This window comes from Magnolia sinica, chromosome 6, assembly GCF_029962835.1.
Source record: "Magnolia sinica isolate HGM2019 chromosome 6, MsV1, whole genome shotgun sequence".
Taxonomy (NCBI): Eukaryota; Viridiplantae; Streptophyta; class Magnoliopsida; order Magnoliales; family Magnoliaceae; genus Magnolia; species Magnolia sinica.
This window is the reverse complement of record NC_080578.1, coordinates 17,608,228-17,730,123: the sequence shown is the minus strand read 5'-3', so window position 1 is coordinate 17,730,123 and position 121,896 is coordinate 17,608,228. Positions and strand designations below refer to the sequence as shown.

At 39.7% G+C, this 121,896-nt stretch overlaps 5 protein-coding genes across 7 annotated transcripts; 2 read left to right on the top strand and 3 right to left on the bottom strand.

Moving 5' to 3' along the window:
- Positions 1-2,669: 2,669 nt before the first annotated feature.
- On the top strand, positions 2,670-35,320 carry LOC131248435 (uncharacterized). 2 transcript variants are annotated; one of them, XM_058248713.1, is made up of 14 exons: positions 2,672-2,875; positions 2,964-3,294; positions 6,462-6,553; positions 6,694-6,713; positions 7,289-7,523; positions 7,603-7,698; positions 7,793-7,908; positions 8,006-8,086; positions 19,773-19,896; positions 20,431-20,480; positions 23,018-23,108; positions 24,688-24,723; positions 24,808-24,905; positions 34,779-35,320. In XM_058248713.1, the coding sequence occupies exons 2-14, from the start codon at positions 2,966-2,968 to the stop codon at positions 34,893-34,895; spliced, it is 1,485 nt and encodes a 494-aa protein (XP_058104696.1). In that variant the 5' UTR covers positions 2,672-2,875; positions 2,964-2,965; the 3' UTR covers positions 34,896-35,320. The 2 variants fall into 2 exon arrangements, with proteins under 2 accessions (XP_058104697.1, XP_058104696.1); XM_058248714.1 differs by lacking the exon at positions 19,773-19,896 and having other exon boundaries at positions 2,670-2,875; positions 8,006-8,102.
- Positions 35,321-36,859: 1,539 nt separating this feature from the next.
- Positions 36,860-48,218, bottom strand: LOC131248434 (mitochondrial metalloendopeptidase OMA1). Of its 2 annotated transcripts, XR_009172228.1 has the most exons (4): positions 47,051-48,218; positions 46,542-46,693; positions 39,239-39,340; positions 37,163-37,295 (listed from the first exon to the last, which is right to left on the bottom strand). XR_009172228.1 is itself a non-coding variant. In XM_058248712.1 (3 exons), exons 1-3 carry the CDS (start codon positions 47,984-47,986, stop codon positions 37,046-37,048), a joined length of 1,338 nt encoding a protein of 445 aa, XP_058104695.1. In that variant the 5' UTR covers positions 47,987-48,216; the 3' UTR covers positions 36,860-37,045. The 2 variants fall into 2 exon arrangements, 1 of the variants encoding a protein (XP_058104695.1); XM_058248712.1 differs by lacking the exon at positions 39,239-39,340 and having other exon boundaries at positions 36,860-37,295; positions 47,051-48,216.
- A 10,284-nt stretch (positions 48,219-58,502) lies between these two features.
- LOC131248432 (serine/threonine-protein kinase Aurora-3) lies at positions 58,503-61,292 on the top strand. Its single transcript, XM_058248711.1, has 7 exons — positions 58,503-58,635; positions 58,729-58,827; positions 58,901-59,143; positions 59,334-59,429; positions 60,451-60,665; positions 60,742-60,814; positions 60,900-61,292. The coding sequence occupies exons 1-7, from the start codon at positions 58,609-58,611 to the stop codon at positions 61,017-61,019; spliced, it is 873 nt and encodes a 290-aa protein (XP_058104694.1). The 5' UTR covers positions 58,503-58,608; the 3' UTR covers positions 61,020-61,292.
- Positions 61,293-64,058: 2,766 nt separating this feature from the next.
- LOC131248431 (uncharacterized) lies at positions 64,059-73,006 on the bottom strand. The gene is made up of 5 exons (XM_058248710.1): positions 71,324-73,006; positions 70,755-70,896; positions 70,465-70,609; positions 70,130-70,375; positions 64,059-64,580 (listed from the first exon to the last, which is right to left on the bottom strand). The coding sequence occupies exons 1-5, from the start codon at positions 72,954-72,956 to the stop codon at positions 64,284-64,286; spliced, it is 2,463 nt and encodes an 820-aa protein (XP_058104693.1). The 5' UTR covers positions 72,957-73,006; the 3' UTR covers positions 64,059-64,283.
- A 13,415-nt stretch (positions 73,007-86,421) lies between these two features.
- LOC131248430 (xyloglucan galactosyltransferase XLT2) lies at positions 86,422-88,309 on the bottom strand. Its single transcript, XM_058248709.1, has one exon. It carries the CDS (start codon positions 88,168-88,170, stop codon positions 86,734-86,736), a length of 1,437 nt encoding a protein of 478 aa, XP_058104692.1. The 5' UTR covers positions 88,171-88,309; the 3' UTR covers positions 86,422-86,733.
- Between the last annotated feature and the right edge of the window lie 33,587 nt (positions 88,310-121,896).

Genomic DNA, 121,896 nt, shown 5'->3' with positions numbered 1-121,896 from the left:
TAATCCAAAACTTCTTTAACCACAAAAAGGGTTTCAATGATATAGACGATTTGGATATAACACATTTCTTATGATCATACCTACAAAACTTGCTCACGTCAATACACCAATTATATTTATATAGCTAGTGTGGGGTACAACAGCCAATCTGCTTCCAAAAATTGGCGTGGATTGGCTACTGATAGGTTGAGTAGCGAGATTGCTAGTGAAGTGACGTCACCAAGTTATGTAAGCCCACAATGATATATGTTTTATATCCACACTATCCATACATATACGGAGATCATTTCAAGGTAATATCCAAAAAATGAGTCACATCCAATGCTCAAGTAGGCTCCACCATAGAAAACAGTGGAGAGAGCGACACCACCATTAAAGACTTCTAAAGGTCACAAAAGTTTTGATCATGCTGATATTTGTTTTTAAACTGTTGAACTGGTTGGATTTCGAAAAAACAGCATGGTAGGCCTTAGGAAGGTTTCAATGGTGGGCATCAATCTTCCGGCTGTATTCTGTGGTGGGGTCCACTAAATCTTTGATATGCCTGGTTCTCTTGGTCATGCCTTAAAATAATATCTCCAAAATGAATGGACGTTGTAGATACAGGTCCACAGAACTTTGTTACGTCACTTCAGGCTCATGTCTAATCCGTGTCCTCCTAAAATAATCCCTCAAAATACGCTACGGTGGCCCACGTCACTTCAGCAGCAGTGTCCCTACTCAACCTGCCAGTAAGTAATCCGATTGGCTAGCTATCGCACGCTGAGAAAACCTCAAAATTGCTGTTTAACTTTCCGAGGGCCACAGATAAATTTTGGATAAGCTATATATTTGGTTTCCCTTCATCTTGTCTCCTTCACCTTATGAAATGTGGCCCGTTTTCAACGGTGAACATGATTATCACCTTGCTTGTTGTGGTGTGGCCTACTTAAGCTCTGGATATTCTTAGATGTTGAGTTCATGCTTTAAGATGAACTGTAAAATAGATGGACCGCGTGTATAAGACACGTGCATTACCTGTGGTCCCACAGAGGACGGGTTTGGCTACAGCAGCGGCTTGCTAATGGACGGTGCTTTGTGGGCTTCACCATAATGTACCGATTTTATCCACGCCACCTATCCATTTTTAATTATGATTTTAGGGCATGATACTCAAAATGAGTAAGATTAAAACATTAGATACACCACACCACACCATACCACACATCACAGGAAATCAGCGGTGATTGAATGCCCACCGTTAAAAACTCCGTGGGAGCTACAAAAGTTTTGAATCATGCTAATATTTGTGTTTTCACTTGGTTCAGGTCTTTGTGACCTAATCAACAGGTTGGATGGCAAATAAACATTACAGTGGGCCTTAGAAGGTTTTCAATGGTGAGTGTTCAACAATTTTTGTTTCCCTTTGGCGTGGTTCGCCTGGAACCTGGATCTATTTTATTTTTGAAATTACGAACTAAAATAATAATAATCTGAAATTTATAGACAGCTTAGATAAAACATATACATCATTGAGAGGCCCATAGAGCACTGTCCACTAGCAACCTTACTAGTCATGGTAGATGGAGAGGCCTATCATCAAAACGTGAAATGCAAAGGATGCATATTGGAAACTACCTCCACTATACCTAGCTAGAGACAGACAGTCCCGGTAAGGGATACGTGGGGCCTATCATAATGTATATGTTTTATCCACTCCGTCCATCTATTCTTGCGGATCATTTTAGAACATGAACCCAAAATGGAGGGATATAAAATGCTCAAGTGGACTACACCATAGGAAGCAGTGGGGATTAAACGGTTACCATTGAAAACTTCTCGGGGACTACAAAAGTTTTGGATAAGGCTAATATTTATGTTTTCACTTCATCCAGGTCTATGTAACCTTATGAACGAAATGAATGGAAAATAAATGTCATGATCGGACCTAAGAAGGTTTCAATGATAGGTGTCGTCATCACCACTGCTCCACTTGAATCTTTGATCTACTTCTAGAGGTGTACATGAGTCGAGTTGGGCATAGCTCAACCCGGCTTGGCCACTTGCTAACCTCAACTCGAACTTAACTCGACTCAGTCCTCGAGCCTGACTGGCCAGCTCGTCTTAGTTTGGTCAGCAGCTCAGGTCAATTCGAGCCTAGTTTAAATTAAAATCGAGCCGAGTTCACCTGTGCAGCATTTTCACAAAAATATAGACTACACTTTCAAAATCTCACCATATGTAAAACAACGGCAATGATTTTTCAAATATTTCATCAAATACCATCTAAGCAACATAAAAATCAAGAAAATAAAAGTATTTGTTTCATATATATATCTTTCTTGCTACCAGCCACACTTTATTGAGTCATTTCATTAAACACTTGCTTAGCAACATCAATGTCAAAGTAACCGAGTCATTAAACTGGTTCGATTAAAGTTGGGTTCAATCCGAATCGAGTCGAGCTCAGCCAAGTTTAAAATTTTTTTTAGTTCAAAATATCAGCTCGACTCGGCTGGAACTCAATTTCAAACCTAAGTCCATCCGAGTGGAGCGAGCTAACCACGCTAACTTGGTTCGTGTACAGCCCTACTTGCTACTCACGGTGTTATACGCTGACACCTCTCTTGGATCTCCTTCACGCGTGCCACCTGCAACGCCAAAAGCCAAATAGGGGCAATTCCGTCATTTCCTAAAATTGGTAAAGCAGTTTGCCGAGATTTTAACAAACGGAAAACCCGACAGCCTCGAATCCCTAATTTTCCAGTCGATCGTTAAAAATCGCGGGACTTCTTCTCGCGACCCTTCTCTCTAGGCAGAAAAGGTCCGAAATATGAGAATGAAATTCTCGACAACAACAAGAAGAACAAATTCTCCTGATTTCCTCTCGAGACTGGTGAGATAAGAAATTCCCTCAATTTCTCGCCTCTTCTCGTCTACCTTTTTCCTTCCTACCTCATGCCATTTGAAATTATTTCTCGTAGGAATGAGCTACTTCAAGGGCCTCGTTGATTCTCTCAGCGATTTTTTCTCTGGTATAGACCCTAGCAACGAACCTACCCCGTCGGCTACTTCCACCGCCCACGTCCGATCTCACGATCACACGATGGACAGCGTCATCGGACCGTCCATCTCCAACGAAAGGATCGCACATAAGCTCAAGGGATACTTCGATCTAGCGAAGGAACAGATCGATAAAGCCGTCCGGGCTGAAGAATGGGGTCTGATCGATGATGCGGTGGCCCACTACAAGAACGCTGAGCGTGTGTTGCTTGAAGCCAGTTCAACCAGAGTCCCTTCCCTCGTTTCCTCCAGGTAACATGAAAGGAAAATTTTCATGCCTTTTCTGTAAAGATGCTTTGAACACGTTTTTCAATTCTGACAAGTGAGCTGCCGATGATTCTGTAATCCAGACCACTTGTCTGTTGTGTCTCATGGTGGATGGACCACGCCCAAAAAATCTCCTTAATAGTATAATGATAACCTTTGGATTTGAAGCCTACAAGTATACGATTACAAGAGAAATACAGCAATAGTCGACATTCAACTGAAGAAACGTCAAATATTGAGATTTTATACTCACGGTCTATCCATGGCAGGATGCCACAGGACAATGGTCTGGATTACTGAACCACGGGCCGCTTGTCGGAACTGAAAACTTGCGTGTAATGTGTAAATCCTAGTTTCCCATATTCTACAATTCCTCTTCGATACAATGCTGAACCCTGTAATTTTAGAACTGTGTAAATGGTTCATCATAAGCTATTGCATGTGGATACACTCCCATCACTCTTTTTGGCCATCTTGAGACCTTGCTTTTGAATGGAGAGCAGAGATGCCTCGGCAGTTGATGCAACCAAATGGCCACATAAGCCAATTGATCAAGATTTGAAGAAAATGCCCACATCTCTCGCTTGCACGCTCCGCACATGTGTACAAGAAAAGGACCATTTTCCTTTTTAGCCCATTACTACTTTCGTTTTCTTTCAAATCTCTAGATTATGAAATTTCCTCTTTCTTTCATATATTTATTTTAGGCAGTGAATAATTTTAGACATTTTCTTTTCTAATTTTTTTTCTTATTTTAGTCATTTTCTTAATTAGAATGCTTTTCTTATCTAAGTATCTTATTTTAGGCATTTTCTTAATTGGAATGCTTTGTTATTTAGGTGCTTTCCTATTTTTGTATATTTTTAGATTCCATAGCTTTTATTACAGATTGTAAGGTTGATTATAAGTAGGTCTATGGCCTACGGAATAAGACAAGCTGATTAATAATCTCTTTATGAAATTCTCTTAGTTTCTCTATGTTAACTGGGGGGGAGTGATCTCTAGTTCAAGACTAGAGGATTGTTAAGCTTGCTCATAGTCTTGCATTCGTGATCTCTAGCATTTGGCTAGAGGATTGTTGGGCCTTGTCCTGCAATTTCTTTCTTTTCTTATTGATTTATTTGCTTTTCCTTTCGGGTTTGCATTGGCATTCCTTGCATGGGTATTGACTACCGAGGTGGTAGACATCATGTTTTGCTTCTAATTAGCACTGTCAACCGACCAGGCCCAGGTCCTGTCCAACCAGTTGAAATCTTGGCTCAAACTAATCCAGGTTTGGCCTGTTGATAGCCAAATGCTTAACTAATAGATGCAATCCATGTGTGTCCCACTTGTCTCAAGGGCAAAGATTGAGAGGAATTTGTAATTTTGGTGTGATTTCAAGTTCTTTGTAATTTTGAGCTTTCGTGGGTTTATTTTGGTCATTTCTTTTTAATTGTTAGTTTTTAATTTGGAAGTTAGAAAGGTTGTTAGAGTTAGTTTTGATTAGAGTCACCAAGATTAGTTATAGATAGGTCAGGATTGTTCTATAAATACTGTATTTGAGATATTGTAAAGAGTTTCTTCCTTCTCTCTCTCTCTCTCTCTAATTTGAAATAAAAATTGATTTTCTCTTCTAAGTAAAGAGAAAGAGTATGGTATTCAATGGTGGTAATTGTAGCCATAACGGCCACCGCCATTACCATTATGATACAGGCTGTTATGGCCTTTTTTATATTGAAAAAAAACCTGTGTTGACCCATAATGGCCGTAATGGATCATTACAAATCCTTTAAAAAAAAAAAAAAACTTTTTCCATAACTCGTTATGGTTCCCACCCTCACCCTTTCTGTTACGTAATGGCCATTACCGTTTTTTTAATACCTTCAGAAAGATAGGGTCTGATTGATGCTTGTGCTGCTTGCGGATTGCCTAATCTTGGAGGATTTCCAGCCACTCACCAGATTCAAACTCCTTGCCGTGGGAGGCCACACCGTAGATTCTACTCACCCTTCCTGCATCACTAATTCAACTACTTCTTGAAATTGTATTGGGGATTTTCAAATTCAATCATATATTTCAAGAAGCAAATGGGCGGCTGACTTTTTGGCTAGGGAAGGTATCACTAGACTATCCTTAAGTATTGGGACTCCCATAGCATCAAGTAATGCTGTTTGTTTTGTCATTTCTTTTATCCTGTGGTCCTTTTGCTTTCAATCATTTTTACCTAAATCATGAAACCCCCAAGGTTTTTTGTCCCAATCTCCAGTTCGGGTTATGGATCATTTGAGATCCTGATAGCTATTTTTAGCAACCTAGAATTATGGTTCTATACCGCTGATTAAATTGTAATACAAATTTATAGTTACAATGTAGAGATTTATAATTTGAGTTACTTAGTAGCACGCATATAATATAATATTGTGCATGCAGGGTCTATGGAAATGACATTTTCATTTCATATATAAATTTCAATATGACCACACATAAAACTGCATTGCATACACTTTGTGCATGTATTGGAGCAACTCACACGATCCTACCCCTAGCACACCATGTATTGGACGAAGTAGTTTATTGTTTACCCTTTCCGGTACCATGTACCCAAGCAATTCATGATCGTGGTGGCCTTGCCTTTAATAAAACTCACCATCATTTATAAGAAGAAAAAGAAAGGAAAAAGTTGTTCTTGAATTTGTGCTACCACCATATTACTACCTTGTGTTCTAACATAATTGCAGCAACTAATTCAGTCTCGATGGCACTTGAGATAGCTCAAAGTTTGTCTTTGTTTCTTTGTTGCATCATATCCTACTGTATCTTCTTCCCTAGTCCTAAGAGCATGCATGAACATAATATCCTCGCCATGCCAAAAGCCTTTTCTTTCCCCCCCCCCCCCCCCCCCCTCCTTGTTTTTTTCTTTGGGAAGGCTGGCATTATGGATGAGCATGTCCTGTCCTCGTCTTCTTCTTCTTCTTCTTCTTTTGGTGCTAGAACTCTAATTGAACAATCCAATGCTTAACCTAGAACTTTACATTTAACAAGCCAAATATCTAAAAACAATTCCAACTACTGAGAGGAATTCGATAATTATTTTCCAAATGCCATCTTATTTTTGCTGAGGCCAACACATTGGCGTTATATTAAATCCTTTTTCCTGGTTTTTGTTACAGCGAACAGGAGAAGGTCAAGTCTTATCATCATAAGATTTTGAAATGGCAAGGGCAAGTTTCAGAGAGACTACAAGTATTAAGTAAACGGGCGGGTCTGAAGGAGTTCTTTTTATCTGATTGTAAATTTCTTATATCATGTAATAATCAGCTATATTATTCCTTATTCTTTGCCCAGATTAGCTGATTATATTTGTTTTCTTTTTTCTCATTGAATTCCTTTGAATCTCTCCAGCTGGCACATCATCAAGCAAGGTACGTATTGTTATGGGTTTTGGTGCATATTCATTCCCTTTTCCTTTGATGTAACCACTGATTTCCTGATAAGGTATTATAACTTGTATCCTACAGTGGAAAAAAATTGAAATCTTTGCTGCATACATAAAGTTATCATCTGTTGACTTTACACTTAAAGTTACCACTGATTACAATGAATTAGAACTCTAGAAGGATTGAACTTTATGTAAATAGCTTGATAAAATGCAGCTGTATCTCAGTAAGCATTTGTCAGAACACCCAAAAACAGTGAAGCAGATCGCCAAGTGCGAAGTCGTGCCCTCCAGACGATCAAGGTGTTAACTGTGGCACCATTTTCCTGCAGCTAGAAGGAACTAGCTTCTATGAGTTCATATATCTCTATTTTATTTTAACTTTGGTGGTATTTACTGTCCTCAAAAAATGGTGGCATTGGCAGCTGCTGCTTACTGGTGCCATCCTTACTCTTGGTTCTTTAAGACATCAGCTTTTGTGTATATTATTGCACTGATTTCCTGATTAATTTTGGTTCTTGTGTTCCTCAAAAACTGAGTTTTATTAGATGTTCTCTACAGACCACCTTAAACCATTCACAAACTGGAAGAGTCGCGCCTGCAGTGCCTAGAACTCAAAAGGGTATATTACAAAGACCGCCTAGTTCCAAAGGAAACAATTCCATGGCAAGGAACACTCCAAATAATATTGGAAACCCAAAATCAACTCAAGAAGCTGGTTATGATGCTAAGTTGGTTGAAATGATAAATACCGTGATTGTGGACAGAAGTCCCTCTGTTAAATGGGAAGATGTTGGTAAGAAACTTCGATTTCATTTTTCTTTTTCTTGTTAAGTGTGTGCATAATCTAGACATACAAATGGTTTCATGTGCAGCTGGTCTTGATAAGGCAAAGCAAAGTCTGTTGGAAATGGTTATCCTACCAACTAAAAGAAGAGACCTATTTACTGGCCTTCGGAGGCCAGCTAGAGGCAATTCTCTGGAGACCTCTTCTTTTTAATCTTCTTCTATTGTAGTGAGCAAAATGTCCCTAATTTTGTTCAATGATTTCTTTTGTGTCATCAGGATTGCTTCTCTTTGGTCCACCTGGTAATGGGAAGACGATGCTTGCCAAAGCTGTTGCTTCAGAGTCAGAAGCAACATTTTTTAACGTGACTGCCTCTTCTTTAACATCAAAATGGGTGTGTTCTTGTCATAATCTGCTCGAAATGGGTGGAATGTATTGTTTCCCTTGTTTTAGTTAAAACCAATTTGATCAATTTTATGAGCGTGAAACAGGTGGGTGAGGCTGAAAAGCTGGTGCGAACTCTTTTCATGGTTGCTGTTTCCAGGCAGCCGTCAGTAATTTTCATTGACGAAGTCTGCTACTCCCTCTGTAAACTTCCTTTTTAACTTTTGCATGTTTCTCACTCTGTAACCCTCCTTTTCAACTTTTGCATGTTTATTCTTAATATTGTCTCTAATCTGTTTCTCTCTCTCTTGATGTGTAATAAAATCATAGACATCATGTTACTCTGTGTATGTGTGTTTTTTGTAACATGCCAGGTTGTGCTTTCAGTTATGTGTTCTCACTCACATGCTGAACTGGAGTATTTGTGCTTAAAATGAGTACAACACTCCTGACAGTTCTGTCTGGAATGCTCTCATTCACATGCTAAATTGGAGTATTTGAACTTAAACAAGTTCAACACTCCAGAAAATTCTGTGCGCACTAGGGGCCTGTTTGTTTCACCGTTTACAACAGTAACGGCAAGTAAATGAGTAATGATTATTTACCAGGGAAAATATACATATGAAATGGTTTTGATGGTGACAGTTTCACAAAAATCGAGGTGGCGAAGAAGAAAAAACGTAAAATCAATGGGGCCCACCATCATGTATGTGTCTGATCCAAACCGTCTATCCGTTTTATCAGCTCATTATAGGGCACGAGCTAAAAAATGAGACAAATTTGAAGCACATGTGGATTGCACTATACACTATAAGGGAGTCGAACACCTACCGTTGAAAACTTCTTGGGGACCACAAAAGTTTTGAATCAAGCTGATATTTGTGTTTATGGTTCATTTATATCTCTCTGACCTTATAAACGGCGTGGATGACAAATAAACATCATCGTGGACCCTACACAAAATTCCACTTTCCTGCCTTGTGGTCCACTTGACCTAACAATCCACCTCATTTTGGGACTCATGCCCCAAAATGAGCTGGAAAAACGGATGGAAGGCATAGATCAAACATATACATCATGGTGGGACCCACAAATTTTAGGGTGCGATGCAATTCCGTTTCTCGAGGAACATTTACCTTGTGAATTTCAACTTTCTCCAAACACAGATTAAAAGTAATCATTACCAATTTACATGCAATTACCTTTGTAAGCGGTGAAATAAACAGGCCCTGGAATTCAATATTTCTGACCTTTTCAGGTGTTGTTTAACCTTTTAAATTGTAAGCATGAAAAATCAGATCGTCCCTTTAAGCGTGCAACCAAGTTTTGCGACAACTCACACTTGAGCCTTGTGAAAGTTGAAGTTGAGTTTTGAGTTTTAAAATCTTGTTTGAAGCAGATAATTATTACTAAATGATCTCCTATGGAACTGAAAAATGGACTTTCCAGGATTTTCTTCCTTTTAAGGCAGATAGATCCACTCAATCACCATCCCCGACCATGATGGCAATGAGGTGCTATTGATTCACAACCCCTGAATAAGCTACTGGTGTTCAATCAGTCTCATCTCTAGAAAATCTCTTTGATAAGAAAATCTCCTTGCAGATGGTATCAAGATCTCCCTTTGCCATAGCATTATTAGTTTAGTCACCACTTTTTCATAAGCAAGACTTTATTGTTCCTTGTCGCTAGTAACTCCTAATCCTAAAAGCTCCTGTAAGCTTCCAGTCCATAGTTGCTATTTATGTGGTTTTCTTTTTGTACTCAATCATATCATTGTCATTGATGTCATCTTTAGTCACATCTTTTTCACAAGCAAGACTATTGTTCCTTGTCTCTGGTAACTCCTAATCCTAAAAGCCCCTGTAAGCTTCCAGTCCATAGTTGCTATTTATGTGGTTTTGTTTCCTAGTCAATCATATCATTGTCACTGATGTCGTCATCAAAGCCTTGCCCCAACCAGTGTTCGAAATACCGGTATTGTGTTACGTATCGCATCCTTAGGATACAAATACGTATTGGTTATTGCACGGGATATATCGTTTGTATTGGGCAATTTATCGCGCTTTTTGGAAACATGGGGAAACATTAGGAAAATGGTTGAATTTTTCAATGAAACTTCAGGATTGTTAAAAGAAACCTTAATACACACCTTTAAATTATAACATCTCAAAAAAGAAGTGCATGTAATAAGTTTCCTTTGCATAGGGTCTTAAGCTTTGCGCTGTCTGACTGAACTAATGCAACTATATTGAATGCATAACATTTTGAGTGTATGTGATGATCATTGCATCAAACACTCCTAAATACCTCAAAATTAGTCTCAATTGACAGCTGGTTGAATGGAGATTCTGAAAAAAAATAAAAATAAATTTTATTATCCAAAAATTGACAAGGACTTAACAAATTGGTAGATTAGCTCTCATACATGCTTGATTTCATGTTTGGATTGTAAAATTGCAGGAAATTTGGGAGAAATTGAGGAAATTTTGAAAATTTCCTAAATCGGACCACCTACACTCAAATTTCGAAATTAGAGTGTATGTGATGATCATTTCATCAAATACTCCTAAATACTTCGAAATTAGTCTCAATTGACAGTTGGTTGAAGGAAAATTTCAAAAAATAAAATAAAATGAAGAACATGAATGAACCAATGGGTACGAAATCAAAGCTCTAACTCCATGATTTTTCATGCAAAACATGAAGAACCAATGGATTTGTAACCATTTGACACTAATTTAACATATTTTCAACCAAAAAAAGGGGAGATTGGAAATTGAAAATGCTCACCAAATCTAACACGTGGGATGTATCGGCACTACCTGCGCATTTCGTATCGCATAGGTGGGATACAAGATATATCTGCCGATATCGTCGATATTTAAAACATTGGTCCCGACTATTTGGGGTCAGCTATATGAATCCTATATTCCTATTCCACCAATCAAAATCATATCTCAGATGTTAATATCTCTTCTCACCACCTTGGTCCTAATCTTTCTAGATCTTCCTATCATCTCTTTTCAGGCCCTTCAACCCTAATAATGTTCCCCTCCTTACAAGAGTTGTTTTTGGTATTTTCTTTCTTATTATTATATTTTGGTCCTTGTTGCACATGGCCAAACCATCTCAATCAACTCCGTCATTTTGTCTCCTATCCGAACTAATCAAAGGCGGCTTTGGATGACTTCATTCTTAGCATCCTTCCTAGTCTTCCCAGAGATCCATCTCAACAATCTCAATTTTGCAATTCTTAGTCTTTGCTCATGTTGTCATCTAACACCCAACAATTTGCATGTTATAGCATAACTAGTCGATTTGTTGTCTGATAAAATCTTCCATTGGTTCGATACGTGTGCTTAAATCATACAACACTCTAGACCCACATATCTGCTTCCATCTTGATTCCTGCTCTATCTTATGATCTAGAAATTTGTTTTCTTCGCACATAGACAATGGATAGGTCAAGTTGTAAAATTATGCATCTAGGTTCGGTTATTATTTAGTCCTCATCCCTCAATTATTTGTTCGGATCCATGCATTCATGCTATACTATTGTGATTCATTGGGCATCTGCTGATTTTAATAATATAATGCAATTGCCGTTTATGCATGACAAGAAACCTTTTTTTAGCAACATGACAAGCAATTGAATTATCATGGAATTTCAATAAATATTAGAAGATATTGTTGACACCCACTATGATGCAGGGACATATGATGACCTAATCCTAGATGCATGTATAATCATGTTAAAGAATATTCAAATAAATATACGAATCAACTAACCTTTTCCAATCAAAGGGATTAGGTAAATTTCAATACAAAGATAAGGGTCATTCCGTCAAGATCATGCCCCTTAGCATAAAATCGTGTAAACAGTAAAAAGGGAGGACATAGGGATATGAGGATATCCTAGATTTAACATAAGTCAGTCCATAGTCAAGTTTGGATATGATTCTATTGACTAATCATCATTCTTTTCCATTCAAACTAAAAGAGGATATCCAGAGAGGAACGAAAGGGGTGAAGAATGAAGGGTTCGAGATGAAGAAAGTACAGGTCCTTTTGTCCTCAAAAGAAAAGAATGAGGATGATTCTTACATTTTCCTACACCTCGAAGATCTATAAAGAAGGAAACTTGAAATCGGGGTGGAATCCTCAACACCTAAGGGTCAATCCTGAAATCCTAATATCTTGAATAAAGAGGAAGAAAATATAGGAATTTCTATTCATTCAACAATAATAAAAATAGGATTTCTCACAATGTATATATAAGCTATGGAGAAAGTCAAAGTGCACTAAAGCCCCTGAAAACAAAAAAAATAACAAAAAGACGAAAAAATAAAGAAAGTGCAATAAAGCCCTTAAAACAAGAAAAAAGAATAAAAACGCATAAAACTAAAACACCCGTGTGGTAGGGTGTGAAATTCAACCCATGGATCTATGGTTAGGGTGCGGTCATGCTACTCCAACACTCGTAGCGCGTCAGAAAATGGGTCCGATGGACCCAACGTTCATCCACATCAATCTCCGGTACTCTGTCGGCGATGCCTCCTCCTCTGGTACACTCTAAAGAGTGCACCACTGATGTCTGCATCACACTGCAACTACGTCATACACCCATCCTTTCATCATCTAAGCCTTATCCCCACTAATTAGATCGGTTACATGAATCCTTTTCACCATTCCACTCTATTAAGGGCCATAACTTTAGTTAGATCATAGGTCATCAAGTCCTTTCTTACTACCTCCACCCACATCATTAAGGTCTTCCCCCTAACCTTTTAGGGCTTTAAACTTGTACGGACTCACTCCTAACCGGCAGTTCTTGGTCTCCATTGCACCTGGCCAAACCATCTTAGTCTAGTTTCTCTAATCCTATTACCTTTTTGGTGCCACTCCCAAATTCCCTCAAATGCATTCATTTCCAATTTTATCCTTATCTTGTCACTCATCTATCTCAACATCCTCATTTCAGCAACACTCATCCTATGGACATGTTGTTTCTGAATTGCCCAACATTTTATCCCATAAAGCATGGTTGGTCTTATAGCTATCCTATAAAACTCTAGAGGCACATCTCCACAAGGTGTCCCGTATCGGTATCGGTTGGCGTAACGGTGTCCTCCAAAACCGATACGGATACGGGGGCGTAACGGTGATACGGGGGCGTAACGGCCCGTAACGGCGCAAATTTTTTTTTTTTTGCCAAAAAAATATGAAAAAATATGGATTAAATCCAGAATATTTTAAGCATTCAAAATATGCATTCATTTATAAATTGGAATATGTTTATGGTGGTGTAACGGTCCACTCTTTGGTGAGAAGTTGTACCGGACTGTCTGATGAATTTATGAACCAGATAACCTGAATTTGACTACAAAATTCATATATTTAATTTTCTAACTATCTACTATCAATGATAGATATATTAGAATGAATGTAAAATGAAAATATCTTACATTAGGTGTTTGCAATTATTTTTGAGGAATTTCTCGAACATACCCGTGCACGTGACTGTGATAGTGTGATTCCTGTCTATGAACTGTCATCCTCAAGTCAAGAATATTAAAAAAAAAAATTAGTAGTGTCTGATATACTCCCCTGCAACTTGATTAAGGATTACTTGATTGGTTGTCAGGGGAGCTATTTTAAATACAAGTTCGGCAGTGTCAAGTGTGTGCATGGCTTCTTGCAATAATACTGTTGTGAGCTGTCTGCTGCAAATACTTACCTTAACACAAATATATACTCACAATCATAAGTCACCACCAAAATGAAAATCTGCTTTTTTGTGGTTGCTTGACCTCCACATTATCGTCATCGTCACCATCAGGCTGAGGCTGTCCAATAGGTGTAGGTGCTACATATCCATAATATCCAGTGCCAGAAGGAAATACTAGATCAACGAAACTAGAGGATGACTGATCCTGACTAGGTAACGACTCTGACCTGGAATAAGGATATCCACCAGTGCCCGTCGAATAGCCATACTGGTGCCCATACTTAGGCTGTTGAGAATCTTGAGATTGAGAGTGCGTCTGCTGTGATGAGTAACTTGGATTTGGATCTGGATATCTATAATCATATGGATATTGATCAGGAGGGCTACTCCAACATGAATGTGATGGAACAGGCTCAGTATAACCATCATAATTCAATTCACCATAAGAATATCCATCATAATAACCAAGACCATGAGCTTGCTGATGTTCCGAACCTCTCGGACCCGGTGCACCACTAGATGTACCCACCTCCTGCTGGCTGTATCGTGACTCGGTACACTCATAAGTCCGACCTCGTGTACCACCTCGTCGCTGTTCATCGACATCGTGATCTGTAGACGGCTGTATAGGGCACTGAGTAACACTAGAAGTGCCAGCACCAGGGGCAGGGGGGTCATCGTCTTCATCCGACACGGTCACGCTACCACTGCTCGTACTCTTTTGTTGATCTTGAGCCGTATCTGTACGTGGCATAAACGCTGCCCCTCTTACTGGGTCCAACACATCTGCACGACTCTCTTGTTGCGCTCTGCATATTTCTGGGTCATCAATTTCCAATTCTTCACTATCCTCTTCAATTTGTTTTTCCCTTGTTTCCAACCAAGGTAGAAGTGGGTCATCCTCATCATAAATATTGTCCAAGTTTATTAGACAGTAGTCTCCGTCATTAGCAGCTGTAATGCTCCTATGATGTCGTCGTATTCTTTGTTTTATATTGTAGTGCATGAAGACAAGTCTATCTAATGTTCTAGTCTGCAATCTATTCCTATTCTTTGAATGAATGAGCGCAAAACAACTTCAATTCCTTTCGCAGCTAGAGGAGGATGTTGTCTGGCTCAAAACTTTTACTGCAATTTTTTGGAGAGCCTTCGTACTCTCTCCGAAATTAATCCACCATTCGGCCGGTTGCAATCTAGATACTGCATGCTGTGCAAGAGCATCTCCAAAGCTACCAAGGCGATTTCCAAATGTATCTAATTCATTTAATGCCTTTATTTGCAGATCTAAGTCAAGCTCTAATCTCTTTATCACATTTTTTAGCCCGACACGAACTTCATCATCCGCAACAAATGATTGGGCATATCTATACCTAGGATTTAGGTAGTAACCTGCTGCATGAAGATCGTGATGGAGTTGTTTTGTCCATCTCTTGTCGATCATCTTCCAATAAGTCTCCCAACTTCTACAATCACGTTGAATTGCAAACTTTGCCTTATCCATGGCATCATATAGGAAGCCCATGGTAGGTGCTTCATCGGATTCAACAAGACGGAGTACCCTCATTAGTGGCTCCATCACCTTTAGGATCGCCTTGACCTTCTTCCAATATTTGTTGTCCCGTATGGTGTTCGCAACTTCGACCGGTGTTCGTGATGTCTTCTTCCCATGTTTTGTGTTGAGCCATTCTCGGGAAGCGAACATCTCACTCAACTCTTCCCTATGCTGGAATAAACTCTCTAATGCTATAAAGTTTGTTGCGAATCTAGTCGCCGCAGGCCTCAACAACTCTCGTCCTTTCGTGAACTTTCTCATTATTGCAACTACTTGATTATGGTTGTAAATAAACGTCGTCACTTCCCTTGCCCTTTCGACCATTTCCTTAACATTCTTCTTCTTCCCAATATCTTCCAATATAAGATCAATACAATGGGCAGCACATGGTGACCAAAACAGATGTTTTCTCTTATCCATCAACATGTCCTGCAAGCTTATATGTTGCTTCATTATCTGTCACAATCTGCACTATATTCTCCTCTCCAATCTTGTCCACAACTTTATCCATTAGTCCATTAATATAAGTAGAATTTTTTGTTGCCTCTGAGGCATCAATTGACTTGTGGTATATAGTTCCTAAGTGGCAGTATACCATGAAGTTGATCATGCTGCGTCTGGTTGGGCCAGTCCAACCATCACATATGATTGTGCATCCTCTGGCTTGCCATACAGGTTTAAAGGTAGCCACGTATGCTTTCACATCCGCATACTCTGCATCTGTCCATTTCCCTCTAATCTCCTTAGCCGTGGGAGCTTTTATTCCTTCACCTGCTTCTGCTGCTGCATCAATTACCACCTGCCAATATGGAGAATTGGCTGCGTTAGGAGGTATGTTGGCATGTATAAATAACTTTGCTGCTGCTCTACCTAATTTCTCAACAGAAGTTCTACTCCACATTTGTTTTATCTTCTTTTGTTTAGTTGATTCTTTCCTAAATAGGATTGGATCAATAGAGGGTCTCCTAGGCTCATTTACTTCTTCATCCAAACGTATAGGGGCATCATGTGAAGATGTCTGTCGTCGGCTCCCAAACATACGTCGTAACCCACCAAACCTACCCCCCCTCCTGCAGAAGCAGTTGCACTCCCACTCCCACTCCCATTGCCCCCCCTGTATCACGCACTGACCCATGCGTGCCAAACATGCGGCGACGTTCTTCCTCTTCACGAGCTAGACGCAACCTCTCTCTCCTAGCTATAGTAAGTTCTCGATTTGAATCTTCGTCAGAATCAATAATATCTTCATCACGAATGCCCATATATTCAGGACCAAACACTTCCTGTCGAGCTGCATCCAAAATATCATCTTTCTTCTTTTGTACAGCAGCACGTTTACCCTTCGACTCATCTAGACTAGCTTGCATTAAAAGCATTATCTCTTTCGGTACTCTACTACATGGCGCAACTTGACCCTTTCGATGTGCCAAATGTTGTTTGAGACGGGTAATTCCACCAGTCACTAGTCTATCACAATACTTGCACTTCATTTCGTGCCTAGTACTACCAACCCTCTCATAATGTTGCCATCCAATATCATCACTTGTTGTTGGCCAGACCTAGACATTTCTTTAGGCTTAGGTAGGCACTAGATAATTAGATTTGAGTATGAGTGTATGACCTATGTTAATAAAGATGATTTTATATTCTAACTAAACCCTAAGAAGCTCCAAGGCAAAACTTGTCCAATATAAGCAAATAAAAACATAAAGTCACTAATTCGAAAATAGAAAAAAATTATAAAATGACACCCCAAATCTGTAAAATACATATTAACATGTTCTACTATGATTAACACATCACATGGCATGATTAAAACATAAAAACAATCATTAAAAAATTATTTTTTAAAATTTAAAAAAAAAATTCTTAAATAGAAAAAAATATTAAAAAATTATAAAATGGCACCCCAAATCTGTAAAATGCACATTAACATATTCTACTATGATTAACACATCATATGGCATGATTAAAACAGCAATACAACCATTAAAAATTGATTTTTCGAATTTTAAAAAAAGGGGCAAAATTCATGCGTAAATAGAAAAAAATATTTAAAAAATATAAAATGGCACCCCAAATCTGTAAAATGCACATTAACATGTTCTACTATGATTAACACATCATATGGAATGATTAAAACAGCAAAACAATCATTAAAAATTGATTTTTTGAATTAAAAAAAAAGGGGCAAAATTCATGCGTAAATAGAAAAAAATATTTAAAAAATATAAAATGGTACCCCAAATCTGTAAAATACACATTAACATGTTCTACTATGATTAACACATCATATGGCATGATTAAAACAGCAAAACAATCATTAAAAATTGATTTTTTTAATTTTAAAAAAAGGGTCAAAATTCATGCATAAATAGAAAAAAATATTTAAAAAATATAAAATGGCACCCCAAATCTGTAAAATGCACATTAACATGTTCTACTATGATTAACACATCATATGGCATGATTAAAACAACAAAACAATCATTAAAAATTGATTTTTTGAATTTAAAAAAAAAGGGGCAAAATTCATGCGTAAATAGAAAAAAATATTTAAAAAATATAAAATGGCACCCCAAATCTGTAAAATGCATATTAACATGTTCTACTATGATTAACACATCATATGGCATGATTAAAACAGCAAAACAATCATTAAAAATTGATTTTTTGAATTTTAAAAAAAAGGGGCAAAATTCATGCGTAAATAGAAAAAAATATTTAAAAAATATAAAATGGCACCCCAAATCTGTAAAATGCACATTAACATGTTCTACTATGATTAATACATCATATGGAATGATTAAAATAGCAAAACAATCATTAAAAATTGATTTTTTGAATTTTAAAAAGAAGGGGCAAAATTCATGCGTAAATAGAAAAAAATATTTAAAAAATATAAAATGGCACCCCAAATCTGTAAAATGCATATTAACATGTTCTACTATGATTAACACATCATATGAGATGATTAAAACAGCAAAACATACTAAAAAAAAGTATAAATATCTATTTTTGACAAATTTATGAAAAATGGCCCACTAAGCTTTGATTCAACAAAATCCGTAATATAATGTGTTTTTTCCTCAAATACCCAACCAAGGTTGGTCGAAATTAGTAGTAGAAGGAGTGAGAAACAGTTTAGAAGCAAGAAGTTTCAAAAAAACAGCAAAAACAGAGCTTAAAATGCAAAAAAAGTTACCGTTTCGGGCCCGTTACGGCCCGTTACGCCCGTATCGGCCGATACGGGTACAAAAAATCGAATCGGCCGTTTCGGCCCTGAAACGGGTAACGGTTCGCACCGTTACCGTTACGTATCGGCCGATACGGCCGATACGTAACCGATTTGGCATACCATGCATCTCCATTTCTTCCTCCCCACTTGAAATCTATCATAAACATCCTTTTCAATCTCTCCACTTTCATGAATTATCGACCCAAGATATTAGAAGTGGTCATTTTTTGGAACTTCTTGGTAAAAAAAATCTTTACTAATTCCTCATTCCCACATACTCTATTGTTACTAAAATTGCACTCCATATACTCCCTTTATATATATATATATATATATATATATATATATATATATATATTTTAAAGGTATTCCAACTAATATTATATCCTTTAGATTCTAAAGCACTTCATAAATCTCGCTTTTTTCTTTATGCCCTCCCTCATCTTATCAATCAAAACAATTTCATCTACAAACAACATACACCATGGGATCTCTTCCTGTAAATGCCTTGTTAACTCATCCATAACCAATGTTAAAAGGTACATGCTCAATGCTGACCCTTGTTGCAAGTGTACAATAATTGGGAACTCACTTCTCTCCACTAGTGGTACATTTGTTACTGCCCCCTCATACATATCCTTAACCATATCAATGCAGCCTCTTGAAACTTGAAAGTAATTTCTCTCCCAACTCCCACCAAATTAACTCTCAAGGGACCCTATCCTAAACTATTTCTAAGTCGATAAAGACCATGTGGAGATCATTCCTCCTCTTCTTATATTTCTCCACCAATTGTCTAAGTTTTAAATAGTTTCAGTGGTAGACCTCCCTGGCATGAAACCAAACTGATTTTCTGATACGTTCGTCTCATGCCTTAATCTTTGTTCAATCACTCATCTTTTCTACTTTTTATTACACAATTGTACAAACTCCGTCCTCCGGTATAACCAAAAGCTTAAGGATGGGCGTATTTAGCAGTCAGAGTGGGTGTAGATAACATTTCCCTAAATGCGTTTTATGGTTTTTATTTTAATGCACTTTCAACTATTTTTGGCATGCTTGCCATTAAAAAAAAAAGAGAGTTTTTTTTTGGCATGCTTGACATGTCTTTCATTCTCTTCCTTGTTCCCTGTTTTAGTTTTATATAAAAAAAGGACAGATTTTTTTTAAAAAATTTATTTTATTCTGCAGCAATGCCTTCTTCTATCCCACCAATGACAATGTTGCTAAGAAATCATAGTAATACATGACTTAGATTGGATTCTTCATTTTGCAATAGGAAGCAGGCCCCTTTAATGATTGTTGTGCCTCCTCAATTGCCTATCAAAACTGTTGCATGGTGTCATTCTACAGATTGACAGTATAATGTCTACAAGGTTGGCTAACGAGAGTGATGCAAGCAGAAGATTGAAATCAGAGTTCTTAATCCAGTTTGATGGGGTGACCTCTAATCCAAATGATCTTGTAATTGTCCTTGGTAAGCTACATCAGCTTATTTCCATTTGATCATTGGCTGTTTTGGGATACGTGGAATCCACCAGGAAAAGAAATTGGATTCTTTTGACAAGATAACTGGGGCTGTTTGGATAGACAGAGAACTGTGGATTCCACCAAATAGTTATTACACTTATCCACAATGGCAGTTTCCTAGAACAAGATACGAAGTGACTGTTGTCGAATGCCACTGGGATTTCCACTTGTATCCTAACCAGACCCCTAATTTTGGAATCCCACTTTCTGCAGTAAAGATAGAAATAATCATTCCAATTTCCATTTCCACACCCTAGATTCCTTGTATCAAACATTTGAACTCAATATATGGGGAAGACATTGTTTATCATATGTAACACATTGAAAAAAGAAACCCTCCCTGTTTGCAAGGAGTTTGCCCATGACATGAATATTTGAATGTGCTCAATACTGTTGGAAAAGTGGCTATTGTTTAATGCTTGATGATCAAATTTAACAAAATGAAAAAAATGTCTAAGGTTTTATTAATACTCTAATGCAGGTGCCACTAATAAGCCACAAGAGCTGGATGATGCAGTTCTTCGGAGATTGGTTATTGTCCTTTCACTGTTTCACATAATTATGCAAAAGCTCCATGTTTGGATTGTGTTGAGATGATAACTGAGTAATAACACATGATGTAACCTTTTTCCATTAAAAAAAAAAGGTCCAATGTTATGCGTAGGCAATTATGGTAAGAACCAAGAATCGTTTAATGTGGTAAACTGGTGTTGTAGTAGTTGATCTTCATTGTAATGTCAAATTGAGCAAGTGGAGGTGATCTTGGACATGCCATTAACGCTTTTCAGAGGCATCTTAAATGGAATTTTTTGTGCCATGAAGCTGTGTTTTGCCCAACCGTATTCTTTTCACCACATATATTTCACTAAGGGCCTGTTTGGATTCATAGAAAAAAAAAATCGAGGAAAATGGTGTTTTTTAGGAAATGCTATTTCTAGAAAACAGTGAGAATTGAAAAACTACTTTAAAAAAAAAAAAAAAGAAGAAGATTTTCTTGAAGAAAAAAAATTCATTTCCAAATCTGTTGTTTCGAAAAAAAAGGAAACTTCCATGAAAATTTTACTCATAAACAGAAGGTAACACGTTCACTGAAGATGGATGGTGGCACGTGTCACATTTGTCACATGTGACACCTTGGCACTTGTGGGATGCTTGTAGATGGATGGTATGGTGGCATATGTTGAACATGTGACATGTTGACACGTGTGGCAAACGTAGAGTGCTTAAAGATAGATGGTCGCACATGTGGTACATTTGCACATGTCAGGTGCTTGAAGATGAGGGTGTCACATGTTGCACGCCCAGCACATAAGGGCATTGGGCACGTTAAACTTGAGATGGGTGGCTGTACAAGACACACGTGTGGCACATTGGCCCTTGTATGGGGCTTTAAGATGCATTGTGTGGGGCATTTGAAAGTGGTTGGTGGCACATGTTGCATATGTTGCACATATGCACATGTTATGCATGTGAAGTGCTTAAATATGGGCGGTGTCCATGTGGCACATGTGACTTGATAGCACGTGGCACTTGTAGGGCATTTGAAGATAATAGTGGCACATGTTGCACATGGCATATTAGGGTGGCATGTTGCACATGTGGCATGTGGTACTTTAAGATGGATGGTGGTATGTGTTGCCAATGTTCATGGTATTGGTATCGTTATATGTATCGCTAGTTGGGGATATGGAAATATATATTGATATCGCCAATATCAGAAATGTGTTGTTGGCTGAGGGAAACATGGGGAAAGTGGTGGAATTTCTCAATGAAACTTGAGGAGGTGCTAAAATACACATATTGCATATTTAGGAATTAAAAAGTTGCAAAAAAGACACATACATAATAAGTTTCCCTTTAATGGAGGCCTAAGGCATGTAATGCTGACTCAAGGAAACATTCAAACAACATGGGGAAAATGGTGGAATTTTATAATGATACTTTAGGAGATGTTAAAATACACGTATTTGCATTTTTAAGAATCAAATAATAGCAAAAAGGATGCATATTTACACATTTAGGAATCAAATAATAAGTTTTCCTTTAATGAGGGCCTTATAGCATTTATCGTTGCTCGGGGAAATATTGGGGAAAATGGTGGATCCATCCATACATGCACGTACATACACACAAACACACAAGCATGATCCATCCATCCAACTATTCATGCATGAATACATACATACAATGACACACACACACACACACACATGATCCATCCATCCATGCATGCATACACACATACATACATATATACATCCATCCATGCATGCATATATACATACATACAAACATGCATTTCATCGTACAACTATACACCCATAAAAACATTTGAAATGGAATTATTTTAACAAAAAAAATTTTCACGATATTGATATATTGGCAATATTATCAAAATATCGCCGATGGACATAACGGCCACAACCGTTATGGGTTTTTTATTGAAAAAAAAAAAAACTGGTATCGGCCCCGCAACAGACCGTTACAGCCTTTATGGGGGCCGTTTTGGGGCCTGTAACGGCCTTTACAGGTCATTTTTTCCATAACAGTTGTTATGGCCTTTATGATGTCGTAACATGTGACGGTTGCCACCGTTATCTTTATGTAATGGCCTTTTACGACACACCTTGCCCTTAAGAGCCAACATTGCAAGTGACGCCTCTAAATCAACGTTTTTCACTTTGGTTCTCAAAAATCTCTTCACTCCATTTCTTGGGACTTTTTAATATACTTTTTCGTTCCCTAAGCTTTGAAGATAGGAAAGGAAAGCAAATGGAGATTTTTTTATTTTTTTTTCTATTCTTTTTTTGAGCCCATTAAAGTTGTGTGGATCCTTACTCTTGCTTGGGTGGTAGACTCTCAGGAGTTTCAACACCCCCTCAAGGGTTCGAGTATCCATAGGTGGTGCAATTCCATTGGCGTGAGTGTGTGGGTGTGTGTGTGCGTGTAAAATTTAAAATTAAAAAAAAGAAGTTGTGTGGGTGTCTTTTCCTTTTCATCTCATTATAGTGGTTAGGCAAGCATGAATTTTAATTGTGCTTTTAATATTAAATGAAACCTTGAATCAGGTGAAGAGAATATATGTACCTCTACCAGATGAAAACATTAGGAGGCTTCTTTTCAAACATCAGCTCAAAGGGCAAGCATTTTCACTACCTGGTAAGAGGGTTTGCTTCATGCTTTTTTCTTTTTTTTTTTTGATTTTTTTATTTTAATTGGGGCTTCTTCCATACTTGGTTACTAGTTTAGGGCAATCCGGAGTTGATTCCCTTGCAATGGCAACTAGGAATTTATTGTTATTGCGGTTGTGATTTTCATCGGATTTTTTTTGAACAAAGGTTGCATCACTAGGTCATAGTGCTATAGTATGCATCAGCATTTTGAAATCCAGACTGGACCAGATGGTTGGACTGATTTGGGCCGGAACTGGCCACAGAAATGAGTTGGTGGCCTAGAAACCCATTTAGGCAAGTAACCATTCCAAGTGTCTGCTCCAACTGGTACAAAAATCCGTGTTGGTCATTTCACTCAATTGGGCTAGTTGGTTCAACTGTTTTTGGGTAAAATTTAAAATGAATTGTGTGGGGTTCTAATACATAGCCTACTTTGCATGAACTAATTCTACCAGCTTTCCTATAAGCAATAGTTGCGTAAATCTTATCATATTAATTATTTATGTCATGGCTTAACCACAAACAGGTCAGACTACCTGGACCTGTTTGGACCAAATGTGCTGACAGAAACAGGTCCAGCTCCAGTCTGGGTTTTTAAAACATTCCTATCAGTTGCTTGCTATTTTCTTCACTGTGATCGGACTGTTTTTTTTTTGGAATGGTAAGATATTTCCTACTATCGTATTATCTAATAGCTTAAAGAGATAATGTGAGCATTGCCTGCACTTGATGCTTGCCTCTTGTGCCTGGTGATCCAGACCGTTCATCTAGTAGGTCGTATCTGGGATGGGCGCATGGAAAAAGAATCCCGCTGACCAAACGACTGTTAGAAGTCATGTTCCAGGTAGTAATACCTTTATATGGGGAGTGAGGACATCTGGTCAATGCGTTTTTTCAATGTGGCGTATCGATGGTGTGGCCTACTAGATGAGTAGTATAGGTAACCATTGTTGAAGCATAGGGGACAAGCAATGATGTGATAGCAACGAATGGCAGGCAATGCTGGCAAAAATGAAGCTGATCTAGCAGATGCTCTTTTGCAGCAGAAGTGAGAGCATAAAACTCATGCAAGATCTGGGCTGTTCATCAGGTGGGTGAGACCATGTGTCCTGGCTCAAAATCAGGTTGGTCTGCTCATCATATGGGCCAAACTTGTACCAAACAAATGGATGCTTAAGTGGAGCAGTTGCCTTCAGCATAGACATCTGGTCTACCTGATGAGCAGACTTGCCTGATTTTTGGGCCAGGAATGTGCAGTATCATTGAACTGATGAATGACCTGAACCTTGCACACTTGTAGTGCACTCACACGTGTTCTGCAAAAAGGATTCTCAATCCTCTTTGCACTGTAGCCCTTGCATTTCTCATGTACTTGTACCAATAAAATGGATGACAGTATTTGAAAATAACATTGTTCTGCTCGCTGATGAATTATGGACCTTACCGATGCTTCCCTATATGGGCACCTCCTCAAGTATGATATTTCCTTGGCCTCTCTCATTAAGCATTGCATGTTACAAATACAGTAGGCTGATATAAACCAACAACTCTTGTTGTTGCAACAGGTAGTGATCTGGAAAGACTTGTGAAAGAGACAGAAGGTGAGGTGCTTTCAGGGTAACATATTGTTTGGACTGTGTGGTCATTTCTTTGAGGCCTTTCTACTATGATGTTCAAATGCACAGGTTATTCTGGAAGCGATCTACAAGCCTTGTGTGAAGAAGCTGCCATGATGCCAATCAGAGAACTTGGTTCAAACATTCTCACCATCAAGGCTAATCAGGTAGGAGACTGGAATTACAATGCTTAGAATATATATTATTTGTAGCTGATTATGGTGAAGTTGCGAATAGCAGTTCTAAAAATGTTTGAATGTCTATAATACTTTTTGTTTTCCTCCATTTTTAAATGTGGTAACTCATTCACCATGCATGTGGAATAGATCTATGTAAATCCAGACCACTCTAAATTCTGATCCCACTTTGGATGGATCATAACCTAAAATTCACATTGGTCAGACTATCTTAACTGTCTAATATAGATTGTTGAATTTGGAGTGCTAACTAGTCTTGTTTTGTCTGTCCATTTGGACACCAATTGGATGATTAGGACCAAGGTGTTCCATATTCGTTACAATACAACCGTAAAGGCCGATACATATTGGAAACGGCCATGACCATTACGCGATACCGGGGTGAAATAGGACAGTTGTTTTTTTGGGACTGTATTGACCGTTGCAGGGGCTATAACAGCCATATTACAGGACATAATGACTGTTACCCCGTAACGGTAAAAAAACGACCACTTTTTTCTTTGTAAATCCATTTTGCTCCTCATTTTTATACTTTTCTCATTCCAAAAACTCTTTTAGATCATTCTACAGTAGATTTCGACCACTCTACTATAGTTTTCAGGATTAAAACCGTAGATTAAAGCAATTTGAGCGAATAGAAGCTAAGATGGGCATTTAAAAAAAAAAAATAAAATGAAAATTGTGGTTTTTTTTTTTTTTCCCGATTTCAGTTCTAATGCTTGATTGTGATGTGTAAACATTAGAGATATATGACTATGTTCATAAATTCACCAGACAGCCTGATATAACACTTTCACCAAAGAGTGGACTGCTACGCTACCATAAATATGTTAAAAAAATGAATACATATTTCGAATATTTATATTATTCTGGATTTTTTAAGATATTTTTCTAGATTTTTTTGAGCATATTTTTTTTTAACCATTACGGGGGTTGTAATGGTCATTATGCCACCGTATCGGTAGTGGTGGTGGCCATTATGGTACCATTACTAATACGGAATACCTTGATTAGAACTATTCACTCTGTGTGATTCCTAGGTATGCTACATCCACAATGGAGCCCATACTTTGGATAGTTTGGAATTGTATCTATTCTAAGGTCCATTTGGCAATCAGCAAGTTCTGTCCTAGACATGCTTGTTTGAACTCAATTTCTCTTGGATAAGCGTGTCTAGGGACATTTGTCTTGGATATGCTATTTTGTTGTTTTGGTTATTGTTTGTCAAACACCCTAGAATCAGGATGGACACAAGCAAATGTGCACATTGGCACATAGCACATGTTGCACATGTGGATCGCTTAAAAAGTGATGGCAGCACATGTGGATGCTTGAAGAATGATGGTGGCACATGTAGCACTTGTCAGATGCTCGACGGATGGAGAAGCACGTTTCGCGCATGGGCACATTTGCACATTTGGAGCAATTGAAGATTGATGGTGACATATGCTGCACATGTAGTGTCGAAGATGGAGGACAACACTTGGCACGTTAACATCAGTGATTGTGGTCCTATAATGCACCCAGATGTCAAACACCATGGACAATCTTTTCTACAAAAAGTAGAGACCATTGTTGTAACAACCCGAACTTTTCAATACTCAAGTATTGAAAGTTCTCGAGTATTGGGAACAGAAGATGGGTCGTTATGGAATTCGTACGGGAGCTCAGAGGGTGGATGGTGGACCAAAGACTCTTTGGTTTACAAAGCTTCGGCTATTTGGAGAGGCATCTTGTCCTCGAAAAGGGAGGTTCTCAAAGGGATTAGCATTGCAATAGGTAAGGGAGACAAAACTCACTTTTGGGAAGACATCTGGGTGGGGGATTCTTCCCTGAAAGATGATTTTCCAAGCATATACCGTCTTGCGCCAATTCGATCCATACTTGTGGCTGATTGCTATTTAAGACTAGGGAATAATGGCGTTTAGAACATCAATTGTAGAAGAAATTTACAAGATTGGGAGTTCGAAGAATTTGTGGCTCTTCACAGTTGTATCTCCAGTTGTCATCCTGAAAATACGTGTGAAGACAAGCTTGTTCGGAGGTGTGACAGTTCTAAATTTTTTTCGGTCAAATCTCTTTGTTCTTCCATAGCTTCCAACTCTTCAGGGGAGGACAATTATATGATGGGAAAAGTCTGGAAATTCAAAGTTCCTCCAAAGATATCGGTTTCCGGATGGTTAGTAGGGAAGAAGAAGGTTTTAACTGTTGACAACTTAAGGAAGAGAGGCATGATAATAACCAACATTTGTCTCTGTTGTATGGCTGATGAGGAATCGGTGGATCACCTTTTCATTCACTGTCCATTCATTGTTAAAGTGTGGTCGGCTATTCTCAGCTCTTTCAATATTTCGTGGTCTTCCTTCCTCTTTTGATGGACTGATAAAAGCTTGGCTTGGGCCAAAATTAGGAAAACATAGAACGATGATGTGGAGAATGTGTCTGTTGGCAGTCTGGTGGTCGGTTTGGGAAGAAAGAAACGGGAGATGTTTTACGGGGATCTCTAAATCTTCAAGTTCAACAATTTAGAGAGTCCAACATGTCTTAGCTGAATGGGGACTCATTTTTCCCAATTCATAGGCTGTGTTTTGTTTTTGCTTTGGAGGTTGCTTCTCTCGCTATCTCAGTGGGAGTTCCCTCTCTCTCTTGTATTTTGATCTTATTAATATAACTTCCGTCACCTTTTCAAAAAAAAAAAAGTTCTCGAGTGTTACTATGAAATTTAACTTATTATGTACATGTGTACGATACCAATCTAGCTATCCTAACCTTACATCTATTTTCCAACACGAATCTGACCGTTGGGAATAATTTCCACCCATAGATCAAGCCATTTGACTGTTGATTTGGAGATAGAATCATTATATACCCCAGTATTCTCACTTATCCATCATAACGAACCGTTCAATTAACTATTCACCGCTAGGTAAAGATATCTGACCATCCACTCTGAGTTTGGACTACTTGATCATTGTAATCTATCTATCTAACCTCCACATCTGTCCGTACACATATCAGATTAAGATTATGATCCATTCACCTTGTTCAACACCTATGAATATGCTTAACCTACCATTAGTGTTACAATCTGAGAAACTTACACATGTGAATAAGTCACTTGAATCTAACGGTACACATGTTCTAACTCTTTATCACTTCAAAAACCCACTTTATGTCCATCCGTTTATGAAACTTACCGTACAGTCACCTATATACATGGTCAGAGTGCTAACCATGAAGTTTCCTTATTTTTATCAAGTCATCTGACCATTCATCATGTTTGGATCCGCCAAACGGGCCACGCGAAAATCATAGTAAACCGATCATCATGAAGATCTTAGAATATAGGCTAAAACTACCTGGTAACTTGTCAATTAGATATGCACAAACGTTATTTTGAATTACAGAGTAAATTAGCCATTGAAAGAGCATCTGGGTCATCTTGGAGAGATCGGGGCCCAAACTGGATCAATAGAAAGAGTACGAAAAATAAAAGATACCTGCCAAAATTTAGGAAATTTGGTCGGTGCATTCCGATGAAATGAATGTCGGAAGTTATTTGAGAGTTGGATGATAAATTTGTAAATCATGGTTAATACCATGCATGACAACCAACATAATAGGCTTTAACGGTGTGGGCAAGTCACACACTTCTTGAAAGTGTGGCCCACCCACAGCTCAGATCTGCTTCATATTTGGGCCGGTGGGACAACAACTAATGGACGGGGTGGATTGCTCACCAAACATCGTGTTGGACCCCACCTGATACCATTGTCAATACGTATCTATGTTACGTTGTTTCAACAGGTACGTTTGACCGTTGGTATGATCCGCTTATCAAATGTGTTGTGGCCCACTAAAGACTTAGATTTGCTCCATCTTTTAGACCATGAGCCAACATGACATGCCAAAACCAATGAAGGGATTGGATTTTTTCTGAAAAACTTATATCACTGAACCCCACCTACCAGCAAACAAGTTGAAAATGGTTCCTCCGCAAAGCTGTAATAGCGTCGTGAAAACCAAGCACACTAAAAGGAGTGAACGCCAAGGCTTCCGAGTCTTTAGATCCACCTCTAATCCAGCCTGTCCAAACTCCAAAGGAGGAATTTCCAATCTTTCACTTGTAATATCTATATGGTTGGAAATGGTCAATGCCCTACTCATAGTGATGGTTATCCTTTTAAGATTAACAATAATTCAAGAGATTCATAAGAATAATGTGAGGGTTCTGATATGTCTCGTACTTCACTACTATGAGTGGTATCAGTATGCGCAACCAATCTATATGAATGCATGCCTAGCATAGTACGTGTGGTCCATCATACGTAGTGATCATCACAATGTGGAATATAATTAATAGAAAACCTGGCTAGCCCCTCATTATCATACTACGAAGATTCGCCGACATGTCCAACGCTACCGTGGATTTATGTGAACACCTTGAGGCGGCACAACACGAGTCGGATGAATTACGTGACACGATTTGTTCATGGAGCGACTATTTGCGACATCCAATTTCAGAAGTGATGTAACACGCATTGCGAATTATTTGCATCAATTTGTGCACCACTATCCAAACCTAAGGAATTACGCGTCGACCAAGAGGGTCTTTACCTATAGCGCATTACGTCCATGATAAGATTTGAATCAGTAGTTGTGAAACCTCTAACACATCACTTGAACCAAAGGGGAAATAAATTGCATCATGCGAGTTTTGGAATTTTAAGACACGTGCCCAAGCCATAAAGGGGAGGTAACACAAGGCTCTAATCTAATAAAAGAGAAAGTAGCATTAAGCTATCTCAATAAAAGAAAAGAGTAGCAAATAGGCTAACTCAACAAAAATAAGGGGAGGAGCAAAATGCCAACTCAATATAGAATGGAAGCACACGTCGCTCTCAAATTTGGTAAAGGGCAAGGCTTGTATCCATCGCCCCACATAAATTCATAAAAATTACACATAATTAAAGTCATACTCTAACCATAATTGATAATGGTAAACCGAACAATTGCATGGAGGATTCATAGCAACATGGAGGCATGTAAAGGCAAGATAAATCATATCAATTCAAATTAATGTAAGCTTAAAGGAATCCCTCACCTTTGAATTCAAATCGTTTCCTGAAGTTATTTACTCCGTCAATCCCAACCTTATCCTAGATCACGTAATTTGTAAGGTTAAAATCTGGTTTAGGGTTGTATCTATAATATGGGTTTAGGATTTAATTAGTTGTTAGTTGGAGAATCTTGAATTCAACGTTTTATTCTCAATCCGCTAATCCTGTAATTTAGCGAATACTAACGCGGATCCAGCTTAGCTTAATTCGGTTTTATCGCTATACTACAATTTTGAATATATAAAACCCAGTTGTAAGGAAGCTTTGGTCACCTACTTACCCTTAGAACTGTTGGACTCCGTCCGATCCTGAACTCGAGTCGACGACTTTGTAAGTCACAATTGTAGCACCAAAAATCGGTTAGAAGTAGGCGCTGCTTCCTCTGTCTCTTCCTATCTCCTTCTTTCCTTCTCTTTTCTTCTCTCTCTCTCTCTCTCTCTCTCTCTCTCTCTCTCTCGTTTCTTTCTTTCTTTCTTTCCCGTTTCTCTCTCCTTGTTTTTGCTGAGTGCGTCTTCCAGCGAATGGAGTGGGTTTTGTTTTATAGGATTTCAAACTTCTAGAGGCTTCTTGCATAGATCAAGCAACGCTAGCGCTGTTGGCAACTCCTCCGATCCTGTTTTGGTAGGATTCTTCCTCTCCCTTTTCAAGAGGTTGAATCGGTTTTGGAAAGGCCAGCAGATGAAGGGTTACGATCATGTTCTTGAATACAAGAACATCCAGTGATTGGTCAAAGGAGATGACCTTGCTTCAATGGCGGCTCTGTCACCAGGCCATCTTCCCTCGAAACAGTCCTTCTGGACGGTCTGGGATTGTTGTCGTCCGATGCTCTCTGGCCCACCAAATCTATGGCCCGGATGTTCTTGCGGAGTGGTTTACGCGAACATTACACCCGCATTCATCTCTATGGAAAACGGCTGACAGAATTCCCCACTTCTTTCCTTTTCGGCTGGCATGGGAAGGATCAGAACTTACTCCTTTGGAGTTTGAACGGCCCGGATTAGAGGTGGATCTAAAGACTTGGAAGCCTTGGGGTTCACTCCTCTTATTGCGCTCGGTTTTCACGGCGTCGTTGCAGCTTTACGGAGGAACCGTTTTCAACTCGTTTGCTGGTAGGTGAGGTCCACTGATATAAGTTTTTCAGAAAAAATCCAATTTCTTCATTGGTTTTGACATGTTATGTTGGCCCATGGTCCAAAAGATGGAGCAAATCCAAGTCTTTAGTGGGCCACAATACATTTGACAAGCAGATCATACCAACGCTCAAACGTCCCTATTGAAACGACGTAACATAGATATGTATTGACCATGGTATCGATGGGATCCAACGTGATGTTTGGTGAGCAATCCACCCGTCCATTAGCTTAAGCCGTTCTTGTTGTGCCACAGGCCCAAATATGAAGCAAATCCGAGCCGTGGGTGGGCCACACTTTCAAGAAGTGTGTGACTTGCCCACACCGTTAAAGCCTCTTACGTTGGTTGCCATACATGGTATTAACTATGATTTACAAATTTGTCATCGAACTCTCAAATAACTTCCGACATTCATTTCGTCGGAATGCACCGACCAAATTTCCTAAAATTTGGCGAGTATCTTTTATTTTTCGTGCTTTTTCTATCGGTCCAGTTTGGGCCCTAATTTCTCAAAGATGACCCAGATGCTCTTTCAATGGCTAATTTACTTTGTAATTCAAAATAACGTTTGTACATATTTAATTGACAAGTTACCAGGTAGTTTGGGCATATACCCTAAGGTTTTCATGATGATCGGTTTACCATGATATTCGCGTGGCCCGTTTGGCAGATCCAAACATGACGAATGATCAGATGACTTGCTAAAAATAAGGGAACTTGATTGTTAACACTCTGACCATGTATGTAGGTGGTTGTACGGTCAGTTTCGTAAATGGATGAACATAAAGTGGGTTTTTGAAGTGATCAAGAGGTAGAACATGTGTACCGTTAGATTTAAGTGACTTGTTCACATGTGTAAGTTTCTCAGCTTGTAGTTCTAATGGTGGGTTAAGCATATTCATAGGTGGTGAACAAGGTGAACGGATCATAATCTTAATCTGATACGTGTACGGACGGATGTGGAGGTCAGATAGATAGTTTACTATGATCAGGTGGTCCAAACTCAGAGTGGATGGCCAGATATCTTTACCTAGCGGTGAATAGTTGACTGAACAGTTGGTTATGATGGACAAGTGAGAATACTTGGGTATACAATGATTCTATCTCGAAATCAACAGTCAGATGGCTTGATCGATGGATGAAGATTATTCCCAACGGTCAGATTTGTGTTGGAGAATAGATGTAAGGTTAGGATAGCTAGATTGGTATTGTACACATGTATATAATAAGTTAAATTTCATGGTAACACTCGAGAACTTTCAATACTCGGCTATTAAAAAGTTCGGAGTGTTACAATCTACCCCTCTTAAACAAAATTCCGTCCCCAAAATTTAATTACTTGTACCATTTACACTGATTCATTTGATTTAATTTTTCACTATATTCCTCGTGAGGCGGATATATATGTCTAGGTGTGCGTATAATTGGCTATATGAAATTGGGACACTACAACTGTCCTCTCTAACAGCTAATTTATAGACAGCAGCTTGTATTTGCTTTTGTTCTTGTTCCACGATAGGTGTTGACAAACCTTATACAATAGTGAAAGGGTCATATTTTTGGGACAAGGCTGTTGAGCATGCAACTTGGCCTGTAACTAATTGGCAGTGTTTTAAATAATGAGGCGCAAGCTACATATACTTCTAGATTTTTAATTAAGGTTGTGTTTAGTTGCACCAAATATTATAATCTTATGATATTTTGCACTAAATTAGACTGGTCAATACTTAAATTTAATGAAATCTCATAATAATTGGTTCAACCAAACACAACCTAAAACAATAGAAAAAAATAGGGTAAATATTAAGTATAAAGACAAAGAAAGGGCAGTGAAATTGATTTAATGCTGTTACATATATTTACTAAAATCATTGAAAGTAGAAAAATATAATAAATCATTAAAACTTTAATTGATTTTAATGTTTTAGTGAAAAATAAATTTTACTGTAATTCTACGTCGCATGTAGCATGTGGCGAATGCAAATTAGTGTGGCGCATAGGCTACACATGATTTTAAGTTATTTTCATGAGCTATGTAGTGTTAAAAGGAAGTTATGTACATAGCATAACCCACACGCTACATAGCATAAGCTATTTGAAACACTGCTAATGGCCCCTTGGGTACCTACATACTTACATCTTACTCGTGTAACTGTATCACATGATACAACACCAATGGCGGGAGTGGGTACTCATAGGATACTTGGTAGGATTTATTTTAATTGAATACATTGTATTAGGTTTTAATTGAATACATCCTACTGTAAAGCCTCCGAATTGAATACATTGTATTAGATTTGAATTGAATTCATCCTACTGTAAAGCCTCCGACATTAGTTACAGTCTTTGTTGGTTTTGGCATTCTAGAAAACTGGGAAAACAATTATGCATTTACTAAAGCCATAATAGCATAAGTAAAATGTTTCCAATTTCACAAAACTAAATACACAGCATGTGAGAAATGGGATACCAATTTACACGTCTTAGATTCTTCAAAATGGGGCATTAATCCCTGTTCTCTGCATCGTGTCCTTATTGTTGCGTTTTTTGAAAGATGGAAGCATGAAAACTTTGAGAAACTTAATTAAACAATTATTGATTCCCCATCTAGATATAATCAAATTTCAAAACCCTAATACGAATGATTTAGATCATACCTTACGATAGCATATCCCTCCCTCAGGTGGGGGGCTATTTAGCTTTAGGTCCTATTTGGGTACACATGGGAGGGGCTCTAGGATTTCATCTAAGCACCTATTTTGGTGCTCTGCATCCCACTGTCATCTACTATTGTAGCATCAGAAAGTGTATCAAAGCTAACGTATAAAGATCCTTGAAGTCCCTCTACAATCCATGTTGGCCTACAAGTCTAATTTAGTGCATAATCAAGTCGATTCTATCCAAGCATGATAGGTACTCTTGCTTAGGAGACGGGATGTGATCCATCCACTATAGATATCCAGTCGAGCCTAGAATTAGATCCAATCAGCAGAAGAACATCCATACTCCCGTTCACATAGGATGACCATAAATAAATCCAGAACTTTGTTAGGTGGTCATGGAAACTTTTGGTACTAAAGAATAATGGACCATCAACTCTCCAATAACCTATCTGGGCTGTTATGACCACATCATTCTTTCCCAAGGGCCTTAAGAGATTCTGCATCATTCTTTCCCAAGGGCCTTAAGAGATTCTGCATCATTCTTTCCCAAGGGCCTTAAGAGATTTCACAGTGGAATCCCTGCAACTCATTAATACTGCAACTCATTAATGCATCCAAGTTTATTGGGTAACTTGTGACCCTAATCGATTCATCACTAAGGTTGCTAATAACTAAGTTCCAATTAACAAATCAATCAATTTGACTTTCTAGGGCACATATAAAACCATCAGATATCAGTGCCAATGTATGGGTATGAATCATAACATGCACATCATGTGTACGGTTGATGAGGCACCCCACGATTGGGAAAAAAAAAAAAGTAAAAAAGAAAAAGAAAATAGTACCGAGCTTTTGTTCGGCTGGAAAGTGAATGTTAATGAAACAAACTTTGACTAGTCAAACTGTGTTTTGCGTTCCTTGTTCACCAGGTGCGGCCGCTGAGATATGGAGATTTCCAAAAAGCAATGACTGTGATTAGACCAAGCATCGTGAAAAGCAAGTGGGAAGAGCTTGAACAATGGAACAAGGAATTTGGCTCCAATTAGGGGCATGATGTGGTTGATGATGAGACTTGTATGATATGAATGGCAATGACAACCTCACCCTGTCAAGTGGTAACGGATGGGTTTCAGCATCAAGCTTAACTCCCAGTGTTGTTTCCCCGGTGGGATGGCCTGCCACCACATCCAATGAAAATTTTCAAGCTGCCTCTTTCCATTGTTCATTGTTATTGTACCAAAATGGATGAACTTGCATCGACTCCTTGATGTAAAAAAATCGACGGTGCCAAACAAGGAAGATCTTTATGTAAATTGCTCTTGTTACCTTAATATTTATTGAATATACTTGTATTTGGAAGGCATACATGAAAAGGAACAGTGATTTTGTCCCATTATGTAGAAGAGAGGAAGATGGCCTGGACTCGTAAAAAGTGCAAGGTGGAAGATTAGGAGGTCATATTACTGTTTTAGACTTAATGTTAGTTTCACAAGAATGGGAATCGGAATTGGTTGTAGCACGATTTGCAGACACTATTTAATTTCAATAATTTCATATTCTTTTTAGCAAGCCTCAAATGCATCACCCTCTTGTGGGGTGGCTAACTTTCTTTTTGAAGCTTGTTAAAAAAAAGAAAAAAAAGAATGCATCACACTGCAGGGTAAAAGAGTATCAGAGACATTGAGAAGAAATGATTGTATCCAAGTACTTGCATGATACTAGTTTTTGGCCTTTATGATGATTACCATTTCCCAAATCCATTGAGGAATCTTTTACGAATATGAAGGCGGAAATGCCTGGTTTGAACCACGCTGCCACTTGTATGCAATCATCCCCCCAAGCCTTTATGGTGATCAATTTCTGATATGGATTGAAGTCTCAATGCCTACTAACATTATTGGAGTCGTACAATTGAGGGATGGTTTCTTGGCGGCACAAATGTTGGAAATAGTTACACGGGAGAAAAATAACAGCCGTGTCCGAATTCCAAAGCATGTTCTTCCATGTAAGACTTCATTTTCTTTCTGTCTCTCTCCTCCTCTTTTTTTTTCCATCCTTTTTAAGGAGAAAATTGACAATTTGGTTCCTGTAACTAACAGGAGTTGGCCTGTGGGCAGCCCCACAAATTTTTTTTTTAAATGTGAGGTCCAAAAATCATTTGTTCGGTACATTATGAAGGCACGCAAGTTTTTATAAGCCAAAGTTGCCTGATTTTTGCACCATGGCCCATTCAGTGCAGTCCAATTGATGAATACTTCCAATCACCAAGAGAATGTCACGTGTTTGGGCACCGGAGATCGCCAAACTGGTTGTGTTACTGGCAATGAATGGGCGCCCAGATTTTGAATTGTGTTGGGGCAGGCCTATTTAAAATATTGATTTTGCCCAGTCCCAGTTGCAGCCCATATCCAAACCTAACCACATGCATCTAGGGGCAGCAATGGGTCGGGTTCAAGTTGGATTTCAGGGTCAGCGATATGACCCATTTATTAAATGGGCAAAAAGAACTCTGGCCTGACCCGACCCACAAACCATACTGTTGTGGGCTGACCAGACCCACTAAAAGGCCAAACCTGACCCACCTCGACCCATTTATTGTTAATTCAAGTTAGGCTCAAACCAACCCAACCTGGCGCAACCGACTTCATGTTTAAGAAGGGAATATGAAGCAATGGCACAACCAACTAGTAGATACGAATGACATACATGCATCATAAGTATGAATCTGCACTTTGTTTCTGGTTTTGGACTTGGTCTTGTCGGGTCAGGTCATCAATAGCCTAGACAATCAACAAACCAAATGAGTGGGTCGGGTTGGGTTCAACCATAGCCCAAGCCATTAACTTAAATGGACCACATTTTCCAGCCCAAGGCCAACACGCTATCCATTTAGCTTGTGGCCTGAACCTACCTAAAAAGCAGATCACGCCATTTGGCCAGGTCAACCTGACCCATTACTTACCACCCCTACATGCATCATATGCAGTTAATTAGAATGATATAAATAACAGACAAACAAGAAGAGGATTCTTAATTTGTCTGAATGTGCGGCCCACCTGGCTTTTGATTCCAACGCAAATTGCATTTCTACACACAACATCACCTCATCAGGTTGTATAGCAAAAATTCAGTAGTGCACCTAAAACAGAAATTGGGGGCGCTGCAACCGAATGGAAAGAAATGCTGATGTGCTTTATTACAGGAATCCTTCGATCCCACGACCTGCTACGGTTTCCCTATATATCGCAAGTGCTTCTTCCATGACTTGGGCTTGAGCCAGCAGCTTCGCCCTCGTCTTTCCAGATGGATGGGTGGAGAGATAGTCTCTCAATGTGGAATCACCACTCACCTGTCCCAGCTTCTCATATACTTTCGGTGCCGCACGTGGGTCATATCCAGCTGAAGCTAGCAATAACAGCCCAATGTAATCTGCTTCCATTTCCATCCTGGTAACAAGACAATCTATTGTAAGTACATAAGCAAGAAGGTACAAGAGAGGTGAGAACTCAACTCCTGCAATTTCACATTGATTCCCTGCTATTAGATATTCGTAATCTACTAATAGTCTTATAGAAGGATTTTATACGTGTAGACTAGCTTGAATAGCAATATGATATGCATAAGATGAAAAATGCAAAGGCTATGCTTTTGAGATTCACAAATCCTACTGTCAGCAAAGGTTTGATTTGCTTTGCTAATTAGTCAGGTTCTATTCATTTTGCCTATCTGGCCTTGAGAATGAGCATATAGAATCCTATTATAGGGAATCTCTTTAACTCCATGACTAAATCTACTCTCAGATTTCATTTCCATAGTTCCCCCAAACTCAACCAAACCAGTACTGGGAAGCAGAAATTATGGGTTCCTGTTCATCAGCCAATGCACAAGAGCCCTGCATTTGGGGCCCAGGTTTTGGTGATCAAAATGGTTGATCTGTTGGTGCTCACCGAGGGTTTCCCCAAGAAAGCAGTGTGACAAATATTGGTGAGATTTTGAAAAAAATCACGATAACATAATAAGAAACACCAAACAATAGTATCGTGAATCACAAGATTTCAAAAATCACAGCAGATTTTAAAATATCACGAGAAAAAAATAGTAATATAATACCAAATTATTTAAATTTAAATTTTATATAATAAAATTTATAATAAATATTCTTATTTTTGGCAAGATTTTCCCAATAATATCCTGAGAAAAAATTAAAAATTGAAAATCTCCCAAGAAATTTCCAGGTTGAGAAATTACCAAGAACAAGATTTATCACTAAGCCAGAAAGTTCCCATATTTGATGATCCCAGCCATTGTAGCGATGACCCATATATGACAGTTAAGATCCAGTGTGGTCCGTCAGATCAATGGTTTGGATCACCAAGCCATTGGCCCCATGTAAGGACTCCTGTGAGCCAGTAAGCTATGAATTTGCTGATAAGCAGGAACCTATGATTCATCTACTAAGAAAATGCCCTGATTTCTCTATGAAGGTCTTCCATCCTCAAAATGTAGTCTCGTAGCCTCCTTTCGCGCCAGGCAACCTAACAGCCTTTCAATATAAATACAGAAGTAGATTCCAAGATCGACTGTCACTTCAGGCAAAAGACGGATACCAATTGTATTTGCTTCAAAAGCCAACAATCTCTTCTAGGGCTGTTTGGACACAACTTTGCAAGTATATAACCGCTCAAGAGCTCATCCGTGATTCGTCAAATCCTTCTATGGCGCAAATCCAAAGGAGTTTCAGACAAGCTTGTCCAAGTTGGGGAGAGAATGGCCTCTGAAAGTGTAAGAAGTTGTGTTCCAGCACATTCCTTTTCGAGTACACACTAGACTATGCCATGAGGTACACATGCACCACACATGGTAAGGTGCCACATGGGCCGATGTGCTGGGTTGTGCCACTATCCAATTTCATGTACCACATGTACCACCATGATCTTAAATACTCCAAATGTGCCAATGTCCACATGCGCCAGATGTCACCATCCATCTTCAAGTGCCGCATATGTGCCAATGTCCAGTGTCAACCTTCAAGCACCCACCGTGTCACATGGGCCACTATCAACATGCACATGCGCCACCATGTCCCTGTCCATCAATCCCTATTCCATGTGTTTACAAAATACAAACAGCATAAGGATGGCTGTGCGGGCCTGTCCAAGACAGATGTGTATAGAAAAGCCTGTTCAAGAGAGGTGCAGAGACAAGCCTTTCTAGGACACAACTTTGATGATTACCAAAAGGGCACTCTATTGAGTAAGCTATCACTAAGAAAGCTCAATACCAACAGAGGAAATGTCTAGATTCATGAAGGTTGATTTCTCAAATTAGGCATGGTTTTAGATGAAGGTAGGCTGGAGTCTAGAATTTCTCCTTAGATAAAAAGCTATACCTTCCAGGCCTTCCTTGCTAAAGCTGAATCATACTGGGTTTTGCATTTGGCAAAGAAACTCTAGTCTCTTAGTCAGCATTACTCTTGGAAAACCCTTAGAACCTGTTCAGTAAACACCTAAAAAATGAGTTCTTCTCATTTTAATTAACAGTAATTATTTATTAGAGATGACCGAACACCTAAAAAATGAGTTCCTCTCATTTTAGTTAACAGAAATTATACATAGAGATCATCATCTCTAATAAATGATTACTGTTAATGTTAACTCATTATGTATTAAAGCTCAAGCTCTCTAAGTCCAAATTATTGTAAAACTAAAATGAGTTTAGCTCATTTTTTGGCATCTATCAAACAGGGCCTGAGAAATCCCCACTTAAATGGGAAAGAATAACCATTCCATATATGGCAATAACCGGCATAACAAACCACATAAATCCATCTCGGTAATATCTAAAGATCTTTCTTGGTCCTTTGTTGTGCCTCCTATTAGGAGTTAAGAGGTAATCCTCAAAAGCCAAATGCTCTAATTCCCCAAGGGCGAGAAAAGGAGAACTTTGGAATCCTTCTCCTCTATTTGACAAGACATGGACAGATTGGGAATGAAGAAATGAAATGTCTAGTTTTGCAGCTACGAGCTAAAGGTAGGAAAAGGCAAGGTACGGCAGAGCTTAATTTTTTAACACGCCTCACAAAATTACCACATTCACGTTTCATGCCAGTCTTCATACTACTTTTGAGGATCATGGATTCAATAATTGGCTTTTGCCAAGAGACCACGAGCTTCATAATTGGCCTTTTACCAAAACATAATTGGCTTTTACCAAGAGATCATCATCATCTCCACCACCAGTAGCCTTGTCCTATCTATTTGGTGCCACCTTTATGTACCATGTTTTACCAATCATCAAAACAAGAAATCTAATGATAGCTGGGTAAACATTCAATGATCGATGACTTCCTAACAACCTGCCTCCTTTACCCAAGCTGAGACCAGCACATGCATCACGCATGCACGGGCACACACACACATATTCTTTTGATTGGGCAAACTAGGATCAAACCCAAGACCTCAATGTGGCTACAACCTTGAACCCACCCAAGAGTCACACCTACCTATTAGATACATTGGATCTGTCAGCATTGCCTATGAAAGGATGGTCCTTGTACCAGATATATGTTATGAACGTGGTTCAAAGAACCTGGATTTCATTCAAAATATATGTTTCAGTGGAATTTTGAACCATTGTTAAGAAAACTCTCAAGCTTTGATAAGCCCGCACATGTACAAGTCAGATAATGCACAAGCCATAACATATGCTAGGGTGGCAGACAGATTAAATATTTAAGCCATCCATCAGGTGAACATCACCAAGTAGATGTTATTGAAATTTCACGTGGCGTAGAATTCACGGCTATGCGTGCGGAAGCTTGGCGGAGCTAATGAATGAAGGCTATGTCCTAGAGGGGGGATGATTGTGACCAGATAAAATTCTCCTTTTAAACACACAATTGCTTACTTAAACTAATATGCAATTAAACTAAGGCAATATAACACTAAGGCTTCCAAGCCAATAATAGGTCCAATCACATAGACTATAAATGATGTCATTCAAACAACTAGTCTATAAATGATAATGTACATGTTTGTGGGATGTGTTACCTATCAACTCATAGCATCCATCTAATCATGTATATATATAATTAAACATTCATCACAAAAGTATAATTAAAGTGCTCAAAGACAATCCCAAACACAAGCATGTATAGTGGTTTGGTTTCCCTACTCCACTCCCAGTGGACGCACTCAAACCATGAGTATACCAGATTTCACTATCGGATATTTTAAATCAGCTTCACCTCTAACATTTACAGCCCTACACAAGGACACTAATGTACACTCCCGTGGAAGGCTCCTGCAAAAGACTTAAGTTGGTTTTCTATTAGTCAACCAACAACCTCGGTCTTAATCCAAGGACCTACGTTTACTCCTGTCGTAGGCTCCCTCAGAGACTAACACACATACACCTATGTCTGGTGGCCTAAACAAGGACTTTGATTTAGGTCATACACAAGAACCTAGTCGAGTTTGTCAATTCAAATTCTACACTCAATCCGACACAAGGAAGGAGTGTACATGGACTCTTATAAATGACAACTTACTTGTCAGATTGAGCCCATTTTGTAGCGTCTTTTCAGGTTATTTGATCGATGCTCTCCCATGCTTCAATCAGCTCCTCTTACTCCCTTGATCGTGATGCTGATGTGTTGCCGATGCTTCATCTCCAAGATCAACTACCTTGCATGTGTTGCTCCTTTCGAGGTGACCAAGGTTATGGGAGGTCGGTGAATCTCCTACAATTAATGGAAATGTTGTAATTCTAGGAGATTCACCTAAATGGGTCTTTTAGAGGATTTAAACAAGGGTATACCTATAAAGGTTGAGTCTAACCTCTAGAAAATGGTGGAGTTCAAGGACATCTTCAAGGTGGATGTTGGAATCCTCATTAGAGTGTTAATATCAAGGAAGATGTCCTAGAACTCATTGATTTAGAGGCTTGGGATGAGAGATATGATCATGGAATCACCTAAGCTTCTACTATACCAAAAACTCATTCGAATGCCCAAGAAACAGATGCCTTTTATAAGAAGTTCGAGCTCCAACGGTAAAAAAAAGGGCAGAAAATGGCTTTGTCAATTGCATCGAACAAGGCTTCGATGGCATCGAGAAAATCAAATTTCCAACTGAATTGTTGCTAGACAATTTACATTCTACTACCCAATGCCATCGAGTGGTCTTCAATGGCATTGAGGGAATCCTTCGATGGGTCCTTGAAGACATCGAGAAACTCAGATAAAAAGATAAATATCCCCTGGACAGATCTGAGTTACATACTCGATTCCATCAAGGGGATCTTCGATCCCATCGAAGACCCCTTGAGGTCTGCTCGATGAGATTGAGCACCACTCGAAAGTTTGTTGCTTTGGGCATACGATTTCACAGCGGCTTCGCATCTTTTAAAGCCTTACTTATCATGTTCTAATTAGGCTTTTAAGGCTAAGGGATGATCAATAAGGTTTACCTACTAAGCCAAAATCATCAAGAAGTTCAAGGGTTGTTTTGAGTCAAGGGTTAGGGTCACCAAGGCATATTATTTACCTGTTCTTTGCTCATTGATGCTCATGTCCTCTTGTGTCTTCAATCTTCAGTTTCCAAGGGCTCAACCGACTACATGACACATGGACTCACGTGATTGACAAACAACATACACAAATTAGTGCACTAACAGTTACTACACAAAGATAAAGGAGGTCCATTTAGTGGGAATGCCATGATATTTGAAATAAGCTGACGGGTTAGAAAACTTCACCTGATTTTTTCACAACCGTACATTTGTTGAGTTAATTGTGGTCCATTTGACTGGTGGACTAACCTGATTCTTAGGATATGGTGTCTACATAGTAGTGCCCTTGTGATGGATGGCTTGAATATTTCAATTATCTGCCATGCTAAAATATGTGATGACATGGGCATTGGCTAAGTGTTACACGCAAGTGGGATTAGCAAAGCCATGACTGACGTAGAGTGGGCTGCAGATGCATTCTTAGCACAACTGGACCAAAAGAAGCCCGAACGAAAGCGGAAGTAATTTGTCCGATCTAGGCCCATTCCTACATAGGACGTAATGTAATTGGGCCCTACGCGTGTCCGGATTGAAGAAATTCACTTCGGGTAGAGAAAAATTGTCGTTCGAAGTTTGGACCATAAATAAGGCGTGACTTTTTATCCAGGTATTGTAACAGAATGCACAACCCATCGATCTTTATGTAGTGGGCCAACCGAGGTAAACTGACCCTTGTAGCAGGTCGCGTCGGTCCGTTTTGTGAGAAAATCTTCCCTCTTGTTCAAAATTGTGGTTTTAGAAAAAACTTACTATTTTTGGTAATTTCTAAATTTAACTATCTCCTTCCTTTTAGAGTTTAGATTTCCGTCATTTTAGAGATTGATTGTAATCATGCCAAGAATGCTTCGATAAGGTTAATTTAGGACTTTCTATTTTTGGCAAAACTTACTATTTCGGGTAAGTTCTATTCTAGTCTAATTAGGACTTCAATTAAGGTTTGTTTTTTCATTATAAGTGATGTAGTCAGGAAGTCTCAAGATCATTGAATAATAAAATTTCAATTTTCCCTTTTTATCTTGTGGATTCAAGAATAACCTTATGGATTCAAGGTTTTGCCTACTTGAGAAAGACAGTGATCTTTCTCTTCACTCTTTTCCTTGCATCAGTTGGTATCAAGCGAGGTTTTTCCTCGATTCGATGACATCCAATGATGGTGTGGGCAACAATCCCATGGACGATGCTCCAAGGAACAATCCAATGACAACAACGACATTTGTGGCTTTCCAGCAGGAGAATCTACATGACATGCAAGGACTGCAGGCGGCAATTGACTGTAAGTTTTCACGGTTTTCACGAGTTTGTGACTTTCTATCATTGGTTCATAAGGAACTTTAGTACCATCGTGGCCCCTATTACTAATTACATGAAGAAAGGTCAATTTTTATGGACTGAGGAGGTAAACCATAGCTTTGCTGAGATTAAGGAGCAATTGTCTACCACTCCAGTCCTAGTGCTCCCTAGCATTGAGAAGTTATTCAAGGTAGAGTGCAATACTTCTTATGTGATTATTGGAAGTGTGCTATCTCAAGAGAGCAAACCTTTAGCATTCTACAGTGAGAAGCTATGTGAGGCTCATAAGAAATGGTCAACATACGAGCTGAGGTTATATGCAGTCGTCGAAGCCCTGTGCCACTGGAGACACTATCTAATCTAGATGGAGTTTATCCTCTATATAGACCATCAGGCACTCAAATATATTAACAGTCAAGCTAATGTCAATCATATACATGCTGGATGGATTTCTCTCTTTTAAGAATTTACGTTTGTGTTGAAGTATAAAGCAGGGCAGCAGAATAAGGTTGCTTATGCACTTAGTAGACGAGCGGCCTTACTGGTTATCACGAGCAATAAGGTCGTGAGGTTCGAGTGCCTCAAAAAATTATATGCAGATGACGACGACTTCAAGGACATGTGGACCAGATGTCAGGCAGGTCAGCCGAGTAATCTACATATTTAAGATGGTTTTCTCTTCAAAGGAAACTAGTTATGCACACCACGGACTTCACTAGGAGAGCACGTCATTTATGAGTTACATGACGATGGTATCGGCGGTCACTTAAGAGTGAGACAAGACAATAACCCTTTTAGAGGAGCAGTATTTCTGGCCACGGTTGAAGAGAGATGTCAGGAAAGCAGTACAGAGGTGCCATAAATATCAAACATCTAAGATGCAGTCATAGAACACAGGCCTTTATACCCCTTTACCTATACCTTACGGCCCTTGGGAGGACTTGTCCATGGACTTCATGCTAGGTATTCCGCGGACCCAACGAGGTATGGATTCGGTATTTGTGGTGGTTGGCAGTTTCCCCAAGATAGCCCATTTCATTTCGTGTAAGAAGACTCTAGACGTGACCCATGTTGCTAATTTGTTCTTTAAAGATGTCGTGCAACCACACGACATCCCCAAGACTATTACTTCATATCGTGATACCAAGTTTCTCAGTCACTTTTGGAGGACTTTATGACAGCGATTTAACACCACCTTACGGTTTAGCATCGCTTACCACCCCCAGACAGATGGGCAGACAGAAGTGGTGAATCTCATGCTCAGGAACCTCATACATTGTGTTTTTTACAATAAGCACAAGCAGTAAGATGTTCCTCTAGCTCATGCAGAGTTCGCCTTCAATAATATGCAGAATCGGTCCATCGGCAAGTCCCCATTCGAGGTTGTGCATGGTCATGTTACAAAGCATACACTCGACTTGGTCCCGTTGCCTAAGTTACCGGGTATGAGTGTTGCTGCGGAAAATATGGCAAATCGGATCGTGACAATGCATACTAATGTTAAAAAAAATTACAGGAGTCTAACACTGAGTACAAGCAAGAGGCTGATAAACATCGCCGCCAGAAGGTGATTGAAGTGGGCAATAACGTGCTAGTTCACCTATGCAAGGAGAGGTTTTTGACTACAGTGTATAACAAGTTGTTGAATAAGAAGATAGGCCCCGTTCCGATACTCACAAAAATAAATGATAATGAGTATGTCGTTGATCTTCCTGAGGACATGGAGATCTCACAAACGTTCAATGTGGCAAATCTGTATTAGTATTGTGAGCCGATTCCATTGAATAACTCGGCTATGAGTTCTTTTCAAGTAGAGGGGACTGATGTAGAGGGGGCCGCAAATGCATTATTGGTGCAATTGGACCAAAAGAAGCCCGAACGGAAGCAAAAGTATTCCGTCCAACGCGCCCAGTCCTACGTAAGGCGTGACGTAACTAGGCGCCAGGCGTGTCCAGATCAAAGATATTCACTTCGAGTAGGGAGAAATTGTCGTTTGAAGTGTAAACCGTAAATCAAGCATAACTTTTTATCCAGGTATCATCATGGAATGCACAACCTATCAATCTTTATGTAGCAAGCCATCTGGGGTCGACCAAACCCCATAGTAGATCGTGTCGGTCCATTTCACTAGAAAACACTTCATTCCGGTTCAAATTTATGGTTCTAGGAAAAAAAAACTTACTATTTTGGTAATTTCAAATTTTGATGTATCCCCTTCATTTTAGAGTTTTAGATTTCCGTCTTTTAGAAATTGATTGTAATCATGCCAAAACGCTCCGGTATGATTGATTTGGGGCTTTCTATTTTTGGCAAAACTTACCAACTTACTAATTCGGGTAAGTTCTATTCTAGACGAATAAGGACTTCTATTAGGGTTTGCCATTTCTTTATAAGTGATGTAGTCAGGAATTCTAAGGATTATTGAATAATAAAATTTTGAATTTTCCATTTTATCTTGTGGATTCAACGTTTTGCCTACTTGAGGAAGAAGGTGATCTTTCTCTTCATGCTCTTCTGTGCGTCAATGACCAACCCTGGTTCAAGACACAAAAATTGCTCTCCCTTGTCTCCTTCAAAGAATGCCATTTGCAAGCTGAAGCAAGCTCCTCAAGCACGGTTCACCAATCTAATCCTAGAAGCAATTCAATTCAATTGTGCACCCCAACTAATCCTAGAAGTATTTTTCTGACCTGAACACAATGATATCAACCCAAGGGACAACAGCCTCTGAGTTATTTCGCCCAACAACAAACACAAGAACAAAATAAAGAAATCTCAAAGGCTTCTTCTTAGAATGCAGCCCAAAAAAAAAAAAAAAAACAGAAACATACCTCCGAGAGAAAGGAAGCCTTAGGAGAAGATGTGACATCGCGCTGACAAGATCAGGCATGGAAATGAACTGGAGAAGAATCAATTGTAGGACTGCAAACCACATGTTCTTTGTCAACCCTTCTGCAGGATGCCGTGCGATGGCATGTGACACCTGATCGAAAAACATAAATTTAGATCTATAAATCACAAGAAAACTAAATTTCTCAATCTTGGCACCCTATTTCACAGTTCCCAACACATACTAAGGCTGCGTTTGGGCACAAAATTAATTAAATTATGAACATTCGGTTTAGTAAGGAACAGATATTACAAGGAAGTAGCGTCAATCAAACTGCAGCTACAGTCCACCTGAGTCCAACTTGCAAGCAACATAATTGCAATTTGGAGCACAGTCGATATGAATGCTAAAGAACGAAAATACAATTTGGTTATTTCCACCTTATTGGACCAGCAATTACAATTCAATTCAATACCGCATCCAAACGCACCACCAGACCAACATGGATACCTCATGGCTAATAATGGTAGCTAACTCTGCATCAGTCCTGAAATGATCGAGCAACCCCGTGAACACAACTATCTTACCGCCCGGAATGCAGAAAGCATTCACAACAGGTTCGTTTACAACTAGCACTTCCCAATTCAGTCCTTCCAAGTGCTGGGTTGAGGGCTGCAATCCACGCTTCTTGCCCGCCTTCCTACTCTGCAGTATCCATTTATCATCGAGAATCTCATCCTCCCGATGCCATTGTCCCTCCAACCTCCCTTCCTCGCCTCTCAATGCTGCTATAGTTTCCTTAGAGCCTTCAAGAGAGACGTCACCAAATTCAGGCCTTTCGGAAGCATACGAAGGATCAATCCATACCTGCTCATGCCTAACTCCTCGTTGCAATGCGTCGACTATGTCTTTTGCTATCAACCTCACTCTAATACTCACCGGATGCAAGGCCGGGAGGATCTTCCCTTTACAACTAGCCTTCAGCTTCTCGAACTCCGCTTCTCCAATCTGCCGTTCCAAGCTCCTCGACAGGAGGATGAAATGGGTGCGGTTGGTGTAAGGGACAGTCTCAAGATTCCCGTAATATACGGTGATCAGGACGCCAGAACTGACCAAAACGACGAGAATGACCGTACGCGGGTTCTGGAACCAGCGCTGGGGCCCCCTACGCTTGAAATGCTGAACTTGGTATCGATCAATGTAGTAGAATCGCCTCGCGGAGATGCCGTACTTTTGTTTTGATCGGGTGAAACTGGGTTTTAAGGGAGAAATGGACGAAGGAGAGAAAAACCCAGATGGGATTTTCTTACCGGAGATCGATTCTGCCGCCCGGACGGCCTTTGTTGCAGCAGGGACGGCTCGGCGGTCGGCTGTCGCTGTCAAGATCTTGGAAGCGACGCCATGGAAGGCATCGATTGCTAGCTTCGCTTTCCTGTAAAGACTCATAGCCTTGATTGCAGTGAGAGAAATTTAGGAGATTAAATTCGTGTGATTTGATCTTCTCATCTCTCTCCTTCTCCTGAAATAGAAATGAATTCGATCAGAATCTTCTTGATGGCTTGTAGGACTTGTCAGAATGTGGATTTGAGAGAGAGGCCGAGCGTTAGAAGGTGCTGGTGCAGACAGAACAGGCTCTGGAACGTACGTTGGATTTCCGAACCGGAACTGAGGGACCAACGGTGAGGGACAGATGGCTCGAGTCGCGAAGGACGCGGAGGGCCCACGTTAAGTCAACTTTGTGGGCCCACTGTAATATATGTATCTTATCCACGCCGTCCATCCATCTTAACAGTTCATTTTAGGGCATGGGATCAAAATATCCAAAGCTCAACCGGACTACACAGGAAACATTGGGCATAATCACGTCCACCGTTGATACCTTTCTAGGGCCCACACTGATGTTTATTTGCCATCGAACCGGTTGATAGGTCACATAGACATGGACGACGGGAAAATACAAATATCAGCATGATCCAAATTTTCTGTGGCTCCAAGTAAGTTTTGGATGGTAGGTGCTCAATCCCATTGTATCCAGTGGTGGGGCCACATGAGCATTGCATATGCTTCAATTTTGGACTCATGACCAGAAATGATTCAAACTCCTGTGAGTCTACCACTAAGTCATGAGTAAGGATCCCATTTATTGAGTTCAAAACTTAAGCACATCAAAATGGACCGCACCACAAGAAACTGTTGGAATTATATGCCTATGCTAAAAACTTTCTATGGGCCACAGAAGTTTTGGATCAAGTTGATGAATGAGTTGGGGCTTTCCACAATTGTAGTGGAATATATGGGGATGATAAAAGCATTCAACAAAGAAGTAGTTTGATTGAGAGGCATGATGAATGAGTTGCGGCTTCAGTAGGAAGCCTTATCTATGAATTATGATAGTGAAGGTACAATCAATTTGGCAAAAAACTTAGTATACCATTCCCATACCAAGCATTTTGATGTGCGTCATCACTTTATCCGGCAGATGCTAGAGGAATGCGGTGTTATTCTTGAGAAGATCAACACAAGCGTGAATCTAATGAATATGCTTGTGAAAGTAGTTTCTACAGAGAAGTTCGTGTTTTGCTCGACTTCTTTGGGCTTGTCAAAACAATGAATGAAAACAGAATGTGCATGAAAAACGATGACGATGTTGTTACTATGATGGAGACGATTAGAGATAGATGATGGAGCTTAGAGTTGTAGAGCATGATGATTGAAGCTATGGTGGAGATTATTGATTGGATGTCTTCAATCTGTGCAAAAATAGAGGGTTCAATCAATTGAATAGACTAGTCGATTGATCGAGAAAACTCTTGATTAAACAGATTGGTCTCTAGATAGTTTTGGACAAGTTTGGTTTATCGAACTTGAGGCTTGATCGGTCGCGATAATTTAGAAAATTCAAGTTAGCTCTCTACGTCATCAGGAGTCTCTTGAAAGGTAAATAGATCCACATCATTCGTGATGAGAGCGAATGCAATGTTTGATTCATCTCTGTATCTTGCAGGTAGATTTCTCGTAAGAAGTGGCTACTCCACTTGCTCCTTTATCTTTCCCTGCAGCTTGGCTTCTATCTATGTCTCACCCTTGTCAATTTCAATATCAATCACCCTTACTTTTCTATTTCTTTGTATTCATTATTACTGATTAAGGAATCCTCATTAAACTTGACATCCCGGCTCATTATGATTTTCCGTGTGGCCCGATCGTAGAACTTGTATTCCTTCACACCATCACCATAGCCCACAAAGGTACATTTCTTCGCCCTTTGGTGTACCTTATCTCTCTCAATTGAATGTACATGAGAATAAGCATAAGAGCCAAATACTCGTAGGCCTAAATAGTCTACTTCCTAACCACTCCACACTTCTTTAAAAATCTTACAATCAATGGTTGTGGATGGGGACCGATTCACCAAATAGCAAGCTGTATTAAAGGCCTCAACCCATAAGTCATTACCCAACATAGTATTACTCAACATACTTCGGACCCTTTTCAAAAGCTTCTGATTCATATGTTTCGCCACATCATTTTGTTCTAGTGTTTTCTTGGCTGTATTGTGCCTCACAATCCCCTCATCCTTACAAAAATGGTTTAATTCCTTTAAAGTAAATTCTTTATCATTGTCAGTCCTCAACACTTTCAATTGTCACTCTGACTATTTCTCAATCATAACCTTCAAAGATTTAAAAGTGGCAAACATATCGGATTTATTTTTCATAAAATAAATTAAGACTTTTCTAAAGAAATCATTAATGAATGTTAGGAAAAATGACGATCCTCTTCTAAAAACCACAGACGAGGACCCCCACATATCAGAGTGCACATAGTCCAACGGTCTTTTACTACAATATTTTTCGACTTTAAATGACAATTTTGATTGTTTACCTGTAATACTCACATACGTCCAAATCAAAATTTTCAAAAGTAAGAATTAAACTATGATCGAGTAATACCTTCATACCGCGCTCGCTCATGTTGCCTAGGTGAGCATGCCACACACGTACCATCGTGGATTTCACCATAGACATCGTAGCTCTATCCGATATAGTATTTTCAATCAACCTATAAATATTGCTACTCCTCTATGCCTTCATAATAGTGTGTGTCCCCTTTGAAACTTTTAGGACACCACTATGGCCGACATTCTTACATCCTAGAGCGTCGAGTGCTCCCTGAGAAAGTAGATTTTTCTTTAAATCAGGAATGCACCTCAAATTTGTTAGAGTACTCTCTACCCCATCAAACATCTTGATGCGCACAAATCCAATTCCAACCATCTTACAAGCATGGTCCTTGCTCATAAGAACCAGGCCACGATCGTACTCATTGCACATAGAGAACCAACTTTGATGAGGAGTCATGTGGAAGGACGCTCCCATATCCAAAATCCACTCCCGATAGAAGTGACCTAATTTGGACACCGACAACACATCACAACCACTAGTCCCCTCTCTGGATTTCACTAAATTGGCCTCCCTCTCAGAATCACCTGATTTTTCTGCCTTCTGGGTTTCAGGGGACTGATAGTCCTTTTTATGTCTCTGTCTACCACAATTCCAGTACTTCAACTTCGCTTTGCCTTTCAACTTAGACCTCGATCTTGATTTCCCTTTCTCTTGCTCAGATGTTCTTCCCCTCGCAACTAGTGCTCCCATAGATATACCTTCCCTAGCGTTCTTCCTTCTCATTTGCTTCGACTAAAGTGATGAGATAGTGGTGTCACGGTCCAAGGTATCTCTACCATGGGACAAAGTATCTACCAAATTCTCATAGGAATCCAGAAGGGATATTATTAGGATTATGAATTTATCTTCTTCGTTGATTTTTACCTCCACACTCGCCAGTTTGCAAATTAGTTTGTTGAATGTGTTGATGTGCTCATCGAGATCCAACCCCTCTACCATCTTTAGCTTATAGAGTTTTCTCTTCAGATATAGACGGTTTGAGAGAGATTTCATTATGTATAAACTCTCCAACTTCGTCCATAGCCCTATGGTGGTCGTCTGATCAATGACATTATAAATGACATCATTTGCCAAACGTAATTGGATCGAGGTAATCGCCCTCTGATTAAGTTCTTCCCATTCATCTTCACTCATAGTTTCAGGACGCTTTACTTTACCAATTGCTAACTGGTGCAACCCTTGTTGAACTAGAAGGCCTCTCATCTTTACCTTTCATAGTTCAAAGTTATTTTTTTTTAATGAACTTCTTTGTCTCATACTTTACGTCCAATCCCTTCAGCCATGTCTCAAATCCAATCTGAAACCCAACGTACGCTATGATACTACATGTTGGGAAACTAAGCATGCCCTTATGCAACTCATTCAATGCGGAAGCAACCTCAGATAAGATCAAACAAAGCAATAGAAAACAAAAGAGTATGAGCAACCATAGAGAATACATGATTTTACGGGAAAAATCACGACACAAAGCCACATGCAAATCCACTATGACAACAAATTACAAAAGATGGAAAGTGACTTACATGCAAAAACCCTTATCTCTTCGGACAAGTCCCTTTCAAAACCCTAGCTTAATCTCTAGAACAAGTCTCCCATAATATAGTAATCTATGTTAACAAACCCTTATATAGTGTTATACCCCAATTAGGAAACAAATTGTGCAATTATGCAAAATTGCATGCACCGTCAATTGATGTACTTGATCGAGCGACCAACGATCGATCGACAACCACATGTTTGAACGATCGAATATATCCAAAATCATATTGAGAGCTAACTTGATTTTTCTAAATTATCTTAATTGATCAATCTTTTAAGTCCAATCGATCGAACTTGTCCAAAACTGTCCAAAGACCAATCTGATTAATCCGGGGTTTTCTCGATCAATCAATCAATCAATCTGTTCGATCGATCGAAACGCCTTGTTTCTACACACATTGAAGACATCTAATTGACAATTATAAACTTTACATTCTAGTACCTTTTTAAAAATAGTTTTCAACAAAGTTTTTAATAAGCTACCATATTAATTTAAATAATTATTATTTTAGTACCTTAGATTTCTTAATGGCCACCTTGATCCAGCGTGCGAGCAATAGGGTCCATGGCTCAAGTGAGCCCCACTATGATATATTTGGTAAATCCACCCATGCCTGCAAGTATGTGTCACCCCATATTAGGCCCAAGGATAAAATATCATCCCTATCCATGATTTAGGTGGATCACAAGATTGAAAACAGTATATAGGGCAGTACTTACCATCCAACCTATTTCCCATGTTGTGGGTCACTTGAATCACGGATGAGACTAATTTTTGGGTCTCTGCTTAAAATTTGGTGTAACATCTAATGGTTGGAGTGGATTATATATAATCATCACGGTGGACTCTTAAAAGAGCAAGGGTGGGCATTTCTCTCCCAACTCTTTCCTTTGGTGTAGCCCACCTGAATCATATATCAGCCTAATTTTTTTTATCCTATGCCTAACATGAGATACACATCTATTGGTGAGTGTGAATTTCACACATACATCCCAGAAGGCCCATAAAAAAATTAAGAGATGGTGTCACTCTCCTAGCTATTCCAAAAAAAAAAAGTAGGTATTTCCATATTTCCATTGACATATTAAAAAAGGGTTCTTAAGTCCAACTGGTTGAATTATAAGTTAAGATCTAACCAACCGCTCACTTCCAACCTTCCATGTGTGTACGACATCCAACCCATCCAATGGGTTGGACCCATCTTGAGCATCAACTTTTAGAAAACTCAGCAACACCATTCATTAAGTGTACCACACTTATATTTTGCTATTTATATATTAATGGTTGGACATTGTTTTATATGGTGTGGCCCACTTGATGAGTAGGCAATGATAACTTTTGCACTAGGGAATCCGCAAGTGAGGCCAACCTATTGAAAGGGCTGGATTTCACATGCACTTAATAGGTTAATAGGTTAGAAGTTATCATCAAAGTATACTTGGAACTTGACGAGACTTTAACTCATGGTCAACTGGTTGGACCTAAGACACCCTTGGTTAGAAAAAATGAAAAAAGAAAAGAAGAAGAAGATAATTTTATGAAATATGAAATGCTCACTATTGATTTTTTTGACAGCCAATGTAATTTGTATGTGATATCCACTTTTACCATTAGACATGTAACTCATGTTATGCCCCCGGTGGAAAAAATAATAATAATAATAATAATCTAACATATGATTCAAGTGGGTCACAATAAAAGAAACAATTGGGAGAGAGGCATCCACCCTTGATTTTTATAGGATTCACCGTGATGATTATCAATATGAAATCAACTCTAACTGTTAGATGCCGTACAAAAATTTAGGTCTGGGTCTAAAAATCTGGCCCATCTATGATTTTGGTGCCTAAGGTAGCGTGGCACACCTAATGGTTAGGATGAATTTCCAATAAACAACATGGTGGGCCCACTTGAGCTGTCCCACCTTTGCTCACATGCTAACCCAAGCCGTTATTAATAAATAAATCTGACGGTAGGTACTCTAATGATAATAAAATTAATGTGGTAGCTAGGGGTATCAATAGGCCAGACTTGGGCCTGAAAAAACAGAATTTTGAATAGGGCTGGCCTCATGGCCCAGCCCAAAACAGTTCAAAATCTGGGCGGAGACCTATCCCAGGGCCGGTCTGTTGACAGCCCTAGTGGTGGCTTATATAAAACTTTATAAAAAGTAATAATAATAAGGAACTTGAGTGTACACTATTCTTTAATAAGTTGATAGTTTTTAGTAAAATTGATGTAGAGCGGGTCACGGACAGTTTCATGGCCAAGATGGATCAGAAAAGTCTCAGTCGACGACAGAAGTGATCCGGACCATCGGACCTTAGATCGGGCGTACTCGCGATTCGGAATGAGTCATTTGACGTAAAATATATGATTTTGGGGTAGAACGAGCTACTTTAGCCAACCAACCCAGCTATGTCAGGTTGCGCAGCCCGGAATTACGAAAAACCCCTTGATCGATGGTCGTTTCCCTGTTTTAATTCCGTTTTTACTATAAATAGTAAGTTTTAGTTTGATTATAACTCTTCATCCGTCGGGCTTTAGGAGTTGCGCCCTACGTGAAAAGAGCTTAGAATAATTAGGAGAACGGTTTGGTGAAGCCAAATAGGACACTTACTATTTTTGGCCGAAAACCTTGTGCACTAGTAAACATCACGACCGTCTATAAATAGTAAGTTTACTATTTATAGTAAGTCGCGGATTCTAGGAGTTTGAGTTGTAGTTTGATTCTGATTTCTTTCCCATTGCTTGGTACCCTTATTTAAAGGGTTGTGAACTCGTTTTTGATTATTTATCAATCAATTTCGAATTTATTAGAATTTATTTCTATTTTCTGATTTCTTTCCTCGTGGATTCGAGAAGTCTCTGTGAGGAGTCCAGAGAAGTTCCATGGATTCGGAATAGTTATCCTCTTGAGGAAGACGGTGCTCGACCTCACATCCTCCCCTGCGTCAAAAATTCCCTTTTCTAATACATTCATGTCATCCGTTGTCTTTCCTCAATCACTCCTTCCCAAGTTTCACAATAGAAAGCGTAGCTTTGAATATCTCCTTTATAGATATAATGAAAATATAGTCTAGAATTCCACATTCTTTTCCACAATTTGAAGAATGGAAAATAGTAACTCTCTATAAAAAAGATTTTTTTTTCTTATGAAAATTCCTCCTATCCAAACAAACCTCGCGGTCCAGAAAGTCAAGTCATTAAGTGGGCCACACATGTTTGTGGAACATAAATCATTGATTGATTCTTTTAAACCATCCATGTTCTGAGACATTTGCACCTATCTAACAACTATATAGGTCTAAATTTTCATGATTGAAGGTCAAAAGTCTCATTTAATTTCATTTTTACTATAAATAGTAAGTTTTAGTTGGAGTATAACTTTTGATACTTTGAATTGTAGAAGTCGTGCCTAACATGAAAATGGCTTAGAAAAGTTGGGAGAGTAACATGGTTGAGGCAAATTGGACACTTACTATTTTTAGCCGAAAACCATGAAGTCTAGTAGGAATAGAGGTCCTCTATAAATAATAAATTTACTATTTATGGTAAGTCATGTTTTTATAGGGTGTTTGAGTTGGAGTCTTAGTGTAAAACTCCATCCAAAGTTTGAGTTCCTTATTTAAAGAACTGTAATTTCATTTTTTATTATCAATCAAATCATTTTGAATTTGTTAGAAATTATTCCTGCTTTTATCCCTCATGGATTTGAGGAAGCTCTCTAAGGAGTCTAAAGAGCTCCGTAGATTCAGAGTGGTTATCCCCTGAGGATGACGATGATCGACCTCATCACATGCCTCTTTGCACCGGGATAGTCTAAGAATAGTAAAGAACAAATAATCCATTGGCCATGGTTGGCCTTCTCATCCTTTTAAAATGGTCTTATGTCCACGGGTTGTCTTTAGGGCATGCTCGGGTTCAAGTATTCCATAGAAAGGGAAAAGGGTTTTCTTTAAAACACAGGAAAAAAGTGACAATTAGAGATTTTTGGACAGCAGAGAAGGGTATATTACATTAGAATTCTCCGTAGCTTTCGGATTTTAAGGAACTGGAAATTACATGATTGTTATTTAATAAATATGAGATTTTCATATCACATCTTTTTTATTTATTTTTTATTTTTTTATTTTTTTTACACACACATACACACCCACATACTCACACCACAGTGAATTTCATCACCTATGGATACTCGAACCCTTGACTGGGTGTTGAAACTCTTGGGAGTCTACCACCGGAGCAAGAGTAAGGATCCATATAATATCTAAACACTTAACCTAAAATTGTAATCCGATTTTCAATAATATTTAGTGAGGTAATTTTTAGATAATGATTAAAATTTTATTTCATTTCATTTATATATTTAGTGCAATCCAAACATGCCTTGAAAACAGCACTTTATTTGGACTCAAACCGGCTTGCGTGGAACTTATAGGCTGGTCAATTGAATAATTGTTTTCTAATACATTATGTAACTTGTATGTGTATGTTAGTTGGCTGAAAAGCCAATTTGCACTGGTGCGTTGTAGTTTTTCAGCTGCTTGCCACTGCATTGGCATATTGATCGGCATTCCTAGCAGAATGCTTTACGATTATAGAAGTAAAGAATCTTAAAACTAGAGATATTTCGAATCAACAAGCTTCTTCTTTTAGTGTATGTAGTTGGCATCAAAATTCATGAGAAGCGACTAATCTCCAGGATGCTCCATGCGAAACAGTGCAAAAATAAAAATTACTTATGCCTTCATTCTTCTTCTTTTTTAATGATTTCTATAAATAAATTTCTTGGATGAAATGGTAAACATTGGAGCAGTGGTTAGGTCTAAACTGCCCACAAAACAGGTCAACCAATAGCTGGTTTTAAAACATTGAAAAGGAGTGGAATATTCAGACTAGCAATACACAAAAGAAAATCCTAGGCTCCAAGTAATGAATTTTTTCTTGTTGAGTTTGGTCCACCACACTATTGTATTGATCAGTTAATGACTAATTAAATTGGAATTAGATACCAGTGTGATCTTAAACTGATAGATATAGTGCCCATGATCTTGCAGTTTGTATTGAGCTGGGTCAGACCACAAGGGTGCTTGAACTTGTGACCTTGTGTTGAAATTCCCTATGAGAATGACATAGACTAAAATTCAGGTTGGCCACACTTTGAAAAGGATGCCGATTGCCCATGCAAGCCTTTCCTGCAATAAGAAGCTAGGTGGGGTTCACTGTGATGTTTGTGAGAAGTCCACCCCATCCATCAAATCTACCAAATCATGTTAGGATATGAACCCAAAAAATGAGATGGATCCATAACTTCAGTGGTGCTATGAATGTTTAAACCCAAAAATGAGACAAATCCAAAATTTCAGTGGTGCTATGAATGTTTAAACAACAGTGGACGTTTAATCTTCACGGTTTCTGTCGTGCAGCTCACTAGAGTTCGTATCTGCCTCATTTTTTGGCCTATGTACTGACAATATATGGCAGAATGGATGGACGAGGTGGATTTCTACAAATTTTATGGAGGGTGTCACCTAGCTTCGGTCGGAGGAAGTTGCTGCAAAAGACTTTTGCAGAAAATCTTAAGTGGACCATACGACAGAAAATAGTAGTGATTGAATCCCCACCATTAAAAACTTTACAGGGACCACCGGAATGTTTATTTGTCATCCAACCTGTTGATAACGTCACAAAGATCTGGATGAAGAGGCCACACAAATATCGGCTTGATCCAAAACTTTCGTGGTCTAAGAGAAGTTTTTAGTGGTTGATTACCACTGTTTCCTGTATAAGATCCACCTGAGATTTGTATCTGCTTCATTTTTTTTAAAATCATCATGCACTAAAATGAGCTTTAAATACGGAAGGACGGCATGGATGTAGTCACATACATCACAGTGGGCCACAATCAGGGGTATAAATCCGGGTTCTCACCTAATCCGCTCCTAGACAATCTGCTTCCACCTGTAATAGGGAAAATGTACGTTAACGAAAGTGACCAAGGGTCCATATTCATCTTGCAAGCGTGGCCCACAGCTTATGTGATGGGTAGGCAGGCATGATGTTTTATCTAGGGCATTTTCACATTGAACCCTAGCTGGTTAATGGCTCACATATGTTCTATCTATCTCACGTCAATGCACGCAGCTCGTACGTGTGCCCATAAATATGGTATATCGTAAGGCCAGTGTTCCAGACCCTTTATCAGACCATGTAGCACACGTTTTTGGCACCCACACATCGCATGTTATCAAAACTGCTCCCCGGGTCTCGTATTTACGTACCCTTGATGAAAACGTATACGTCGAATCTGGCCCGCTGATGAGCGGCTTAGATCTCTCACAGGTGTGAGAACTAACTACGTCTACGTGCACCCGTTTCTGAAGGAAAGAGTAGTATGAGAAACGAGACCGGCTGAGCCGGTCGTCTTAACTACAACAGCCGGTAATAAACCGTTACCTCCCCATTTCAAAAGACAGAGCCCATGAGCATTCTGGAATTCGGCTCTTTCCCCCCCTCTCTCTTTCTCTCTATCCAAACCATCAAAACCAAGATCAGATCCCATGGCCAAAGTCCCTGAAGAAAAATCCGTAAGTTTATCTTTCTCCTGTCAATGCCACTTCATCTTCCATCTCTAACCAGTCGATTCATCCATCCCCACCGTTGATCTTCCCCAATTGCAGGTCCCCGCCCTTCCACCATGGCGTCTCCAAGATTTCGAGATCGGCAAGCCGCTAGGACGAGGAAAATTCGGAAAGGTCTACCTCGCACGAGAAAAACAGGTACCCATCTCTGCAAATTTTCAAAAAATCTCATCCGTCGAATTCCAATTGTAACTCTTCTCGATCTTTCCAGAGCAAATACATCGTCGCACTCAAGATCATATTCAAAGAACAGCTGGAAAAGTACCGGCTCCACCACCAACTGCGGCGCGAGATCGAGATCCAGAGCAGCCTCACCCACCCCAACGTTCTCCGCCTCTTCGGTTGGTTCCATGATGAGGACCGCATTTTCTTGATTCTTGAGTATGCCGCTCGGGGAGAGCTCTTCAAAGAGCTTCGGAAGTCGGAGTACCTTTCAGAAAGACGGGCCGCCACGGTAATTCTGCAATCCCTGTTGTGCTCCTGTTTGTGTTTTGTTTTTTTTTTTTTTTTCCCCGACTGCGATGAATGGCGGAGATGATGGTTTGGTTTGCTTTTCTTGCTTTGATGGGTTCTGTTCTTCTTCTTCTTTTTTCTTTTTTTCCTTTTTTTTAAAAATTTTTTTTAAATTTATTTTTTATTTGTAGTATATTGCGAGTCTGGCAAAGGCATTGGCTTACTGCCACGAGAAGCATGTCATTCACAGGGATATCAAGCCCGAGAATCTGTTGCTGGATTTGGAGGTAATGAGAGGGATGTTTCTTGCAATAGGTAGAAAATTTCTGGTATTGTTGGGAAAATGGCGGATTGGGAAAATATCTGCTACGAAATTCCTGTTGTGAGACTTCAACGTGGATTGATCTCATGTAGTAGTATGATTGTTGGCCTATTTTGAGAAGTGGGTACCTTCAGAACTGACTCAGGAATTGGTGGCCGACAGAATGCTCTTTCTGTGTAGCAAATTAGCAATGCTTTACTCTTTTAAATTTCGATGTTTCAACTTTCAACTACTCGTCGAGATTTGAAACAAGTGATTTTTTTTTTGGGTATTTGTGGACAAAGTGAAATAAAAATAAAAATGGATTACTGCCATTTGGGTCTCTCCGCTCTGCCCCAAGCATCGATGTTTCGCTGTTTCAGCTCTCAACTATTTGTTGAATTTGAAGCAAGTGAACTTGTTTCACTGCTTCGGCTTTCAAGGCTTGAACTTTCAACTGCTTGTCGAGATTTGAAACAAGTGAAATAGTTTGTTATTTAGGGACGAAAGGCGAAAAAATGATAACTGCCATTTGGGTCTTGCTGCACTATCCCAAGCAGCAATGTTTCACTGTTCCAGCTTTCAACTGTTTGTTGCAATTTGAAACAAGTGAACTTGTTTATTACTTGGGGCTTGAAAGCCAAAAAAGAAATGATAACAGCCATTTGGGTCTAGCTTCCCTGCCCCAAAGATTGAAATTTCACTGTTCCAACTTTCAACTGCTTGATGAAATTTGAAATGAGGGAAACTGTTTGTTACTTGGGATGAAAGGCGAAAAAATGACTGCCGTTTGGGTCTCCCTGCACTGCTCCAAACACCTGACCAAATGTCGATTTGGGGGATGTACTCCAAAGGTGCTGGAGGCAGGTGGGGCCCATTTCCATCACCATTCAACGATGATATTCAACCATTGAGGAATTCTGCTATCAGGTTTGTTCTGACCTTCCATGGAAGAAGGAAAACCAAGGAATTCACCACTGGTGATAAATCAATTGCCTCTCCTGCAGGGCCGACTGAAAATTGCAGATTTTGGATGGTCAGTACAATCCAGAACAAAAAGGCACACCATGTGCGGAACTTTGGATTATCTAGCACCAGAAATGGTAACAAACAAAGCACATGACTACACAGTCGACAACTGGACCTTGGGCATCCTCTTGTTTGAGTTCCTTTATGGTGCCCCACCTTTCGAAGCCGAGAGCCAGGAAGATACATTCAGAAGGTTAGAAAAGTTTCATCCACCTTTCTACATTTCTCAAAGTTTTGATAAAGAACTTATGATGCTAATTTCTGTGTAGGATTGTGGAGATTGACTTGAGTTTTCCTCCCACCCCTCATGTGTCTGCAGAAGCAAAGGACCTGATATGTCGGGTATGATCCGAAGCATCTGTGTATTGAAAATCATTATAAATAAGCAAAAATGTATGTGTTGACAATTCTAGTTGCAAATGTGCAGCTTCTGGTGAAGGATTCTTTGAAGAGACTCTCCCTCGAGAAAATTCTAGATCATCCGTGGATTATCAGGAATGCGGACCCCTCTGGTACTTGCAATGAGAAGGGTGTTGAGTCCAAGTGACAAGATTGCTAGGCCATTTTGCAACTGACGACTGTATGACGAAGAGAAATGATGAACGTTTCGTTCTTCTATGTTGAGGGAAACAAGCCATGAGTTTCTGCCCGTTGTATCATATCAGCTGCAGAGCTCAGCAACTGCTTCTTTTTCTTTGTTCTTTCCTGAGACTGGCTTTTGTAACTCTCCAGATTTTAAAACGAAAATCATCTGCAAGGCATTGAGCAGAACACTAACATCAGTCAAAAGTAATAGATTTTTGTCAGTTTGTGCAGACAATCTAACTGGGTTCTGGCATTTCAATTTCGAGCAATAACCAAGCATGAGCATCATGCTTGTCTGCACAGGACATGCAGTTTTTGTTTGTCAATCCATCGATAGATCAGAGCCAAGATGGATCATAGGATATTCCTGAGTTCTCAGTCTCCAAAACTGGGCCCAGGCTTCCATTACTCAGAAAATTTGACCATGGTACTCTTGTTGGATGGACGATGCCCCAAATATCTCATATATAGCACAATCATAACCTTTCAAATTCTGCCCTGCAAATTGACAAACAAGAAGAGATTCAGCAACAATCCACATTCAACTGAAAAAATGCCAAGTTGGAATCTGCCAATCTTGGAGATTTTCGGGGCATGGTCCATCCATGGTGGGGCCCAAAAGAAGAATTTTCTAGATCACTAACCCCATGAGCCCCACTAGTAGAAACTCACAACCTGGGCATATTGTGCACATAATCTGGTCGAGGATCATAAACTTCCTCCAAACCCACAGGTTGGATTACTGTCTATGGGCACCAAGAACTTTCACATATGCCTTTATCCCACACATTGATCTGATCATCATTAAAACAGACAGAATTGCACCTCAAACATTGATCTTGTTAGCATCATCTAAGCCTATCCCAACTAAATGGGATAAGCTACATGAATCCTTTTCCACCATTCAATTCTATCAGGGCCATAACTTCAGTTAGACCACTTCCTCCACCCAAGTCCTTTTGGGCCTTCTCCTTCAGAGTCTTCAACTTGTGCCAACTCCCTCTCATTGCCAGCCCAAACAAAGGAGGGTTGCGCCAGGTTGGCAGCCAGTGTCAAACTTATGCCTTTTAACTTCCAACATGAATTGAAACAATATAACAACATTGGTCTATGTCACAAAATCATGCGCACATAAAATAGTTTCTGCATTTTTACTAAAAAGATATCATCATCATTAAAAACAAACAATTGTTCATCACGCATTGGTCTATATCACAAAAATCTGTCATATATAAAATATTTTCTGCATTGTTACTATAAAGATAAAGTGCATCTGTTACCAAAATCTGTGAATATGTTTCCCTAGCTAGGCTCTCCCCTGAGATGCTCGCCCCTTCTACCGCAACAGGTGCAGTCCAGGCAGTTCATCTAGAAGCCCCTGTAGATGGAAATATGGAAAGAATCACACTAACCACTAACTGGCAAGATCATAACTATCCATGCTAAAGTGAGTGGCTAACTGCTTTTCCAGATCATTGTTCTTAAATCATTTTATGTGGATGATGAAATCTCCAATTAGAATCACACGACCAGTCTGAATCATTGTATGTTTGGCAAGAATGGGTGAGCAATTGAGCCTAGGCAATAACTCTGCTACAGAGCCTCTTTGCAAATATCTAATGTAAGGAATACCTCAGGCCTAGTGCTTCTGTGGAATTGTATGGACTTGTGCCTTTTAACAGTATGAACAAGCTCTTCTGTAATCCACTTCTTGGGCATGCAGGAGGAAAACAAGAGGATACTAGTTTCCTTGATATAAAACAACAACAACAACAACAATAAGAAAAACACTCATGAAAAAGGCAGGTTCCAATAACAGTTTGTGGCTAAGATTCATGCTGTCTGAGCTAAACCGAGCCGCTTAGTCTCAGGACCAAGGGTCTCTCTGGTAAATGTGCAACAAAAAAAAAAAAGGGAACAAAAAAAAACAGCAGCAGCAGCAACAGAAAAGGAACCGTTGCTAGCAACATGTAGGCTGAACCAAGCACAATGATTGACAGACAAAGACAGAACAAATGTGTTGAAGGGGAATACAAGCCTAGTTCCACAGATAGTCCTCTCCATTCTCTCAGGGATTTGTAGTGTTATTAGTCCTTGAATCATGTAAGTAGTCCTCTTAAGAAGCTCGGCAAGAAAGGTCAGCTTGAATAACTTGGCACCGACTGACTTTGACTGATCAAAATGTCCAACATCATTTCTTTTGCTGGCTCAAGCAAATGAATTGCCACGTTGGAACCACAATCATCTTCGATTATGCAAAAATAGCTACTGGGTAGACAATTGATGCATAAAGATAATATTGTCAAGAATGGTATGAAACTACCGCATTAAAGGGAACTGGCTGGTCCAAATCTCCAAAAAAAAAATCCTCCAAGAATGAATGTCCCAGATCCAAAGCTTCTACAAACAGCAAGCATCCTAAGTTGTCTGGAACTGCTAAACATGCCAAGTCCAGATCAAACTCTCTCGAAACCTCCATCATTGAAACATCAACAGGAGGCCCTGAGAGCTACCGCCTTGGAAAGATTTGGTCCCACAGACAGAAGGGTCCTCGACTACTACTCTTGGCGGCACTGCATACATCTCTTGCTACTGTTGGAACCTGGGTCCCTCAAGCATAACCCAAGTATCCTCAGTGCAAATCAAGCCTCAAACAAATCATATCAAAATCAGGTTGGCCCACTCATCAATTGAGCGGACCATGCAAAATTAATTATCATTTTTCTAACCACCCATTTCTTCATGCCCATGTAGCCCACCTGATAACATCCACCTTGTCAACCACCCTATGAACAACCCAGACGCAGCGCACATGCTACATTGGCACATGTGGTGCATTTGCATTTCGTGCTTAAAAGATGCAGCATTTGGAATTAGCATTCCCCATCATAACAACCTGAATAATAGTTTTGAGGTCAATTGAATGCTTCATACCATATTAGCACTTCCAACAAATCTAAGCTAATAGTACAAACTCCTTACAACCATTTGCATCACAATCAACAAGGAATGATGATTCTTATTTCGTATTGCCTGTCAACAACATTAACTATCCACATGACAATGTTAGAAGTGCATCTTCTAAGTTTTAACAAATCATTTCTAATGCGCGATCCTGTCGGGACACGACGTATCATGTCAACCTTTACAAGCATGAAATCAACTAGACTAGAAGATGCACCTGTAAAAATACTCAAGTGGGCCATCACACAAGGCACCAGCTCTCTCACAATCGCGAACTAGTTCTATACAAGTTTAGAATGTTATATGCAGGGCCATTGTTTTGTTCCCCACTGCTTTCTATCACTGTTGAACTGCTGGTACTTTGGTTCTTGCCACTGGGAGCCACTTTCTGAGAACAAAGGTAAGAGAGTGACTGCACCCAAGAGACTAAAATTGGTTTTCTTGTAACATCGTCCGACTCTGCAACTTGAGAGTATATCTCATCAAGCACCATATTTTGGCCATCTTTTGGCAGTTGGACGATAAGCTGTGCCAGAAGTTTCAATAGGTCTGGTAGTACCTGTGGAAAAGAAGAAAAAGGAACATTACTATTATGAAAAAAGAAAATTGATATTATAAATTCATTGTATGGCCTAATCAGAAATCTTTCACCATTTTAGATTTCATGTGTTGCAGCTTTCTACCAAATATGTTTTTCCAACTAATGTATTCTCTAATTCCTTAAGAACAAAAGCAAATAGCATTATCTGAATATCACACTCATGATCTTCAGTAGCACTAGGAGAAAGTGGGCTAATTTCAGACTTCATGTAGCTCTCAGCCCTTCCACCATGCATCAACATCACACGTGTGAAATCCAATTTGTTGTGCGCCCTCCCCATGAATCAGACCAGGCCACAGATCAACCAGGGTATTGGCCAGGGATCAGGAGAAATGATGCGAAACTCAGCTACAACTTGGCTAAGGTACAACTCCAGTTCCTTGAGGCAGATGCCTAAGGTGACATCCAGTCATGCTGGAACCATGAAGAGTGCATTTATTGAAGAAAAAACACCCAACAGGCAGTCACTGCACTTCTCACCCAAAAGCAAGCTAAAAAGTGCAATTTAAGAAAAAGGGAAAAGCTCATCTCAGTCACGGCACAATGATAATGTTTCATTGTCACACATGACACATGGATGATGAATCATCGCTCTAGACCATCTATGTGGTAGTCTCCAGTTTTCATGGACTCCTCGTGGGCCCCAAATCCATGGGTTTCACCTCACACGAGCCACCCGCCTCACACGGCCCCCAAATCCATGGGTTCTGTGCGCCACCCACCTCGAGTGTGCCCCTGCATCCCATAGGCCACCCCACTCAAGCTCAGTGTGAAAATGCTCCCGCATTAATCACCCCCGATGAGGAGTTTCGAACACGAGACATCCCGCTTTGATACCAATTTGATGCATGACAATTAACCACTTGCTCTAAAAGCTCGAACTGATAGAGCATGGTGAATTAATCCCTTTATCTCATAGCCCAAGCCCCAAATCCATGAGTTAGGTCCTTGGCCGAACCCTCCTCGTGGGCCCCAAATCCATGGGTTCCGCCTCACATGGGCCCCAAATCCATGAGTTCCACAGGCCGCCCACCCCGAGTGTGCCCCTACATCCCACAGGCCACCCCACTCGAGCCTGGTGTGAAAATGCCCTCGCATTAAAATACGATGCGAAGTTGCTAACCTTCCAAACATTGGCCTCTCCTCTCATAACCATTGATTTTCCAAGCCACAAATGGAATGGTTTTGGTCCTTTAACCAAAATGGCTCCTCTAAGACTTAACTACGTGAACTCTGTTGAATGACTCTACCTACCTTGATACAAACTATCCATTTCTGTATGGCATTGATCAAATGAAAAAATTAAAAAACAAAAAAACATACAATTGGCGTGAATTTTCCATGCCAACCCATCAAAAGTAGGGCAAACATGATGGACAATTCAGATTGACAATTTGATCAGCAATGCCTCTAAAAAACGAGGACAGCACAACGAGGGCATTAGTTGCCTGGAGTCAATATACTGAAATGAGCCCCCATGAATACATATACCTCTAAAATTCAACCAGTTGCACGTCCGACCAGCTTAGGGTTACTTAACGTTAATAAATATACCCAAGCAGATTATTTCACCTCCGTTTGGAAAAGGGTAGCAGCTCAGTTGGGCCCCACCATGGCGTTGATGTGAAATCTACCCCAACTAGCAGGTGCATGACTTGTTTTAGGGTAGGGCCCAAATATAAGCCCCATCAGGGACCATACAATTGGAACAGTGCACAAGGCAAAGCTCACCCTCCAAACTGTTTCCCTTAGTGTGTAGCCCACCTGAACCATTGATAAGCATATTTTTGGGCCCCAGGCCTAAGTTTTCATGTGGCATCTAATGGTTAGAGTGAATTCAATATAATCATCATGGTGGGCCCTATAAAAATCAAGGGTGGATGACTCTCTCCCAACTATTTCCCTTGTTGTGGCCCACCTGAATCACAGATTAGCCTGATTTCTTTTTTACACTGAGCCCAACATGGGATTACCCATCCAATGGTCAGAATGGATCTCACATACACATCAAGATGGGGCCCATCAAAAATCAAAGGCGGAATTCCTAAAACTCTTTTTTTTTTTCTAAAGGTCTCAAGTACAACTAGCTAGACTATAGGTGAAGGTCTAACCAAAGATAGCTTCCAACTTTTCATGTGTATACAACATCCAATCTGTCTAATAGGTCGATCCCATCATGATCGTTACCTTTTGAAAAAACTCTGTAACAACCACTCATTGAGTGGACCACACTTTTGTTTCACTATTTACTAATGTCTAGACGTTGCTTTATATGGTGTGGCCCAATTGATGTAGATAAGAATGACCATCACACCAGGCGATCCTCGTGGTGAGGCCAACTAGTTGGAAGGGCTGGATTTCACATGCACTTAATACTTTGGAAGTTACATATGGGTGGACTATAGCTTGTGGTAAAACAGGTTGGACCTAGGAACTCCCTTTGGGGGAATAAATGTTGTTTCTTGGGAACAGGTGCGAGATGGACGCCCGCCTTTTTGAAGGGGCCCACCATGATGTGTATGTGAGATCTATTCTAACCATTAGAAGTGTAACCTCATGTTAGGCCTGAATCCAAGAAAATAGGCTGATTTATAATACAAGTGGGCCACGACAATGAAAACAGTTGGGAGAAAGACGTCCACCCTTGATTTTTACAAGGCCCATCATGATTATTATATTGAATCCACTCCAACCATTAGATGTCACACTAAAACTTCATCCCGGGGCCCAAAAATCAGGCCCATTGGTGATTCATGTAGGCCACGCGAAGGGAAATAGTTTGAAGGGTGAACTTTGCCTTGTACACTAAAACTCTAATTGTTTGGTCCACCTTAATCACGAATGAGACCGAATTTTGGATCATGGGCCTAACATGGATTAACGCACATGGTGGTCAAGGTGAATTTCAAATAAATACCAAGGTGGGCCCACCTGAGCTGGCGACCCCTTTTCCTTCCCTTGCTCTGTTAACATTAATTCATCATCAATTTCCATGCTAGTCTCTCTCTCTCTCTCTCTCTCTCTCTCCCCCCCCCATTTGCCCTCTATAGCGTGTAGTGCAAGCTACATGATACTTGATATTTTTTAATTAAATAGAAAAATATGATCAATTTTACAAAATGCATAATTCCTATGAGTTCTAGCATGGAAGAAAAACTTAGGAAAAAAAAAAGGAGATTTCCAGTAGCATATGCTACCTGCGTTACGCTACACTTGGTGTGCCCTAAAGGCCATTATGTAAAGGTAACGGCGACAACCGTTACACATTACAGGGTCATAAAGGCCATAAGGGCTGTTACGGAAAAAACTACCCGCAAAGGCCGTTACATCCCTTTAACCCCCCCCCCCCAGACTGATACAAGTGCTTTGGATTTTTTTCAATTTAGAAAAAAAAAAAAAAAAAATCGTAATGGCCGTTACACCCTTTATTGTAAAGGTAACAATGGTGGCAATTACAACCACCATTACCATTACAGAATACCTTGAGTCACTACATGCCCCGTTGCTTACGCTACCAGGGAACTATGCTACTTACATATGCTACAAAGCATTTTAGCTACATTACAAGCACTAATGAAAACACACATTATATGTGTGTGTGTGTGTGTGTGTGCGCGTGTGTGCGTGTGAGCTAGTCGTGGTCCAATCCAAGTCCGAAGTCAAACTCCAGGGGTGAAACGAGTGGAACCCCACCCTGATTTTTTTATGGGCCCTCCGTGATGTGTACGTGAAATCCACTCCGAACATTACATGTGTCATCCCGTGTTAGGCCCAAGGCCAAAATTTTAGGTTGTCCCGTATTCAGGTAGGCCACACCAAAGGAAACAATTGGGAGAGAGATGTGCAGCATTGATTTTTTTTTTTTTTAGGGCTCACCATTATGATTATGTGAAATCCAAGCAAGCCATTAAATGCCACACAACAATTTAGGCCTGAGGCCAAAAAATCAGGCCCATCCGTGATTCAGGTGGGCCACACAAAGGGAAATAATTTGGAGGGTGGATGTCACCTTGTACACTATTTCTAATCGTGAGGTCCACCTAAATCATAGATGTAGCTGGTATTTCAATCCTACACCTAAAATTGGGCCACTCACCTGATAGTCAAAGTAGATGTTTGAAATGCATGATGGTAGAGCCCACCCAAGCTAGACCACCCCTCTAAGAAATTGCTTTTATGTAACGAACGGGATTTTATTCTGATCCTGTGAGTATGTGGGTGCTAGAAAAGCTCTATGTGACCACCACCATAATGTATGTGTTTTATCCACGTCGTCTGTACATTTTGCTAGCTTATTTTAGGGCATGAGCCCAAAAATTGGGTATATCTAAATATCAGGTAGGCAACACCACAAGAAACAACAGCGATTCCCACACCTACCGTTGAAAATTTCGTGGGGGCCATAAAAGTTTTGGATCAAGCTAATATTTGTGTTTTCCCTTCAACCGGGTTTGTGTGACCTAATCAACAGGTTGGATGACAAATAAACATTACAGTGTACCCTAGGAAGTTTTTAATGGCAGGCATTCAATTACCGTTGTTTCCTCTGGTGTGGTCCACCTGTGAATCAGATATAAAACACATACATCATGGTAGGCCCACAAAGTTTTTCCAACGCCCACGTATTGGCAGCGTTAGCATGCACTGATTCTTGATTTTTAAAGAGACCAAGCCTACTATGTTGCTTTGGCTGGTATGGGGCTATTTCTTTTCTACTACTTTTCTTTTTCTATCAGCAAGCGTGAGCCATTTCTATTTTAATAAATTAATAACAGTTCTTTAGTTATTTTTGTTGGAAAAATAAAGCAATGAGAGCATCAATGCCCAACTGTACAAAGATAAAGTAACAAAAAGGGCCAGGCCAAGCTAAAGCAAGAGGATCTCTGGTGCGATCCAAACTCAGCAATACAACTATGACAGCATACTCGAAGATTGGTTCCCTTCATGAAAATGTCAAAGCATTATGAAAACCAAATATTGAAAGCTCTCAAGTTAGTCATCATCATTGCAGCCTTGTCCCAGTTATTTGGGGTTGGCTTCATGATTTGCTTCGAAAAGGTTTGACGACCAGCAACATAGATGATACCAACCCACCTCTACCCAGGCTTAGACCAGCTTCATGTTTAACCAAGATGAGTTGTGAAGCTCCCAAGCAAACATATACCAATGTTTCGACATGCAACTCTCATATCAAAAAATTATTCAACTTGGTTTGGCATTGGGGAATTCTGAAAACACTGCGATTGGATTCTTCCAATAAGAGAGGCATTAGATAAGGGTGTCTGCAGAACAACTTAAATCCCAAGGCCTTGTTCCATGGAAACAGCGGTTTTACCATTACACAGATAAACAGATTGGCAACGAGAAAAGCATATCTAAAAGATAGCTTCCACATAGAACCATTCAATAAAAAAAAAGTAAAAGGACTAAGGAGATTAACACAAAAGATTACAAAAATAAAAAGGTAAAGAGTAAGCACATGATTAGACACGTAACAGCAGGCATACCTGTATGTCTACTAAGGAAATGAGGCGTAGGAGCAATTCTAGGATCTTTTTGCAGGGCTCCGAGTCTCCTTTCCAGTTCTTCCACATATCTGCATCGTTGGTCATGGCTTTACTGCAGAGTCCAGTGACTTTCTCCACAAGGCTGTGGATACAGTAAAATATGGATGGACTTCCAGCAGGAAGATGCCGAACAATGGCTGCGACTCCAGCAGCCATTCCTTCAATTGGGGTGATCCCAGGATAAGCCTATGTTTCAGCACATAATAGAAGGTAAGCTCCTAAACTCCAACAATCTTGCTCGAGTTTCGCCAAAATGGTTCAGTAGCAATAAATACCTCTAGAGCCCTTTGCATATAATAGAAAACTAGCTGCTCCTTTAACAGAATTTTATCAGCCTGGTTATCCTTTCCAGAAGATATAAAGGCTACAAATACCGAATGTGAAGCCCGTGCTACTTTTCCAGAGGGATGTTGCATATATCTTATTTGAATCATATTAAGGAAAATTATCCAATCACAGCCATTCTTTTGCTAATTGCAAGCCATAAACCATAGCTACAATATATCTCCAGAACCATAAAAAGAATCTCCAATCAAAATGTTACCAAGGTTCTAAAAAAGGATACAAGAACATGGTTGGAGTTGCTGTTTTCCTGAATACGTGATGAGGCACACGTTCAATGCAAGTTGGAATAACCCGCAGGTAAAATAATATGCGGGCAGTCTGAACGTCATCTTTGTACCAAATGTATTCCATTCCTCTCAAGCCTTTGAAAGGAAAAAAGAACAAGAAAGAATAACTTACAGAAACTAAGTGAAAAGACTAGAATTGGAACTTAACAACCAATGGCAAAACCACTCATTAATAAAAAAATTGCTTGCATATACATTTGATTTGTTTGGATGCTCATTTGAAATGAACTCATTAATTCAAATTGATAAAGTGGAAATGGCCTAAGGCAAGCCCCACTAATGCATAATGAGGGGCTAGCCCCAAATTCGGGAATTCAGTTTGTTTTAAGTTCAACTTGAAACACATGCAATTACAATTAGCAGTCCATCTCATTGTAAATTGAACTGGGACTACCTCCAATTTGGTCATTTCCTCTATGTTTCATTGAACTTTTGAAATTTGGTCCCACTAAGCATCCAAACATGCCCTTGTTGTGATAAGAAAAATGGAGTTGGCACATACCTTGTTGAACTGTCAGATCGGCATACGAAGGCATCAATTCAACAAAAGAGGCGCAAGCTGATGCATGTTCCTGGACACTCAAAACAACACGGCGAATTGTATCCGAATACTCCGGCAACCGGACACGTCGCAAATACTCTACGCATGAAAATGCAACTAGGATCCTGACCGAAGTCTCCGACTGAATTTCAGGAGAGAAATTCGAATTGACCTTGTGTTTTGCCACCGCAGACACAAAGATCACAACCATAAGAAATGCGGCTTCTGCAATCTTCTCCAACTCCACGAGCAGTTCATTCCTCTCCCCTCGAAGTACCATTGTGGCCAGCCGACTCTTCAAGTAGCTTTCATGGCAATAGCTCCATACATAATTCTCCACCACCAATTTGTTCTCTTCATCCGCCAGAACATACTGGTCACAGAAAGCACCAGTTACAGCACCCGCCTCCTTAAAAAGAACACTACCCACATGCTCTTTAACCTCATCAAGCCCGAGAATGGAAGAATTCCCATCTGGGTTTTCAATAACCCTTCTATAGAAAGATCGTAAAGGAAAGATTTCGATCAACAACCCCAGTGAAAGGCACAGAAGCAATGGGGCACGAAACAAAATGGGCCCACATCGACCCAAACCCAAAGAAATACATTGCAGAAGAAGACGCTGATCAAAATTGCCACTAAAATCACACAAATTCCCAGTTTTCGAAATCAAATCTCCAGCAAGATCGCTGATAGTGCTTTCCACTGAATTCCTCAGCTGAGGATTGATTTCAGGAGATGCAGCCCTATTGAAAGCCCTCAACGCACCGGCGGCAGCCATAACTACCGCAAAATCAACATAATTCCTCTCCTGAAATTCTGAAATCTCTCTGCAAACAATCTCAATCTTCTCCAAAGACCGCAAACTAAGAAACCCAGAAACCAACCATTCTGTCAACTGCAGAAGCATAGCCCCATGGGGCACGCAGGGGCATGGCCCGTCTCTCCAAAAACCCAACAAAGAACCCAAAATCCTACTAAAATAAACAATTTCAGATCGAACGAGAGCGTACCCAATTCCCGCAAGAACCTCCGGAACAAGCTCCGGATGAGACCTGATCGCCCGACGATTCTCTTCCAGCAGCCGGCAGAGCAGGTCGCAGCAGACCTTCCTAGAGCTCCCCGACAAGCCAGGGACAGCTGAGATCGCGCCAAGGAGGAGAACTCCTTCGGAGACGAAGCTCTCTTCAACGGAAGCATCAACGGTGAGAATGCGAGAGAGGATTGGGAAGGAAGAGTCGAGGAGGGAGAGAGAGGGTTTGGAGGATTTTCGGGTCCAGACATAGAGAAGGCGGAGGAGGAGAGGCAGGGGAGCGGAGGTGGGGTCGGGGAGAGAGGAAAGGAGGGAGAGGAGGAGCTTGGCCTGAGGTTCTGCCACATGGAGGGTGGGGATGGAGTTGTAGAGTATAAGTAGGGGCTGGTGGATGAGGTGGGGTTGGATAGATGGACGGTGGAGAGAGTCTCTGAGGTGGGACCATGCTTGGACAATGGATTGAGCAGATGTGTTTCGGAGCTGTTTTGGAGATGTTTCGGAGCTGTTTCGGAGCCATTGTTCTAGGAAAAGAGACGGCGGGTTTTGGGTTCTCAGGGCCATTCTCTTTCCTTTCTCTTCTTCTTGTTTGGAGGGTTTTGGAAACGAGGAATTATCGGGTCCTACTGAATTCTCAGGTTTGTTGAGTTCCGGGGGCCATGATTTGGTGATCTGGACCGTTGATCTGATGGAGGATCTACCAGGGATGATGTGATTCAACAAATAGTTATGATGAATTGATCAGAGGTTAGGATCAGTGAATGGACCCGATTTTTAGGTTATGGCCTATAGGATGTGCTCACATGGAGTTGGTACCCTGCTGTTGTGGGGTCCACCTGGTGGTTCTATTAAATCCGACCCGTAAAAGATGTGTGCCCCATGATGATAGTCAGTCAACCCAAACATCAGGCCGATCCAACCATCTGTTGGGCCACACCATAGAAAAAGTAAAAGAAGAGTAAAAAATTCCTAATTCAAGTGATGGGGCCCACATGGGTTGAATTGATTTTGGGGTGTCACATCATCATGGTGGGGCACACCTTTCGGATGTCATGTACATGCCACGTGGACTCACCACATGAAATTGGGTCTTTGGGGCGGTTGTACATTGTTCTCTTTGGTGTGGCCGGCATGCAAATTGGCTTGGCTTTGTTTTTTACCCAGGATTACATGATGGTGGGGCATGCCTTTTGGACGGTTTGGATACAATACAAGCTCCATAAAGCTCGGTGCCCCCGCTAACCAGTACCATGTGAGCGTTTGCCCATTGCCTATTTACCATGGTTAGTTATCACGAGTTCCGTGCATGCCTCTTCCGGAAGACGAACTCAGAACGCTGTTGCCTAGTGAGTAAATTCTGTGGGGCCTACTGTGATGTGTATGTCTTATCCACACCGTCCATCCGTTTTAAAAGATCATTTTAGGTTATAATACCAAAATTGAATCTTATCCAAATCTCAATCTGACCACACCACAGGAAATAGTGTGAATTAAGCTATTAAAGTTTTCGATCAAGCTTATATTTATGTTTGCCTTCATCCGTATATTTTTTACTTTATTAACAGTTTGGATGACAAATAGACATTATTGTGGGCTTTAGGAAGATTTCAACCGTGGATGTCATTATCCCCACTGTTTCCTGTGGTGTGGTCCGCCATAGCTTTGGATATGCTTTAATTTTGGGCTCATGCCCTAAAATGAGCTGGAAAAATGGATGTACGGCGTGGATGATCCACATACATACAATGTGGCCCCCACAGAGTTTACTCAGTATGCAATCGGCTTCTGCCTCTTCCATGTTTGCTGAGAGCCCGCGTATGAACCATAACACGGCCAGAGTATCAAATAAGTCCATTTGTCCATTGATCATAGATGCAGACTTCCGCCGTGTTTCTTTCCGTACGTATCTTTTTGTGGCCACCGACCAAAGGACGAGATTCCTCTACGATGGGCGTTGGGACCCTTGAGTGCAAGGGAAATGGTCAGAAAGCAGCTGTGTCATTAGTTACGATACAACTACTTTTTTCATGCCAACGTGTCAAATACGTAGAATATCCTAGTCGTCCAAACGGTAGGCCACACCCGATGTGAAAATCACGCAGACACACATAAACGGCATAGGAGAGGAGATTGCGTACTGCTGAGTAAACTGTGGGCCCACTGTGATGTATGTGTCATATCCACGCCGTCCATCTATTTTTCCAGTTCATTGTAGGGTATGAGCCCAAATTTGAAGCATGTCAAGAGCTCGAGTGGACCACACAACACGAGCCTGGCCTGGAATGCTTATACAGGGCCTAGCCCCAAAATAAATTTTGTAAAATAAAGAGGCATTTTTGGGTGGGCCACACTTACCTCTAGCACGTTTGGATATGAAATTTGATCTGTTCAGTTGATGAGTCCCACAGTCAAGAGATTAAAAGGAAAAGAGAGGTGAACTGCTGTAATGGCCAAAAATCCTGCTGCAACAATTGCGTTGATCGGAGTGTGTGGATTGGTCCTACACTCGCCCATCTCTAACCCCGAACAGGCAGTTCTGTGGGTGGGGACACCTTGATGTATCTGTTTATCCACGCAGTCCAAACATTTTTTTCAAATCAATTTAAGGTATGAGCATAAAAATAAGGTAGATCTAAAACCCTCAAGTGGACCACACTACATATTGCTCTTGCATTTAATGAAATTGGCATTTAATGCAACCCAAGTTTATTATTTGGTGTGGTCCACTTGAGCATTGCATCTGCATTATTTTTGTGCATATATTTTAAAATAATCTGAGAGAAAGGATGGACGGCATGGATAAACAGATGCATTATAGTGGGCCCGCCCATAAAATTGTCCACGCGAGGCTAGAGGCAGGTGGGGTTAGTGGGTTGGATGTGTGAGAGAGAGAGAGAGGACTCTTTGGTTGGAGCCCTCTGAGAGTGAAGAGGAAGAGGGAGGTGGTACGATGGAAGGACTTTGCCATATTGGGCGTTTTGATCCAAAAGGAGTGCTAGCTCAAGTGGGCCCTACCTAGTGTTCATGTGAAATTCACCCCAATCAACAACTATTTCACCCCACTTTAGAACGAGGGTTCAAAATTTAACCTGGTCCGTATTTCAGGTAGACTGCATGATTAAAAATTATGCATAGGGCAACGCTTACCCTCCAAATTATTTTCCTTTTGTGTGACCCACACGAAATAAAAATGCAGATGGTTTTTGGAACATTTGCTACTGTGGCGTAGCACACCTCATGGTCGGGTTGTATTTTACATCAGCTCCAATGTGCGACACGCCCAAGCAACAGTCTCTTTTTTAAGAAATTACCTAAAATATCTCATCAGAGAAGTGGATTAGGTGAGACCCTGCCTGGCCTCACCGAAGATGGTGAGGCCCTTACCGTGGAGCCTACCTTGATGCATATATTCGGTATCCACGCCGTTTATTCGGTTTTAAAGATCATTTTAGATCACTATGCCAAAAATGAAGCAGATCTAATTATGAAGTGGACTATATCATAGGAAACGGTGGTGATTGAACTCTCTACCATTTAAAACTTTTTTGGGCAACGTAATGTTTCCATACTGTTTATTAGCTAACCAATCAGTTGATAAGGTCACATAAGCCTGCTGGATACAAATTTTTGTGGCCAATTACCATTGTTTCCTAGAGTATGGTCCACCTGGTAATTGAATATTTTCCAATTTTAGTACAGTGATCTAAAATGATCTAAAGAAACAAATGGACGGTGTGTGTGTGTGTATATATATATCAAAGTATTCCCTACAGTAAGGACCGGACCGTCTTGGGCGAGTATGGGGTATTAGCAAATCTGCTCTCCTTGAGAGCCACCTCTGAGGCTTTTCAACCCCGAGTCCTTTACACCCGTGCACGAATCGACTCTGCAAGAGGCCCATCCACTACTGTTTGGGGGACCACCGTGATGTGCACTTTGATATCCATAGCGGCCATTAGATGTGTAATTCTAATTTATGCCACTAAAAAATCAAAGTAACCTGTGATTAAGGTGGGTCACACCAAGCGAAAAACATGTGAGAGAGAGGTCTACCTCTGATATTTTCAGGCCACCCTGATGATTATATAAAATCCACTCCAACCATTAGTTATTACCCTAAAACTTACATCTAAGGCCCCCTTATCAGATCTATCCATTGTTCAAGTGAGCCATAGGAAGGGAAACAATTTGGAAGGTAAGCATTGCTCGATGCACTTTTTCAAACATGTGGTTCATGTAAAAACACAGATGGGACTGATTTTTGGGCCATGTGCCTAACATGGGTGACACATGTTGTTGTCACGACCAAGTATTTTACGTGAAAACTATGATGGGCCCACCTTAGCCGGTAGGAAACCGTTTTTTCCGTGCCAAATAATATTTCCCTCTCATCTATAAACTACTGAAATTTGATTTTTAAATTTGAATATTAAATTATATTGGGCTTGGCTGAGTTACTGAACTTTTGGACATCTTAACCCGAGCCCTGCCCGACTGACAAATTGGTTTCAAATTTCAGCTTGAGCCCTACCCTCGGGCCTAATGATTCAGTCCAAACTTGGCCCGATTCAAGCCAAACTCGGAGGTTCGATGGACCAACCCATCCCATTGACACCCTTATTGATATTGCACTTCGTTCAAGCAATTTATGAAAGAAAATGAGGCCAATCTCTCCAAATGAGTTCTCTTTGTCTTATGACAATAGACACGAATCAACGAACTTAAGAACTTGTTCTTTTACCAGCACCTTAAGTTCAAAGCACTTCTCAAAAAAATAAAGATACATATATAAATTAAAGAAGATGAAATGTTACCGATTTCGTTAATATTTAGAAATGACACACACATTACAATCAACAAGCTGCGAGGCAACCAAATGAATAAACAAAAAAATAAAGGAAAAATACCCGATGCGCCTATCTTAACATAAGGCGAGTGTAATCAACTAAATCGGAACTTAAATTATCACAGCACGACAGCTTATGGTTGCGAAAAATATTACTTTTACTCCTAAGGTGTTGTAGTGTGAGCCATTAGGCAATATCTATATAAAACTGGGTTAAATTATGTTAGGAAAGATTATTATTATTTTTTATTTATTTATTTATTTATTAAGTTTATATGTTTGGTATATAGCCTCGTGCTCTTCTTCGATCACTCCTTTTTATATATGATCGAGGTGGTGAAACCCTCGCTAAGATTTCCTTATTGCTTATGGATCATTTGCTCTTACATCAATGTTCTAGATATGAAGAATTCATTTGATTACTCCAGAACTGGTGACTTGGCTTATGAAAAAAAGACTCTAATCATATTCAGAAAGTCAGTTAGACTCCTTGGCTTTCCGAATCTTTTTATTGTAGTTGATCCATTGCGGGGTGTTCATGGTCCACCAGTGATCGGGCCTAAATATGTCAAGATTCCTCTAATCAAGGCAACTCGGTCAATTGCTAGATCATGATCGATCTCAACCACTTGACGCAGGGATGAACGTGATGAAGTTGATCACCGTCTTCCTAAAGGATAACTACTTTGAATCCACGGAGCTTCTCTGGACTCCTCACAGAAACTTCTCGAATCCACAAGGAAAAGAAATAGAAATAATTCTAAAATATTTGAAATAAATTTGTTGATGATTGATAAACGAGTCTACTACCCTTTAAATAGGGATACCAATACTTGGAAGAAGTTTAGGAACTAAACTATAACTAGAACTCCATAAAATTCGTAACTCACTATAAATAGTAAATTTTCTATTTATTGTAAGTGTTCTATGTTGCTTAACCACGTTATTCTCCTAATTTTTCTAAACACTTTTTATGTTGGACACAACTCCTAAAGCCTAACGGATGAAGAGTTATAATTAAACTTAAACTTACTAAAAATAATAAAAACGAACATAAACATGGAATTCAACCGTCGATCTGATGGAATCTTGTAAATTTGGAATGAGCAACCCGGCTTGGCTAAAGTAGCTCGTCCTACCCGAAAATCATATATGGTACGTCGAGTAACTCATTCCGGTGTTTTAAAGTTCTGACGGTCTTGATGACTTCCAACTCCGATTGGGCCTTCTTGATGACTTCCACCTCCGATTGGGCCTTCTTTGGTCCATCTTAGACATGTAAGTTTCCGCAACCCGCTCTATATCACCACTCAACGTCTCTAATGATGGTTTGCTAAGCCAGGAGTCACCAAGAGGTGTCAAATTTTCTAAATCAGACCCCCCCTGGCATTTTCACCATTCATTACATGATGGTTTAGAATGCAGAAAAAGATAGATAGACAAGATCCATCACATCCCAACCTCCCTAAAATCTTGATTTAGATCGCTGTTTGACTCTAGGGTTGTCTGGGTATTTCCTCTGTCTCTTCACATCTCCCTATTTTTGGATGAAATGGATCTGTCCGATATGTTATCATCGGATAAACTTTCCTCTGTCTCTTCACATATCATCCAACTCTCCCATCCCTTTAGGCTTAATCAATGAATGGTTTGGTATTAGCCAATAAAATTCTTTCTCCCAACTTAGGTTCGATCTGTAACGCCCTGAAATTCGAGGGTCCAGCATAACTCAGCTCCCGAGTTCCAAAACATCACTTATGCAACATATTTAATGATGGATGTATGTTGACTGTATTAGTGCATAAAACATGGAATAGATTAAGCCAAAACACGGATATAATTCAGGGATGAGTGAAGAAAGCAAGCGGAAGATTTATAGAAATATATGTGTTCAAGTGCAGATCCCTAAAGTACATATACAAACCAGGTCGTATGAAAGTGTTACTTATCAAAATTACAAGTATCAAGTTACATAATTTAAATCTCAAAATAATCTCATAATCCCGCGCATCAGCACGAGGCTCGCTAGAACCCGTCTGAAAACTGCATATAAGAGAAGGCAGCCTCATCATCATTCATCTCCCGCTCTGCCTCGGAAGTCGCATCCACATCTGCAACATCAGAACCTAAGACAGAGTTTGGTGGGTGTTTAACACCGCCCCAGAATGTGGGAGTGAGTGATCAACTCAGTGGAACAATAAGGCACTGGTTAACATGTTATCAGTTCAATCAAGCAGTAATAATAAAGCAGAACAATTAAACATAACCTAAGTACTCTTGTTAATGCAAGGATGTATGCAAAATGATGCGTGCCCTCACGCGTACACCCTTAGCGTCTTCATCTTACGTTACGCATGACACCACCTCAAAGTGCGCCACATCTACAAAGCACATGTAAATGCGGTGCATGGATATAATTACCAAGTTGTTATTAGTCCTTTTCATACAGCAGGATTGGGAAGCTAAGATACCTTCCTCATATCACCATCCAAACAGTGATCCATTCTAGGGTCGTCAATCCTAGGCATCTCATACGATCATATGGTTTCAGGTCTTAGCAAAGGGCTCGTCACCAATCAATGCACGCCTATCACACCTTCATTACCACAATTCGGCTCGTCACCTCATTGCGGTATCCAGGTATGCTCGAGGTCACTACAAAGGGCTCGTCACCAATCAATATAGGCTGACAGCACGAATATAGTGTCCCATACTATCATAAGCGGCCCACGAGTTTAGTTGCTCACTGGTCACTACAGGGAGGCTCGTCACTCAAGCGTAGGCCGACAGCACGACCACGGTGTCCCATACCACCATGTCTGGCTCATGAGTCTTAGCGGATCAAGGTACCATGGTTAATAGGATTTCACTGGTAAGTTCGGTACCCTAGATTCAAGCAGTAGCGTCCACACATGGTGAACATACATTGGACAATCGGGTTACTTGACGAACTCGACTAGCACGAGCGCACGTTGGGTTGAACGACATAGAGTGCGCAAACACTCCACGTGGCCAAACCACTGCCGCCAACTTTAATACGGCTCGGGTTCGTCTAATTACGTCCGTTGTGGCGAAAGCAATCTCAGCCACAACCTTAAGGCAGATTACCGATTTCCTGGACTATTCATAGTCCCAAACACATATTATACTACAACAGATATTTGAATTGAATGTAGAATAGTAAAGGAATAACAACTCAAATCATGGTACATAAGCACTTGAAGAATATCAACTTAACATAAATGTAAGCATATGTAATGCTTGAACTTAAACAACAAGGAATGTAACTTACAAGAAGGAAATCATACTCACTAGTGGGAGAGTTGAGAATCGCTTCTCAACGCCCATACTAGGTTCAATTATCACATATTAGATCATTCAGACATTTCTACAAACACTTAGAATACATAAAACAACATACATGACGTATGTTGAAAAACACACATTTAGACAATTCCCTTTGCCAAGGAGTTGTCATACATACACCTAGCATACATACACGACAAATAATCATGACAATCACATGTTCATGTTTTATACGCATACGGTACTTTATACATACACATAGAATACACAAATCTCAATATAACACATGCATATCAGGAACGCAACATAAACACAATATTTGGCATGTGAAATCTCATCCATAGCAAGAATAAATCATTAACTAGCCTTGAAAGCCTTGAAAACCATAACCTATACACTTAAAGTCCGCACCTTAAGCCAGAAAAGAAACACCGAACTGATTTCAGACGAGTTGTCTTCGTCAACGGCGATAGAATACCCTAAAGCAAGAATAGAAATGAGATACAACAACACCAAGACTAATTTAAGCTCTAACACAGATTAGGGTTAGGTTAACTTACCCCAAGATGAACTCAGAATCGTCAGAATAACGATTCAAAGTGAAGGTTCAAGGATGTAGAAGAACAGGAAAGAATCCAAGATGATTCACCAACTTCTCTCTCACTTTCTCTCTCTTTTCCACTCTCTTTCCAAGCTAGGGTTAGAGAAAATTCGTATGGAAAAGAAAGATAGGGTTTAAGGACTATAAATAGGCCTAATATTGATGAAAATAACCCCAGGGCCAAGGTATACTTAGGGTATAACCAAAACCAGCCTCTCTCGATCCAACGAAGCACTTCTGGTGGGCCTATAACCACGAAAGGTCGGACTTAAGCTCTTTGACCATGGATCTAGGTCAAGCTGAGTTTTCGTACCGACCGGATCTTCAGATCAGCCGTGGCGGACCACACTCAATTCAACGGTCACAGAATCTCAATCAGGTCCACAACACAAGGACATGCCTGGGCCACCTTCCCTGATCAGAAGGTGAAATTGGGTCAGAATTCAACGGTCAGATAGCTTAAAATCATCGCGCAAGCGACACGACTCAGATTTCATAAAAGCTTATTAAATTTCCAACCGTTCTCACACTCTTCACTCCGAACTCAATCAAATCGACCCAGAACATCATATGGACTTGATTTTCGAGGTGATGGTCAAGCCCAACTCGGTGACCACAACAGCCTAAAATCATCGCCATCGGACTTTCGACGCGCGGTCCAGGTCCGATTCAAAACTTCCAAAAATTTTCCAGAACAACTGGATATAGCGATAGACCCCAGATTTCAGAGTATCATAGCGCTAACTATTCTACAGGTTTTGAGCCATGCAGATACAATTTAAAGTGATTGATACAGATTTCACAAGCAATCGAGTATAGCGCTAATTACCCCAAAACAACTACTTAAGGAAAAATTAGCACAAAATTTCCAAGGTCGTTACACGATCCCAAACTTAATTGGCTTGGGCATGGGTTCAATCTCTTGATGTTCAAAACCTTCTCGAATGTTGTTGCCTTCCTTAACGTTTTTGGGGAGATCTCTCATTATGAAAGGATTATGAGAGACGACTTCGTCGAGGATATCATCACCAGATTTGTGACAAATCTATTCTTTGATGTGTTTCTTATAGACGTATCTGGTACACTTTGTCATAAATAGGCACGTTGATCATGGCCATGTTGCATGTGATGATTCACTATTTTGAGAGCATACATAAGGATTTGTGCCATTGCATTAATAATGAAATGCACAACGCTGAAGGAAATATTGAAAAAAAAATAATTTAATCTAGCAAACAATGGAGGATAGAGGAAAAAGATAATCAAACAATCAGATCTATCGGGTTCAAAGCTCAACTTGAATAGTCAATTTTTCAAAACAGATTTGCTGCCCCTTTTCCGATACTTCCAGCAAGTGCAAACGAAGAAAATCTGCAAATTGTCTTCATGATACAATGAACTCTCAGTCCAAATTTCAACACAAAATTTTGCACATTTAAGTGTTAAACAGATCTCTAGTTTTGATACCAATATACCTTTAAAATGTTCAGAAAAAAAAATCAGCAAGAGGTTAGATTCGAGAGTACTACACAATGGATAATTTATCTATAATATATATATATATATATATATATATATATAACAAAGAGAATGATAATATATATTTTAAATTATAGTATCTAGGATTTATAGGAATTGAATGGTCATGGAGTTTTTCCTGAAGAGATACACTTGTGCCTCTTCAAGACATCCACACTCATTCACAACAAACAACATTCTTCCATGAAAGGACATAACCATTTATCCTATGGTAGCTATTTCTGTACCCTTTCAGACATAAATAGTTATCCAACAGTTTAAAACTACAACCACATGTCCTAAACATCCTATCTATTGCCACATGAGCGACACGTGGCATAGGTGCCACATGTACAGCCATGTCACAGTCACTCTCAATCAACACTAAGGATAATAATACTTCAGGGTAGACCCTAGTTCAATTCAAGTTGCAGCATGTCTCAAAAAATTTGAACATGTGCCAAAAAGACTAGAGCTCTTTTAGCTCCATGTGACGATGCGCACATGCCAAGTGCGTCTAATAAAGTGCGAATCCTTGAGGAGATTTGAACCTTGGTTGTAGAAGCAAAAATTAATTCTCTTACCAACTAGTTATACATTCTTTTTATGAAAAGTTTTAATAATCAATATATTTATTTACTTAAAATAAACTTTTATTTAAAATTAATTTTTATTATAAAAACACAAAAAGAAAATCAATCAAATATCACTTTTAATGTGAGTAGACATCTAGTGCAAGCTAAACTAGTGGTTTCATCCCATGTCGCTCTCTTGTTAGGCAATGTAAGGGCACTTTAGTATGCAATCCATACAACCATTTTTCACACCAACGCATAGAATACTTAGAATATCCATCCAAAGGATGCACCGATGGTCTTAAATGAAAATCAAACAGATCACGTATGAAGAGACACAACATCAATATCAATGGATAGCCATTGGTATGACTTAGGGCTTGTTTGATTTTTAGCTTAATTGTAATTATAATGTAAATGGGTAATAATTATTTACCTTGTTAAATACCTCATCTTTCCCAATGTAGATGTGACAACTTACTTTTTTAACACTTAAATTGAGAAATTTACAAAATCAATGTGGGGCCCATCGTGTTGTATGCAACTTATCCATACCGCTCATTTGTTATGCCAGGGGAATTTAGTGCATGAGCAAAAAAGTGAGGAAGATTCAAAGCTCAAGTGGACCACACCATAAGAAACAACGGGAATTGAACGCCTACCATTAAAAACTTTTTAGGGCCCTTAAAAGTTGTGGATCAAGCTGATATTTGTGTTTTCCCTTATCCATGTCTGTGTGACCCTATGAACGGGTTAGATGATGGGAAAACCTCAATGTTGGCCCAATGAAGGAAACACCTTTCAATGGGGACGAATTAAGGCCATTGTTTTCGGGCCATTTGAGTGTTGAATCTGCCTCATTTTTCTGTTTGTGCTCCAAAATATTCTAATAAAATAGATGGACGGTGCGGATATATCATATACATTATGGTGGGGTCCACAGATTAAAGTCAACATTTTTGTATCAATTTTGAGGTGGAATTACTCTCACATTTTCAAACCAAGTGAAAAGGTAATAATTACTTAATTACCATGATTTACGTGATTTACATGTGTCATGGAAAATCAAATAGGCCCTTAGAGAATTGGTGTGTGAGCTTATATGATATGAAGTTTGCACAAAACAGAAGATATAGGGCCCATGTCCAGTGGTCCGCTTAAGTTAACTACTACAAAATTGGAAAGGATTTAGTCACCCCTCTAATCCTATGATTATCTTGGCTCTAGACACAATCAACGATTTAACTCATCTAGAGGTGTTATTAATATAAGAGTTCGGATGTGATAGAGTTAACGATTTACAGTTATCTTACCCAATTTCTCTCCCTTACCTCAATTTTGTTTATAGCTTAAACTTAAATTCAAACTTTAAACCTCAAGAGAAAACTGAAAGAGGGATATCGTCTCAAAGATATATCGAGAGAAAAACATATGAAACTCACCACTAATAATTACCTATAAGTGGGCCCTATGAGCAAATTGACAATACTTCTAGTAGAAATCTCTCCCGATCTAAAGTGTTATCAGATATAGGTTTGAAAAACGTCATTTCACACAAGGACATAATATCTCATTCTGACTGCTAGCCCTACATCTAACACTTGTTAGGCCACATGTGGCTAGGCAAAATGGCCCAATCCAACTTACCGACAGCCCAAAACTAATAGATGGCAACGAGGCATACATGCACACACATGATGTGCAAGATTGGCATACCTTAGAGCCCAATATTCAACTCTAAAACCCAAGTGGTCGAGTCAACCCTCCCTACATTGAGACTCGGGTTGTATAATGGGTCGGTCGTGGGTCGGCTTCGGGCTGGAATTCGTGCCCCGTTTAGTAAATAGGCTTAGCTAGGCTCACCAGACTCAACCCATTGCCACGGCAATCCAAATTATGGGGAGATAGTGGAATTAGCATAAGAAAATCACACAGATGAAGCAATCCTGACCATCCAACCCTCAGATTGAAAAATCAAAACAAGGATTCGAATCCAGTCCAAAAAAGCTCCAATAATCAACGCCTAGGATCTCTTTATCTGTGCTATTTTGGTGGTCGGGTCATCCACCTTGGCTCATTGCGTATTGTACAAATATTCCGTTGGAGAATCTTGTGATAACTCCATAAGAGGGTTATTGCACGCTTTTTCTGAACTTTTCAATATCTACGCAAGCATTACTAAAATACTGGAGAAGGCTACGCTCCGGGTATATCACCACCATTTTCAAAATGACAGCAACTCATCCAACGAGGGAAACATGAACGGCTATCAAGCCATCTCTTGTTGTGCAGATTGTGGATGGAGAATAGCTCGAAACTCACGCAATTAAGCAATCCTAACCATCCAATTAGTGGCCACCAAGCAATCCTTACTCGTGTCTCAATAGTAGACTTACAAGAGTTCCAACCAATTTTTGTGCACGGACTTGATAGGATCATGCTGTAAAATGAGCTGTCAAAACGAATGGACGTCGCGGATGAAAGGCACATACATCATGGTGGCCCCCACAGTCAGGGATCCTTGCTCTGATTCTTGGGCTACGGTCCATCCACAATCGGCAATCGGGTCCGCAATGTGAGGTCCGAATCGCGTAGCAAAATGCCTTGTTTTTGTAGAGATAAGTCCGATGGGAATCTATCACAGTTTCAAGCAGCTCGTACGCCAATAAATAGAAGGGGACCACAATCCTTTTCAACACCACTTTTAAACAGGGCGCAAAACACCCAGGCTCATGGGGCCCACCATACTGTATTCGTAAAATCCACTCCGTCCATCAGGTTCCATTCTCAATACATGGGACAAAACATCAGCCACATCCACAACTTAGATTGGCCATACCACAGGGAAGGTAACAATGAGGTGGGATGCCAACCATATGTTTGTATGTTGGGCCATGGTTGTGTATTGTTTATCAAACCCATGAATCAGTGCAACTCACGAGGATGAAGTGAAAATGCAGAAATTCATCCTAATCCAAATATCACATGGGCCACACCACAAGCATCTTGACATTGTTTCCATCAGTTTGGCCCCATTCTTTCATATGTACAGTTAAAATAATAACTCTCACCTGATGGACGGATTGGATTTATACAAAAGAACATGGTGGGCCGCGCAGTGCTTGGATGTTATAAGCAGCTGCTGGATTAAAAAACACAGCAGCATCAAAACAAAACAAGAACTGAAAAGATCAGAGGAACAATCGCCCCAACTCCAAATCTAAACAAAAAATAAATAAAGAGTATTACCTTACAAAAATTACAGACTCCATTCTGTTTCTGTCCGTGTATATGCGCAGCACAGACTACAGAGACTGCAGTAGCAACTAATAACTGTCTCTGCAGCTAACCAATCAATATTAAATCCACCAACCACATCCATCCAACCGTCCACCGATCTACTTCAACATCCTGTCCCTCCATCAATATGCACCACCCAAGATAAGAACAAAATACAACATACAAGATCTCCCATTCCCAATTTTTTAATTCCATTTATGTCCTTCTCTGCTCCTGGAATCTTCTCAGTACCCCTTCCAGGGAAACATCAAACGCATCCTTCATACCGGCCAACCCCTCTTTGGGGGCGGCGTACACAAACTTCGGTATATACTCGACTATCTTATCTTTCATCCTCTTCACTCTTTCCTCTCCCAGCCCTTCCAAAACGGCTCGAATCGAGGTTCCGTTGCTCACAGCCCTTCTATCAATGAAAACCGAGTACGATTCTGGGTCTTCCGGTAAATGCCACTTGTACTGCAGGTAGGCCGTACGCCTCCAGAAGAAAACCGGGATCGAACCGGCGATCATACAGTCGAAGATGGACCGTCTCGTGAAGCTATCACCTCGCGGCTGCAGGCAGAAATTCGAGTCGAGGAAGAGCTCGAGAATTCTCGAGCTGCTGCCGTTCGAGCATTTGGTACCGCTGCAGTCCACCGCGCGGCATGCGTCCTTCTCTCTGTCGCACTGGTCTAGCAGAATCCCCCTGAAATCGTTCTTGAACTCGGACCGAGTGCCGCCAGCGAAGCAGAACAGGGTCGTACGGCTCCGGTTCCTCACGTGGTCCTGCCATTCTCGGATGTCGGATTCGGTTCTCGGGTGAAACCCAGTCGGGTAGGGAACGCCGATGTCGAGCTCGTCCCACGGGTTCCGCTCGATCAGGAGCCGCGTCACGTTCTTCATCCCCGGCATGTAGAGGAAGCTACCGCCCCAGTCGTCGTCCTTGGATCGCCGGAAATCCCACGTGATCCGCCCCAGCATCATGAAATGATCCCAGCCGTAGGATCGCTTCCACGATTCCTGCTGATCAAGCCACTCCAATAGCATTCCACAGAGACGATCTCGATCTCTCGCTGTGTAATTCGACGACCAGAGGTATTTGCCGACCGCGAGGCCCGCGTAAAAGGGGACGTAGAAGGCAGTGGCCGAATCGGGATCGACGGTCCTGCATCGGTGGCTGAGCATGCGGTTGTGGTAGATGATCTCGGCCGTGAACTGATCGGTCGAGTACCAGGCCGGATCAAGATTCTCCGGCACGAGCCCGGCTAGGCCGGGGGCGGGAGTGCCGAATCCGTCGTTGGAGAGCGCGTCGCATCGGGAATTCCAGGGGTTCAAGGCGTCGCACTCCTCTGAGAGCTGCTTGTTGAAGACCGGAGGAAGGTCGTAGACGAAAACCTTACCGGAATCGCAGCTGGTGGCGGTGGCGGTGGCGGTGGTGACGACCGGCGTCGGGGAGGGGAAGTGGTGGCGGGAAACGGTGGAGACGGGAAGAGAGCGGACGAGGAGGAGGAGGAGAAGCTGGAGGGAGAAGACGATGAGGAGGAGCCATGTGCGGGGGTGGGCAATTATGTAATTATAGATGGTGAGGAGGTGGTATTTAGGCTTTTTGAGGAATAGAGATTCGGGTGGCGGGAAATCAGGTTTCGGAAGCATCAGATGCGGTTATACGGAGGAGAATGGCGGTTTTCCGGCGGTGTGTGGCCGGAAAATGCGGTGTCTTTGAAAGAGAGAGGCGTGGTGGCTTTGCAGAGAGACAGAGAGAGAGAGAGAGGCGTATATACAAAAGGGGAGGAATCAGTTCTGGTGGATTGTTCGAAGATTAATCTACGGGAGCTGAGGTGATGACACGTTTCCTAGGGTCTGTACAGGCTGCGTGCAGTAACCGACAGTCTGGGAAATCATAACACCGCCAGATGGCGGTGAGGATGTGAGAATCGCCGGGGTATAAGTCGCAATATTGACTATGATGAAGACACGTGGACTGCCACGTCGGATTACTAGTTTCCCTCATCTAGGCTTGCTGACAGAGAAGTAAAAAAATTCGCGTGGGGTCGAAGTTGGAGGAACGGTGGCGATATGCAGGATTCTGTGCACTTTCTTCATCACTGCGTACAATTCAGACAAATTAGGACGATCAGGGCCATTGATCTGGTGGGCTGCCCATCTGGGTGGTCCACATAACTAAATATGGGGTGATTTAAAGCTGTGTCAGTCAACTAGGGGTGCGTTTTGATGGTTGGATTTGTGGCTGCCTCAGTACAACACCCTCGACTTCCGGATATGGCCTATCAACGAGGTGGTCCACAAGATCAACAGCCTTGATTTTTCTAAATCAGGCAAGTGAGATGTTAGAGTGGGCCACACGTGTGTAAAATTGTGATGGTTAAAATAGATGAACCCCAAGTGTGACTTCGCGGAAATCGGTGTGGGCCACACGTGTGTAAAATTCTGATGGTTAAAATAGATGAACCCCACGTGTGACTTCGCGGAAATCAGATTGCATACTAAGTTACTCAGTATGGTCTTACCGTACCGAGTAAAAACTCGGTTGGGTCCACCGTGAACCACGCCATCTAGCCCATAATTTAAGCATATCCAATGCTCAAGTGAACCATACCACATGAAACAAACAATGGGAGTGATTATTTCCGCCATTGAAACCTTCCAATGGCTCACAGTAATGTCTATTTGGCATCCAACCTATTCATAAGACAAAAAAAATATGGATGAAGGAAAAACCGAATATTAGCTTGATCCAAAACTTGTTTCGCCTCTAAGAATTTTTCAATGGCAGGCGTTCAAGTTATACTGCTTTTTAGGGTGTGGTCCACTTTAACTATTTATATGCTTTATTTTTTAGCTCATGTGGTAAAATTACCTGTTAAAATAAATGGATGGATAATAAATAAATATCGGTGGACCTCACAGGCTTTACTCAGTAGGCTTGGTTACTGAGTTACTCAGTACACAATCCCCTTCCGACTTCGCCAGCCTATTTTCGAGACAGCCACACGCGACGTGGGACCGAGCCACATGCCATGGCCGGGTGAGTCTCCATTGTGGGTCCCTTGTGTTTGGTTGCAAGGACACCACAACTTTCGAACAATCAAAGATCGTCCATAGGTGATTCCACGGACATGATTGCAGGAATATGGGCCACGATGACAAAATTGCCTTGCCAGCCAGCCAGCCACTTCTGCAAACAAAACAACATCCTTTTCCTCGCAATCTATTAGCCACCCATCGTACGATTTTTATGCAAGAGTGATACATTCTAGGTGATGGTCCCGTCGGTGATCATGATGTAAGGTGGAGATTACCCGGGGAGCCATTTAACGTTGTCGTACAAGACGTTCTTTTCCCGTGATGGTCGATGGACATGAGAAACTTTAATACACTGGCAGGCTGCAATGATACGCAGGTGTCTAAAATTTACTAAGAAATTGCGAACCTTGTATGCAATATTTCAAATTAAACTGTTTAAATTATGGGTACCGGTGTAGACGTCTCACGAATCAACAAGTAAAGCTTATTTGATCATCTGAATTATCGGATCAGTGGACATCTTTTGGACGGTCAAAATGAAAAGATAACAAATGATCCGATTTCTGTTAACAAGTGTTCACGAATCAGAGGTCTGGGCGGTTCAATCGATTTGATTAAGAAGCCTGGAGACAATGTATTTGAAACTTGAGTCAGCTTGTTTTGAATTAGTCTTAGCCACGATTACAGTTTTCAAGTGCCTGCGTGTCAAGTATCGTACAATGCCAGAGTATCAAAAAACCTCACCGTTCATCATCGGTGCGCGTCATCAGGTAGTGATAGCAGTCAGGGCGGACGCAAAGTCATTTGTTTAATTTTAGTTAATGGAAAGGGATTGGCATGATTGGTATCCGCTAGCTGGATTGAAGAGGAATGGCTACTAGAGTCCGAACCGAAAAAGTAGGCTTGGCCTGGAAACGTTGTTGGCGCTTACGATACAAACAAAAGGACGCGGTGTGGATTTTTTGTGGGGCCATCATGATGTATGCGTTTAATCCACGCCGTTCATCCGTTTTTTAAAGCTCATATTAATGTAAAAGTAGGAAATTGAAGCATATCCAGATCTTAAGTGGACCACACCAAAGTAAACTGTGGGTATCATGACGTCTACGGTTGAAACCTTACTAGAACCCACGATGATGTTTATTTGTCATCCAAACTGTTCATAGGGTCAGAGATAACTGGATGAAAGGGAAAAAAACAAATATCATCATGATCCAAAACTTCCTTGGCTCCTAAGAATTTTTCAACGGCAAGTGTTCAATTCCCACTGTTTCCTTATGGTGTGGTCCACCTGATGTTTACATCTGCTTAAATTTTCGGCCGTCAATGTAAAATAAAACGAAAAAACAGATAGACGGCGTGGATAAAACATATACATCACTTTGGGCTCCACGGAGAATCCACCCCACGCTAGAGCGTGGTGAGCTCCTCTTTACACAATCCGCGTCCACAAACGAAACGGTTTACACATGAACACACGCGGGAGTAATTTCACGGTCCTCCTCAGCCGCAGCAGCACCGCCAGTGACGGACGCGGATTGTGTCTACCCCCGTCCGTCTCCTGCTGGGAACGGGCAGGAGCTTTGAGTAGCCACCGTGATGTATGGGTCGTATCCACACCGTCCCTTCATTTTTTCCTATTATGTTAGAAATAAAACAAATAATGAGGCTTAAGTGGACCACACCACAGGAAGCAGCGTTGATAATGATTCTCACCGTTAAAATTTTCTAGGGCCCACCTTAATGTTTATTTGGCATCCAACCTATTCATAAAGTTACATAGACCTGGATGAAGAGAACACAAATATCATCTCCATCCAAAACTTCCATGGCCCCAAGAAGTTTTCAACGGTAAGAGTTTAATCCCCATTGTGTGGTCCACTCAAGCCTTGGATTTTCCTCATTTTTGGTATTTTACCTTAAAATGATACGGAAAAAAATGGATGGACGGTAAGGATAAGACCCATACATCATGGTGGCCACTCAAAGCGCCTGCCCGTTCCCAGATGGAGAAGGGTGATCCGCGTCCGCCACTGACTTGCAGGACTGCATGCACGTGGGGTCCTAGTTTGGGGATCCAAACCGTTGATCTGATGCACGCAGCCTTGGATGGCGGATGGCCTGTATTTATCTTTTGAATTTAGACCGTCTGATTACTTTAGTTGCCTAAGATTAAAGGTTAAATCGCAAAACTTGAGAGTTTTCAGGCTTACCTCTAATCCAATGAGAGGCCCACGGTATCAACAGTTTGGATGAACAAAGAATATCCTATATAGACCATGGTCCAAAGAGCTTGCTGTCATCTAACCAGTTGTATACGAATCATGCTCGAATGATCTCGAGTTGGAATTTTGAAGGCCTTGGTCGGCATTACTGGGCTTTTTCTTCATTGATTTAGACCGTTATTGTATCTCTTTATTGACCGCCTACATTCGGCCGCATTGAACGGTTAGGATTTCCCCATTAAGAGAGATTTTTCCGCCTACATGGTATTCCTCTCTATATTTTTCGGATGTAATTGATGCTTCCGCGTATTACGCTTGATACACGTGCTGAAAAGTTGTAGATGTGGCAAAATTAACTTAAATTAGACGGAGTATATTGAGGAACGATTAAGTTCTGAAATTAGATTGGTTGATCAAACCCGGCCTCTAATTAATAAGCAAACATTTGTTGAAAGAGGGTCACTGGGTATTTTTCATTTTTAACCGTCCAATGATGGACAACCCACCCGAATGTAATGTAATATAATAAAATCGTTTGACTCAAATCCGATTGTGCGTGCTTTGCGTGCGCTTTCTCATGCTAAAATCGAATGGAGCTTGAATCGAACTGAGCCCTAATGACTCCATGCCTATAAACAAACCCAGAAATTGAATTCTAACCATTGATCGTGAAGATTAGAGTTCATCTCTCAAATGAGTGTTTTTTTTTTTTTGTGTTTTTGTTTTAAGTCTTCCTATCTAAAGAACTTACAATTAGTCCAATGTTGTGAATCTAGTTCAATTGTATAATAATACGCATGGAAAAGACTTCTAGTCAAAGTGATGGAGAGTAATTTTATTACCAATTAACAATAGTTACATATATAATTTGTTCAACTCCATTGTCGCCAATTCTTAAGCAAGGTAATTAGAGTGAATTTTCTATGATCTGAATGGATTTGCATAGTGCATTTGGAGATATGTGGAGATATACGAAGATGATTCAACAATAGTATAATTGCAGCGCATCGACGCATCATCCATTAAGTGGTTGATCGAAAAATGATGGTGTAGTAGTTATTGTCTTATTGGACCATGGCATGATTATAGGCAAGAAGAGTCAAGACGTATGATACGGTTATAGCAACCGTAAGAACAAGATAACATCCAGATGGCTAGATCAATAATATAAATAGGAAATGAATTTAGCAAGAAGATTTGTCTTATACCAACCTAATCAAACCTAATATATCTTTCAATTATCATTCAATTACCCGTTATTTTCATTTCTTAGTGTAATCACCCTACATTTTTCTAAGTCAATTACATTTCCTAGTGTAATCCTTTACTTTTGCATATTGTTTACATTTCATAGTGTTATCTATACCGCTAATTAAATAGCTTGTCATTTTAATTATAATTTGGGTTTACGCTCATACGTTGGATTCAGTTCTCCATACAGGAACGCGTTCCGCAGCTACTCTTTGCAACCGACTATAAAGATTCCTTTATCGATCTTTTATCTATACTGAAAAGTCATTTCATACGAAAGACAAAAGTGTTACCCATCTTCAGATGATGAACTCTACCCTTTGAATATCGTCTGATTTAAGCGAGTGGCTGAATAAACGACTGATCTCATTCGATCTCAGTCATATACTACGTATCAGCCTATCTCGACACTTGGGGTCATAGTTATTCGGTTTGAATTGACACTAATCACGTGACCAAATTTGAAAAATAACCACAATACAATCAACATAAAGATTAATACCACAATTTGTTTGTTGCTCAATGGAGACCAAGTTTCATAGACAAGTGGAGAAAGATGTTTATTTGTCGCTCAATGGAGACCGACCTTCATAGGTAAGAGGTTGATGGAGAGTGAATCTTTAGTTTACTATTTGTTGCTTGATGGAGACCGAGCTTCGTAAGAGAGACACTCAAATATGGTGTAACAGTCTGTTCGAAACCTAGTGAGAGTTGGTCCCGTAAACAAGATGGTCAATGATTTGACCGTCTGTTCATCACTCAATAGAAACCAAACTTTGTAGGTAAGATGGTTAATGGAGCCTCTAAGCATGTAGGTAGGAAAGTCTTATAGCATTCTATTAGAAACTTACAACTCGTTTGACACCTTGGATTTGGTGGTAAATGGGTGTATTTTAAATCAAAATAGTTGTTTTTTGTGTTTAGCAACCTTGAATTTGGAGGTAAATGAAATCGGATGTATTTCAAATCTATTATTATAGTGTGTTTTGAAATATCAACAAAATATTAGGATTTGGTTGTAATAAAAAAGAAATGTCTTTTTTGCCTACTTTTTAAGAGTAAAAAAGTCGCACATGTAACAAATGTGTCTCTATTCTACTAATCCATTGGACACATGGCACTTTAATGATACCCAGAATAATTCAATTAGCTACTGCAACACTAAAATCACATCAATAGAATAATCTAAACCATTCAAATGTTGGACATCTAAATAGACTATTAGAAAACATCAGCAAGTCGCTTGTTTCAATCCTTGCATTTTAGGCTCATCCAAAGCTCATAATTTTCTCTATCTTGGCCAAAGTATATATTTTAATGGGCTTATTATAATCATTCTATCAAATACCAAATACATTTCGTCAAGCATAATCAAGATTATTGTCAGCTAATTATGCAATGATGTACACTCTTTTAATCCACTTACTTACACTCATCTATCTATATCACAAGTCAACGATGACCCTAGCTTCTCACAAAACTCTCGTTGTTTGCATCAGTGGTGTAAACAAAATAATCTAATTTTGAAGACGTGGTATGTCCAAACTGGAACCCATATTTTGGACAGTTTGTGCAATTTTTGACTGCCTATGTATCATTCATCACATTCTTACCAACTGAAGTCTTTGTCTTACTTGAGCCCAACGGGGATTGCATCTCACCCCGCCCATCTCTAGCAACAAACGGGTGGTTATGTGCCTACTGTGATATTTCTGTTTATCCCCGCATTTCACCCCTTCTCTCGTATCATTTTAAGGTGTGTGCATAGAAAATGAGTTAAATCTATTGTTCAAAGTACGCTACATCAAATGATAAGCTTGCTTGCATTAAATGTAAGTTGTATTAAATGTAAGAGTCATATGTGTTGTATCCCACTTGAGCGTTTGTGCTGATACACTAAGGGCCTGTTTGGCCAGGCAGGCTGGATTGGATTAGATTGTATTAGAAGGGATTGGAAGGAGTAATCCCGGGATTGGCCGGGCATGCCAAACAAGCACGATGAAATTCTGCCTGGATTGGAGCCATCCCATGGGATTGCCAGCAATCCATCACCATCATTATCTTGAAATCCACCCAATCCTTCCTAATCCCACCTAATCCCATGATTTTTACCTGGGACATGTTTGGATGAACAAATTGGAAGGGATTGGCTGGGCGTAATCCCGAGATTGACCAGGCGGGCCAAACGTACTTGGTGGTAGATTCCCTAGATTTAGCAATCCAATGGGATTGCCTGCAATCCACTGACACGGCCATCATTGAATGCAATCCACCCTATTACAATCTAATCCCGTGGGATGGACCTGTCCAAACACGCCCTAAGGTAATGACGGCGGTGTAAGCGGATTGGTTTAAAATCCATGGGATTGGTTTAAAATCCATGGGATTGCAATATCTCGGGACAAGTTCATGGAGTCTGTTTGGCACGCCCTATCATATCCTGAGATTTTACCTTCCAATCTCTTCCAATCTATCTAACCAAACATGCCCTAGACACGATTGAATGGGACTAAGAGGGATGGTAATGAGATTACGAGGGATGGGATCAATTTTAAGGTAATGATGATTAAGCCAGTGGATTGGTTTAAGATCCGTGGGTTTGCTATATCCCAAGACAAGTTCGTCGGGTCTGCTTGGCTCGTTTGGCATATCTCAGGATTTTACCCTCCCGTCCCTCGTAATCCCTCTTAATCCGTCCGGCCAAACGGCCCTAGAATAAGCTGAGAAAAGGAATGATGACATAGCTAAACAGATACATCATGAGCCCGCCCACAGAACTACCTGACTAGAAACGGGCGGCGGCAGCCGGTTAAAACGTAAGATGACAGTGTACTTCGTCGGTAATTAATATGTATGCCTTAAAAAAGGAGATTACTGACAAAGTGAGATCTCCTGCATGGGAAGCCCCATAGTGGGTGATCCAAACCGTTGACTTGATGGGTCTCATTACGGATTGGAGATGACCAAAAATCGAATGGATCAGAAGATCATGACCCATCAATTCGTTCCATTTTAATAATTCAACGAGAAATATAGTTATACTTTCATCTTAACCATTATTTCTTGGCAAGTGATTGAAGGCTTGAGATCGTCCAATTAGAAATAATTCTCATCTGTTGTGAAGGCATCAGATCAACGGTTTGGATAATCCAACCATGGGCTCGACATGTGATGAGTGCCGTGGCAGGAAACGGTTCTTTGATGTTGAGCAGGAACATGTAATTCATCGAAACCATGACGCGATTAGGGTGGGTCAATACGCTATTTTAAAAGAGGACTCCGATAGCCGTGCTTTTCTAAAAGCACTCGCTTTTTTGGCGATGCAAAAAACGAGGTCTGTGGGCCTCCGTGTTTTGTTTATCCAATCCACCCCTAACTGGGGCCAATAATCACTTCAAACCTTAATTCAAATGGGCCACACCAGAGGACACAATTGGTGGAACGCCAACCATAGGATTGTTTGTGGGGCGTACCATGACATGTATATTTCATCCAATCCGTCCATCACATGTGACTCACCAGGATAACCGGCTCTCCTCGTTTTCGTTTTAACTTAGCGTAGCACATCTAGATCGGGATGGTTTTTTATGGTTTTTGGGACACAGACACTTCATAACCGGTTGTATAGAGCTTTTTATCTTTCACCAGTGCGCTGAATTTTTTTTATAGAAAATTTTAAAAATTTGAAGTTTTTCTCTTTATAATATCTGAAAATTCTAGTCGAAAATAAGAGTAATTAAATAATATAAATTTTTACAACAAAATTCCTTATCTATGTTTGATCAAATAATGCAGGGCTTTTGGAGGATGAAATTACAAAATGCCCTCCTTGATTTTTCCTTAAAAAGTAGTAAAGTCGTGACAATTGTGGACCAACGTGAGTACATATATATACATAACATCCAAAATATCCAAAATATACACCCCACCATATTGATGATAGGAACAAAACAACCGGTCCATTAGATAATTAAACGGGTCCATTAGATAATCAGATGGGCTACACCTAAATTGGAATATTTTAAATGGTGTTTGGTAACTTACGAATATACCCACTTTATGGTTGGATCCTGTATTTGTTATTCATCTTAATAATAATGCTATTGCGCATTGGATGAAGAGGCTGGTGTGAGACTGATACGATGTGAGTCTCATAATTTTCAGTCGTCCACTTTTTGTAAATAAAAAATAAAAGAGGGTAATTATGTAATTTCTCTATGAAAAAGAGCTGCTGGTAGGCATTAGTTGGTAAATTTTAAAACCTGCAGGAATTTTGGGATAAAAGTCCCTAAAAATAAATTTTATTTTAAATAAATAAATAAATTTCGAAATTTAAATAAATACTTATGTAACAAATCATTTTAAGTTTTTTACTTCGACCTGGATTTTATAGCAGGTGTTGCCGATGAATTTTTTCACGGGCGCCGCAATCACTGACGGCGGGGCCCACCTTGATGTATATACCTTACAGCCATGCCATGTCGTCCATCCATTTTGAAAACTCATTGAGGGGACAATACCAAAAGTGAAGCAGATCCAAAAAAAAAAAAAACTTTTCGTGGGCTACTAAATCTTTTTATCATGCTGATATTTGTGTGGAATCTACGTACAGGTCTTTGTAATATTATCAACAGGTTTGATGGAAAATAAACATTCCGGTGGCCCCATGATGTTTTTAATGGTGGATATTCAATTACGTCTCTTTCTTGTGGTGTGGTCCACTGAATATATGGATCTACTTCGTTTTTTGGCTAACGCCCGAAAATGATCTTTCAAAATGGATGAACGGTGTGGATGTACCTATAATACATCTCAGTGGGGCCACGATTAGGGATCCACCGACCTCGGTAGATCTCGGATCCACCCAAACCGCGTCCGATCTTCGTAATCTGAAATGGTCTGCAATGCTTATGTCACGCGGGAGCGGATTACTTGCGGCCCGGCATCACGAAGTCGGTCCGCGCATTACCCTGGAGCCCACTTTGATATATGTATTATATATCCACACCGTCCATCCGTTTTTCTAGATCATTTCAGTTAACGAGCCTAAAAATGAAGTATATTCAATTCTAAGGTGGACCATACCATAGGAAAAAGTTGTGATTTACAGTTAATGGGCCACAAAAGTTTTGGATCAAACTGATATTTCATTTTTTAGCTTAATTGAAGTTTATGTGACATTATCAACAGGTTGGATGGAAAATAAACATTATGGAAACCTAACGATGGCCTTTAAGAAGAAGTTTTTAATGGTAGGATGTTCAATCACCACTGTTTTATAATGGATGGTCCATCTGAGATTTTGATCTTCTTAATTTTTGGTCTTGTGCCCTCAAATAATCTGAAAAAACGCATGGACGGCGTGGATGTAGAATACATACATCAAGGTGGGCCCAACGGTTTGGGTTGCACCGTCTTTGGTGACACCCGTGCCGCACCTAATCTGCTCCCATATCACGCGGGTTTCGTAACTTTGCCACGGAGAAATTTACGACTGTGGGCCCTACCTTTTATCCAGTGGTTTTTTTAAGCAATACAAACTTAGAACACGCAGTTGGAACTCCTCGTACGGAATCGGAATTTCAGGACGAAAATAACCCCACCTTCTTTCGAAGACGAGCGCTGACGCTTCTCCAACCGAGAGTTGTACGGACGGCTCAAAAGAGATCAAAGTTACATGGCCCTACAGCCATGTATTTATTATATCCACAACGTTCATCCATATCACGAGATAATTTCGGAGCATTATCCAAAAAAAAAAAAAAATCATATCCAAAGATCAACTGGACCACACCACAGAGAGCAGCGGGAAATTTGATTTTCACCGTTAAAAATTTTGTAGGGCCCACCATGACATTTATTTTCCATCCAATCTATTCATAAGGCCACAAAGGTCTTTATGAAGAGGAAAAACAAATTTCATAATGATCCAAAATTCTGTAACCCCTAAAAGGGTTTCAATGGTAGACGTTCAATTTCCCACTTCTTTTTAGAGTGTGGTCCACTTGATAGTTAGATCTATCTTATTTTTCGTTTCAAGCTTTAATATGAGCTCGCCAAATAGATGAACGGTTTGGATATAACACAGACCTCATGATGGGACCTACAAAAGTAATGTTGTAAAAAAAAAAAAAAAATCATCGCAGAAGGCCGCGGCACCACTGGCGGTTTGGCGGCAGGTTTGGCGGCAGTCCGATTTTTTTATTTTATTTTATTTTTATTTTTTTACATGGAGAACTTTTTCTCTCTTACATTTTTCTCTAATACATAATTAAGTAAATATGTATATATAAGTGTATAAAAATATTTTTTTGTCTTTCAATTCATGTCTTTGTCTATTTATTTAACAAGCATATCTCCTAAACTAAAATGATTTACTTAATGTACAACATATGATTTTGGGGTAGGAGAAGCTAATTAAGCCAACCAACCTAGTTATTTTCCAAGATTCCATCGGGTCGATGGTCAAAAATCCATTTCATTCAATTCGTGATCAATTTCAATCACTTCGCGATCAAACTGAAAATTCAGCGGGGCAAATATGAAATTAAGCGAAGTAAACATGAAATTGAGTGGGGAAAACTAGAAATTTAGCAGGTAAAACATGAAATTGAGCAGGGCAAACATGAAATTATAGCTGAAAGTCAGGCCGGTTGGTTCGGGTTGGTGCTCAAACCTAACCCAACCCAAGGTTCCTATACCTAAACCTTGACCTAACCCAACCCAATCTTAGGTTGGGAATTCTCAACCCAAGCCCAACCCAAGAGAGCACGACGGGTTGATTAGGTTGGTCGAGTGTATACATGTCTATTTGGGAGAGAGAAATCCGATATATCTTATTAGCTTAAGTCCTTGGAAATGACGTGGATAAATGAGACCCGACATCACTAGTGTACCTTCTACACATACAATCCACACTCAATTATAATTTATAAGTAACTAATATATTGATTGGGTTCAGGTTGGGTCAGGCAACCTGAGACCTCAACCCAAACCCAACCTAAGTTTTATCGGGTTGGTGTTTGTATAGCCCAAGCTTGAGATCGGACCTGATATATCCTGCCCGAGCCTAACCCAATGTCGGGTCGGTCACAGGTCGGTCGGGTTGAACCCGCCCAACTTTCAGTCGTACATGAAATTGAGGGGGGCAAACTAGAAATTCAGAGGGGCAAACATGAAATTGAGCGGAGAAAACTATAAAATCAGCGGGGCAAACTAGAAAATCAATGAGGCAAATTAGAAAATCAGCGGGGCAAACTAGAAAATCAGCGGGGCAAACTATGAAATCAGCGGGGCAAACTACGACATCGGCGGGGCAAACTATGAAGTCAGCGGGGCAAACTAAAAAATCAGCGGGGCAAACAATGAAATCAGCGAGGTAAACTAGAAAATCAGTAGAGCAAACTAGAAAATCAGCGGGGCAAACTAGAAAATCAGCGGGGTAAATTACAATATCAGCGAAGCAAACTAGGAAATCAGCAGGGCAAACATGAAATTGAGCAGGGCAAGCATGAAATTCAATGGGGCAAACTAGACAATCAGCGGGGTGAACTTAGCAGATTTTTTCATTGCTTAAGCCGATAAATCTAAACTTGTTCAATGTTCAAATGGACCACACGAAATGAAATTTTTAATTGAACTTCTATTGTTGATCATTTCTTAGGGGCTATAGAAGTTTTAGATCAAGCTTATAATTGTTTTTTCTATTAATCCATGTTTGTATGATCTTATGAATAGGTTTGATAACAAACAAACATCACTATTAGGCTCATTATGGTTTCAACGGTGAAAATCATTATGCCCATTGTTTCCCGTGGTGTGATCCCTTGGAAATGACGTGGACAAATGAGACCCGACATCACTAGTGTACCTTCTACACAAACAATCCACACTCAATTATAATTTATAAGTAACTAATATATTGATCGAGTTCGGGTTAGGTCGGATAACCTGAGACCTCAACCCAAGCCCAACCTAAGTTCTATCAGGTTTCTCATAAACATCACAGTTGGCCCCACCTGAGTTTCTAATGGTTGACGCTCATTCAACACTGTTTCCTGTAATGTGGTATAGTTGAGATTTGGATATACCTCATTTTTGGTATCATACCATAAAATGATTTGGAAAAATATATGGACGGCATGGATGAAAATCATACATCATGATGGGGCCCACAGACCAGCGACGATTCTCCATTGGCGGGTGGCAGGAGGAGTACCTAATCCGTTTCTGTGAAAAGGAGGGGTATTTCCGTGAAAAATAGCGGAGCAAACTAGAAAAATGGCGAGGTAAACTGAAATATGAGTGGGGCAAGCTAGAAAAACAGCAGAGCAAACTGAAGTATGAGCGGGGCAAACTAGAAAAACAGTGGGGCAAACTAGAAAAGTAGCGGAGGAAACATGAAAAACAGCGGGGCAAACATAAAAAACAGCGGGGAAAACTAGAAAAACAGTGGGGGAAACATGAAAAACAGCGGGGTACACTAGAAAAACAGCGGGGGAAACATGAAAAACGGCGGGCCAAATTAGAAAAATAGCGGGGGAAACATAAAAAACAGCGAGAAAAATAAGAAAACAATGGGGGAAACATGAAAAACAGTGGAAAAAATATGAAAAATATGAAAAATAAGAAAAACAACGGGGGAAATATGAAAAACAGTAAGGGAAACTAGAAAAACAGTAGGGGAAACATGAAAAACAGTAGGGGAAACATGAAAAACTCTATGGGCCCATCATGATAGATGTGTTTTATCCATGCCAGGTGGCTGTCCATTTTACCAGCTCATTTTAGAGTATAAGCACGAAAGTATGCAGGTCTAAACAAGTGCAGCTCAACATTTTTGGGGGCCTTAGGCAAGTCATAAAAATAAGGCTTAGAATTTAATTTTTTAAGAACTTAATTAGCAATAAAGTAGGTAGTTGTGGTCCTAGGTTTTAGGAGAAGAATTTATTAAGAATAATGTTATTATTTTGAAAAGAGACGATAGAGTTGGACTATTATTATTGATAGTGCTAGTTTCTAGGATTTGTTTTTACTAGGAGTTGGAAACATGAGCTCCGCTGCTTTTCATGTTTCCCTAGCTGTTTTTCTAGTTTGCCCCGCTGTTTTTCTAGTTTGCCCCACTGTTTTTCATGTTTTCCCCGCTATTTTTCTAGTTTGCCCCGCTGTTTTTCATGTTTCCCCCACTGCTTTTCTAGTTTGCCCCGCTGTTTTTTTAGTTTGCCCCGCTCATACTTCAGTTTGCTCCGTTGTTTTTCTAGTTTGCACCGCTCATATTTCATGCTTACCTTGCTCATTTTTATGTTTGCCCCGCTCTTTTTCATGCTTGCCCCGCTCTTAGGATCGATACCAAGACCTCAAGTGTTGAAACGAGGTATTTCCACTCAGTCTGCCAGTTGAGCTATGGATCTAGGTGATAGCTAGATCTGTCTTATTTTTCGTCTCAAGCCTTAATACGAGCTCGTCAAATAGATGGACAGTTTGGATATAACACGTACCTTATAATGGGACCCACAAAATGCCGTAAGAATTATAACGAAAAAAGAAAAAGAAAAAGAAGCTAGTGAATTAGGGTCAGTGAGACCCTATAGCTAATGGTGAAAATAAGTGTTTTGACCTGATAGAGGGAGGTGGTTTCACACATACTGTATAGTGGGCTATATAGAACATGAGTGTAGGCATATTTTAGTTTGCCCCGCTGTTTTTCTAGTTTGTCCGAGTCATATTTCAGTTTGCCCCGCTGTTTTTCTTGTTTGCCCCACTCATATTTTAGTTTGCCCTGCTGTTTTTCTACTTTACCCCGCTCATATTTCAGTTTGCCCCGCTGTTTTTCTTATTTGCCCCTCTGTTTTTCTAGTTTGCCCTGCTAGATTTTCAACCATCAACCCGAGAAAATCTTGGAAAATAACTAGGTTGGTTGGCTAAATTAGCTTCTCCTACCTCCAAAATCATATGTGGTACGTTAAGTAAATCATTCTAGTTTGGATCCTTACTCTTGCTCGAGTGGTAGACTCTTATGAGTTTTAACACCCGGTCAAGTGTTTGAGTATCCATAGGTGGTGAAATTCCACTAGTGTGAGTGTGTGGGGGTGTGTGTGCCTGTGTTAACAAAAAAAATCATTCTAATTAAGGAGATATGCTTGTTAAATACATAGATAAAGAAATGAATTAAAAGATAGAAAAATATTTTTATATACTTATATATACATATTTACATAATTATGTATTAGAGAAAAATGTAAAGGAGAAAAAGTTCTCCCCCCAAAAAAATATAAAATTTGCCAGACTTCTGCGGCACTGCCGTGGCTGCTTATATGTTTGTTGTTTTTTTTTTTTTGTGCTTTTATGGGTCCCATCATGAGGTCGGTGTTATATCCAAGCCGTCCATCTATTTGGTGAACTTATATTAAGGATTGAGACGAAAAATAAGATAGATCTAACTATCCAGTGGACCACACTCTAAAAGGCAGTGGGGAATTGAATGTTTACCATTGAAACCCTTTTAGGGGTTACAAAAGTTTTGGATCATTATGAAATTTGTTTTTCTTCCTCATCCAAGTCTTTGTGACCCTATGAATGAACTTAGACGGGGAGGATTTCTCACAAACATCACAGTGGGCCCCCAAAAAGTTTTTAATGTTTGACGCTCATTCAACACTGTTTCCAGTAATGTGGTACACTAAGATTTGGATATACTCATTTTTTGTCTCATACCATAAAATGATCCATAAAAATATATGGATAACATGGATGAAAAACATACATCATGGTGGGGCCCACAGACCACCGAAGATCCGCCATTGGCGAGTGGCAGGTGGAGTAGCGAATCTATTTCTGTGAAAAGGAGGGGTATTTTCGTCCTAGAATTTTTCGTCCGTACGGGGGAAACATAAAAATGAGCGAGGCAAACTAGAAAATCAGTGGGGGAAACATGAAAATGAGCAGGGCAAGCATGAAAAATGAGCGGGGCAATTATGAAAATGAGCGGGGCAGGCATGAAAATGAGCGGGGTAAACTAGAAAATCAGCGGGACAAACTGAAATATGAGTGGGGCAAACTGAAATATGAGCGGGGCAAACTAGAAAATCAACGGGGCAAACTTGAAAATGAGAGAAAATTCACCCCAGAGAGAGAGAGAGATAGAGAAAAGGGTTTCATCAGCCGAAAATCGAAGATAGTGAAGAAAAATCCCTCAATTTCAAGAGAAAATGAAAACAAATCAAAGCTCATGTAAAGAAAATACCTAGAAAACGCCAACAGAGAGAGAGAGAGAAGAGGTATTTTCTTTACATGAACTTTTTCTCCCTTACATTTTTCTCTAATACATAATTAAGTAAATATGTATATATAAGTATATAAAAATATTTTTCTATCTTTCAATTCATTTCTTTGTCTATTTATTTAACAAGCATATCTCCTAAACTAGAATAATTTACTTAACATACCACATATGATTTTGGGGTAGGAGAAGCTAATTTAGCCAACCAACCTAGTTATTTTTCAAGATTCCATCGGGTTGATGGTCAAAAATCCATTTCATTCAGTTCGTGGTCAATTTCAATCACTTCGCGGTTAAACTGGAAATTCAACGGGGCAAACATGAAATTAAGTGAGGCAAACATGAAATTGAGTGGGAAAAACTAGAAATTTAGTAGGTAAAACATGAAATTGAGTAAGACAAACATGAAATTAGGGCTGAAAGTCGGGCCGGTTGGTTCGGGTTGGTGCTTAACCTTAACCCAACCCAAGGTTCCTATACCTAAACCTCGACCTAACCCAACCCAATCTTGGGTTGGGAATTCTCAACCCAAGCCCAACACAAGAGGGCTCGACGGGTTGATTGGGTTGGTCGGGTGTATGCATGCTAATATTTTCATTATTATACTAGTTTATTATATTTCAATATAGGACTTATTTTTTGTATCTATGATTTTATTAATTATATACGTGATTATTCATTATAAAGAACTTTATTTTTTTCTTTAAAAAACCAAGCTAAAATATAGGACTACCCCTTTAAAAAGTCATGTAACATAGAATGTAATCTATTTGGGAGAGAGAAATCCAACATATCTTGTTAGCTTGAGTCCTTGGAAATGACGTGGACAAATGAGACCGAACGTCACTAGTGTACGTTCTACACAAACAATCCACACTCAATCTATTTGCCCTGCTGCTTTTCATGTTTCCTCCGCTGATTTTCTAGTTTACCCAGCTCATATTTCAGTTTGCCCCGCTGCGTTTCATGTTTCCCTTGCTGATTTTCTAGTTTTCCCCACTGCTTTTTATGTTTCCCCCGCTGATTTTCATGTTTCCCCTGCTGATTTTCTAGCTTGTCCCGCTGCTTTTCATGTTTCCCCCACTGATTTTCATGTTTCCCTGGTTGATTTTCTAGTTTACCCTGCTCATATTTCAGTTTGCCCCGCTGTTTTTCATGTTTTCCCCGCTGCTTTTCATGTTTGCCTTGCTGATTTTCATGTTTCCCCCGCTGATTTTCTAGTTTGCCCCGCTGATTTTCATGTTTCCCCCGCTGATTTTCTAATTTGCCCCGCTCATATTTTAGTTTGCCCCGCTGTTTTTCTAGTTTGCCCCGCTGCTTTTCATGTTTCCCCCGCTGATTTTCTAGTTTACTCCGCTCTTTTTCATGTTTGCCCTGCTCTTTTTCATGCTTGCCTCGCTCATTTTTATGTTTGACCCTCTCATTTTCATGTTTGCCCTGCTAATTTTCATGCTTGCCCTCTCATTTTCATGTTTGCCCCGTTGAATTTCATGTTTGCCCCGCTGAATTTCATGCTTGCCCCGCTAAATTAACTTCTCCAACCCCAAAATCATATATAGTACGTTAAGCATAGCATTCTAGTTTGGATCCTTACTCTCCCTCGGGTGGTAGACTCTTAGGAGTTTCAACACCCGATCAAGCGTTTGAGTATCCATAGGTGGTAAAATTTCACTAGTGTGAGTGTGTGGAGGTGTGTGTAAAAAGAAAAAAAAACAAATCATTTTAATTTAGGAGATATGCTTGTTGAATACATGGACAAAGAAATGAATTAAAAGATAAAAAAATATTTTTATATACTTATATATACATATTTATATAATTATGTATTAGAGAAAAATGTAAGAGAGAAAAAGTTTTCCCAGTAAAAAAAATAAAAAAAAAAAATAAAAAAATAATCAGTCTGTGGTTTTTTTTTTTACTGTGTTGCATGTGTGGGCCCAATCATGAGGTTTGTGTTATATCCAAACCGTTCATCTATTTGGCGAGCTCATATTAAGGCTTGAGACGAAAAATAAGATAGATCTAGCTATCAAGTGGACCACACTGTAAAAGGTAGTGGGGAATTGAACGTCTACCATTGAAACCCTTTCAGGGGTTACAAAAGTTTTTGATCATTCTGAAATTTATTTTTCCTCTTCGTTCAGGTCTTTGTGACCCTATGAATGAACTTAGATGGGGAGGATTTCTCGCAAACATCACAGTGGGCTCTACTTGAGTTTCCAATGGTTGACGCTCATTCAACACTGTTTCCTGTAATGTGGTACACTTGAGACTTGGATATACCCCATTTTTGGTCTCATACCATAAGATGAACTGAAAAAATATATGAACAGCATGGATGAAAAGCAAACATCATGGCGAGGCCCGCATACCACTCACTATCCGCCATGGGCGGGTGGCAGGAGGCGTACCCAATCCGTTTCGGTGAAAAGTAGGGCTATTGTCGTCCTAGAATTTGTTGTCCGTACAAGGAGGTCCAACTACGTATTCTAAGTTTGTATTGTTTCAAGAATATCCAATGGATAAAAGGTGGGGTGCACAGTCGTAAATTTCTCCTTTGCCACGTGAATACACCATTGGTCATGCGGCACGCCATGCAATCTACTCCGTGATGTATGTGTTATATTCACATCGTCCGGTTAGTACACGAGTTCATTTTAGATCATGAGCCCAGATCTATGCCAAATCCAAACCTGTAGATCATATCACACAAAGTAAGATGGGATTGAACGCCTACCATTTAAATCAAGTAGATATTTGTGTTTCTCTTTACCGGTTGTGTATGACCTTATGAACTGACTGGATTGGAAATAAACATCATAGCGGGCTTTAAAAGGGAGCCTTAGTATTTGGGGACATTAATTAAAATAACCCTCGATTGGTGAGATAATAAAGGCGTGGTGGCTAGAATTTTAATGCATATTTTTTATAATCTCTTGGATACTTTTTGGCTCCTAGAACCGGGAAAATACTCATTTGACTCTCGTGGCCTCTTTATGGTGTTAGTTTGTAGTGTAGGTCAAGATGATCTTATGAGAATGGGGCGTCGGCTCCACTAAATTAATGATCAGGGCCCCGCCTAAGCCAATTTGATTCATTTAGTTTAACCAAACAGTCTTGAACTCATATTAGGATCATTTGAAAAAATAATTAAAAAAATAAATAAATTGGAGTTGTTTGTGGCCAACAATTGCATTAATGCTTTGAGTTACTTTTGAACTATTTCATTTAACATAGTCCATATGTGATGAGTTTTGCCTTCAAACTTAGACAGATTGTATGAAATTAAAACTCATTTTATGTGGACAGCTTGATTCTAGTACAAGATGATCCAGTGTGTCCCATAAAAGTTGTGGGATGAGTTCACTAGGTAGGTCTCTTGCACGAGAAGGTCATTTTAACATTTTTTTTTTCTCTTTTTTCATTTTTTGAAAAGGTAGAGATTATTTTGACCATTATGACCGTTGTCACTTTCGTGACACACACTCTGAAGTGCATTTGACGTCATTCACTCCATTCTGTTGAGTTTCTTCTTATTATTTTTTAAGATTTTTAGTCACACTCTCTGACGTACAAGATATGATTGGCAAAGGTAAGTTTAGATTAAGATAATAATGTATTTTATATATTATTTTTTTTTTTGTAGGTATCAATGCATGATGAGAGTTTATGAAAGAGAGGAGGGTATGATAGTTCCCTTTATAATTATTATTTTTTGTTTATTATAAATAATGAGAATTCATGAAATGGATGAATTTTGTAATATAAAAATATTGTAATAAATGCATTTGAAATGAAAGAATGTTGTAATGAATGAATGTCTTAGTAAAAGAATGTTGTAATGGATAAATGTTGAAATAGATGAATGTTGTATGGTGGACGGTCGATATTCACTGTGGATCGCTGATAATCAATATATATTGATAAATATGTGGGTTGCTGATGTTCAGTGAAGATCACCGATATTCAATAAATATCACCAATATTTATTGTGGATCGCCAGTATTCAATGAGGATCATCGATATTCACTATGAATCACCAATATTCAGTGAGTATTATCGATATTCTATGAAGATTGTTGACACTCAATGTGGATCATCGATATGTATTATGGATTGCTGATTCGACGAAAATGATCATAACTTACGTTACATGTTCGAGTTAGGTGCTCATAACTTACGTTACATGTTCGAGTTAGGTGCCCTTGTACTTGTTAGGTGATCTGCCTATTTTTACAGCTCATTTTAAGATGAGGTCTCAAAAATTAAGAAGATCAAAATCTCAGGTGGACTATCCCACTGTAAAGAGTGGTGATTGAATGCCCACCATTAAAACTTCCCAAGACCAATATTAAGAAAATTCGTAATGGTTTTTTTTTTCCATCTAATCCGTTGATATAGTCAACCAGACCTGGATGAAGTCCAAGACTCATGTGGCCAACAAAAAGCTTTTAATTGTCATTCATCCATTTTTTTCCAGCAGTACGGTCCACCCGAAGATTTGGACCTTCTTATTTTTTTGGATAACATTTTGAAATGTGTTTTCAAAACAAATGGGTTGCATGGATATTGAGCACATTTATGAAGGTGGGCTCACACAGCAAGGCTAACACCTAATCCGCACCCAAAACTAATCAGCCCATTCACACGAAAATAAAAAAATAATAAACACCCTCCAAAATGCTGCACTTGGGTAAAAATGCAAATCTACTGCCAAGTTCAGTCAGTGTGGACAGCCTGACATTTGGATTACGCTTACTATTATATCTTTGGTTCATGCCCGTGTCTTTCAGCTTTTATTAATAGGAGTCATGAAAGATACACACGATTGTGGGCCCATGTGCGAAGCTATGTTTTGCATCTCACCACCATTTTTTTCCTGTGGTGTGGCCCACCTTAGATGTGGATCTCACTGAGTTTTTGACCCAAGTTTTACATCACATCTCCATTTTTCCTTGTGGTGTGGCCCACCTTATATTTGGATCTCCCTGCGTTTTTGCCCCACGTCGTAGAATCGAATAAAATATCTGATATACGGAGTGGATTTTACGTACAAAACATGGCGGACCGCACAAGCTTGGGTGTGTTTACTTGTTGTGTAAACTAAGGTTGATGAGGATTCCATTCCTATTTTCACGCTGTGATTGGATCCTTTTCGAGAAGCTTTTAATTGTTCTTGTCTTCGTGGCTTCAATTTCTGTCGCATTGACGTTCGTGAAGGGGAAGATTTCAAGTATATCCGATTGGACCATAATTTAAGGTCCACCCACTAAATAACTTCCAACACTTCTTATAAGTGTTCCATCCAAACTGTCCAATTAGTTCATACAGTCAATGTAATTAACCTGATAGCCACATCCACCATAGAGTGGGATAAAATTATATTTTTGAATGATAATCATTTTTCTTATGGCGTGACCCAAATAATGAGTAGATGGGTAGATATTTGCATAAGAAAATCCTCATCATGGGACAAAATTATTTAAAGGGTTGGATTTGGAAAAAATTCGATAGATTAAAAGTTATTTACTGGATGTACGATAAATTACAGTCCAACCGGTTGGACTTTAAACCTTCTCTTTTGAAGATCCATCGAGTTCGGGAATCTCCAATGGGGAAACGTGTTTTGTTGTAACATAGGGATTCGGGAGCATAGCCGTTGGATTTTGGACGCGAAATTCGTGCAACAACTGGCGTATAGAGCCAGCGCAACAAAAGGCTCGGTGGCCTGCTCTGATTTGACGAACGCGGCTTAGCCGCGAACCCTGGATACAGCGACGAGGGTAGGACCCTGACCGTGGGGCCCACCACGATTTACGGGTAGAATTCGGACTGCCTATTGAGTTACTCAGTACGGTAACTCAGTTGGGCCCACCTTGAATGTATGTGGTCTATACACGACGCCCATCCGTTTTCCCATTTAATTTAAAGCGTTGAGCTCAAAATTAAAGCATATTCAAAGATGAAGTGGATCATACCACAAGAAACAGTGGGGATAACGATTTCCACTGTTAAAACCTTGATAAGCCCTACAGTAATGTTGATTTTTCATCTAACCTGTTTATAAGATTATATAGAAATGAATGAATGAAAAGAATAAATATAAGCTTAATCCAAAACTTTTGTGCCCTCAAATAAACTTTCAACAGTAGAAGTTTAATTCAATTCTTTCCTGTGGTGTGGTCCATTTGAAAATTTTATATGCTTCATTTTTTGGGCTCAAGCTCTAGGGATGGATGGGCAAACCAGATAAAATACATGAATCACGATAGGCCTCAAAGAGTTCACTCAGTAAGCTGAGCGTAGTGCGTTACTCACTTGGCTCTTGGCTTCCTTATGCGTACGACATCTCTGCTATTGTAGTTAAAAATGAAGAAGATCTCTAATGTCAGGTGGACTACACGAGAAGAAACGGCGGTGTTTTGCAGTTTTGATTCAAGCTAGTATCCGTGTTTTCTCTTTCATTTTATTCATTGTCACCTTATCAATAGGTTGGAAAATTGGATGGACGGCCTAGATGTACAATCATGCATCGAGGTGGGCCCCACTCACATCGCACGATCCCGGGTAAGTGCTAAGCTGCGTCCGTGTCAGTAGCTGAGCAGTATTAAGGCTCATCCAAAACTCAAGTGGGCCACGCCACCATTGAAATATATATAAGTCCACTGGGATGTTTTCATCCAACCCGTTCATGAGGTGAATCTAGCCACGTTCAAGTGAAAAACCAAATAGCAGCCTAGTCCAACATTTCAATTGGCCAAAAGAAGGTTTTAATAGTAAGCGTTCCATCTCCATTTACCTATTGTGTAGCCTAATTAGTTTTAGATTAGTCTCATCTTTGGACTCATGTCCTAAAATGAGCTAGCATTGATGATGGATGGAGTGAATGTGGCACAAACATCAAGGTGGGCCCCACAACTTTTTGTTGGGTCAACAGTTGCAGTAGGAAATTAAGGGAAGCCCATTGGCTGGTGTACCACACTGACTTGGCTGGTGTGTCGACGTGACTAAGTTATGTGGGTCCCATCACGAGGTGTGAGCTATATCCAAACCATCTGTCCACTTTGAAAGCTTGTCGTAAGCTTGAACCTAAAAATAAAACAGATTCAAATATCAAGTGGATCACAGTGTAAAAAACAGTGAGGGATTGAATGTATACCATCGAAACACTTTTGTGGGTCACAAAAATTTTGGATCAATATGATATTTGTTTTTATTCTTCATCCAGGTCCACGTGACTTTATGAACAGATTTGATGGAAAATAAATGGTACGGTGGACTGCACAAAGTGCGTAAATTTGGTATTACTCTCGCTGTTGGGAGCTCGGGACAGCCCGAGGCTCTGAGGGCCACCGAGGGGCCACCATGATGCATGAATTTTATCCACACCATCCATCCATTTTTACAAAATAAGTCAGATCCAAGTCTAAAGTGGACCACACCACATGAAGCACCGGTGCTAATGATATCCACCATTGAGACCTTTTTGGGGTCCAACGTGTTGTTATTTTCCATCCAACCTGTTTATATAGTCATATGCACCTGGATGAAGTGAAAAAACCAAATATCATCTTGATCCAAAACTCCTGTGGCCCCAAGAATATTTCAACGGTAAGAATTTAATCCCCATTTTGTAGTCCATTTGATCTTTTGATCTTCTCTAATTTTGGTTTTTTAATCTAAAATGATATGTCAAAATAGATGAACAGTGTGGATAAAATTCATACATCACGTTGGCCCATCAATAGCCCTTGGAGCCTCCTCCTACCGGGAGCTCCGAACAGAGTGAATTGCAGTCTACCGTTGAAAAGCTCTTTTGGGAGAAAGAAGTTTTATATCAAGCTGTAATTTGTTTTTTACCTTCATCTATGTCTGTTTGCTCTCATGAACGGTTTGGATGACAAATAAACATCACTGGGGCTTTAGGGAGGTTTCAACGGTGGAAATTAATACTTATATTGTTTCATGTGTCATGGTCTACTTGTGCTTTTGATATATTTCAACCCCTAAAAAAATGATCCGGAAAAACGGATGGGCAGCGTGGATACACAGTGAGTCCAACAGAGTTTACTCAGTACGATAAGCGCGTACTGTGTAACTTAGCAAGCAATCCGACTTCCACCAGCTGCTGGTGTGTGGTACACCAGCCAATCCGCTTCCGAAATCAGGTCCTTTGATTCGGCATCCTTTGATAATTCAACTTTTACCTTTAAATGTAAGGTCTACCTAATCATTATTTTGTGAGCCATGTTTAGTATCTTTTCATCCTGGGGGTTTTGAACAGCTGTGTATCTCGTCAAATCAGTGGCCTGGATCATTAAAAGATTACCACAGATCCAACCGCTGCAGAGCTGTTTCAAACAACAATAGGTCAATAGATCTCATAGGGAAATACAGTTGCGTCTTTTTTAATTTTTAATTTCTTTTTAAAACCGCAGTCCACGTTTAAAAGAAGACGAATGCCAGGTTGCTGGATAAAGCTTCTAAGAATTCCCCCACCGGCGGTGCACATGGCAACCATAGGATTATTGGAGCTGTTGTTGCAGGCTTCTAGCGGGCCATCAGCAACCGTAGCCAAAAAAGCCAAAAAATTGGGAAGATTGAGTAGGGGGTAACTTTTTTTTTTTTTTTGACCTTCTTTCTCTACCTATGGGTACTCGAACCCTTGACCGGGAGTTGAAACTCCTGAGAGTCTACCACCAAAGCAAGAATAAGGAGCCAGTAGGGAGTAACTCAGTATATAATAAACTATGTGGGGATCCCTGTGACTGATGTGTTTTATCCACTCCGTCCATTCATTTTAGCAGATAATTTTAGGGCTAGTATAGATAAATGAAGCATATCAAAGTTCAAGTAGACCACACCACAAGAAATATTGTGAATTGAATGCTTATCTTTAAAAAATTCTTGGAGGCCACAGAAGTTTTGGATCAAGCTGGTATTTGTGTTTTCCCTTCATACATGTTGTGTGATTTTATGAACACGTTGGATCACAAATAAACATTGCTATGGCCCCAAGAAGGTTTCAACGGTGGACATCATTATTCTCACTGTTTCATGTGGTGCAATCCACTTGAGCTTTGGATATTCTTCAATTTTGGGCTTAATCCTTAAAATGATCTGAAAAAGTAGATGGATGGAATCGATAAACCACATGCATTCACAATGGGCTTAATAGAGTTTACTCGGTGCGATATGGCACAAGTAACTCAGCATGCAATCCTACTCAAAAAAGCAGAAATTACAAGTGAAGAGAGTTTACCCAATTTGAACAATCTCAAATATAACCCCTGCTACACCCTTGAAACCATTTCGAATGAATTAAAAACCCTATAAATTACCTTACAATCCCGATTATACTCCAATATATAGTCTTTAGAAGAATCATAATTGAAGTAGGAAACAAAGCTCGCAAAATCACAACTCTGCAAAAATTTGTGTAGATCCGTTTGATGTCATCATACACACTTCGATGTCATTGAAACTTATCATTCGATGGCATCGAACTAATACCTAATCAGACCAGAGACAAGTCATGAAAATCAGATTTTCCATGTGGGTTTGTTTGGATTTTCCATGGGATTGAAGTGGATTTAAAAAACGGCATCACCTCCTCCATCGTCACCCACTGTATGGATGGTTTATTTGACCCACCGTGATTTATGTGTTTCATCCGCTCCGTCCATCTATTTCATTAGAATTTGAAAGGACAATATCCGTTTGGCCGGGACATGGCCCATCATTGATAACCCCCTTCAATGATCGGAACCGTCCATTATGTTTGGCAAGGGGTTTCGATCAAAATCCTAGAGTTCTCACCCGATGATGCACACGTGTGCGAGCTCGGCCTCAAACGCAAGATGAGCAGCATGTGGGGGGTTTCCGAAAGTGTAAAGAAAGGTATTCGTTGCCTTGTTATTTCGAGGTCCGGTATAGTAGTCCGCAGACTATATAACAGGATTTTGTTTTACCCCATCTAAAATAACGTATTGCTCAATGATTTACATTCAAGTTCATTTTCTGGATGGCTCTGATTATTTTTAATGAAGAGGAGAACCTTCCAAGGTCGATCCATAGTGAGACACAGTCCGTGAAGTGGGTACTACACTAATACAAGGGGCCCAGATGGAAGACTACAAATTCACTTTCCTAGTCCATGGACTACTTAACTTTTACCCTGTTATTTCACCCTTCCTGCTATCTGATTCTTCAAATCCCGGTAACACTATATAACTATGCTTTCTCCGCTTCAAATCCGTTGCAAGCTGAGCAGCATGTGGGGGATTTCCGAAAGTCAAATACTTCATATACATCGGGACCCATCAGATCAACGGTGTAGATCACCAACCCCCAATCCTAACTTCCCATTTCATCCGGTTAAGGCTGAGGGAACACATCACCTGTATTTGGATGAGCGGGACGAAGATAACCTCTCCGAATCCCTTGTCTTAACGACGGAATGATGGACAAGGCTCCAGGGATGGACTTCACTGTTTCCTAGGCATCTTCCTGAATACCGTCAGATATCCCTTGGGTTATGGTGGTTCAGTTTAGATCCACGGTCCAAACATGCGCGTGGGTTACGGGGAAGGGATCAAGTGATCCCATCCCACCTAATCCCATCTAATCCGTCCGGCCAAACAGGCCCTTAGTTTTTTAAGCCTGTTTGGATCATAAGTACTTTTGCTCAAGGTACTTATGCCTCTAGTAACTTATCTTGGTTTGCACTCATTGAGTAGATAAGTAGGTTCAACGAAAAAAAAAAAATTTTTAAAAAAAAGTAAAAAAGTTCTGTAGACACCCCACCTTATGGAAAGCAGACCATCAAATGTTCATCAGCCAATAGCCACCTAACGCAGTAAATCTTACCTAGGAATTTCCTAACAGATTTTTGACAAATCATGCATTTTAAAATCTTGTCAAGTGTCCATCGATTAATCATCAGCTGACAATTTTCAAGCCTGTATAAACACACATATGCCCCGGGCTTAGGGAGAGGCAGAAACAACAGGAGGATTACTCTAGCTTAAATAAAATAAAATAAATAAATAAATCTTGACTTCTCCTACAATGACTATACCTATGTTTAGGTTCTGCTTAACTAGCCACACCAATTCTACTAAAAAAGGTCACCCCTGGCATGTCAAGAGTAGGGTTAGGATTAGTGATGTCTGATTAGCCCTTTTCTGATTTAAGAAAATAGTTTTTGACTTCCATTTTTTCTTTTTCACATCTAAATCAAACTCAGAATTTGCTTCATTCCTCACATTCCATCACAAGCTAACCTTATTTCCTGTTCACTTTTCTTTACTGTATTTACTTTCTATTACTTCGTTTTATTCGTCTTAGCTCTATGAAGCAAGGCTATGATCTTTTAACTTTCCTCTCTATTTTTTTCTTATTCTGTTTGCTTGCCCATTATCTTTTGACTTTGTGAAACAATGTTAGGATATACTTTTTCCTTTTACTTGCCTGAGCCTCTCATAAGGTTATGTGTAGAATGACCATATAACTAACATTTCTTAAAGATATATAATATCTCTGAAAACTACACATCCTTTAAAGTAGAGACTGCACACAAGTATGAGCGAAGGAAGGTACCTAACCCCCTCTTCTCTCGTAATCGAGATCCTTATCCAGATATCCAGGATCGCAAGCCAAACACAGGAGTTATTCAGATTTAAGAATTTTCATGATTCTTTAGCCTTTAGGAGGAAAGTTTGTGACTCTGGCTGACCGTGAGTTGTTACCTCGCCAAATCAACTAGTGGCGACTCCTACCATTTCAAATATATTATTCAAGCCACTTTGAAAATGTATTGCACAACCAAGGAAGCCAAGATGAGCTAAACAGACCATATACATAGAGTTATCATAATGTCAAAAAGATTAAACGCACACGATATCGAAAACACCACTAAAACGGCCGAGCTATATGTCCCGGGGGGGGGGGGGGGGGGGAAAAGGACTATGCCAAATTAAAACTTAACAGCAGAATATAAATAAATTAAATATAGATAGTAATAAACAATCTCACAATACTGAATTTAAAGACAACATCAAATGTACGAGTACTGAGAGGTTGATACAGATGTTGTTCTAAGAACAACCTTACTAGAACGGTTTGTGTATCAAAAACTCAAACTTAGTACAAAGGAATAAATAAATAAATAGCAAAAAAGAAAATCTAAGCTATTACAACATTCTCACACATCCACATAAGGATTATAACATTCTCCACAAATGTAATAAGGGAAATTATAATCATTCATAAAAAGAAATAAACATTCAAACCACAAGACACAAAGAATTATAGTGGTTCTCTTGTGTGTACACCAACTGTTTAGACAAACAGCCATACAACTACTCCACTCCTAATATCCCCACATAGTGGATATTAGCGTTCACTATGAAAATAGATTTTTTCAGGTTCACCTAAAACCCTCATAATTGTGCCTTTTAAGATGGCTTGCACAACTCAAAAACCCCACACTCCGAGTTTTCTGGATCACCTCAGACAAACCACAATAAAGATTTTTTTGGCTCAATCTCAATCAAAACCAAAACAAAGGAATTTACAAAAAATTATAAAATACCTGGATATTCTCCTTTAGATGCAGCCCGGAAGAACCAAGTTGGAGTAGAAGTTCAACGTTGAAGTTCAATGTTCAAACTCACTTATGAAATGGTTCTAAGTTCTAAATTGATTTTAGATTTAAAGTACCTTGGGCTAGGTTAATTTGATTTTAATTCTAACAAATGCGAATACTACAATCCCTCTTTCAAATAAAATTGAAATGCAGAAATTCAAAATCAAATGCAAAGAAGGCTATTAAAAGAGAATATTAAATGAGCACAATATAGCTTAAAATAATGACTAACTTATCTCTTAGAGTGACGTATTGATTTAGCTTGAATTCGATGAAAAACTCTGAAATTCGTCGTCTATTTATAAGTGAAGAAATCACGTTCACGACTGGTCCTGTGGACACTACGACTAGTCGTACGACCAACTGATTTTTAAAGTTTTGAGCGCGATCAGATAAAACCGTTCCACGACTGGTCGTAGGACCTTCACAACCGATCGAGGGACCTCCACGACCGGTCGTGTAGAACCTGGAATAGTTGCTGAACTTTGAGTCGTAGCTGCAAGACTAGTCGTGAACGAGTCGAGCACTGTTTACACGATCAGTCGAGCAGTCTCCAGGACTGGTCGTGACTTAACAAAAAATTCTGAAAATTTTAAACAAACTTAGGACTAGTCGAGGAATTTCTTAGACTGGTCAAGCCAGTGCTAGGACTAGTCGAACAGAGTCCAGGACTAGTCAAGAAACAGACCATTCACTTATAAAATAATATAATTGAAATATGTATTCAAAATGACCTACCCTAAGGTCAATCTAAGGTCATTCATACCTTAAAAGTAATGTATGAACATTGAGCTTCTTTTTATTTAAGTTGATAGTCGTTCTTTGAAGTTGGCGAAGCTTAAGATCTTGTCATAGGATGAAGCTTGACTGGAGACTCTTGAAGCTTGAAATCGACTAACATTGAAGCTTGAACTTGAGTATTAAAGTCGAGGTACGTTGTCTTAACTTGTACGAAACTTTAAACTTTTTGAACTCTTGAATCTTGAAAGCTTGAACTCATTATTGACGTTGTACATAAACATGAACTAGTACACTTGCCTTCGAAGTTCTTGAACACAAGACCCTTGTTCTTGAGAGATGCACAGACTTCATAATGTAGATGAGCTACACAAGACACAGATTCCAAGAGAGGTTTTGGCACTACAAAATTTGACAATTTAGGAGCTAGAAACCATAGCACTTACAATCTCTCCCTTTGTCAAATTTGTAACAAAACATACTCTATACAAAAATAAACATTATACACACAAAGAATCATGCACCAGTTATAAAAAAAAACTAGTTACAGCCTGGTTAAAGAATCATGCACCAGTTATCAATTTGCATCAATTTACCAATAATCAATTCCACCAACAATACTCCCCCTTACTTAACTCCCCTTCATCAAAATAAAATTCACAATCAATTCATCCATAATCCACAATCTAATTCTTCCCCTTTTTGTCACAAGATGACAAAGGAAAGAATCAAGTAATGGAAGTGGAAGAATAAAAAAAAGATTAAGAAGAGTATTGGGGAATAAATGATCAAGATAGACAAAATATCAAACCATAAGCAAGTTATGTGAAACCATAAATAGCCAAGTTCAACCAAGTACAACTAAGTTAAATCAAGTTCAAGTACTATCTCAAAAGAGAAAATAAATCCAAGTATCATCAAAGATATTACAAACCAAGAAAAAAAATTAATCAGATCCTGAAGAGGGAGCAGGGAATAGATGGATCAATCTGATGTAAACTCTTATTAATACACCTCATATATTTACGCATATAAGCAAATTGTAAATCCTGGGTTACACGAATCTGAGCCACCTATTCCTCAAAAGAATGTAACCTCTCAGCAAAATTAGAGGGCTGATAATCAGGGTCAACCTCAAAATCTGATTCGAGCTCATCAAAGATATTGTCTATGTTAATATCATCAAGAGGTAGATCACCTTCTTCTTCATTTACTGCTTCAGCTCCACCACCACCCACATTGATCTGGCCTTCGACCAACCTCAAATTCATCTTGTTTATATTCGAGTTGTTGAAGATGAGGTGATGAATGGGTGCCTCTCCAACAGGTATAACCACTAACATATGAGTGGCCAATACAGTCATAAGATATGCAAAGGGGATATCACTATGACCAGGATGGAGATAGAATTGTATGATGAAATGACAGATTAAAGAAGGAAGACAAACATTTGTACCAGAAATAATGGAATGCAAAATTCGAACTATGAAAGAGGTGAGTTCGGTTTTGTTCCCAGAATGAGGATACATATTTGAAATAAATATCCTATGAAGGACCCTATATCTGGGTAACAAGTACTTTAAAGCAAGCGCATTCCCATTTTAACTCCATTGCTCATCTATATTACATAATGCTCTTTTAAGCATACGTTTTTCTGATTCAGAAGATTTAGCTACTAGAGTGCTAATTAGAATACCTTCATCATTGACAGGTATGTCTATTAAGCTAGAAATTAGATGACGGTCAATTTCAAATGGACCTTCTCTAGTTGCTATAATAAAAGTTAAATTTTCAGTTGAAAAATCAGAAATACATGCAAACATAGACTGCGTAATAGACCGGTATACCGGCCCACCCCAATGTAGAATGTTAGCCCATCCTACAGATTGGAGAAGAGGAAGGATTTCAAATGGAGCAAGATATTCAACATGCACAGGTCGCTCAACTATTATAATGCGCAACCTTAAATCCTGCACATAGGGAGGATCATCTTCGAGTGACCGAAGGTGGTGCCTTGTGATAGATGTCAATCTAGATGTTGAAGGACCACGAGTATTTTTCTTTCTACTTCTAGCATCCATTTGCAACTAGGAATACAAGAAATCAAGAGGTTGCAAAAGATGTAAAGAGGGGTTTCTCTAGATCAGATTTTGGAGAAGAAAATCTCAAAAACTTCAATGAAACAAGAAATTAATCACTTCAAGTATGAAAATGAGGTGATATGAACTTGAATCTACAAGAAAAATAGAATTAACGTACTAACCTTGAAGATCTAGAATGGTGGGTACGACCGATCGTGCTTAGACCCATTGGAGAAGAAGCATAAATAAGGAAGAGAAGGGTTTTTCCCCCAAATTAAAGTGAAATCCGTGATTCCACGACTAGTCGAGTACGTGCTCGACCGGTCGTGCCACAACTGGTCGAACATGTACTTGACTGGTCGTGCACAACAAAAAATTTACATTTTTCATTAAATTTTAAAATTTAAACATACAAACTAACAAGTATATACATTATAATACAAAAATTTATGAATAATCAATTCAAATTGCACATACTAAGATCAAATTTTAATTTATTAAACCTACTTTTTTCGAGCGATTTAGTGAAAATGTCAGCAAGTTGATTCTCAGTTGGAATGCATTACAAAGAAATTATCTTTTCTTCCACTAATTCACGAATGTAATGATATCTAATGTTAATGTGCTTGGTTCGTGAATGCTGGATTAGATTTTTAGATATATTAATTATACTGGAATTATCACAATATAAAACCATAGTCTTATGCAATTCCGTAATCACTTAACATTCTTTTCATCCATACAAGTTGCGTATATGCATTACCAGCTACAATGTATTCAGCTTCGGCAGTTGAAAGTGATACGGAACTTTGTTTCTTACTTTGCCAAGAAACTAAACAGTTCCCTATATAGAAACAACCACCACTGGTTGATTTCTTATCATCAACATTACCAGCCCAATCAGCATCAGTGTGTAACTAGCTAATTGAACAGTAGTATCATGTAGATACTAAAGACCCGGATTAGCTGAACTTGCGACATATCTCATAATCCGCTTAACAGCAATTAAATGTGACTCTTTAGGGTCAGATTGATATCTAGCGCAAATTCCTACGCTAAATGCAATATCAGGTCGGCTTGCAGTTAAATACAACAAATAACCTATAATACTGCGATATAATTTAGGATCCACTTTCTTACCTGTATAGTTCTTTGAGAGTTTTAAAGTCGTACTTATAGGAGTATCATAAGTTTTTCCATTCTCAAATCTGAATTTTTTAACTAAGTTCAGAACATATTTAGTTTGAGAGATGAAGATATCATCAGGTTGCTGTTTAACTTGTAACCTAAGAAAATAATTCAATTCCCCAACCATGTTCATTTTGAACTTAGATTTCATAAGATCTGCAAACCCAACAGTCATGTTAGCACAAGTAAATCCATAAATAATATCATTAACATAAATCTGTACAATTAAAATGTGATCATTATGTTTCTTTACAAATAAAATTTTATCAACACTTCCCATTATAAAATTATGACTCAATAAAAACTTAGTCAATTTTTTATACCATGCCCTGGGAGCTTGTTTTAAACTGTAGAAGCCTTTTTTAGGCGATAGACATGATCAGTATTCTTAGGGTCTTCAAAATTCATTGGTTGTTCAACATACACTTCTTCATGCAAATCACCATTTAAAAAAGCACACTTTACATCCATTTGATAAATTTTGAATTTTCTAAAGCAAATAATAAATATAAATAGTCCAATTGATTCAAGACGAGCTACTGGGGCAAAGGTTTCATCATAATTGATGCCTTCAATTTGAGTGTACCCTTGTACAACCAGTCTACCCTTGTTTCTAATTATATTACCAAGTTCATCAGATTTATTTTTAAAAATTCACTTAGTTCTGAAAATATGTTTATCTTTCAGCCTAGGAACTAAGTACCAAACATCATTTCTAACAAATTGATTAAGCTCTTCTTGCATCGCAACTATTCAGTTTTTGTCAATAAAAGCTTCTTTTACGTTAGTCGATTCTATCTGAGATGCAAAGCATACGTAGTTACACACATCTTCTAGTTGTCTACGAGTGCGCATACCAGTGAGAAGGTTTTCAAGAATTTGATTAGTTGGATGATCTTTAACAGTTCTTAGTTCAGAATTATT

Excerpts from the sequence above, each read along its gene's own strand:
- LOC131248431 (XM_058248710.1), bottom strand. The coding sequence starts at position 72,956 with ATGGCCCTGAGAACCCAAAACCCGCCGTCTCTTTTCCTAGAACAATGG. Across the intron at positions 70,897-71,323 it reads CGATCTGACAGTTCAACAAG|GCTTGAGAGGAATGGAATAC; the intron begins GTATGTGCCAAC and ends TTCCTTTCAAAG. Across the intron at positions 64,581-70,129 it reads TTTCCTTAGTAGACATACAG|GTACTACCAGACCTATTGAA; the intron begins GTATGCCTGCTG and ends TCTTTTCCACAG.
- LOC131248432 (XM_058248711.1), top strand. The coding sequence starts at position 58,609 with ATGGCCAAAGTCCCTGAAGAAAAATCC. Across the intron at positions 58,828-58,900 it reads ACCTCGCACGAGAAAAACAG|AGCAAATACATCGTCGCACT; the intron begins GTACCCATCTCT and ends CGATCTTTCCAG. Across the intron at positions 60,666-60,741 it reads CAGGAAGATACATTCAGAAG|GATTGTGGAGATTGACTTGA; the intron begins GTTAGAAAAGTT and ends ATTTCTGTGTAG.
- LOC131248434 (XM_058248712.1), bottom strand. The coding sequence starts at position 47,986 with ATGAGTCTTTACAGGAAAGCGAAGCTAGCAATCGATGCCTTCCATGGC. Across the intron at positions 46,694-47,050 it reads CTACCATTATTAGCCATGAG|GTGTCACATGCCATCGCACG; the intron begins GTATCCATGTTG and ends TTTTTCGATCAG. Across the intron at positions 37,296-46,541 it reads AGGCTTCCTTTCTCTCGGAG|GATGGAAATGGAAGCAGATT; the intron begins GTATGTTTCTGT and ends TCTTGTTACCAG.
- LOC131248430 (XM_058248709.1), bottom strand. The coding sequence starts at position 88,170 with ATGCTTCCGAAACCTGATTTCCCGCCACCCGAATCTCTATTCCTCAAA.
- LOC131248435 (XM_058248713.1), top strand. The coding sequence starts at position 2,966 with ATGAGCTACTTCAAGGGCCTCGTTGATTCTCTCAGCGATTTTTTCTCT. Across the intron at positions 7,524-7,602 it reads TGTTAAATGGGAAGATGTTG|CTGGTCTTGATAAGGCAAAG; the intron begins GTAAGAAACTTC and ends TTTCATGTGCAG. Across the intron at positions 20,481-23,017 it reads ATGCAGTTCTTCGGAGATTG|GTGAAGAGAATATATGTACC; the intron begins GTTATTGTCCTT and ends ACCTTGAATCAG.